The 144,179-nt window shown below is 45.6% G+C and overlaps 1 long non-coding RNA gene across 1 annotated transcript; it reads left to right on the forward strand.

The window, feature by feature from the left end:
* Positions 1-7,375: 7,375 nt before the first annotated feature.
* LOC115647572 lies at positions 7,376-77,458 on the forward strand. Its single transcript, XR_003999353.1, has 3 exons — positions 7,376-7,587; positions 20,551-20,660; positions 77,319-77,458. It is a non-coding gene; the product is annotated as an uncharacterized LOC115647572 (long non-coding RNA).
* Positions 77,459-144,179: the final 66,721 nt, after the last annotated feature.

Genomic DNA, 144,179 nt, shown 5'->3' on the forward strand with positions numbered 1-144,179 from the left:
GCCAGGAATGTTATTTGCCCCTACATTTTCCCCTCAGCCTGGAAAGTTTTAGCTGTGTTATTCCCACATATGTGTCTGAAAACTTACACATACGCCAAGTGTACAGGTGCGTTACAGAACTGCAAGCCATGGTGCAGTGGTTACAATGTTAACACGGGAGTTGGGAAGCCAGAATTCAATTGCTTGCTCTGCCAATAGTTTGATATGCTCAGATACTGTGGTAATGAGAGTCATATAAGTATCTTAGATAGCAGTGGCTTTCATACAGCAGGGTGTGTGCACCCAGAATGGAGTGAGTACCATGGAAACTAAGAGCATAGTGGACTAACACGTGCAACGCAGACACAGAATGGGATGTGCATATGTAACCCACACTATGAGCTCGTGCAGGTCTTTGTCCCTCTCTAGTGGCTGTTCTCACAAAAGAGGATAAGGGTCTGCTACACCCAACAGAGCAAAAGTTCATGCTTTTAGTACTACAGAGCCTATTTTCATACCCTGCTGTTGGCCTAGAAGGGTTCACTATACATTCAGGGGTGACAGGCATACAGAAGCAGTGTGAACCCAACATGCAATGACTGTACAAGTATGACACAGACCTGGGGCAGTCAAATAGGCATGATAAAGACTCACGGTGGGTGTAAGCATGTGAATCAGGTATAGGGGGACCAGACAGCAAGTGTGAAAAATCGGGATGGGGGCGGGGAATAATAGGAGCTTATATAAGAAAAAGACCTACAGATAGGGACTGTTCCTATAAAATCAGGACATCTGGTCACCCTAATCAGGCACATGGGCACAATGTGGACATGGAGTGTAGTGAGTGTATAAGCGCAATACCAACCTCGAGCAGATTCAAGGTCAGTTAAGACATGCAAAAGAACATGCATATTCCCCGTCACACATATAGGAAAGCTCTTTAACAAATATAAATCTTGCCTGTTCGATCCAGGAGCAAAGTCCTTGTATGAGTCAACAAAAAATGCTGGCACACTGAGCACCAGCTTTATATAAGGCAAGCAACAACTACTATCACTCTTAACTTTTCAGTAGACTTGCCTCCATCTGCACCCTGCTGATGATATGTAAATATCAGCTTATTGGTTGAAAAATATGTAGCTGATAAGAGTCAAGTGGGAAGATTCTTCTGACTGTATTCATCCTATTCCCATGAACACAGAATCTCCTGATTTCTTTGGGTCACCATAATCTCCCTGATTTCTTTCTAATGCTTGCCTGTAACGCTCTAGTTTGTTGCCTTCCATATCTGATGCTAACACTCATCAAAGTGTTCTTTCCACTGACTGCTCGCAGGACATTATAGAGATGGAACAGGTACTCGGACTAGAATGATTCCAAGACTCTGGCAGCTCAGTTACACAAACCGGTCGTCTGACAATGCTGAATGTGGCCCAAGGAGCAGTCAGTCAGACAGGTACCATATTAACTACACTCTGGTTTTGATAGGGGGAAAGTATCTTGGTTTGAGAGCTTGATTAACATTTCATGTTTTTAATAAAACAAAAGGAAGTCTCAGCTCAGCTCCACGGGTTATTCTGAGAGATCTTCCTTGTCATCATCCTCATTATTTTTTTATGGGCAAGGTAGAGAGCCACTTCAAATGTTTACACAGTTCCCTCTCTGAGGGTTCATGCCATGTGCCACAGTGAGTAACATTTATCCCTTTAGTTCCTTCCTTTTGAGATCTCCTTCCCTTCACAGATGTTTGTACAAGGGACTGTGCATCAATTGATGAACCAGGGAGAAAATAGCAGCCATCTGTACACATGAATCATGCAGGGATTGCTTCCTTTGTGAGACACATTATTTACTTGGAATCCGATAGCAGGGACCTCACTGGAAGCAGGATGCAGTGTCTCAATGGGAGCAGGGCACACATGGAAACAGTGTATTCCTGAGCATTTGTTCTAATGCCCAAGCAACTGCTCTTCACTTCAATCCACTGCTTTTTGATTCACTTCCCCCCACACACACACATTTGTCCTGGGGAGGGGGTTGTTTGCATGGGGGTTAAGGGAACGGCTGTTTCTGACCCTTTGCAGAATTGTCAAGAACATTTAGAATGTGAGCAAGGTTACAGGGCAATACATATTTACTCATTGCACAGCAGAGGAGGGAGGGGAAACCCAGTCAATAAATCAGATGAATAGGAAAATGTAATAAAGCCATACAGAGCATAGACTCATAGACTTGAAGATCACAAGAGACCATCGTGATCCTCTAGTCTGATCTCCTGCACATTGCAGGTCACAGAACCTCACCTACCCGCTTCTGTAATAGACCCATAACCTCTGACTGAGTTACTGAAGTCCTCAAATCATGGTTTAAAGACTTCAAGTTACAGAAAATTCACCACTTACACTAGTTTCAACCTGCAGGTCACCTGTGCCTCCTGCTGCAAAAGAAGATGGAAAAAATCCAGATTCTCCACCAATTTGACCTAGGGGAAAATTCCTTCCTGACCCTAAATATGGCAATCAGTTAGACCCAGGGCCGGCTCTAACTTTTTTGCCATCCCAAGCAAAAAAAAAAAAAAAAAGGCACTGCCCCACTGTAACACCCCCCCAAGCTCTGCCCCGCCGAAACAAAAACATCCCCCAAGCGCTGCCCCGCCAAAACAAAAAATAACCCAGCGCCGCCCCACCGAAATTAAAAAAAAAAACAGCACTGCCCCACTGAAACAAAACAAACAAACAAACAAAAACCCCACAACGCTGCCCCGTGACCCCAAGATTGGCTGCCCCTTACAAGGTGCCGCCCCAAGCATATGCTTGGTTGGCTGGTGCCTGGAGCCAGCCCTGGTTAGACCCTGATCATGTGAGCAAAACCCACCAGGCAGATACCTGGGAAAGAATTATCTGTAGTGACTTAGAACCCTCCACAGTTGTGTCCCATCTCTGGCCATTGAAGATATTTGAAAATGAAAGTTTAATTAGCTGTAGGAGCAAAAGCCAACTTGGAGCATTTCTCAAACACTAAGGGTATGTCTACATCTACAATTTTGCAGCGCTGGTTGGTACAGCTGTATTAGTACAGCTGTATAGGGCCAGCGCTGCAGAGTGGCCACACTTACAGCAACCAGCGCTGCAAGTGGTGTTAGATGTGGCCACACTGCAGCGCTGTTGGGCGGCTTCAAGGGGGGTTCGGGGAACGCGAGAGCAAACCGGGGAAGGAGACCAGCTTCCCCGCGGTTTGCTCTCGCGTTCCCCGAACTCCCCTTGAAGCCGCAGGGAAGGAGACCTGCTTGCTCGGGGGTTCGGGGAACGCGAGAGCAAACCGCAGGGAAGGAGACCTGCTTGCACTGGGGTTCGGGGAACGCGAGAGCAAACCGGGGAAGGAGACCAGCTTCCCCGCGGTTTGCTCTCGCGTTCCCCGAACTCCCCTTGAAGCCGCAGGGAAGGAGACCTGCTTGCTCGGGGGTTCGGGGAACGCGAGAGCAAACCGCAGGGAAGGAGACCTGCTTGCACTGGGGTTCGGGGAACGCGAGAGCAAACCGGGGAAGGAGACCAGCTTCCCCGCGGTTTGCTCTCGCGTTCCCCAAACCCCCCTGCAAACCGCAGGGAAGGAGACCTGCTTGCTCGGGGGTTCGGGGAACGAGAGAGCAAACCGGGGAAGGAGACCAGCTTCCCCGCGGTTTGCTCTCGCGTTCCCCGAACCCCCCTGCAAACCGCAGGGAAGGAGACCTGCTTGCTCGGGGGTTCGGGGAACGCGAGAGCAAACCGGGGAAGGAGACCAGCTTCCCCGCGGTTTGCTCTCGCGTTCCCCGAACCCCCCTGCAAACCACAGGGAAGGAGACCTGCTTGCACGGGTGTTCGGGGAACGCGAGAGCAAACCGGGGAAGGAGACCTGCTTGATTACCAGAGAGGCTTCCTCAGGTATGCTGGGATACCTGCTTATTCCACGGAGGTCAAGAAAAGCGCTGGTAAGTGTCTACACTTGATTACCAGCGCTGGATCACCAGCGCTGGATCCTCTACACCTGAGACAAAACGGGAGTACGGCCAGCGCTGCAAACAGGGAGTTGCAGCGCTGGTGATGCCCTGCAGATGTGTACACCTCCTAAGTTGCAGCGCTGTAACCCCCTCACCAGCGCTGCAACTTTGTGATGTAGACAAGCCCCAAGGGACTATTTCTCCCTCCTCCCTCAATGCCCAGCATCAGAGGCTCTGTTTGGCAGCATCCCTTTTGTTAAATTATGATCCCTTAACTGGTTACACACTAGCTTGCATTACCTTCAACAGCAGGAATTCCTCACAATTGAACCAGCCATTAAAGAGGGATAAGGACCCATTCTCTCCTACTGTGGGTCACATTAGCAGAGAGGCCAAGGGCTGAATGGAGTCATCTGTCTACATTAGGGTTTTATACTGCCTCCCATCATTGTAGTATCTCAGTGCCTTCCACATACAATCAGTAGTCACAGCAAAATCCCCAGTGGACTTCCTGGAGTCTCTGGATGACCTCTAGAGCTGGTCTGTTTTGAATATGTTCATTGGCAGGGCAGGGCCGCCCAGAGGATTCAGTGGGCCTGGGGTCTTCGGCAGCGGGGGGCCCCCGTTTCGGCGGTAATTTGGTGGCGGGGGGTCCTTCTGTTCTGGGACCCACCGCCAAAGTGCCCCGAAGACCTGCGGCCGGAACCCCCTGCTGCTGAATTACCACCGAAGACCCAGCACTTCAGCAGCGGGTTCCACTTTGGCGGTAATTCAGTGGCGGGGGTCCTTCTGCCCCGGAGCGGAAGGACCGCCCTGCGGCCGAAGACCTGGAGCGAAAGTAGTTCTGGGGGCCCTGGCCCATGAGAGTTTTCCAGGGCCCCTGGAGCGAGTGAAGGGCCCCACTCCAGGGGCCCCAAAAAACTCTTGTGGGGACCCCTGCGGGGCCCAGGGTCTGGGGCAAATTGCTCCACTTGCCTTCTCCTCTGGGCGGCCCTGTGGCAGGGTGCTCAGGGGGGTCAGCTTGCATTGCTAGTGGCTGCACCTTTTCCACGGGCCACCAAAGACCTTATTCTCCAGCACTGTCAAGTCAACACGTTTTGCCAGCATAGTCATAAGGATCAACAGTCATAAGGATCATGGGGTCAGAGAAGGCCTTAGAGATAGGCTAAGTCATCAGCTGCACCACACTTTGGGGGAACCGATAGATTAGTCTCAAAACTAATGAGTGCACTAGTGCACTAGTGCACTGTTGTTTTCTGGTTGACCTTCTATCAGTATTTTTCAGTCATGTGCAGCAGTTACTCTTGGGCTATAGATGTGGCAGAGGATCCTTTGAGCTGCATCCAATGGAAAGAGCTTTGAGTAGCAAGAGGCAACTGCTACATATGAACATGCAGAGACAGGGACACCCTTTGGAAAAAAATTATGACCCAGGCAGGGGACAGGGTAATCAGAGGCCTCTCAGGATAATCTGTCACCCTAGGTAAAACTTCAGTGGGCCACTATCATCCCTGTTGGCCTAGCATGACAGATTTGGCCTGGCCACCCCTCTGTCATGATGAAAGAGTGACTAAGCCAAATTTCAGTGGGTGGCATTGAGACCCAGTGTGCAGGTTCACAGTGCCACTCAGGTTTGACCCAGCTGCGCCTCTAGCATGATGCACGGCCAGACAGGACAGATCTGACACCCTAGGCAGTCATCCTAAAATCTGCCATCAAATGTTCACTTCTAGCTAGAGTGGCCTCTGAGGGTAGGTTGCTGAGCTGAGTGTGTTTGTGGGAGGAAGGCTGCAGGGTGTGATAGGGGAAACTGTGAAGCCCTATCTCGGTCAACAAACGCACTTGGTCCCACCAGATATGATAGCAATATTAATGTACACTTGTTTCTATAGCGCCCATCTCTGTGGCATCTGGGCATCCGACAAGTTTGATCTAGTGATCTGAACACTGCACTGAGAGCCAGCCACTCGTGAGTTCCTTATCTAGCTTGTTCGGTGATTCTTTCTATGTCTTTTGGCCAGGGGCGGCTCCAGGCCCCAGCACGCCAAGCGTATGCTTGGGGCGGCAAGCTGCGGGGGGCGCTCCGCCAGCGCCGTGAGGGCAGCAGCCAGGCTGCTCTCGGTGGCTTGCCTGCAGAGGGTCCGCTGGTCCCGTGGCTTCAGCGGACCTCCTGCAGGGGTGCCTGCGGAGGGTCCGCTGGTCCTGCGGGAGGTCCTCCGAAGCCGCGGGACCAGCGGACCGTGCGCAGGCAAGCGCGGAAGGCAGCCTGCCTGCTGTGCTTGGGGTGGCAAAATTCCTAGAGCCGCCCCTGCTTTTGGCCAGTCATTGTAGCACTGCTTTTTTTTTTCTTCTTCCAGAAACAGTCTCCATTTTTTGCAGTTGCAATAAATAATTGTACCCACATTTTTGCACATGCAATGAGTTGTAGGCATAAATGCTAACAGACATCTCACTGCCTATTTGCACCTTTAAATCACTGAACTAGATGGCAAACTGCTAATATTCACATTCTCATTGTAAATGCAGGAATGTAGACAGTTATTTGCTGGTGCAGAATTTCAGCTGTGAAAACAGAGGCCGGGTTGAGGCACAATTGAAAATAGGTTTTAATCTCTATACCTTAGCTTCGCTATCTGTATATTAGGAAGGATGATAGTTAATTGCCTGCTTCACAAGATGTTATGTACTTCAGATTTGTAAAGTACCCTGAATATGAAGTAATAATAGTACTTAATATTACTAGCTTTCAAAGTTTTCTACAAAGGTGGGTCACAGCATCATTATCCCCATTTTAGAGCTGGAGAAACTGAGGCACCAGACAACTAAGTGACTTGCTGATGGAATAGCATCTAATTCTGTTGATTCCCAGCCCTGTTCTTTGTCAAGTGGCTTTGTGCAAATATGGGCAAACTATGTTCCCAGGCCCTTTGGGGGCCGTTAGCTTATCTAATCAAAGACTCCAAACAAACACTCCAGAAAAATGCACTCAGCCATTCTGCCTGCAAGCAGTAAATGTCATCAAAGCATGTTCCGGGAGCCTGCAAAGCACATGTGTTGCCTTTGTTTGTTAGCAAGTAACGAGAAAAATGTGGTGTGCAAGCAAAGTGTCTGCCACTTTGTAATCAAAGGGCACTTTGGAATATTTATAAGTTCTAAGGCCAGGAACATATAAATATTTTAATAATTGCTCTCCTCATGTCCTCACCACTGCATAATGAACTTAGCCCATTTAGAAGCCATTAATTAATCATTTATTACTGATCACACTTCACAATGGCATCCCATATTGCTCCTCTGGTAGCTGTAGTAAACATGTAATGTGAGGCCATTGCTTTGAATACCAAAGCCAGGCACATCAGCTATCTCTCATCTCTGATTACTCACTCAGAAGTGCTGCTTTGCCTCTTTATTACAGCAGCAACTCCAGAGCTCAGGGGAGCATTGTTATGTCCATGATATACCCTGGAAAGTCTGGAAAGTCCAGGCTGGTGTTTGACATAGACTACATCTGCCTGGATGCAATTAAAATGTAGGGCTAGGTTGAGGCCTGGCTGTATACCTGCACAGGGTCTTAAGGAAAGCGTGAAACCTCCCTGCCTAGCCTCCCCCCAGATAATGGAGCCAGAGGCACAGAGGTAAGTGATTTCCTCATTCATATCATGGTCTAGTTTAAATTTGCCATCTGAGCTTTTAAAAACTCCAGGGCCCTGTCTCAACTAGCTCTGGCCTTGTTTCTGTCCAAAAAGTTGGTCAGTAATGATCTGAGAGTACCATCTCTACAGCCCCGGCCATCTCAGACAGCTTTTCTGTGCCTCTCAGCTCCCTTGTTGCTTCGTCTCATCGGAGAACATATTTTTCTCCTTGGTTTATGCTCAGAACTGCTGTCTCCCTCTGTTCCAGTCCTTGTGAACAAAGGCTTTAATTATTCACCATACGACTTTTACACCACCATTTCTTGTAATTTATAGTATATACTGTCTTGTATTATTTAACTTTGCAAAGCGGTTTGGGATACAGCTTGAGACGCGGCATGAAAGATGCAATGAATTGTATTGTATAAAACCCTAGTCAATAAAATGAAGGACTATTAATAGCTTAATGGCTGTTGTCTTCAAGAGCTGCTAACATATCTCTTTCATGTTCATAACCAACCTGACGTGTTTATTCTGCTGCTTAGGGGATAGGAGCTTTTAGACTTGTTTGGCTGCCCTTGGTAAAATTGCTTTGTTCTTTTTAGCTATCAAAACATATTTGTTAATGGAGTATTAATAACTTTCATGTGATGAGTTACCTCTACTGGACAATATAGTCCATTGCATAATCTCTAGAGGAGTCTTAATTCTATAACAGAAGTGCAGAAAGTAAGATCACAGCTGCTGGCAGTTTATTCAGCTTTCATCATAATGTCATATCAGACTAAATTATTGAAGATGACTGGTAATTTACATGTCTTGTCTCCAACTAAAACAAGCTAGAGTTCCCTTCACTACAATACACAGCACTGCATTTATAAATCTAGACTTGCAATCCAACTTGTTTGCATATTATACAGTGAGATGAATGTAAAGCAAAGTTGTATTTGACAGTTGTAGAAGAATGGAAGCATGTTCCAGGGAGACAATATAAAGATTTGTATCAATATTTCACAACTGGTGCAGAATATTTATTCCAATACTTCTTAAACCTTTAGTTCCAATGTTCCACTTTCAGAATTCCCCATAAATCAAAGGGTTAACTTCAGTGGAGTTACTCCTGATTTACTCTAGTCTAAATGAGAGAAGAATCAGGGCCATTGAAGTATTTTGATTTGGACATCAAGATATACCAATCCAGGCTAATATGCATCTTGATTAACAAGAAAATCTTTGTTAATTGAATCATGAAGTTTGCATTGTCCTCGTATTATAACATAGATCTCAAGAAGGCATTCAGAATTTACCCACATTATGGCTATGAAATTCAAGTGTCACAGGTTTTCATTTTACATTAATGTTCCAAAGGTATTAATCTGTCATCCAAGATTAAAAAAACCAATGTATTATTCAGAGCTGAGAAATAGCTTTCACCCGACTCAGCGATAGCCAGTTAGCATATACCTTTTTGCGCAGGCCATCTAATTAGTTAACATTGCTCCAGGTCTTCAGTAGTGTTCCCTACTGAAGTGGTAAATTACAGCAACTTTAAATTCAAGTTTTTAGACTTATGTGTCTACACTGGGCACCTTTCTTTTCAGAAGTGCTAAGCACACACAGCTTCCATTGAAGTTAATTGCACATCAGGACCTTTGAAAATCAGACCGCATTTATTTAGGTGGATAGCTGTAGTGTTTTGATGCTCACTTCTGAGCTTCATAGTTTGAAAATGTTACCCTTATTCTCACTATATGCTGTTTTCAGCCAGCCATGAGTCAAGCTTTTTCTTCTCTGTTTAAGAGAAGAGCTTTTATTAATTAATACCATATATTTGATTTTGCATTCTTTGGCCCATGATAAATTCCGTTTCATTCCCAGGAAAATGGACCAGCCCTTGTGTTCACTCTCCCATTTGCATGTTAGTATGGTTAACTCCTGTTAACATCCACTCCTATTCTGAAAGACTGTTCAAAACAAAGAGAACATATTACCTGAGTTCTGCCTCACCTTGATCTTGCTGTTATTTCTCTGTCTAAAGCCTGAGGGCGTAACATTTAATTAACTGATCAGTCCTTCATTGGGGAAGAATCTGACAACAGTGTTGTTGTCTAATCCATGGATTTCCAAAATGTTGCAAATATGGAAAGATGTGAGAAAACAACTAGCACTTTCCAGGGGCATTTCTAAATATACCACCATGTAGAATATCCCAGTTTCACAAAAGAGGTAAGAGGAAAAATAGGCACCAAAAAAGATTAAAATATATAAGAAAATGTATTTAAAGCTAAAACCTCTCACACAACTACAATAGGGACATAAATTAGAAAGGCAGTAATTTCTTGCAGTTAAGACATTCTTTACAAAATCATAGATTTATCCTCACCAAAGAACTAGGTAAGAAAATTACAACATAATCAAATCTCTGGTAAAAATAAACTGAATGGGTACACTGTATGCACTTTTTTCTACAGAACTGCAGGGCAATATTGATTATGTAAGGTTAGGTGGGGAAAAAGAAATAAGATAGAAAATTGGATTGGAAGGATAGAACACTAGCTATTATGAGCACTGTTAGTTCTCCCCCGGCCCCACAGAGAGTATCCCAGTGGAAAGTTATGACTAGATGTTTTCACACATCAGTTTTGCTAAACCACATAGACTCAAAATTCACAGCAAAATAATGGACAGGGTGTGTATGTGGGTGTGTGTGCCAGTTATAGGAAATCATCTTAATATCTTCTGGGATTGGCCCAAATTTGAAAGACCTGAAGTTAGAAAATTGATGACTGGGTCATTAATGCCAACATTACTATTACCACGGCATTAGGAAAATGTCCTGCTTTGCTGAAATTAAACATCGGTTTAGTATTTTCATGACTGCAGTCAATAGGCTTATATCATGACTGTGATTGCAAGAATAAAGGCCATCTATAGAAATGTGGTTGGCCAGAAGAAAATAACAAAGAGAAGCAGAGCCACGTCACTGCTTTCTTGAGATTAACTACTAAACTATTTGGTGAAAGGGGCGTGATGAAGTGGGAATGTTCTTAATGTTTTCTCTGAATACTGTGTGGTGCCTCGGTTTCCCCTATGCATTTCTCAAGTATCTAGGTGGTGTGATAAGGATGTGTAATTGTTGCAGAGTCCGAGAGGCCCAGTGTGATGCTTTCTGCACAGAGAATGGCCAACACCCTGTCTCCTGGCGACTGATAGCCTGGGCCCCTCCCCTGCAAAGGTGCCAGCTGAAGGTGCTGGAGAACAAAGAAATCAGGTGGCCTCCTGGCCCCAGAAAGAGACAAAGGCCAGGGAGGGGCTGAGGAGTTTCAGTTTGGAGCTGGCTGGGGAAATGGAGGGAGCCCCAGGGCTGGGGTCTAAGCTCTGTGTCCCCCAAGATGGACCTGACTGAGGGAGTCCTGTTATCTGTACCTACAAGCTCTGTGTTGGACTGTGTTCCTGTCATCTAATAAACCTTCTGTTTTCCTGGCTGGCTGAGAGTCATGGTGAAAGTGTGGGGTGCAGGGCCCTGACTCCCCCACACTCCATGACAAAGGGCCAAATAAAATGAACTGATAAAACAGTCATTGATATTACTTTTATGAAAACAATATTAACAGGATTTTCCAAAGCACTCAGTGCTGTCAAAACTCTCCTGCCATTGCAGTCAATGGGAGTATTACTATTGTCTCCAGTGGGAGCAGAGTTAGGGAAAGGTTCAGCAGTTTGGAAAATCCTACCATGTGTATACCTTCAGCAAGTCATAGCCTGCACTGTCTCAACTATCTGTATTCCCTTCCCGTTTGTATGTACTACCCTATCTTTTAGGCTGGATCCTAGCCCACTGAAGTCAGTCCATGTTTCAAAGGGAGCAGGATCAGACCCTCAGTGCTTATGTAAGAAAATGATTTCTGCTGTCAACAAGCACTTATGTTGAATAAAATGTTAGTGACTGGTAAAGTGTTGTCGCTCTTGCTTTAATGCTGGGGCCCTAGTTAAGAACATACCTATCTCTAATCATATGAGTAAGGCAATGAAGTCAATGGGATTATCCATGTGCTTAAAATTAGGCACATGTTTAAGTGCCTTGCTGAATAGGGGCATGAATTATCTAGCTAGCCCCCAATTTTAACTGATTAAAAGCCAAGAACAGAGGGAAAAGACAGTTAGAGAAAAATCTGATCCTCCCTCGTGTGGCTTTCAATAGGCCTCAAACTGGGACTTGGGTATAGAGTCTTTCAACTATTGGCAGAAAAAGGTTGAAACTTTGTGAATGCAGATGATGCCATTGTATCATATTCTATGCTTGCTATGGATACAGACTATACTAGTGAATAGGGGAGCTGATGATGAGCACATCTGAAGAGTGGGTGAAGAGAGTTAAGCCCAGGGTCTATCTGTAAATGCAATTAATTACTGAAAGTGAGTCAGGCTCAGAAATAAAAATGGATATTGGAAATGCAAATGTAAGAAGAAATTCTGAGCATTAGTGGAAGCAATGTCATTGAGTTCCATGGAGTTATTCTTGATTCACACCTGTGTGAGGTCAGAATTAACCTCGGAGTTTGCCAAAATGCAAGGGTCACTGTTAGAGATTGAACACAACCAGATCCTCACCCTTTAGGACTTTGGGTCAGTCTGCACAGGGACTGGAATTTTGAGGCATCTCTCTATAATAGACGTCAGCTAGAACTCTAAATCCAAATACCCCCCAAGCACACTTGAGGAATGTTCAGATCCAAACTTCTCTTCTTGGGTTTATGTCTATTGAATGTTCTATAGACAGCTAGGAATCTCAGCTGACTGGGGGAAAAGAAGGGTGGGGGGGCTTCTGTGAAATATTCCAAATTTTTTGGCAAAAATTCCCAAACTGAAATATTTCACCTAAAAAAGGAAATAAATAGATACCAAAATGTCTCTACAGGTCATCATGGGAGTTATAGATCAGGTGCCTTATGATCCCAATCTCCATAGGCTGGGCTCCCGGGTCAGATTACATCTCTCATGATGCACCCTGAGCACCCCTCATGTTAAGGGCAGGTGAGAGACGAGACCATCATGAGAGATGAAGTCCAGTTGAGTTGTCCAGCTCATAGAGAAGAATGGGGAGATGAGACAGCTGAACTACACCACAGCGGCATATCTAGACAGAAATCCTCTGGTTTGGTCAGAAATACTTTGTTTTGGGGGCTTTTATTTATTTCAATGAAAATTTGTAATTTTCTGTGGCAAGCAGACAATTTTTTCTGTACCTGTGAATTTCGGATGGTGCTTGCAATTTCTTCCTGCTCCTTAATATGATGCAATATTCACAATTTTATGTTGCTTTATGAAGAATGGGGAATGTACAGTTTTAACTGGGAGTTCCAGAATTAAACAGTTTTTGTGAATATAAAAAATTGTTTAGGTGAAAAACCAATTTTCCATTTTTCCAACCAGCGCTAGTGTCAGCAGTCCTCATGTTTTCCTTAACTCCCATCCCAACTTCCTTAACTTTCCATCACTCCTCCCATCTTGTTCGCTTTCTCACAGTCTCTGTGTTGTTTCTCTAGACATCTCAACTCTTCTCTAAACTGAGCTTTGATGAAAATTAACTTTTTAAATTTTCCTTTCATTCTTACTTCTCTCTGACTATCTCGCTGCTACAATTGGATTAAATTTCTCACTTCTGCTATTTCCCCCGGCAAATTTGAGGCTATTTTTTTAACCTTTTGTTATCCTCAAGTGAAAATGTTCTCTAGTCATCATGAAAGCCTGTTCTTGCCATCTCCTTAGTATTTCTAGAAGCTGCCTTTTTCTCTCTCACTTTACCTAATCTTCTTGTTCCTGCTCTTGTTATCACCTGCCTTGAGTGCTGTCATTTTCTTCAGCAGCAACTGGCATTTCTGCTTTTTCTCATAAACCACTCAGGGTTTTTTTTCCACTATGCTCTTGCACATTTCTCATATGTCACTGTGACATACACAGGGTACAATCCAGACTAATGAGTATGTGGGTCCTCCTGCTCTGTAACCTGGAGTCCCTTTGCAGTGCTTTGCTGCTGTGTAGCTCCTTTCTTTTTATAGTCCTCCTCCCTCTCCCCACGCCCCACCCCTGGCAGGCAGTCAGTCTGTATGGACAGGAACCCCATGCTGTTTTTTCACTAAAATGAGATTTTTTTTCACCCACATCCCCTTTCCTGCCAAAGAATGGCCATTTAGCAGCTGATGGCCCATTGACCTTGTTTACACCTGGTTGAGGTGTCAGCTTCCCTTTGTCTCTGAGGAACTGGTTTAGCCACTCCCCAGACTTGGAAAAAATGTTACTTACACCATACTAGTGGAATCCTATAACTTCACATACAATGTTGCCACACATATTTTACCAGGACAATAAAGTTCAATAAAATTATGAGCTTTCAAATGATACCTCACAAGGCATACTTTGTGCAAAGATTATTACAACAGTGTGCAAGGGGTGAATACCAGGGTGTAGTCTGTCACAGTCTCCTCACTGCATCTTCAGTTGCCCTGGCCATCAATTCAGTTCCACATGGCTTGGCTTCACTTACATTTTATAGCGCTCTAACTTGCTGCCTCCGGGGGGGTGAAAAATCACTCCCCTGAGCGCAGCAAGTCAGAGCGCTTTAAAGCACTAGTGTAAACAGGCTGGGAGCTGCACTCCCAGTGCTCGGAGCTGATCCCCTCATGGTGGAGGATTGCCAGGAGTGCTGCCAGTGCTCGCACGTGACCACACTTGCACTTCAAAGTGCTGCTGCGGGAGCACTTTGAAGTTTCCAGTGTAGCCATGCCCACATTAGGGGTCCAATTCTCCTTTCACTTCCAGCAGCTCTATATGGTGTAACTCTGTTGTCTTTGGTGGAATCACTCTGGATTTATGCTCTAAATTAGGCCCCAAGTTTAAGATTCTACTTCCAGCCTTTTCCACCTTTCTTGTGACTGCCTCGACCCATCCCTAATAACTCTCTATATTGCCTCTCGTTCTTCCTGCTCTCGTGCCTGAGACATTTGGATATCTGCTTTTTCCTGGTTTGGTTCCTCTGTTTTCCCCTCTCCTATGGTGGACTAAGCTTTAACATTGATTCATTTTACTACATCTTTGCCTTCCTTTACATTTCTTCTAAAATCTTATCGTAATAGTCCCAATTATCTTAATAGTCCCTCAGTTAAATGTACACTGGTATAGCTTCTTGACTTCTGTGGAGCCATTCCAGATTTAGAGTGGCATAATTGAAATTAGAGTCCGGCTGTTTATCTCTTTAACAAACTTTTCCTGTCCCCTCTTTTTATTATCCATGAGTCAGACCCTCAGCTGGTGTAAATGGACATAGCTACACTGAATTCAAGGGAGCTTTTGTCCTTGCCACCACTGTGGATCTGGGTCTATATTTCTTATTTCTCCTTTGCAAATGTGCCCAGGAATGTGTCCTTTTTATTTATTTATTTTATTTTCATTGTTCATTTTTGCTTGACTTTTCTATTCTTTGTTTTACTATGTTGCACCTTTTAAAAACAGAATTAAAGCATTTTGCAGAATGACTTTTTGTCAAGTCAATAAGCAAGGACACCAGCTGGTGCTGGGGTTTCTCTGTGATGCAGACACCTGTTCACTAAGGCCTGGACTGATACCATCATGTCACTGTACTCAGGTTACCAACAAGCTATCAGATGATATCAACTTTGTCCTTATTGCCAGCCAGGATTTGATTAAAACCGGTGACCTAGCAGTGAAAGTTTCTTCAACTCATTACCAATTCCCTGAGCCACCTCAGAGGTATTTAGGCACTTAACTCCCACTGAAATCAATGGGAGTTAGGCAACTACATACCGTTGAGGTTCTGGGCCCTAGTCCTTATAAGTTTGCCTTTCAGAAATGTTTTAGTCCCAGAACCTGTTCCAGGGTAGAGCAGCTTAGGCAGAATCTCTGCAGGTCTATTTCTGTCTAAGGACTTCTATAGCCCCCATTGGCCAGAGTAGCTGAACATGTCCTCAGTTGTTAATGGATTTTTATCCACACAACACCCCTGTGAGGTAGGGAAGTGCTACTATTCCCATTTTATAGATGGGGAACTGAGATGCAGGAAGACTAGGTGATGTGCTCTAGATCAGTAGTTCTCAAACTAGGGCCACCACTTGTTCAGGGAAAGCCTCTGGTCGGCCAGGCCAGTTTGTTTACCTGCCATGTCCACAGATTCGGCTGATCGTGGCTCCCACTGGCTGCAGTTCACCACTCCAGGCCAATGGGGGCTGCAGGAAGGGCATCAAACACATCCCTCGGCCCACGCCGCTTCCTGCAGCCCCCACTGTCATGGAGTGGTGAACCGCAGCTAGTGGGAGCAGCAATCAGCTGAACCTGCGGATACGGCAGGTAAACAAACTGGCCCAGGCTGCCAGGGGCTTTCCCTGAACAAGCGGTGGACCTAGTTTGAGAATCACTGCCCTAGATCACATGAGATGTCTGTAGCAGAGCTGGAAATTGACCATGAGTCTCCCGATCCCCAGGCTTTAGCCAGAAGTCCATTCTTTCTCCCAGAAAAGGTTATGTTGTATAAGTGAGGAAAGATGGAACAAATGAATGGGCCCCACTGGGGTTAGACACATATGTCTTGTCAACCTTGCTCACCGTGAGCAATAGCTGCTGAAGTATCCACCCGGCTGTGATCCAAACCGGCACCTTATCCATTGTCTGAAGCTTTTCTCGCCTCATTTAACAGAACATAAAAAGAACAGGAGAAATGGGTAGTGTGTTAAATGCTGCTTCCCACCACACTGATTTCATTTGCAGCTGGGGAACTTGGCTTTTTGTTTCAGGAAGGCACAGCAAGGGAGGGCGGTGAAGGGGGAAGAAAACACATGGGCTTTTTCTAGGTTTGTTCCACGTGCAGGCTGCTTTCTGAAAACAGAACGTACAGTATATACAGATATATTTTAAGTGGCTCATTGAATGGAAGGTCAGGTTGCATCACAAACTGGCCTTCTGCTCACTTTTTCCACATATTACTAAGTGCTCTTTTGTACTTTCTGTAGCCTGTCAAGGACTTTGTATTATTACCCAGAAGTAGCACTGTATGTTTGTATCAAAACAAAATATGCAAACCACTGGTGCTAGTAGAACATGCTTTGCTTAACTCCTAAGTGTCCAGCTTTCCACAGCATGAAGCCCATATTGGCGACAAGTAGTAGTCGGCATTTTGGATACCTTTAGCATGAAGCCGTTAAAGCACATGCAAGGTATTTCAAGTGTGAAGTGTAAAATGGAGAATACTTGTTCCATTAGTGGGAGGGCTTTACAGCTGGAGATTTTACAGACAGGATGCAGTTATCACTGATCAGCTGCTCTAAACAGTTCTCTTTGGCCTGATCAGCTGCTGAATGGATCCACCACCTTTGCTTGCTGCTAGAGATGGGCAAAATTTTGGGAGGCTAAACTTTTTTTTATAGAAAAATGCCTGTTTGAGTCAATCAACACATTTTGCAAATTTGTGTTGCATTTGCCAAATTGTTTTGGCTGAAAACAAAATTCTGAAAAGGTCAAAAATGTTTAGATTTTTGATTCCTCCTGTAAGACTGAGTTCTTGTCTTTCTGCCCAGGAGCTGGTGTTCCTAAGGGGCTTGGTTACACTGGCACTTTACAGCGCTGCAACTTTCACGCTCAGGGGTGTGAAAAAACACCCCCCTGAGCGCTGCAAGATACAATGCTGTAAAGCCTCAGTGTAATCAGTGCTGCAGTGCTGGGAGCGCGGCTCCCAGCGCTGCACGCTACACCCGTAAGGGATGTGGTTTACGTGCAGCGCTGGGAGAGCTCTCTCCCAGCGCTAGTGCTCTGACCAGACTCACACTTCAAAACGCTGCCACGGCAGCACTTTGAAATTTCAAGTGTAGCCATACCCTGAGACAGCATTGGTGAGGTGTTTTGTGATTTGGGGCCCTTGAAACCCCCAGATATTTTTATCAAATTCTTTGTTATTTGTGCTGACTGCTCAGCTCCTCTATTTGTCTGACATACCAAAGGCTCAGTGTGGATGGTGGAATGGATAGATCAAAGAAGTTCGTTGTATGATGTCATGAAATGCCATGCCTGCGTGGACCAAGCTATCACTTAAATGTTTGTATGACTTTAGCTAGCAGTTTGCACTTCTCTTCGTAATCCATCTGGAATGTAGAGTACATTTCTGACCTCTCTGGGCCTGCTACATGTAGCAGCATGGAGGATTTCACCTTCTCCAGTTTTTCTTTGGAGTCACTAGCTTCCAGAGAATGTTGGAAGGTCTGCAACCACCTCCTTCAGGTCTCTCTGGCTCCCTTCCAGATTGGGATTCATGTGACTTAATTTGCCAAAGATTAAATACTCTTTTTACACCATGTATAACAAAGGTTAGACACACAAAAAATGCTGGTAAGAAACTAGTCGTTATTTCCTGCCCTCTGTCACACCTCAGGCTTATCACAAGGCTATATATCTGTAATGTGGGAGGGGTGCTGTATGAACAGATTCCAGTGGTTGCAGATATCACGTTAGCTAAAAGCCTGCATGTACCTCCTCCTTCTCCAAATATGGTTCAAGCATGAGAGAGAAGCACTTAGGCCCAGATTCTTAAAGATATTTAGGCATTGCTGTGCTCAGTGTTGCAATGCTGAACTGATTAAGGAGCCGAAATCTCATTTTCAAAACTGATTTAGGCTCTTAGAGGCCTAAATCCCATCGATTCACAATGACATTTTGGCTCCTAAGTGCATAAAATCCTTCTGTAAATGAGATTTAGGCTCCTAAACCACTTAGGAATTGCAGCACTGAACACAGCAATGCCTTAATGCCCTTAAAAATCTGAGTCTTATAGTAGTGTTTGCCAAAGTGTGGGTGAGCCCACCTGTGCAGGCATGAAGGACAAACCAGGGGGACACAGATAGACCTCTCATTTGTTCTCTAGAATTTCTCTGTTCACTGTTTTTAAATGTAAGTTTTTAGCTGTTATTATTGTGAGGGCAACATTCAAAATGTGAACCAAGTGTAACTGATGCAGAGACATCTGACTGAGGGCTTGTCTACATCAGAAAGTTGCAGCGCTGGTGAGGGAGTTACAGCGCTGCAACTTTGAAGGTGTACACATCTGCAGGGCACCACCAGCGCTGCAACTCCCTGTTTGCAGCGCTGGCCGTACTCCCGTTTTGTCTCGGGTGTAGAGGATCCAGCGCTGGTGATCCAGCGCTGGTAATCCAATGTAGACACTTACCAGCGCTTTTCTTGACCTCCGTGGAAGGAGGAAGCCTCTGGTAATCAAGCTGGTCTCCTTTCCCGGTTTGCTCTCTCGTTCCCGGAACCCCGAGCAAGCAGGTCTCCTTCCCTGCGGTTTGCAGGGTGGTTTGGGGAACGCGAGAGCAAACCGCGGCGAAGCTGGTCTCCTTTCCCGGTTTGCTCTCTCGTTCCCGGAACCCCGAGCAAGCAGGTCTCCTTCCCTGCGGTTTGCTGGGTGGCTCCAGGAACGCGAGAGCAAACCGCGGCGAAGCTGGTCTCCTTTCCCGGTTTGCTCTCGCGTTCCTGGAACCCCGAGCAGCAGGTCTCCTTCCCTGCGGTTTGCTGGGTGGCTCCGGGAACGCGAGAGCAAACCGCGGCGAAGCTGGTCTCCTTTCCCGGTTTGCTCTCGCGTTCCCGGAACCCCCCTTGAAGCCGCCCAACAGCGCTGCAGTGTGGCCACATCTAACACCACTTGCAGCGCTGGTTGCTGTAAGTGTGGCCACTCTGCAGCGCTGGCCCTATACAGCTGTACTAATACAGCTGTAACAACCAGCGCTGCAAAATTTTAGATGTAGACATGGCCTTAAACACAGAAGACAGCAAGGGTCACTAGAGAGCTTACAAACTACTTAAAGGGATAGTACCCAATTCCTATACACCACAGCCAGCAATGATTTAAATGGCAGCATTGTGTAACTATTTCACTGCGCATCAAAGCACATAAGAAAGGAGAGAACGTATCATATCACAAAGATCTTCCCCAGTGCTGGAAATGTGAAGGATTAGTTGGGGGAGGGGAGCATGGCAGATGTATAAGTTAATGGGAAGGACCACAGTATGGAATGAGTAAAATCAGACCCCTTGTGAAGGCTGCCTTTGAATCTGAGGGTTGAGTTAGTAGTGACATCATTTCTTTTCTTTAGCTCTCTCTTTGCACTATGTTTCTTTGTACAACATATCAAGCACTATGAAGTGCCAGGCTTCTGAGTCCCACGTTTTGTTTAAATGACGGTATTGCAGTAAGTCTCCTCTCTACCTCTGAAAAAGTTCAGCACTTGTATCCGGCCATGAAGGAGAGAGACTGATGCTATAGTTATAGCTTCTCACATGCACAAGAAAGAAAGAAAAGCAAGGCTGAGAGGTAGAGAACTTGAAGGGAAACAGAATGCTTCATATGAGAACAATAAGTGACTGTCTTCTCAGAGTATTCTCAGCCTCTGTAAGCATCACATGTTTTATCATTGCTCCATGGAGGCCCAAGAGATGTGTCTGTCTTGTGGGGTCCACACATGCAAACCTTTGTCAGTTAAGGAGCTCAGTGGTGCTATAAAAGTAGCAAAGAGTCCTGTGGCACCTTATAGACTAACAGACTATTGGAGCATGAGCTTTCGTGGGTGAATACCCACTTTGTCGGGTGCTATAATATTCTTGAAGAAGCAGGGGTTCTTAAGTTTCAGCTAAATATTTTCCTTTGACGGGTGCATCAACAACTCAATAGATAAAATCAGATTCAGCATCTGACTCGGAGAACTCCTAATCTCCGAGTTTCTTCATATCTCTTTAGCCTACTTCCTGCTAGATACCTGCAGTAGCCATAGACTGGCACTATGCCACAGGTACAATGAATCTAACATAGAGACTTTCACCTTCCCAGATCTGAGTTCAAACCCCAGCTGAGCCTGTGTTTTTTTTTTTTCTTGAGAGCCCTATCCTGCTTTCTGAATGGTTTGTTTGCCCTAGAGAGTGCCAGAAGTCTCAGAGATGGTGAGGTAAACTGCCCCTCAACTGGCCACAAACTGCACAGTTATGAAACAACTGAAGACCTATTACATTTCAAATCCAACCCAAAGGTAAGATTCAGCATCTGACTGGTCTTGAGGTTTTTTCTTTAATGAGCTCACGTTTAACTGGGTACCAGAAATAACTTCTGCCAAACGAACACAAGTCAGCATGGAGGTAGCAGCTGAAATCCCTTGGGGCCAACTGAGCACATTTCAAAAGTTCCAGCTGAGAAATTGGGACCCTCAGTTCGGGTTTTAAAATGTACAACTTCTATAGCTTTGTGGGGTTTATAATTTAAAATGGAGAGGGCCAGGTTCTGATCTCTTTTTGCACTTACACCCCAGGAGGCCAAAAGAGTTACTCTTGATTTACCTCAAAGTGAAGCAGGACTTGGATATCTTGAGACTTGCATTCCCACTAGAAAGTGAAGGAGAGATTCTCCAGAGTGAGAAAACAACTGGGCTTTAACTAACTAACATGCGCGCGTGCGCGCACACACACACACACGTATGTTAGCCCAATTAAGACCTATCAAATATCCATAATAAAGAGGAAAACTGTAACCCCTTTCTTTCTGATTTCTTGGTCCCTACTAACTCTCCCCCATGCAGGGATGCCCATTAATAGGAATTTTTCCCATTTTGCCTTTCTGGTAACTGGCCTTTTAAATTTGAAAGCAGCTGCAGTCCTAAAGTGGCCATGCTGTAATTAGCTGCAGCTTGCTGCATTGCCCTCTCTTTCAGCAGGTGAGTATTCTTAATTCCTGTTGTGGTTTTGCAGAGTTTTTTCCTTTCTTATTCCTGAGGTGATACCACATTCTCACAGGCCAAACTCTGCAGTAGAGTTGATGGGATTGCTCTAGATTTACATTGATGTATCTAAGGTTAGACTCTAGCCCACTTCCATTGTACTGTTTTCAGTCTGCTGAAGACAACGGTAATTTTGCTTTCACAGGAGTAAGATTTCATGAATAGGCCCTAGATTTTCATCCGAGGTAGTGAAATAAATGCTAATAAAAGAGTAATAAGTATTGGGGAGGGGAAATAATGAATATGAACAAAATATTAATGTATTTTAATTGCCTCTTGATTTGTATGATTGAATATATCATAAATTCTGACTTTGAGCAGCTGCTCAGTATCTGCAAACAGAGGGGAGTGTTTGACTTTTCTATACATCTAATAAAATGTGCTGTGTCTGATTCTTCACTCTGTTATGCTGGTGTAACTCCATTGACTCCGTGGAGTATACAATCAGGATAATACATTGGCAAGTCAGGCCTGCTGGTCCAGATTTTCATCCCATCTATACCATCATAAGCCTAAAGCAGCACTATGGAAGCCAACAGAACCACTCCAGATTTATACCAGTGTAACCCAGATCAGATTCTGTTTTTTAGCCTACAAAATAGTACTCATATACAGCACTTCCTTGGCTAGCTAGCACGTTGTGTTTCATGTGTGTATTTGTTATCAAGCCATTTAATAAAAATTAGATTTTTTGAACACTCTATTTTTTTCCACACAACCCAAAATTCCTCTGGATTTTCGTATGCTTGTTAGCAACTTGCATCTCATTATTTCTTTTGTGACTTAACCCTACGAGAAGATGTTTCATTCTCAGGTCATTGTGACAACTATCTGACATACCGATGCATTCTCCTGCTCTTAGTGTTTCTGTCTCTCCTTGTTAGCAGATTTCAATACCTAAGCTTTCCACCTTCTTCCTTAGCAACCCCACAGGCTGCTTTGAAAGCTGCTGACAATTTTATCCTCTTCTTTTGGCTCCACTCTTTTGCATCCCTTAGCACAGCTGTCCTGGAAGAGTGACTGTGAATGTAATTATAGAAACCAAACAGACAGTGTGAGATGGGTTGGGTTTTTTTTTCTTCTTGTTGTTGTTGTTGTTTTCCTGCTGTGTAAAACCAGTCTTTGCTGGAGTTCAAAGGAAGTTACCTGCCTAGTCTGCTGTTGTGCTTCAACAATGAACATCTCTATCCTTTTCATTTGAATATGCATGTGGAACTTAATGCTTAGCGTCATGCACAAATGCGGTTTTTGTATTTCTGGGTATTTAAAGCTACAGTGAGTGATATAGGTCTGAAATTAAAGCTGTGCAGTTGGGGCAGTCCTGGTGCAGTGAACTACTCTTAAGGTTGTAATCCCTGCTCTGCCACCGACTCCTGTGGTGGCTTTGAGCAAGTCTTGATTTCACTTCATTGGCTGCAATACAGAGGTGTGTCCCTACGAAATTACCATTGGTTGGTTTTTTGGGGAATTTGACTGCTCAGATAATGGTCATCTGGGGTCAAATCCAGGACATTCAGTACCAAAAGCACAGGTCTCTACCGTTTCAACTAAAGGAGACTTCCTTAAGCTGTGCATGAGTAGCAGGCTGTTATAGCTGTCTGAGCCAGCCATTAGAAGGAGAGATGATCACATGCCTTAAGCATGTGTGTAGCATACAGGTAGGATGCTCTGTCCTTTGGCTGATAGGTCTGCTAGCAAGCCTTGCAGGGATTGTGGTCCCATCTTAATTTTTTATGAGATTCTGCAGCATCCAGAGGACAGCTCACTTTACTGATGCTACCGTGGAGGAAACAGGCTCCTCCTTCCACAGATTTTATTATGCATGTATGTAGATGTATAGAAACAAGCTGCTTCAGGAGTGAGGGATTGGAGGGTCTCTGTAACTGCTATGGAGGTGGTACTTAGTTTGAGGGTTGTCATGGGGATGGAGAGTGAAAAAACTTTTACTTTATGAGTTTGGTTTTGGGCTAGGAGCCAGATTTGAGGGCTGTTTGGATCTGAGGGTGCCAGTTCGGCTCATTCTAGAGGGATCAATCCCTTTTCACTTTCTTTGTGATTTACTCTCCTCACCCTATTGGCAGTGCATGGCTCCAGAAGGAAAGGGGCATTCCCCTCTACACCCTGTGGGCTTGTCTACATCACAAAGTTGCAGCGCTGGTGAGGGGGTTACAGCGCTGCAACTTAGGAGGTGTACACATCTGCAGGGCATCACCAGCGCTGCAACTCCCTGTTTGCAGCGCTGGCCGTACTCCCGTTTTGTCTCGGGTGTAGAGGATCCAGCGCTGGTGATCCAGCGCTGGTAATCAAGTGTAGACACTTACCAGCACTTTTCTTGACCTCCGTGGAATAAGCAGGTATCCCAGCATACCTGAGGAAGCCTCTGGTAATCAAGCAGGTCTCCTTCCCCGGTTTGCTCTCGCGTTCCCCGAACACCCGAGCAAGCAGGTCTCCTTCCCTGCAGTTTGCTCTCGCGTTCCCCGAACACCCGAGCAAGCAGGTCTCCTTCCCTGCAGTTTGCTCTCGCGTTCCCCGAACACCCGAGCAAGCAGGTCTCCTTCCCTGCAGTTTGCTCTCGCGTTCCCCGAACCCCCGTGCAAGCAGGTCTCCTTCCCTGCGGTTTGCAGGGGGGTTCGGGGAACGCGAGAGCAAACCGCGGCGAAGCTGGTCTCCTTCCCCGGTTTGCTCTCGCGTTCCCCGAACCCCCCTTGAAGCCGCCCAACAGCGCTGCAGTGTGGCCACATCTAACACCACTTGCAGCGCTGGTTGCTGTAAGTGTGGCCACTCTGCAGCGCTGGCCCTATACAGCTGTACTAATACAGCTGTAACAACCAGCGCTGCAAAATTGTAGATGTAGACATACCCTGTGAGTGACCTGAGAGGGGGAGAATGCCTTGTTCCTGTGCTGAGTGGGAGCAATCTGCAATTCACTGCAATTCCTCCAGCTTCCTATGCAGAAGGAGAGAGAGACACTTTGCCTGGGTGACACCTCATTCAAATAGGAATTAGCCTTCCAATGCTCTCTGGGAGCTCAAGAAGCAATCGTTATCTCTTAGATCAGCTGTTAAGGCCATTTTCAATGTCTCTGCTTTGTCTCTACAGACCCAATTACTGTGATAGACAAAGAGGCTTCAAGAGAAAGTGGGGAGGTGTGCCCAGGTCTTCTGACCTTAGGTCTCCCTTTCTTCATGTGGGAACTCTCTTCCCTCAGTTATGCCACATGGTGACTGCAGGAAATAGAGGGAGGGATAGAATGCTTTTGGAACCTCCATTTTTGCGCAGAGAAAGAAGCCCCAGGATGATCAGCCCCAAGCCAGAATCCTTTGCTGACCTGATTTGGGGGCAGGATCACACTTCTGCAGCTTGATCTCTGACAGCACAAAGTCTTGTCCAGTAAACAGATATGTAGTTGATTCGTGACGCATCACATGGTAGGGAAGGAAGGCAAGCAACTGTTCAGCTACTGGCTCTGTGTCAGGCACATGCAAGCCTATGGTGGTACCATGACTAGCTGCATGTTACCGAATGGGGGGATCTTGGTCTCAGATCTTTACTATATGAACAAGTGAGGCCTAGGAGTGCAGCAGGGACAGTAGCAAATGTAACTAAGGAAAGGGGGAACCTGCTGATTCTCTGTCTGATATGATGCTGCCCTGGAGGCAGCACTGTATAGAAGGCCCCACAAGTAAAATGGATCAAGCCATTCCTCCCAACTACCAAACTCTGGGGGAGTTCAAATCCAAACTGCACAACGTGGGTATTTCTCTAGAATGGGCCTAACAGGAACCCAGGTGCTGAATACCCTGAATGCTGGAGCTGTTGAGTTTCAGGTTGAAATCTTAGGGCTTGTCTACATCAGAAAGTTGCAGCGCTGGTGAGGGAGTTACAGCGCTGCAACTTTGAAGGTGTACACATCTGCAGGGCATCACCAGCGCTGCAACTCCCTGTTTGCAGCGCTGGCCGTACTCCCGTTTTGTCTCGGGTGTAGAGGATCCAGCGCTGGTGATCCAGTGCTGGTAATCCAATGTAGACACTTACCAGCGCTTTTCTTGACCTCCGTGGAAGGAGGAAGCCTCTGGTAATCAAGCTGGTCTCCTTCCCCGGCTTGCTCTCGCGTTCCCGGAACCCCGAGCAAGCAGGTCTCCTTCCCTGCGGTTTGCAGGGTGGTTCGGGGAACGCGAGAGCAAACCGGGAAAGGAGACCAGCTTCACCGCGGTTTGCTCTCGCGTTCCCCGAGGAAGCAGGTCTCCTTCCCTGCGGTTTGCAGGGTGGTTCGGGGAACGCGAGAGCAAACCACGGCAAAGCTGGTCTCCTTTCCCGGTTTGCTCTCGCGTTCCCGGAACCCCGAGCAAGCAGGTCTCCTTCCCTGCGGTTTGCAGGGGGGTTCGGGGAACGCGAGAGCAAACCGCCGCGAAGCTGGTCTCCTTTCCCGGTTTGCTCTCGCGTTCTCCGAACCCCCCTTGAAGCCGCCCAACAGCGCTGCAGTGTGGCCACATCTAACACCACTTGCAGCGCTGGTTGCTGTAAGTGTGGCCACTCTGCAGCGCTGGCCCTATACAGCTGTACTAATACAGCTGTAACAACCAGCGCTGCAAAATTTTAGATGTAGACATGGCCTTAGTTTGAATGCAGGAGCCCGGGGTTCTATCTAATCCAAAGTAACATTACCTGAGCCCTGAAGGGGGAGAGTCATAGTGACACCAGGAGAGAGTGAGAGCCAAGCTACCCAGAGAGAGGAAGCCACCTGGCATGAAGGTTGGACCCATACCATCTCCTTGCCATCCCAATTGGCCAGAGCCTAGATTTTCATTATCCAGTCTGGTGGGGTGAGGATGTTGTATCGCAGGCTCTGGAGTAACATATGAAGAGGGCTCTAATGGGCAAACCTAGAGTTGGAACGACGAAAGTGGAAGTAGCCAAAAAAAGCAAATAAGAAGGAAGAAAATGGCACACACAGTGACTAAGAGGTGTTCAAGGTGTGACTCACGGGTCCCATGCAGACAAGAGATGCCATCGTCTTCTAACTAGAGGCACAGCACAGCCAGACTCCAAAGCCCAGCCTGGAATGCTCCATCTTCACCTAACCAGACATGCCGGGACCTGTAGCCTCCACAGGCTGTATTTCCATATTAAAGATAACGGTGGATGCAATCCGCTGCAGTCTAGAGACAGCTTTTAAGGACATGCTGGAGCGGAGCTACTTCTGATATCCATTGTCCAGCTGACCTATGAAACCAATTGGTGAGACAGTTAAGGGTGAGGCACTGCAGGCTGGAGGCTTTGGGCATGATCCTGCTGGGGGAGGGGTATCCTGGAAGTTGAGTACTCCACATACCTCACAGGATCAGGCTCATAAGGAAAAGGAAGCAGGGATCAGGGTGTACATAACATGGAAGCTGAAAGTGCAAAGGATTAATTGCTGCTGCATTAAGGGCCGAACGAACAAATGAACTGAGAGCCACTCAAGTGGTGGAAACAACCCGGAGCCATGGCAACAAACAGGCTGTGGTATCAGGCATTATGGATCCTTGATTGGCTAGTTACGTGCACAGGTCTGTGGGTGAGCGTTGGAAGAAGCAGGGATTTAAAGAGGGGGCATGCAGGGCCTCCCCGCCATGTTGTGACAATTCTAGCATTGGGAGGCTGTAGCGGGGTGGTCACCCGCTTCGGCTTGGAAAAGGTTAAAGCCAGCCCTGGGAGAGGGCTGGGGCTGTGAGCTAAAGGCTAGTTGATTAGGGAAGCAGCCGCAGCTGGGCCACACCCCAATCAGGCCACAGCTGGCCCCATAAAAGGCCAGTGAGCCAGGAGCTGGTAGAGTCTCTCTCTGGCCATAGAGAGAGAGGGACTTGGCTGCCCGGGGAGCTGAGCAGGGTACCAAGCGTGGAGCAGGGCTGGGGGAAGGCTAGAGGAGCTGGGGAGCTCCAACTTGGCAAACCCCCAGGCTACAGATCTTTGATGAAGGGCCAGGAAGGGACTGGGCTTGCAGGGGTGCAGCCCAGAGTAGGCCAAGGCAGCAGTTCTAGACCTCCCTTGCCAATGATTAGTGGCCATCACAGACTGCAGTCTGCCCCAGTGAGCGGGGGTTAGATGGTGACTGGCAGTAGCCACTGAGGTGAGATGGGGATGGGGGTTAGGGGTTCCCCTGAGTGGGGAGACCCAGATTGGGGGTTGCTGTGGTGGGCTGAACCCCTGGGTAAAGGGCACCAGGATCCGGGAGGGATAGGAGAGCCAGTGGCAAGCAGGACACCGGCCTGCAGAGGGCACTCCAGAGGCTGAAAAGCTAATTCCCTGGACAACCAGCAGGAGGTGCCATGCTGGTGAGTCGCCACACCGTTACAGAGGCTCAGAAGAAAAATGACAAAATTGGATTTTAAGTGACAGACTGAAACAGCCAGCAACATCCATCCTTGCAAGTGGCTTAAAATCCCATCCTTTAAATAAATACAGGCATGAGTGTGTCCATCTGTAAGCATATGGCGCTTCTCAGGTCCTCTACAGATGAGGAGCTGGACTTTACTTTGGAGAGATTCAGACAAATTTGGATCAGGAAAGTGACTTGTTTGATAGGGGGTTGAACCTCCTGGCAGGCCCCTAACCACACTCTTCTGTTTGCTGTTCACTGACACAGACAGGTGTAAGATGCACGTTCTGTGGGTTTTGGCTCCACCTGGTGCTTTTGATTTGCAGCACTGTGCAAACTGTCTTCAGTTCTGCATGGCTGATCTCAGAGCATCTGCTCTCTGTAAATGTGTGTGGGACGCTGTCAGCAATGACTCCTTTTGGGATCTGTGTGGTGTTACATTCCTTGGGTTTCCAGCCCAATCTCTGCGAATCACAATGGCTATTTTCCTTCTGGTGTTTTGCTTCCACTGAACAGATACCAGTACAAATGGTCCCAAGCCCCAAAATTGCATTTTGATTTTGAACCACGATGATCACAAGAGGTGATTGGTGTTCGTCCGCATAACCCAGATCCAGGTTGGGATTCCCAAACAACACAGCCCCTGCCTGCAAAGAAAAGAGGTTTTCAATGCTGAAGTTCTAGTTAAGCCATGTTAAAGAGGTAGGGCCAGCCACAAAATTCAGACTCACAGATCCAAATATCCCCATGGGCCTGCCCCCAAATCTCAGGGCTGTTTGAACTGGGGGCGGGGACGGGGGTGGTGGTGTTGGCTCAGTCCCTTCTCTGGATATTAATGTTGATTTTTTTTTTAATTGTGACAAGACACTTAGACTCAGTCTCAGCAGTGCAGCAATTCTCAATATAAGTGTGATGAACAGAAATGGATTGACACTGTGGAAATAGCTGGTACTTGTGGGCATACCAAAAATATTTGGCTTCCTCAAGTGACGGGAATGCTGCTTCTGGCTTCTGATGTTGCTACTTCTAGGGAGGCTGGTACATCCACACAAGGAACTAATTCAACCCCTGCTCCTTCCGCCGCGCCCCCGCCTCAAAGCAGCAAGGTCTTGAAAGAGTTTCACAAAACAAGGTGGGGTTGTTGCTCATCTGAGTTGGTTGTGGAGAAAAAGTTCAGTGTGTAAAGACAGTAACCAAGCAGTGATCCTGTGATCCTTCCCCTTCTTCCATCCCCACTACTTCAAAGACACTTCTGCCTTACTGAATCATTCACATTCATCTCTAAGTGTACCTGACCATTTCACAAGAGCATAGGAGTAGCTGGATCCATAGGCCTAACACAAAAGATAGACTGCCTCCAACAGAGGCCAATACATGATGCTTCTGAATATGGTTAAGCCATTTTATAATGCATCTAGCCCTTTGGGGAATGCTATACATGAAGAATAGGGAGAAGAAGATTGGACATTCCTTCCTAATCTCTATGGTGATCAGTTGCTTGTATTGATAGGCTCCAAGGCCAGAAGAGAGCACTGTGATCATCTAGTCTGAGCTCCTATATATCACAGGCCATAGAACTTCCCCAACGTAATTCCTAGAGCAGATCTATTAGAAAAACATCTAAGCTTGATTTTAAAATGGCCAGTGATGGAGAATCCACAACACTTGGTAAATTGTTCCAAGGGGCAATTACCCACACTGTTAAACTGTATGCCTCATTTCCAGTCTGAATTTGTTTAGCTTCAACCTCCACCCATTGAATAGTGTTACACCTTTCTCTGCTAGATTGAAGAGCCCAGTATTAAATATTTGTTCCCCATGTAGATACTTACAGACTGTAGTCAAGTCACCCCTCAATCTTCTCTTTATTAAGCTAAATAAATTGAGCTTCTTGAATCTGTCACTATAAAGCAGATTTTCTAATCCTTTAATCATTCTTGTGGCTCTTCTCTGAACTTTCTCCAATTTTTCAACATCCTTCTTAAATTGTGGGCTTCAGAACTGGATGCAGTATTCCAGCAGCAATTGCACCAGTGCCAAATATAGAGATAAAATAACTTCCTTCTCCTACTCGAGAGTCCCCTGTTTACACATCTCAAGCTCACATTAATGCTTTTGGCTACATCATCACACGGTGAGCTCATGTACAACTGATCATCCACCATGATCCCCAAATCATTTCCAGAGTCACTGCTTCCCAGGATGGAGTTCCCCATCCTGTAAGCATGGCCTACATTCTTTGTTCCCAGATGTACACATTTACATTTAGCTGTATTAAAAGACATATTGTTTGCTTTGCTTAATTTACCAAGTGCTCCAGATTGCTCTGAATCAGTGACCTGTCCTCTTCATTAGTTACCACTCCCCCAATTTTTGTGTCATCCGCAAACTTTATCAGTGATGATTTTGTTTTCTTTCAGGTCATTGATAAAAATGTTAAATAGCATAGGGCCAATTCCAATCCTTGTGGGCCCCTACTGGAAACACACCTGTTTAATGATGATTCCTCTTTTACAAATACATTTTGAGACTGATCAGTTTGCCAGTTTTTAGTCCATTTAATGTGTGTCATGTTCATTTTATATTGTTCTAGTTTTGAAATCAGAGTGTGACCCTGTCCTGAACAATGAGAGATGATTACCTAGATCTTGGATTGCACAGCTCAAGTGGTCTTAAGTATCCATCCTTGTTGAAAGCCCTACTACTACATTTGTCTTGACAGCTTCCTGCAGCACTGAGTTCCGCAGGTCCACTACACACTTCCTGGAGAAATATTTTTATTGGTTCTTTAAATGCATCTGCCCTTTAATTTTATTGAGTGGTCACTTTGTTCTTATATTGTAGAACAGGGTAAAATGGAGGGAATAATCTGACTTTGCAAAATCATATTATGTAGAAAATGCCTATATAGTGTATGGGTAATCCTTAGCATAACAACAGTAGCTTGCAAGCAGGGGTGAATCAAATCAAAGTACTCAAGTGCAAGAGAGCATAACCTACCTGGCTGTAGGGAAGGTTCATCCAGGAATCCAAATGCTGTCCATTTCTACAAAAGAGGATTGTGCTCGCCCCAGGAGCACACTCCTGACACCAAAGGGCAATGACCAAGATATTCAGAAATGCTTAGTCATTTGGGGTGGCTCAGGTTTTGGGGGTCCAATTTGAGGTGCTTTAAAGGGGCCTGATTTTCAGAAAGTGTTGAGAGCCTGACCTTGGAAAATCTGGCCCCTTTGAGGGATCTCAAGTTGCATACCCCAAAAGTGAGGCACTCAAGTTCACGAGTCACTTAAAAAACTTGGCTAGCACATTTAAAATGGACTAAAGGAAATACCATTTAATGTAACATAATTAACCAGCATAACTCTGCCATGGGATACGATTAAGGCGAGTACCTAAATAAAATGTAGATAGATATTCACCTAATTGAGGATATTCTCTACACTACAGGGACTATGGTGGCAGAACTACAGCTCCATAGCTATGCTGGGATAATCCCAGCATGTAGATGCATATAACAGCAATGGAAGGGGTCTCTCCATCACTGTCAGAACTCCACCTCCCCAAATGTGTAGCTGTAAGCATTCTTCCATCAACATAGTTGTGTCTACACCAGGGGTTAGGTCGACATAGCTACAGTGCTAAGGGGTATATCTTTTTAACACTGTCAAGTGTAGACTAGGATTAAGGATCATACAGTTAGAAGATCCAAAGTACAAAGAGTGTCATTGGTCAAGATTCAGGGCCTATACTGATCACCATCTGCAAGATCGAGAAGAACCCTCCCTCATGAGAGAGTATTCGTCAGATGCATTATGGGTATTATTTTCTTGCTTGCCTCTGAACCAACTGTCATTGGTCATGTTGGAGACCAAAGGATACCACCCCAAATGGACCATTAGCTTGATTTGCTGTTATAGATCTTCCGTTTCTAATCAGATCTTGGGAGCTCATATATATTTATGACCTTTTCCAGGGACTCTGCAGAAATATAACTGTGCTGGTTTTAAATATTGTCTGCACCTCATGCTCACCACTCATTTTCCCATCTCTTGTTTTTGGTTTGGGGGCAGAGAGTTGTGTGGGAGGATTTGTTTGTTGTTTTTGAGCCTCAAGAAATATTTTCTTATGCACCTCACAGCTCTGTCTCTGCAAACGCAAAGTGGTGTGTCCTATGGTACATTTGTGCACTTCAAGTCTGATAGATGAGGGATGCTAATGGAATATAAACTATCAAATTAAAAACTTTCATATTAAGGATGCCGACAGTGTTTCTGTACCTGTGAATTTCAGATGGTGCTTGCAATTTCTTCCTGCTCCTTAATGTGATGCAATATTCACAATTTAATATGTCACTTTTTGAAGAATGGGGAATGTACAGTTTTAACCGGTAGTTCCAGAATTACCAGAAATTGTGCATCACTTTTGCTCCAAGCAGCTTCATTATGCAGTCTGTAGAAACTGCTGGATGATTATACTGTGCTTAAAAACCCGATTCTTCTCTCCTTGGCTATGATGGATTTACACCGCTGTAACCCTTCAGTGGGTGCCCTGACTCCACTGTAACAGAGAGCAGAATTGCGCCCTACGACTGCTAAATAAGAGTGAGTGAGCCAATGCTGGCATTTATCAGAGTGTTTGTTTCTGCTTTTCTCCACCCCCTCTACATTCTTCAGGTGAGGCATTTACTTCACTTTGTGGCAATTTAGATCACCGTGTAAATGCTGCAAAATATTATAAAGATTAGAGGCCTGATTCTGATTTCACATGTGAAATTATGTGGTGGGTAACAGGGCCAGCTCTGCCAAACAGAGCTGCAAACCATTCACGGACATAAGCAATAGAGGTGGGCCCCTGACATGTGCCATGGGAATGGTGAGCTGGAGCACTGCAAGCAGGAAAGCTGGTGGGAAATGGAGCAGGTTAGAAATGGAGAAAGAGAGAAGACTGGCTGGATTCAAGTCTTTCTGGGCCACATGCTGCTCTCACTTATCACTGTCTCTCATTTACATCAGTGAAACTCCACTACAGTCATTGGAGTTACAAGAGATAACGAATTGGTGTAAGAGGAGAATCAAACCTCTGCGGCAGATCCTTAGCTGGTGTCAATTGGCATAGCTCCATTGCTTTCAGAGGAGTAATGCTGATTTACACCCGCCAAGGATGTGCAGACGCTTCTACACTTGCAAGAGGCATTGTGGAGTAGGAGATAGGTTAGAAGGCAATGGTCAGTTACACCTGCAGCTGACACAAAGCAAGAGTCTGAAACTGTGCAGCCATGCACAAGTGTGCAATGACATTTTTAAATCCCTCCTGGAGTGAGATAGTCCATGACAAGGGGGAAGGATAGGAGCTGGAGCACATTTGCTTGATAATTCCTCTGCTCTCTCGCTCTCCTACTTCAAAACACTACACATTTTGCTAATCAGGTTTTAGGCTGGATGCTGCTTGCCTGCCGAAAGCTAAAGGGGGGGAAATAATAATAGAGTATCTATTTCAATAAAACCATTACAACGGGGAGTTGCAGGCGAAATAGTCTTCGGCAGGGTACATTGTCTCTCGGAGAGGGTTCCAAAGATTAGATTACCACGGAATCCATCGTGGGCAGAGAGGGTAAATATGTTAGCAATATGATGGTGGCTTTAGGCAGTTATTCCTCCAGCTGTCGCTAGAGAGGGTAATGCAATTTGGTGCAACTAACTGCAAGATTAATGGAACTGTTCAGATATTTAATCCGATGAAGGCATTACATGAAAGGCTGACAGCAGCCTGCATGCTTTCCAGCTTGCCAGGTCTTTTTGTCCAGTGATGGGGGGAAATTGCATGCAGATATCTGTGAAGAAACACGGGGACAGTTTATTGTTTTTAAGTATCGGAGGGGTAGCTGTTTTAGTCTGGATCTGTAAAAGCAGCAAAAAGTCCTGTGGCACCTTATAGACTAATAGACGTTTTGGAGCGTGAGCTTTCGTGGGTGAATACCCACTTCGTCGGATGCATGTAGTGGAAATTTCCAGGGGCAGGTATATATATGCAAGCAAGTAGCAGGCTAGAGATAACGAGGTTAGCTCAATCAGGGAGAATGATGCCCTCTTCTAGCAGCTGAGGTTTGAAAACCAAGGGAGGAGAAACTGGTTTTGTAGTTGGCAAGCCATTCACAGTCTTTGTTTAATCCTGAGCTGATGGTGTCAAATTTGCAGATGAACTGAAGCTCAGCAGTTTCTCTTTGAAGTCTGGTCCTGAAGATTTTTTGCTGCAGGATGGCCACCTTAAGATCTGCTATTGTGTGGCCAGGGAAGTTGAAGTGTTCTCCTACAGATTTTTGTATATTGTCATTCCTAATATCTGATTTGTGTCCATTTGTCCTTTTCTGTAGAGACTGTCCAGTTTGGCCAATGTACATAGCAGAGGGGCATTGCTGGCATACGCCATCATATGCTATGTACATTGGCCAAACTGAACAGTCTCTACGGAAAAGGATAAATGGACACAAATCAGATATTAGGAATGGCAATATACAAAAACCTGTAGGAGAACACTTCAACCTCCCTGGCCACACAATAGCAGATCTTAAGGTGGCCATCCTGCAGCAAAAAAACTTCAGGACTAGACTTCAAAGAGAAACTGCTGAGCTTCAGTTCATCTGAAAATTTGACACCATCAGCTCAGGATTAAACAAAGACTGTGAATGGCTAGCCAACTACAACACCAGTTTCTTCTCCCTTGGTTTTCACACCTCAGCTGCTAGAACAGGGCCTCATCCTCCTTAATTGAACTAACCTCATTATCTCTAGCCTGCTTCTTGCTTGCATATATATACCTGCCCCTGGAAATTTCCACTACATGCATCCAATGAAGTGGGTATTCACCCATGAAAGCTCATGCTCCAAAACGTCTGTTAGTCTATAAGGTGCCACAGGACTCTTTGCTGTTGTTTTTAAAGGTCTCCCAGTTTCTTGTCACAGCTTATGGGAGCCAATGCTGCAGGAGGCCATTGAGATTGGGTGCTGGAGCTGACTTTTTTTTAAAAGGGCCTGGATAATTGTATGGCCACTAATATCATTGGCAGCTAGGCAGGCTAAGAAAATGAGGGTAATAAACTCACATGCTTCCTGCTGCCAGATGACCAAATGAAGGGGTGGGTCAGGAATTAACTTTTCCCCCCATTTCACAATTAGCCAGGTGCATTCCTGGAGTGGGAACATTGCAGCTTTTCTGAAGCATGAGGTTTTGGTCACCGCTGGGGGTATGTGTCACCAGACTAAATGAACTTAACTCATTGTGACCCTAGACACCTCGGTATTTGTACCCTACCCACTGCTACAATAATATTTGTACAAAATATGCCTTGTGAGGTATCATCTGAAAGCTAGCAACACGCTGGTTATTACTACCATTGTAAAATGCATGTGTTAATGTTATATGTGACGTTATGAACTCCCTCTGTGTGATGGTGTTAGAACATTTTTAAGACCAGACAGCCTCGCCTAGGTAAAGTGGTAGACAGGTCTGTGCTAGACAAAGGAGTGTGGGTTTACCTCAGTTTTACATGATAGCTATAAACAAAGCTATTGAGCAAAACCAGATGGTGTTATCCTGACCTTGAACTCCAGAGATGAAAGTAACATGCTCCTTAACCCCGGAGAGACACAGGAAACTGAATCCCCAGGAGGCCTTCCTGACATGTAAAACAAAGACAACGCCTTTGGGGATATAAGGAACAGAGAGAGACTCCATCTTTACCCTTCACCTTAGGAGACACCGAAACCAAATATTTTGATCTCAGTGATGGGTTCCTGGCCAGAAAAAGGCTGGAAAGTACTCTGTGAGTGAGAGAAACCATCTTATCAATGTCTACACTACCAATTAGGTTGGTATAAGTTGTGTCGTTCATGGAGGGAGTGAGGGAGGAGACGAATAAGCCATCCCCCTGAGCAACGTACATTACCATCGACCTAAGCACTGGTGTGGACAGCGCTATGTCGTCGGGAGAGCTTCTCCCACCCACCTAGCTACCGCCGCTTGCAGGGTCTGGAATAATTAAGTTGATGGGAAAGCTCTCTCCCATCAGTTTAAGAGCAGCGCAACATCTGCATCGGTGCAACTGCAGTGCTGCTGTAAGCTATGCAGTGTAGCCATAGCCTTAGTTCAGTAAAGTATGTGCTCCTAGGAAGCTGACAAGTTGGAGTGTTTTACGGTCTCTGAAGAAGAAGCAAACCTTACACTTTGTCTGTGAGAGTCCAGTGAGAGGACTGGTCCCTACAGTAGGAAGATTTTGGGACTGGAAGGGTACTAAGGTCAACCAGCAAGGAGTAACCAGGCTGGGCAAATTGAGGCTTGTGGGTTGCTGCGGTCAGCATTCTGGACCATAACTGCACAGACACAAGACCCCTTGGAGGCGGTGACCAAAGCCCATACTGGCCTTTGTAAACCTCAGAACATCACACCCACATGGTAGATCCCTCTTGAATGTGCTCCTCCCTTGTAATAATAGCAGCAATAGTTAGTATTTCTATAGCACTGTTTTGACATTCACTTATTAATGTCTGACCCTCCTACCTTCCAGGGTGTGTTGTGGGCAGTGTCCTCATTTTATAGATGAGACACGGAGGTGAAGAGACTAGCCCAAAACAAGTCAGTTATAGAGCTGGGACTAGAATTCAGGTCTTCCTGTATCCAATCTTTTGGTCACTCCACCAGACTAGCCACCTTATATGGAAAAGTGGTTGGAAAACGGTCATTATTTTTCACTGAATATTTTGGTGAAAATGTTTTGTTTTCTTAATGAAAAGAACCCCTGAAAATGTTCAGTTTTTGAAAACCAATAATTATTTGATTTGGGAGTTTTCAGATTTTTCCTCTCTCTTTTCCCCTCCCCACCTGTTCCACTGACAAAACGAGAGAAAGAGAAAAAAAGGGAGAAAGAGGAGGAAAATGTTTGGTTTTCTGGTTTTGTTGAAACACTGGAACATTTCTTAAGATACAAATTTTCCATACAAACTTTCATTCAGAAGAAAAGGCCATTTTATATCAATAACATTTTTGAATGAGATGTTTCAGCTAGCTGTACTTGTAACCATATAAAACACAATTAAGGTGGCCTCCTTTCTTATTTTACTTACCCTGTCTGTCTTGTAGAAATGCAAGCTATCCCCAGACTAGCCCACCAGTATAGCTGAACTCTGACCTCAGTGTGCCTACCTGTAGGGGTGAGATGGAGAGGCCTGTGTTTTGAGCCCGCTCATTCCTGGTCCTTTCTGCCAGGACAGTAACAAGCAGCTGTAGTGATGTTTATTTTGTGATATAGACTCCTAGCTAGGACAAAGGGCCTTCCTCCATCCATTTCACACAGGCCACTAAACAACCATCAGACTGTCATGGTTTTTGGTCACTACTGATCTATCAAATGTTGATTTATCCTTTGCAAAGTGTCCCTGTTCTTGTTTTGGACTTCGCTTCATTGCTTATTTCCCATTACCAGCATGCCAGAATTTATTGTATTTATCCTAACCTACCATGTGCAACAAGCTGGAGATTTAGAATTGAGTCACTCAGCCATCCTAGATCATCACTTATACCCTACGCATAGCAAAGGCCTCTGGGTGATGGGAACCCGCCCTGGATGGGAAATAATAACCAGAGTCAACAAAAAGGTGCTTTCATCTTGAATGACTCTGGGGAGTATTATGGATCTTTTTAATGACTTCAGTTAATAGACGCAGAAAGACAAACACAGAGGCAGCAGAGCTCTGTGGTTTCTCATCAGTCCTGGAGTGATAGTTATGAAATCCTTTTAGGTCATGGGTTTGTTTAACTGTGACTGTTTGTCTTTATTAGCATCTCTCACTTTGCAGTGACTCAGCCAACAACACTAGAAAGCTTTGTTTTTTTTCTTCTTGCTAGGCCAGGGCTGAGCTGGGAAGCCGGCTGCACTGATCTGTAATGGGAATCTGTCAGTGTGTGCCTGAGGCTGGTCCATTCCCTCAGCATGTCTTGTGGAGGGTTAAGTGGTGTGCTCTGTGCCTCTCCTGGGGAGTTGATATATGTAGACATAGTGTCAGTCCCTGCCCCCAACAGCTGACAATCTAAATAGATAAGACAGTTAAAGGTTGTGAGGGAAAGAAAGTATTAATATTAAATGATACATTTAGGGCTGGTTCTACACTAGGGGGGGAAATCGATCTAAGATACGCAACTTCAGCTACGTGAATAGCGTAGCTGAAGTCGAAGTATCTTAGATCAAGTTACCTACCGTCCTCACGGCGCGGGATCGACGTCCGCGGCTCCCCCTCTCGACTCCGCTACCGCCGTTTGCGTTGGTGGAGTTCCGGAGTCGACAAGAGCTCGTTTGGGGATCAATATATCGCATCTAGGTGAGGCGCAATATATCAATCCCCGAGAAATGGATTGCTACCCGCCGATACGGCCGGTAGTGAAGACGTACCCTCAGTTTCCTTTGACCCAAAATGTTGGGGGGGTGTCTTTTTTGTTTGGTTGTTTTGTTTTTGCTATTATTTGAACCAAAAAATGAACTATTTACACAGCTCTACTATTCTCCCTGGTTTACACTCTAGCCAACAACTACAGCAAGGTATTGTTTCTGAAAGGACACAGGGAAACATCTCTTCCTTTCTGCATCTTTGAGCAGGCAGCAAGAAGTATATGCAAATGTCAGCAGAGAGTGTATTTCAGTTCAAAGGGTTTCAGGTCCCTGGAGGGAAGAGACACTAATGATATTGTCTGCCTGCTTAATCTCTCCCAAATCCCCTGTTTGAAAGACAGCCCTGAAAGGTGTGTGTAGAGGGGAAGTCGAGCATCACACAGACAGTACAGAAGAGAAGAGCAAGGGGAAGCATGGATGAAGGAAGAGAAAGGAAAGATAAGTTCCAAATCAGATTTATTCAGCTTTAGCTAGAATGGAGTAAAAAGAGCAAAGGAAAGTGGTGGCACAGCTCAGATTCTCCCACAAACCATTGCTGCTGGGGCAGGGCAGCGGTCGTCTAGCTATCTTGGTGGGAGACTGAGAATGGGCTCCAGAGACACTGGTTCCAATCCAGCCCATATTTGTAATGCCCCCCCCAAAAAAAAAATTAATCGCTGATTTCTATTTTGGGGGACTATGTGAAAAGAGGTGCAGGTCAGACTCAGGCCTGTTGCTACTGAATGGGTATTGGTCCCACACAGCCACCATCACTGCAGCCCCATTATGCACTTTAGAATGCAGCGGCTCACGCACTGGAGCATGTAACACCAGTGCTCCAGAATCTGCACTGGCTGCCCATTGGTCTCTGGAGGTTGTTTAAAGTGTGGGTTATACCCTATGAAGCCCTAAGTGATTTGTGACCCGTCTCCCTCTCTCCTCAGGCCATACTGCCAAGGCTGTGGTCAGCAGAGGCACTCTAGCTAGATCCCCCTTGTTATACAAGAGAGGGGGTGGCTGGCAGGATGTTTTCTGTGAGGGCTCCAGGACTCTGGAACTTGCTTCCCCTAGCCCTTGATCCAAAAGTAGGCCGAATCTGGTGACCTCCCAAGCATGCTACAGAAACACCTGTTTGATCAGATTTCTGAAGAGAGCTGGGGGCATGTTTCTCAGAACAATGAATTTTATAGGGACAGTCCTGATATTCAGGGCTTTGTCTTGCATAGGTGGCTATTACCCACTACCACCAGACCCTTTCCTGATTTTTCACACTTGCTGTCTGGTCACCCTAAGGTGGAAAGAAGTCTATCAGTTCCTACTGAAAGGATCACTTTAATGCCGCTGGGATTTCATTGTATTATGATGATGTGTTACGTCACCTACAGCCTTGAACAGTAAACATCTTTTCATTATTTTAAAACTAAATGACTAAATAAATAAATGAAAAACTCTGATGCCAAGGCCTGCATAGGCCATGGAGAATGATGTCCCGGCTCCTGCCTGGAGTTGGTCGCTTTAGGGCACAGTTGAGGCACAGTAGGAGAAGAAATGGGGAGTTTGTACGGTTGTTGCCTAGGCTGTACCTGTTCTCTGGTTTAAAAGAGGATGTCACCCTTATAGAGGCATCATCTAGAATTTAATGGAAAATGTCTACAGGCTTTAAGCATCATAAAGAATATGTCTGTGACAGAATGCTACAGAATGGTTAAAAAAAACTCTAGGAAAGTTAGCATTTCTTATTACATTTAATGGGCTTTTAGATAAATTTCTATAGAACTCAATGGGTTTCCATCCCCATGAAATTCAATAGGACTTTGTCCATAATGCAACTCTCTGGGAGTGCCATTCTGGCACCTTGTACCAAATTCACACACAAGAGTAGATTAGCAAGACTTTTTTCTTACACACACACACACACACACAATTCTTTGATACCTATAAAGAACCATATAGGTACAGGCTGCAAAACTGAATTTTAGTTGCTTCTATACACTGTTTACTGAATGCACCTATATGGGAATGTCCCTTATAGAAGGAAACCAGACGGATTCTAGAGAAGTTATTCTAAAGAACTTTCCAGTGAATGAGATCCATTAGATAGGTTTTTAGACCATCCTCTAGAATTCTAAAGCACGGATATAATTATCTGTTCAATTCTATAAAATGTTCTTTAAAAAAAAATTCTATTAAGTTGTATAGGACTTTTCCATGAAGGTGGGAGCTGCCACTGCTTCCCTGTGTGACCTTGGGCAAGTCACTTAATGTCTGTTCCAGCTCCCATTAAAATCAATAGAAAGGCTTTTATCCACTTCAGCGGAAGCTGGATTGAGACTCTAGGGCCTGTTTTTGGAAGGTGCTGAGTATCTGCAGGTCTTAGTTCAGTTGGACTTGTGTATGCTCAGCATTCATGAAAATCAGGCCCTTAAATTCTCTCTGCCTTAATTTCCCCATGTGTCAAAGGAGAATAATAATACTACCCACTTTTGAAAAGTGTTCTGCAATGTCTTGATGAAAGGCACTATCTAGGCATGACGTATTTTTATAATTATGCCCCTAGCCTTTAAAAAACAGGGGAAGGAAAAAGCTCTGGAGATAGATGAATTATGGGCGGAACTGTCTCTAAATATAACTATTTTCAAAATTTTCCAGAGGGCCCAAGAAGCATGATAAAGATGTCAAAATTAGGTAGGAAACTATCTGACCTTTCCTCGAATTGTTCATTCATTCAGTGTGCAGGTAATGTCCCCTGGGAGCCTTGTCACACAGTCCAGTACTATGAGGGATGTGAGTTTAGCTCCATTGGATCAACAAGGAAGGTGATAAATGGAAGTCTGAATCAAATTTGTTGAAGTGAGGAAAAAAATCCAGTTCCCTATTGTGCAGTGCTCCCTAAGACGAGATAGAAATACGTACTAGCCCGGGGAATGTATACAGGGCCAGATCCACAGCTGGTATAAATCAACATGACTGCACTGAAGTCAGTGGGCTAGATCCTCAATTGGTGTAAATTGATTTAGCTTCATTTAAGTCAGTGGGGTAGTATCTCAGCTTCTGTAAGCCAACATAGCATCACTGAATGTGATGAAGCTCTGCTTATTTACAACCATCATTTACAAGCCCACAGTATATAGAAACTTTACCTCAGCCAGCAAGAGCCAAGTGTTAACTCTAGGAGCAGTGAGCACATAGGAAAATAACTAGTTTGTGGAAAATTTTCCTGCTCCAATTGTGATAGAACAATCCTACAGGTAGAGCTGGTGAGAATAGTTTTTGCTACACTTTTTTTGGTCAAAACATGTTTTGTCAAAGCTGAAATCTTTTGTAGATAGATCAATTTGACAAAGCTTTTGACAGGAACATTTCTGAGGTCCAAGGTGGAGTCTCCAGAGAGAGAGGCAGATGGACAGATCCGAATCTTTTCAATCCAAAAACGGACATTTGACACAGTTCCGTTTCACAAATACGTTAGAAAATTTTGTTTTCATCCCACTGTGGATCCCTATTACTAAATCAAACCCATGGGTCAGCGTCATTCTAGCATCTCTGTAGTTTTATCTATTGGAGTAACTGAGATGGAGCTAGTGAGGGAATAATAATAACATGCAAGTACTTTGAAGAGTATCTTCCCCAAAAGAGGAATAAGTTAGCATGGTTCAAGGAGGGTAAAAGTGTGTTCAATGGGATGAGATTGAGCAAAGGAAAAATGTGCTAAGAGGAAGATCTGTTAGACTATGGAATAGCTTCCCAACATAGTAGTGGAAGCTCCATTACTTTGATCCTCTAAATCTGGATGGTTGAAAGCACTGGAGGTTGTGCTGTAGGGAGAGATCCTGCACTGACCTCTGGGGTGGGGTGGAGCGCAAACATCCACTGTTTCTCATATTACAGTCAGGAAATACTGCTCTTTAGTCTAAGGCCCAAATGACTCTCCGAGCTGGAAAAAGTATGTATGGAGGACTGTAAATGCTTCAAGAATGGAGGTCCCTCTAGATGCTCCCCTACTGGTAACTGCTCCTGGAGCCCTCCTTTGGGATGTGAGGTGTGGACTGAAAAAGTGAACCCAGCCTCTGTCACCATTAGCTTTTGCTTCAAGGGTTCGCAGAAGGATGATACTTGCATCCTTCCTGCCCATGCTGCCCCCAGGAGTTTCTGCTGGGTCTTAGCGATTGCCGTGCCACAAAGGGAGCACTCCCTGAGTGAAGATCCAAGGGGAATTATTTCCTTTCTGCCCATGGACGTTGAGTGGAGGACTTGAGCCTGCATGTTTATATTTCTTCAGTCAAGGTGTTCCCTTGAGATCCCTCCCTGACCTCCATGTCCCTGCTGACCATGAGCAATGGAATCAGTGCAGTTCACTCTGTGGGGGGAAGGATACAGGCAGCTGGAAAGGGAAGGAAGGATATGGGCAGTCAGACCGAGATGCTGGTGCTCTAACACCTCAGGCTGCCTTGCCTTGGTTGGTGTCTAAATCTGGATAGAGAGATCTAACCTTAAGCACCCAGTTTTAAAAATATTGGCAGTCAAGTCCACTGAAATATCCCAGCCTCCAGATACTGTTTCAATCTCAGGAAAATAAAGGACCTCCAAATTGTCAATTTCAGAAATGATGGTTCCCAGCTCCAGAGGGAATTCCACCCTGGTGCATTGTTTGTGGCACTCCAGTAGATGGCAATATTCTTGCACTTCAAACCCAGGCTAATCATAAAGGAGAGGAGGGGGTGGCAAGTGGGGAACATACAGGCTTGATTGTTACTAGCTGCGATGGCCCACACCTGTCACGCAGCAAACTGCCTCAGTGCAGCCCTTTGTGATCTCTCCTTGCATGGTGAACCTTGTTGCAGGATGATAAACCTCCGGCTGTTGGTAGCGGCAGAGATAGTCCTATTTCAGCCATTTAGCTTAATTTTTTCTTTTTAATCCTCTTAGCCATGTTCACTAATTCAACTTTGAATCATAAGCTTATTTATGTCGATATATATTTTTCATCAGCATTTCCCTCTGCTAATCTATCCCGTTCTCTTAAATACTTTTCTATTCTACTTTAAAAACTCTCTTCATTCTTAATGACTTCTATCTTCCTTGCTTAGTTCTTTAACATTATTATTAGCTCCAGGAAGAGTCTCTTGCCAGTTCCTTTCTAATAGGCTCTCCATTGTTATCACCTCCGTAGACAGAGGCCATCCATTCTAGAAGGGCTGTTGAACACACTTTCACAGCCAATCTAAATTGCTCACATCCTGTGCAGAGTATTAAGGTTATTATTGTTATTTGTTTGTATTGTAATAGTGCTTAAGGGCCTCGATAAAGGGTGAAGGCCCCAGCTGTGCCAGGCAGTGTGCGAACCCAGAACAAAAAGACAATCTAAGTATAAGATGAGGGAAGTGGATGCAACAGGCAGACAGCGGGAGTACAAGGAAACAGTGAGACAGTACTCAGCAGTTTAATGGGCAGTGGTCTCAGCGCACCATCTGCTTAACCATTGCTGAGGTTTTTGTTGGTCTCACAGCAGAGGACTGCATTAAAGAGGGAAATGAAGGAGAACAATGAGGCCCCCTAATGCAGGGCTTAAATGCAGCTGGAGCTGTCCAGAGCAGAGATCCAGAAAATATTTTCAAACCCCCAGGACCCCCAGCAACTCTAATGGGGCTGAAACCCCAAGTCCCAGCACCTCCCATGTGGTGAAGCCCCTAGCCCTGGGGGCGCCCCCCTGTGGGGCTGAAGCCTCCAGCCCTGGCGCTCCACCCCACCCCAGCAGGGCTAAAGTCCCCAGGACTGGTGCCTTCTCCCTTCCCGTGGGGCCGAAGCCCCCAAGATCTCTGCCCTGCTGCTGAAGACTGGAGCCCCAAAAGGGGGTGTGGGGACACGGGGGCTCCAGGAAATAATCTCTGAGAATTTAAGTCCTACCCTAATGGATGTTTAAGGGGAGCTCCTTGCATGCACAAGGCCAAGCTCTGTGGGTCCTGATCCGTGACTAGGTCTCCTAGGTAATACAAATAAAAATAATAAGGGACATATGACAGGGTTTACAAACACCCCACTAAGGGCTTGTCTACACTTAAAATGCTACACCGGCACAGCTGCAAATGTGCTGCTACAGCGCTGTAGACACTAGCTAGACTGATGGGAGAGGTTCTCCCATTGGCACAGACAATCCACTCTCCTGAGAAGCATTAGCTAGGTGGAGGGAAGAATTCTTCCCTCCACCTAGCGCTGGCTACATGGAGGGTTAAGCTGGCATAGCAACATCGCCCAGGGGTTTTTCACACCCCCTCAGAGACATAACTATGTCAATGTAAATTCCCAGTGTAGACTAGCCCTAAGGCCAAGAGCATGGAAAGGCTGGAGCTGTACTGGGCTGGGGAGGCCAGGCCCCTCAGGCACTGCCGAGCATGGTCCTGGGGAGAGGACTAGTATAAAGAGTGATTCAGCAGCCCCAGATAAGGGGGGTGGGTGGGGGCAAAAGAAAAGAAAAGAGTCCATTTTCTGTAGGGGCAGCACTCTGCAGCAGCAGGAGAGGAAGCTTCTACTGAGGGGACCTGGCTGTGAGTGTCCCCTCTCCACCCTGGATGCTCCCCAAGAGGGAGGGAGAACCATGGGCAAGGGTTTGAGAAGACCACAGACAGTGGCCCTAGGCTCTGAGGGGTTTGGGAGCAAAGACTTTAAGTTTACTTTGACCACACCCCAAACTGAGAGGCAGGAGTGGTAGGACACGGCCCAGGGGAAGGTGAGCAAGTGAGTCGGGCAAACCTAGGCAGGTGCATGCCACTTCATGTTCAGGGTCCTGGGCCAGGACCCGATGGGGAGAGAGAGAGATAGAGCCCGGGTCCACCTACCTACCCTGGAGTTATGACCTTAGGCCCAAGGAAAGCAGAGCTAGGGTTTACCACCAAAGAGGCCAGTCCAGCTAAGACCTCATCCAGAGGACTGGGATACCTTGAACTGATAGAGAGGTTGGAGATGGAGGCTCAAGCTACCAGGCCTGCTGCCCACCCAAAGCACCTTGCTGCAGGGCAGCATGAAAGAAAGTGTGATGGTGCCTAGCATTAGGCATGTGAGTAGGCCCATTGACTTCACTGGGGTTATCCATGTGCTTATAGTTAAGCACATGCTGAACTGGGACAATTTTGTGTAGCTGAGAGTAGGTCAAATTAATAACATTGTTTCAGAATCTAGCTGAACAATCATTTTCAAACTATGGTATTTCAAGTCGTCTTAGGTTTTTATATGGTACTCGACACCAAGTTGTTTGCAATCTGTATACTTGACTACTCATTATTCTTATGGTATGGTTGGCTGTCTAAGTCACATGGTATTGCTTCTGTTTCTTGATTGGATGTCTGAAAGTTTTTAAACAGCAGAGTAACAAATAGTGAATAGCATATTTTCAAGTAGACAAGATGGGTGAGGTAATACGTTTTATTGGACTGACTTCTGTTGGTGATGGAGACAAGCTTTCAAGCCACACACAGCTCTTCTTCAAGTCTGTCCTGGGACCAGCATGGCTACAGCTACACTGCATGTTTTCAGGTACAAATTTTTGGATGAAAAATTACTGCACTAAAATTTGTGAAACTTTTTCACCAATACTTGGTGATTAGCCAGACACTGGAGGATGATGAATTATATGGCCTCACAAATCACAGCAAACCAGACTTGGTGCTTTTATTATTTTAGTCAGTTTTCAAAACTATTTAACCAGCTTTAGTGGATAGGTGTTATCTGCGAGGTGGGAGAACCTCAGAGCTCAGCTGTTCTTATACCGTGATAGGATCCGGATCTGCATAAAGTCAACCGAATCCTATTTAGACAAAACCTTCCCTGGGATTTCAGGTTTATTTACAGAGGTTAGTCAAAGTAACCCAAACCAGAAAAATCCCCAGCCACGTTCACTTAATGCACCATAACGGTCTATATATACCTGGGCCAGATCTTCAGCTGGTATAAATTGCCCTGGCTCCATTGAAATCAATGAAATTAAGCAAATTTACACCAGCTGAGGCTTTGGCCCTGTTGCCTTTTACATCTAGTCAGCCAAACACTGTGCCCTGCTTGTGCCCAGAGCCAACCATGCTGAGCCTCAGAGTAAGCCCAGAGCTTGCCCCAGTCACCTTCAGATCAGGGAGGAACTCAAAAAACTGTTGCTGGGATTTTACCCCCAAATCCCCAGGTCACTGTCTGGTCAAGCAGGGCCTCTCCTAGGGGCAATTCTGGAGTGTGGTGCATCACAGAAGAGTCCGGAAGCCCTGGGAGACTCAGCTCCCAGGCTCTCTGGCTCCTCAACAACTTACCTGGAAGGCTGCCATGAAGCCAGGGTTTCCAGGCTCCCTGGAAGCCCAGGGAGCATATTTCATTTTGGAGACATGAAACATTCCCAATGCAGTGTTTCCAAAATGAAACATTGTGCAATTCCATTGCCATGGGAAATTTCAGAGTTTTGGCTTTACGTCCCGACTCTATTCAATTTTTTTTCCCCAAGCCTGGAAATTTTCCACAAAATTGAAATTCAGTTTCTCAGCCAGCTCTACTAATCACTCTGGCATTTCTGCTGAGGCTCTTCTCCCATCAGAGGCCGGACGTGCTTCCAGGAAAAATTAAGGTGGTAGAGGCAGTGATGCCGATGACAAAGTCGATGGTGCTCTTTCCTTGGAGTCTGTTCTGAACCATCGCCCCAGCATGGAGCTATCGTGAGCACTGTGCTGCTGGAGGGGATGCCTTTCAGATAAGACATAAACCCAAAGAACTCCTAACTATTTATTGTCATTAACGTTCCCATAGCACTGTGTACGAGAATGGTGATGTTAGTTGCCTCACATCCCAGCTTAGGTAATTACATTCTGCCAATCTAAGTCCCAATGCAAGTCGATACAGTTTTCTTCTAAACTTGCTGTCCTAAGTGGTTGTGCAGCATTACTCTGTGTTATTACATTTTATTATGGCTAGTTGTACACCACCTGGAGATGTTCTGAAAGACACTGTGTGAACAAACTGTGGTGGTTGCGAGCAGCTCCAGATGTGGGTGACAAAATCTCTGTCTGTACCTGCAGTTTGTAGAGGGGCCCTTAGGAACCAAAGGTTCTATAGGAACTGAAGATATTATGTATTGTTCTCTGCATTTTCTTTGCATGTGTTTGTGCCGCTAACAACCTTGGAGTCTGTTTATTTGCTGAATTGATCCCTCAAATCCCCCCCAATGCAGTCAGGCTACCACTTGCTTTACGTGTGCACCAACACCAATAATAAATATCAAAGGGGCATGAGCTCTAAAGCACCATGTCAGTTTGCTGACATCTTCCACTTTCAAACAAACAGCATATCCCACTCCCAAATGCAAAAGTAAGAAAGCCGTAGGGCTACTTGTGTGACAGGTTGGCGAAGAGCTAAGAATGAGTCTCAGTTAACCCTGCATAATTTGGGCTTGGTTCTCTATTGCTCTGCACCCTGTGTTGTCATTTACACTGGGTGTAAAATGCTACAAATTATCATCTTTTACCAAGAGGGGAGAAAGCCCAGTCCCTTTCTCGAAAGTCTAGCAGCTAATTCTACACAGATGCAGTCACTTCTCAAAGACAGGTTGCACTGCCACATCTGATTCCATAGCAGGTTTGTAGATGTCCCTCAAGATTCCACTCACCATCTGTTCTCCCATCAGCTTGGCCTCACACAACGGATCTCAGGATGTAGGATGCTTCTTTCTTTCTCTTCTTTAACTGAAAGACCCTTCCCCACTGTGCCAAGGTCATTGTATTCTGGCTATATAGCAATGCTTACAGTATTAACAGGCTACTCCAGCCATCAGCCACTCACATGTAGGGGAGAATAGAACTTACTACAAAATCAGATCAATCTCCCACAATCAGGTTTCTCTCCCAGAAGTCTGAAGGATCAATTCTTCTAGCTCACTGACAGCTGAGCAGATACTGTACAGCCCTGCCAATACAGGGCAGGCGTGCACATACAACCCAATCAGTCCACCCAGTCCAATGGCTGCTTCCTAAAACTCACATGGAACTTTGCAAAGTCAGGAACTATTGCTAGCCATGCAAAATGATATGCAGGACCAGCTATTCTGCTTCTCAGTGAAAATCCCCATGATTTGTAAAAATTTGTTATGTGGTTTCTTTGCTTCTCAGGCAATGCTTAATGGGAACAACAACAAAAAATGATTCACTTCATTGCTTTTCAATTAGTTTAAAACTCCCATTAGTGATGCAATTAAGGTGCTGATTTCAAGACTGTCACTTAACCAGTTTCCCCTGATATTTCACTGGGCTCATTTGTTGCTGCATTTTTTGTTTGTTTGTTTGCTTTTGTTTTGTTTTGTTTTTTGCATCCCACAAAAGAAGATACAAAAAGTTGTTCATTCACAAAAATGCAGACACAGCAGAAAGTGACTCCAAAGGGAGGAGAGGGAAGAGGAAGAGACAGGTGGGTGGGTAAGAATTTTTAGATTTGTTACAGAAGAGGGGAGAACAGGGGAATTCCTGTGATGCTGCAGGGCCAGGCTGAGCTGGGGAGCAGAGCACAGAGCAGATGGGAAAGCAGGGAGCGCCTGGACAGCACAGGTAGGAATGGAGTTGAGAAAGCAGGGGTGAGCACTGCGGATCAGGTCCAATCACATGCTTGAAATAGCTATTCTCTCCTTGGCTCGCTGCCTTTTGATTGCTTTAACCTTCTAGTTTGGTCACTGATATCTTTGCATGCCGTTTATTTTTGTCATTCAAAGGGAATTATTTTGTGTAAACTCCGACTGAAAGCTGTTACTCACCTCCTGCTGGGAAAAAAAGAGCTGGGGTTAACACCTCCTTGCCTTTGAACGTCACCGGCATTATAACATCACCAGGGACAACAACAACAAACCTATAAATCCTATTATGAAAACATTATTAGCATCCGAGAGCAGGGCGCTCCAGTCTAGGCAGGGCATAGAACACACAGTGCAAAGGCCATACAGACCTATTGGCTACAGCAGCTGGGCTCGGTGCTCCAGGTTCAGAGACTATTGGGAAGAACTCACAGCTGTGGCTAGCCACTAACATTCCCATTCTGGTCTTGGTCTCTTCTTCCATGCTCCCCCTACACTTGGAATTCCCTCTCTGGGGGTGATGGTACCCCTGTCTGCAGTCAAATCACCGCTACAGTTATAGGCATGGACTCCATTTGTGCCCTAGAGCTGGAGCACCATGGGGGAAAAATTGTGGGTGCTGAGCACCCACAAGCAGCCCCCTATCAGCTCCGTCTCCTCCCCCCCACATGCTCCTGTTTGTTGTTGAACAGAAAAATCTTATGAGTGAGGATGAAATGGATGAGTTTGGCAATGCGTTTGGGGTGAACATCTGAGTGTGGTCCATTATCTTGTAGATATTTGAAGCAGGCAGCAATGCTGTCATGGCGAGGGCTGTCAGTGTACAAGGAGGTGACATCCATGGTGGCATGGGTGGTGTTCCCTCAGACCAACTTCTGTAAGTGAAAGAGACAAGCTTTATAGCTTACACAGAGCTCTAAAACTTGTCTCTTTCCCTTACAGAAGCTGGTCCAATAAAAGATCTTACCTCAGAGACTGGGTCTTTCAAAACTATATCAATCCACGTGAGTGGTCTACTATAGACCTGAGTTTTCTCTTTTCGCCCCCTTTCTATAGCAGGAAGAATTCTCAGAATTCATTTCACTGGTCTTCTTTTCCCCATTCCTAGAGTTTGCAGAGTAGCTCACTTACTTCTTGAAAGGAAGTCTCATTGGTGCTACAGGAAAGCTTTAGCAAAGAGATGGGCCTTGCATGTTGACATGAAGGCAGCCAGATTTATGATCCTCTTCTTTAACTGTGGAAGGGAATTCCACTGCAGTGACCATTCACCAAAAAGGCTTTGGTCCAGATCTTCAGCTTGTGTAACTGGGTTAGACTGTAAACATTTGGGGGCAGTGGCTGTGTTTTGTTATGTGTTTGTAATGTGCCTGATTGGAAACCCTAGGAACTACCACATAGAAATAATAAATATAGTTCTATTGAAGTCAATAGAGCAACATCAATTAACACCTATCAAGGAGCTAGTCATCTGTCTCCAGTTCCCATTGGTTTTACCCTGTCCATTGAGCCATCTGTGTCACAAGCGAAGAGCAAAGTCTGCTATATTCCTTCATTGTCCCAAGATCTAGGACAAGCAAGTGACTGGAAACATACCTGGCTTGTGACTCCTTTAAAAATGCATAAACATGAAAGGGATGAGAGACTTTTTAAGTGTAATGCAGTAAGTCTGTTGAATGCTTTGCCTGAGGGCATCAGCCAAGCCTGGCTCTAAGTGCCTGACTAAATCCAGATTAAAGAGGCAAGGCTCTGCAAACTGCTACTTTTTCCAATTTAGATGCCTGCACTGTATTTTTTTTTATGTATTTTATAATATTGATTTGTCAGGAGGCAAAGCGAGGGATGTAGGAAAAATGATGCAGAGTCTGAAATTGTGCAGTGCTCTATATTTACAGGGCCATGGAGTTTTCTTTTGTATTTTAAACTCATCGATTTTGCAAAGTATTTGTCTAAGCAATGAGGATCTGATTCTGCTCTCATTCAGGTCTCTGGCAAAGTCCCATTAACTTGAATGGGACTAGACTGAGCCAGCTGTTAACAGGGAATGGTCTGGTGGAGAGGGCACAGGATTAGGACTCAGGAGATCTAGGTACTTGGCTGTGTGGTAAATTTCTGGTATGATCTTGGGCAAGTCATTTAGTCTCTCTATGCCCCCATTCCCCATCTGTAAAATGGGGATAATAGCTCTGCCCTACCTACTTCACAGGGGGTTGTGAAAATCAGTGAATTCTTATTTCTGTTCAGATACTACAGCGATGGGAGGCATGTAAATGTGAATTTTGATCTCTTCTTATTTTTCCCACCTTTTATGAGTTTTGATTTGTTAATCCATATTCTCCCACAGGGCTATGGTTACATCCAGTTATATCAATAGATGTTCAGGCCAGAAGAGATCATTAGATCATCTAGTCTGACATCCTGCATATCACAGGCTGCAGAATTTCCTCATTACCCCTGCATTACTCATTGCAATGAGAAACCAATGGAGATATTCTGGATCTATACCTGAGATCAGCATGTGGCCCTTTATGTGTGTATATAATTACATTAACTGGGTTAACAACGTTTTGTTAGTTTCATTCTTGTGTTCTATTTTGGGATCACTCTTCTGATAATTTATCAGAGGCAAAATATTGTGGAGCTGGTTAGCGCTATTATGTATGTAGTGATAGGAATATAGGCCACTGCAATGACATGCATAGTGGTATGACAAGGAGGAATTGGCCAAAAAGTGTTCCATTGCCACATATTGAATTACAACAGGAGTCAGAGCATACGTCAGCCATCAGCATCTTACCAATTCATTTTCTAATACCCATTGTACAATTCCTTCCTTAGTACATCAAGAATATCCCTCAAAAACCCACTTAAATTTAGCAGTTAATTTGAATCAAGTAAATTAAAAAAACAACAACCTTTAAACCTAGATTTGCTTGAAGTACTTCAAATATTTTATTGCTACTACTACAGTACATAACAAAGTAATTGTGTAATTAAGAGATAATGTCAATGCAATGGAACATTGTTGACAAGATAATAGTCTCCCGTTGTTGTATAAATGCCAAGGCAAAGCTAAAGAATATGCAGGGAAAACACATGCGGAAAATCGGTTGGGTTCATTTGTTTGTGTATTGAACTGGTAATTTCTGACTGGTTTAAATGCAATCAGTCCAGGTTGGATTCTGTCACATATATTCATGTGGAATAAGTAATATCTCACTCTGTGAGTAAATGAGTTGAAATCATGGGGCCTCCCTGGATAGCAAAGTACTACTCTTGTCTTCTGAAAGCAGTGGCCTAGCTTTTTTTGTATTAAGGCTGTAAATACTGTAGGGGGGTTCTGGAAGAAATGTTTTGTCATTGCTAACTCTGGTTCTACTCCCCCAGTAATAGCAACTACTGCAGACAATGCTCCTGCAGCTGCCAGCAGCCCAGATCCTCAACTTGTGTAAATTGTCATAGCTCAGTGTATGTCCATGGCACTGTGACAATTTACCTCAGCTGAGAACCTGGTCCAAGATTTCTAACACCATGTCATCTAACCCAGCTCAGGACCGATCTAAGTCACACAGGGCTCGGGCTTCTCATTGTATCGTAGCCACAGTTGGCCCAGGTGACGGGAGATAGGAGTTCAGGGGAGATCCAGGCATGGTTCCCTGATTTTAAGCCAGCTCAGCCCTGGCTGCACAGAGGTTTCCCTCCCTACTTACACCACTGAGGACCTTACCCCTTTGGAGAAGCAACACAGCAGAGCTCTGCCCCACCACATTCTCTGTGCTATGTTGGAGATAGGGCTGGCAAAGGAGAAGAGCTGGGTGAACATCTTCAGCCAAAAAAAAAAAAATAAAAAAACGGAAATTCTGTGATACTGAAACATTATGCAAATCTGGGAGGCAGGTGTCCTGTGGAAAGCATAGTCTGAAATCATAGTTTTTTAATTCCATCATAATACAGCGTACAAACAAGGGGGCTGAATTAAGATAGAACAGGCAACCGTAATTCTGGTAATTCCTTATTTGTGAGTGCTTGACTTTGCCGCCTTAATGTTCTTTTTGTGTGTGTGTGTGTGTGTGTGTGTGTGTGTGTGTGTGTGTGTGTGTGTAAGTGAAATCAAGTGGTGATGGGAAGACTGGGGCAAGGGCAAACTGGAAAAGCCAAGAGCAGAACAGGTATGTAACTACTAGAGATCACTCCTCATTTAACCTAAACTAGAACTCAGAATTCCTGAGTCTCAATATTCCTCTGCTGTCAGCAAATAGTTGCAAAATCCACTGACAAAAAGTGAACCTCATCTCTTCTTCTAATGACTGGCACACACCAGGGGATGACAACTGACTATTGCTATTAGTTATTCTGTTAGCTCAAGTGGTCAAGGTCTGTGCTGTGCATCTCAAGGTTCCGACTCTACTGATGAACCATGTGGAAGTCAATATTGTTCCATGTGATAGAATTTCTGTTTTTCCAACTTGCTTTTTTCTAAAACTGTGCCAGCTGCAGAATTAGAATGTGGTGGGGCAGAGCTCTGCTGTGTTGATTCTCCAAAGGGGTAAGGTCCTCAGTGGTCTAAGTAGGGAGGGAAACCTCTGTGCAGCCAGGGATGAGCTGGCTTAAAATCAGGGAACCATACCTGGATCTCCCCTGAACTCCTATCTCCCTGTCACCTGGGCCAACTGTGGCTACGATACAATGAGACGCCTGAGCCCTGTCCTGACTGCAGACATGGCCTAGGACAGGCGATCCATGGAGACCAGCATTTCTCTCTCCAAAGCAAGGCTGGACTGAGCACGAGAGGGCATGGCCCACAGCCCACCTTCACAGCTTAGACTGAATCAGAAGGGAGCCTACCTTGCCCCACAGGTGTCATTCTACCCTATGTTCCCCCAATGCTCTTGGAGACCCCTGCTTCTGACAGTTCCACCTGGACAAGTCACTTCCACCTCCATGCGCTCCAGATCTGTCTCTTTTCAGCCCTAGGTATGGGCTGCCTAATCTGCATACAATATGTCTGGCAGTCTTCTAGACAACCAGAAGCTTCCTCCTTCATCCAGAAGTGCTTCCAGCAGCCACCTGACAAGCCACACACACCTGTATAGCCCATCTCCTCAGGCTGCATTGACTAAGCATCTCTGTTTTTATTAGCACAGTGCAGGAGTTTCATTCATCTTAGTTTCCTGCTGACAAGCACTGACTCCTGTGATTTGCCTCCCATTTAGAGAGAGAAAATGCCTTTCACTCTGTGCAATGGGTAAGCCCCTTTCATTCACACCAGCTTGCAGGAAAAACGGGTCCCGACGTTCACCGCGGGGGCCCTTCTGGCAGCAACACTGTATCTGCACAGAGACACGTCTGCTAATAAACACATCACTGGGTGCATAAGTGCTTATAATTGCTATGCTCTGCTCTGCCTTAAAAAAAAAAGCTGTCTAAATTACACAGATCTTTTGATAGTTAAAATGCACCAGGTCTTCCTTTGGGTGAAGGACAGTAGACAAATGGCGGGCTGGCTTTTCTACTGTCTCTCTCTGGATAACAAGTGCACAGACCCAGACACTAAGTGGATCCACACAAAGCCCACCTAGTCTTCCAAGATGATTCAATTTATTTTATGTTACTGCTTTAAATGGCTATAGGGAAATTTACTTCATAAGACTGAATGCTGATCAGTTAAACAGGCAAGTTGCAAAATGGCCTCTTCAAATGCCTGAAAATATTTCACCGTCTCCTTGGATATGAAATGGGCAGCTGCAGGATTCCTGGGCAATGTCGTTTGAATGATAATTCCAGCAGGAAATTCAGCTTGAGGACAGGAAGATCAGAGCTGTTGTCAGGGACACGGAGAAGTTGGAGCTAGAGGTGGAGAAGGACTGGGGCCTCCTGCTGGTTTTTATAGATAAGAAATGTCGATACTCTGTAGATCTACATGCTGAACCAAAAATAAAAACTGCCCAGAAAGAACAGAAAACTCAGATTTTCCTCTCTTGATAAGAGTCATCGTGTCGCTTCCTGCTTCTTTATTTCATATTAAGAGTGATTTTATAGAGGGACTTTCAAAGAAATAACATAATGATTTGAGTGACAGTTCAGCACAGCACTTAAGCGTGTGCTTAATTCCATCCCTGCTTAGCAACGCACTTCAGCCTGGACATGAGCGGGAGCTATACAGATGCGGAAGAACTTTAGTAAGTAAGGATAGAATTAAGTGTATGCGTAGATGTTTTGCTGGATGGGGACCACAGTCATGTTTTACAGGATATATTTATTACCTCACCAGAAGGGAACATCTTGTTATCACGTAACTAACTTTGGATGCTATGGACTTGTGAGGGCTGTGAGTGCCTGTGTCTGACTGAATTTATGCGTTTAAAAAAAAAACAACCCTTAAAAGAAAGTTCCTGCTCGAGATGACTTCTTAACAAGCACAGTTCTGCTAGTGGTGACAAAGCGAATAAATGTTAGGGAAGTGAAACCTTGAAAGTGACTCATGCAACTGTGAGTGGAACTTTTCGTTTGTCTAGAGTGTTGCCTATTGACAAGCAATTTCACTTACAGGGACTCTGCCACTCTTACACAGTCTGACAAGTGGGTGTTATCTCAGTAAATTAGACCTTGCACCCAATTTTTCAGAAGACTGGGGAGGCTTTTCATTCCTCTCTGCGGCTCATGCAATCTCTGGAAACTTCAGTGCAAGTTCACTGACAGCTGGTTCAGATACCACTTTAAAGTTCTTAATTATGTGCATTCATCTTGTTTATTGACCCACTTGACACAGCCAGCTAGACTACTTTGTATTCTACAGTCAGAAATTTCCTGCTAAGGAAGAACTATTTACAGATATATCCCCAGGTCTAAAGAAGACAATAACACACATTTCTGTAATCACTAGATATGCAATTCAATTTCAGAAACACAGGGAATGGATCCATTGGGATGGCACTGTTCCCCTTCGTGCACCAGCTCCTATTCTGTGGTATATGAGAGTCTGTTTGCCTGGGAGAGATGGGTGTGAGGCTGCATGCCAGGGCACGATGTGCACATGCTATTAGTCAAGACATTTGTGACAAGCAACATAATTGTGTTTGGTCAGTAAATTTGGGAAGTAAGTGCAGTGGTCTTAATCAGCTCCAGATGAGTCAAGACCTCTCTTAGTTTAGCAATTAACCTTGAGAGCCGTTCCAGTCACTCAGATGCACACATTAAGGCTTGAGTAGATGCATAGGAAAAAGAGGATAAATATGTAATCAGGAATCTTTCGAGGCATATAATTTGTGCTGTTACAGCATTATACTTTGGTGCAAGTTTTAGATGTATTTAGCTATGTGTATTATTAACCCTCCAGACCTTTCTGTCTTAGACGTGAAGATAAATGTTGCAGCAGACCTAAGCTGTCATCTTTCACTTTCTTTCTCATACACACATTTGTGCACCTAGTTAGGTTATAAAACTACATTTGCATGTTGGAGTATCAGTGTGTATGCAAATACCCAGCAAGTAAGATGCATGTCTAGCTGTTTGCATGTGCAAATATGAATTTTGTGGACACAGTTGGGGTAATTGTGTATGCAAATTAGCTAGGAGGTTCTGCTTGCATTTCTGAGTGTACCCTGGGACTTGGACTTTTGCCTGTGTATTACCTGTGTTTTGATCATTAACACCTAGTGACTCTGAAGTCAAAGGTGAAGTGCACAAACTTACTAAGCATCTAAGGGCAATTACTTTTCCAGTAACATATGGCCTGATCTTCAAATCCTAATGGGCTGGGAGGTGTTTCCATCAGACAGTTCATGCAAGCAGAATGTCCACAGCAGCCTTTTTATTTCAGTCAAATCCATTCCTTTCACTTTGATGGAAGTGGCTAAACCTGCTACCCATATAACTACCTTGGTCCATTTACCAGCTTGCATAGCACAGAGTAGTGCTGCTGTCAATAACAATGCCTGAATAACACAATACTTTGTATTTGTCCTATGTTACCACTTGGCTCAGACATTCTTATTCTGTTTCTTTCCAAATTTTGGATCATTTCATATTAATGGTCAATATTTTATAGAATAAGTCATCAAAACTGAGGTAAGCAAATGCTGTAAGATGCAGTATTTGTTTTACTCACATTAAACAGACAATGAAATTAACCATTTTCTTGATGTTGATTTCTTAAATATTGCTTGATCTATTGTCACTTTCCCCATCTCTTTTTCTATCTAGTACTTATCTGTGTGAGTACAGTATTTATAATAATCTTTGAATTATACCTTCCTCTGTTTTATCTGACACCTTAATTTGATCAACAAGCCGATTGCTATAGCAACTCCACCAATCAGGCTCTACTTGAAGTCACAGAGAGAATAATGTCAACTATTCTCTCTAGTCTGAGTTTAAAGTATAGAAGTCTAGGCTAATGTTCAGTTTCAATTTAAAGAGAGTACTCCACAATCAGTCAGGAGCCCTCCCCATCACCTAAAAACATTGTTTTCTAGCAGGGAACAGAATAGGGAGATTGTGCAATTAGTATAAAGGCTCGAAAAAGAGTTAAGGGCTTAGTATGACTTATCATTTGGAAACAAAAAATAGATTTGCTTATGAGGTCTTTCAGGGGAAGGAGCAGTGACGGTGGTACCAATTCATGTGATTTCATCATGAGTCTTACAATATTTGGTGTATTTCTTCAAGCCCCAACTCCTGGGGTCAAATGATTTCATGAGAATCTCAGATTTCTTTCTTTTTTTCTTTTAAAGTACCTTTCTAGCTCTGATGGTTGTGGAGAAAAATTTTGAAAATGTGACCAAAGTGTGCCCTAAAAGCTCACAAACCAGAAGGCCAATAAAAATAACTCAATATTAATTTTCACCTGATTATTTTTAAATCAATTTTAAGCTTTTGAGGGGCCTGACTCATAATTTTTTTCCATGGTTGAGGGTTAGCAGTATTGAGTAATGACAGGACCCATACTAGTGCTTGCACTAGTCCTTTCACTATCACCACCATCTATGTGATGCCATCCAACCTGGGTGTTTAATGTATCAACCCCTTGGTGCCCTGTCATAACCTATTCCCAGATTTGGACCTTAGCGTCCAAAATATGGGTGTTAGCATGAAAACCTCCAAGCTTAGTTACCAGCTTGGACCTGGTAAAGCTGCCACCACCCAAAAAATTAGAGTGTTTTGGGGCACTCTGGTCCCCCCAACAACCTTCCCTGGGGACCCCAAGACCCAAATTCCTTGAGTCTTATAACAAAGGGGAATAAACCATTTCCCTTCCCACTTCTTCTTCCCAGGTGTTCCCTCCCTGGGTTCCTGGAGAGATACACAGAAGCAAGCTCCGTGAATCTAAACAGAAGGATTCCACCCTTCCTATTTCCAGTCCTGGAAACAGAAGTACTTCCCTCTTCACCCAGACGGTATGCAAAGTCAGGCTAGTAAATCTAACACACACAGATTTCCCCCTGACTTCTTCCTCCCACCAATTCCCTGGTGAGCACAGACTCAATTCCCTGGAGTGCCCCACTAAAGAAAAACTCCAACAGGTCTTAAAAAGAAAGCTTTATGTAAAAAGAAAGAAAAAATACATAAAAATGGTCTCTCTGTATTAAGGTGACAAATACAGGGTCAATTGCTTAAAAGAAATATGAATAAACAGCCTTATCCACAAAGAATACAATTTAACACATTCCAGCAACTACACACAAGTAAATACAAAAAAAACCAAACCTATGATCTTCCTATCTTTGTACTTACAACTTGAAAACAGAAGATTAGAAAAGCAGGAGGCAGAAAAATCCTCTCATAGCCGAGAGAGTACAGGCAGAAGACAAAGGACTCAAACACAAACTTCCCTCCACCCAGATTTGAAAAAGTCTTGTTTCCTGATTGGTCCTCTGGTCAGGTGTTTCAGGTTACTCCTTTCCAGGTGAAAGAGACATTAACCCTTAGCTATCTGTTTATGACACGCCCCCCAAATTGCAGACAGTGGGGAAGCTCACTGGCAGCGATTTCCTCCTAGAACTTTAAAATAAACAGATTAATACAACACATGCAACTTTACATATACTACTAAGTATATAACTAACAGACTTTTACATTTTAAGAACACTTTTTAACTACTGGATTCTGGGAAACTCTCATGGGAGAGTGCATCAGCTACTTTGTTAGAAGCTCCTGAGATGTGCTGAATTTCGAAATCAAAATCTTGGAGAGCTAAACTCCAACGAAGAAGTTTCTTGTTGTTCCCCTTGGCAGTATGAAGCCACTTTAGCGGAGCATGGTCAGTTTGTAGCTGGAACCGCCGTCCCTAAACATATGGGCGTAGCTTTTCCAGGGCGTACACAATGGCATAGCATTCCTTTTCACTGACTGACCAGTGACTTTCCCTCTCAGACAGTTTCTTGCTGAGAAACACGACAGGATGGAAGTTGTGATCCGTTGCTTCCTGCATGAGAACTGCTCCTATACCACGCTCAGATGTATCCGTGGTTACTAGGAATGGCTTGTCAAAGTCCGGGGCCCTGAGCACAGGATCAGACATGAGCGTTGCCTTAAGTTGGGTAAAGGCCTTTTGACACTCTCATCAGTCCACTTAACTGCATTTGGCTGAGTCTTTTTGGTCAGGTCGGTCAGTGGGGCAGCGATTTGGCTGTAAGTGTGGTACAAATCGCCTGTAGTACCCGGCCAAGCCTAGGAAGGATTGAACTTGTTTCTTTGACTTTGGGAAAGGCCACTTTTGGATAGCATCCACCTTGGTCTGTAGGGGGTTTATGGTTCCTCGACCCACCTGGTGTCCCAGGTAAGTTACTCTGTTTTGGCCTATTTGACACTTTTTGGCCTTAACAGTTAGTCTGGCCTGCCTGATGCGCTCAAAGACCTTTTCCAGGTGTAGTAGGTGTTCGGGCCAGGAGTCTGAAAAAATGGCCACATCATCGTGGTAGGCAACTGCATATTCGCCCAGTCCTGCTAGTAGACCATCTACCAGCCTCTGGAAGGTGGCGGGTGCATTTCGTAGCCCGAAAGGAAGGACATTAAATTCATACACCCCCGCATGGGTGACGAATGCTGACCTCTCCTTGGCAGGTTCGTCTAGTGGTACTTGCCAGTACCCCTTGGTTAAGTCTATTGTAGAGATGAACTGGGCACGTCCCAACTTTTCCAATAGCTCATCTGTGTGTGGCATTGGATAGTTGTCCGGACGAGTTACCGCATTTAGCTTATGGTCGTCCACGCAAAAGCGTATTTCCCCATCTGGTTTGGGTACCAGAACCACTGGAGATGCCCATGCACTGGTAGATGAGCAGATTATACCCATCTGTAGCATGTTCTGGATCTCCCATTCTATAGCAGCTTGGGCATGAGGAGACACCAGGAAGGGCGGGGTTCTAATTGGGTGAGCATTACCTGTGTCAATGGAGTGGTATGCCTGGTCAGTCCATCCTGGGGTGGCTGAGAACAATGGGGTGAAGCTAGTGCCCAGCTCCTTGATTTGTCGCAGCTGCAGACGTTCCAGGGTGGTTGAGAGGTTCACCTCTTCCACGCCACCGTCTTTTTTCCCGTCGTAGTAGACACCGTCAGGCCACTCAGCATCATCTCCCTGGACTGTAAACTGACAAACCTGTAAGTCTCTGGAATAGAAAGGCTTGAGAGAATTAACATGGTACACTCTGGGCTTTAGTGAGGAATTGGGAAATGCTATGAGGTACTTCACAGTTCCCAGGCGCTCTTGGACCGTGAATGGCCCTTCCCATGATGCTTCCATCTTATGGGCCTGTTGCGCCTTCAAGACCATAACCTGGTCTCCTACTTTGAAGGAACGTTCTCTGGTATGTCTGTCATACCAGGCCTTTTGCTCTTCCTGAGCATCCTTTAGGTTTTCTCTAGCAAGGGCTAAAGAGTGTCGGAGGGTGCTTTGTAGGTGGCTCACAAAATCCAGAATGTTAGTTCCTGGAGAAGGCATAAACCCCTCCCATTGCTGCTTCACCAACTGTAATGGGCCCTTAACCTCATGACCATACACAAGTTCAAACGGTGAAAACCCTAAACTGGGATGTGGTACAGCCGTGTAGGCAAACAGCAACTGCTGCAACACTAGGTCCTAATTATTGGAGTGTTCGTTGATGAATTTACGTATCATGGCCCCCAAAGTTCCATTAAACCTTTCCACCAGGCCATTGGTTTGATGGTGGTACGGGGTGGCAACCAAGTGGTTCACGCCATGAGTTTCCCATAGTTCTTTCATGGTCCCTGCCAGGAAATTAGATCCTGAATCTGTAAGGATGTCGGAGGGCCAACCTACCCTGGCAAAAATGTCTGTTAGGGCCAGGCACACAGTGTTAGCCCTGGTGTTGCGTAGAGCTACTGCTTCCGGCCATCGGGTAGCAAAGTCCACGAAAGTCAGTACGTACTGCTTTCCTCTGGGTGTCTTTTTTGGGAAAGGACCCAGAATATCCACAGCTACTCGCTGAAATGGGACCTCAGTTATGGGGAGTGGCTGGAGAGGGGCCTTGACCTGGTCTTGGGGCTTTCCCACTCTTTGGCATACCTCACAAGACCGGACATACTTGGCAACGTCCTTGCCCATCCCCTCGCAGTGGAAGGACTTCCCCAACCGGTCCTTGGTTCTGTTCACCCCAGCATGGCCACTGGGATGATCATGGGCTAAGCTTAAGAGCTTCCCCCGGTACTTAGTTGGAACCACCAACTGTTTTTGCGGCTGCCATTCTTCCCAGTGTCCACCAGAAAGAATCTCCTTGTATAAAAGTCCTTGGTCTATAACAAACCGGGATCGATTAGAAGAGCTGAGAGGCGGTGGGGTGCTCCGTGCCACCGCCCAAGCTTTCTGAAGGCTGTCATCTGCTTCCTGCTCAGTCTGGAACTGTTCCCTTGAGGCTGGGGTCACCAGTTCTTCCTCAGACTGGGGACTTGGGCTTGGTCCCTCTGGAAGCGATGTAGGTGATGGGGTTGTTTCCGTTGCTGGTGAACCGCTCTCCGCTGGTGTACCTGAGGGTATTTCAGGCTCTGGCTGAGCCTTTTGGGTATGGCTGGCTGTTGCTTCTGCCAGTTCTGGCTCGCTGGCGCCCACTGGCGTTGAGTTTGAAGATGTGGTTGCAATTGCTGGTGCTGGTTGCTGTTCCAGTTCCAGGCCTGGGACTGGAGGTGCTGTGGCTGTTTCAGTGGTTGGCATGGAATCTGGGTCCACTACCTCTGTCTGGGTCTCTGGTAACACAGACGGGGCGTCTGTGGACGGCTCAGGAACAGGAATGGGTCTGGAAGCTTGCCTGGTTTGGCTACGTGTAACCATTCCCACTCTCTTGGCCCACTTCACCTGGTTGGCCAAGTCTTCCCCCAGTAGCATGGGGATGGGATAGTTGTCATAAACTGCAAAAGTCCACATTTCTGACCAGCCTTTGTACTGGACAGGCAGTTCAGCTGTAGGCAAGTCTACAGCTTGTGACATGAAGGGGTAAATTGTCACTTGGGGCTTTGGGTTGATGAATTTGGGGTCTACGAAAGATTGGTGGATAGTTGACACTTGTGCCCCCGTGTCTCTCCATGCAGTAACCTTCTTTCCACCCACTCTCAAATTTTCCCTTCGCTCCAAGGGTATTTGAGAGGCATCTGGGCCTGGGGATCTTTTGGGTGATGGTGGTGTAATGAACTAAACTCGGATGGCGTTCTTTGGACAGTTGGCCTTGATATGTCCCAGTTCATTACACTTAAAGCATCTTCCATCTGATGGGTCACTGGGTCGAGGTGAGTTACTGGAGACTGGTGAGGTGGAAGAACAGGGCGTCTGTGGCTTTACTTGGGTTGTATGTGGGGTCTTTGGCTGTCCCCGGTTGTAGGGTTTATGGTCGGTGTGCCCCCTGGGGTATTCGTTCCCCTTGACAGTAGCTTTCTTGCTTTCTGCTACTTCCATCCATCTGGCTCCAATCTCCCCCGCCTCGGTGAGATTTTTGGGTTTTCCATCTTGTATGTACCGTGTTATGTCCTCAGGAACACCATCCAGGAACTGCTCCATTTGTATGAGGAGGTGCAGTTCTTCCAAGGATTTAACATTGTGTCCTGATATTCAGGCCTCATAATTTTTCCCAACGTAGTAGGCGTGTTTGGGAAATGACACATCTGGTTTCCACTTTTGGGTTCTGAAATGCCGATGGGCATGATCCGCGGTTATCCCCATTCTGTATCTGGCCTTGGTTTGAAAAAGTTTATAGTCGTTCATTTGCTCCTTAGGCATTTCAGCCGCCACCTCTGCTAAAGGTCCACTGAGCTGTGGTCTCAATTCTACCATGTACTGGTCTTCAGAGATGCTGTACCCAAGACAGGCTCTTTCAAAATTTTCCAAGAAGGCCTCAGTGTCATCACCTGCCTTGTAGGTGGGAAATTTCCTGTGATGTGGAACCATAATTGGCGAAGGGTTGTCAGGATTGGCTGGAGCATGTTGCTTAGCCTTTTCTAATTCCAGTTCATGTTTTCTCTGTTTTTCCCTCTCTTCACTTTCTTTTTGTTGTCTTTCCGTTTCTTTTTGTTGTTTTTCCATTTCTCGGTGGTAGGCTACCTCTTCTTCTGCTTGTTTAATTTTGTGGGCCACCTCTTCTTCTTGTAGTTTTCTGTGGTGGGCTGCATTTTTGGCTTCTTCTTGTTTTTGTAGCCTTTCCATCTCTTGTTTGTGAGTTGCCTCATCTCTGGCCATCTGTGTTCTGAGCAGTTCTATCTGTTTCTCCATTGCTTCGAGCTGTACTGCGTCTGGTTTTCGTGACATCCTGTTTTCTTGTGTCGGGGTGCCCTCCGGTGTTTGTTGTATGAACTGCAGGTTCTCTGTTGCCTCCTGGGGTCTGCCTAGCAGCAGTGCCTTTTTCCCTTTCTTCCTCTAGCTAATCTTTTAAATGTAAAGTAAACCAGAAAAACGACTTTATTTGCATGTGTATTGCTGGATACTTGTCTCACAATGAGAGTGCTATTGTGTGACAAAAGACCCGTAATAGTTCCTTAATGGTTCCTTGCTTAATATGCAACCCACAACTGCCAGAGAGAGCAGAAAAAAAAATTCTCTCTGGTTGCTTTTAAAACCAAACTTTCTCTGCTAAAAAGCCCCTAGCAGAGAAAAGAAAAATATAATATTCCTACTGGCTTCTGGATTCTATCTATCCCACTACTACACACCATGTCATAACCTATTCCCAGATTTGGACCTTAGCGTCCAAAATATGGGTGTTAGCATGAAAACCTCCAAGCTTAGTTACCAGCTTGGACCTGGTAAAGCTGCCACCACCCAAAAAATTAGAGTGTTTTGGGGCACTATGGTCCCCCAAACAACCTTCCCTGGGGACCCCAAGACCCAAATTCCTTGAGTCTTATAACAAAGGGGAATAAACCATTTCCCTTCCCACTCCTTCTTCCCAGGTGTTCCCTCCCTGGGTTCCTGCAGAGAGACACAGAAGCAAGCTCCGTGAATCTAAACAGAAGGATTCCACCCTTCCTATTTCCAGTCCTGGAAACAGAAGTACTTCCCTCTTCACCCAGACGGTATGCAAAGTCAGGCTAGTAAATCTAACACACACAGATTTCCCCCGACTTCTTTCTCCCACCAATTCCCTGGTGAGCACAGACTCAATTCCCTGGAGTGCCCCACTAAAGAAAAACTCCAACAGGTCTTAAAAAGAAAGCTTTATGTAAAAAGAAAGAAAAAATACATTAAAAATGGTCTCTCTGTATTACGGTGACAAATACAGGGTCAATTGCTTAAAAGAAATATGAATAAACAGCCTTATCCACAAAGAATACAATTTAACACATTCCAGCAACTACACACATGTAAATACAAAAAACCCCCAAACCTATGGTCTTCCTATCTTTGTACTTACAACCTGGAAACAGAAGATTAGAAAAGCAGGAGGCAGAAAAATCCTCTCATAGCCGAGAGAGTACAGGCAGAAGACAAAGGACTCAGACACAAACTTCCCTCCAACCAGATTTGAAAAAGTCTTGTTTCCTGATTGGTCCTCTGGTCAGGTGTTTCAGGTTACTCCTTTCCAGGTGAAAGAGACATTAACCCTTAGCTATCTGTTTATGACGTGCCCTCATTATGTTCTCCTTCCCTACTGCTTGGCATATCCTCTTAACCCTCTCCTCAAAGCCCTGAGCCCTGACTCCAAATCCTGCCTTATTTCAGACTGCTTCTCCCTGCATCTTCAGTCCAACCCCTTCTGCATTTTGTTGTCTTTCCCTGCCACCTCTCAAATCTCCTCAGTCAAAATGATCCTAGTATACACAAGGCCTAAGAGGCAGTCATCGGAGTGCTGCTTGTGAAGCTCACAGCAGCATACTGGGAATTGAGGGCACAGCTGGGAAGCCCCTGGAGTAACCAGATGGCCTGACATTTCATTGTAACTCCCAGTTTCAACTGACCCATCAGGGATCTGGGACCTGCTCCTCAAAACTGGGACAAACATGGCCAACTGGAACTTCTGGTCAGCACAGTTAGGGTACAGCAGGGCTCAGAATGGTTTCATCAGCTACTTCAGGGCCAGGGAGAGCTTTGACAACTGGGACAGGGCTGGGTGCCTGCAGCTCTCCCCCCAAAGAGGGGGATTACAGCCTCCCTCTGGGTGGGAGTGGTCCTAGTTGTGTGCTGGAGAGGGGCTGGCAGAGCTTTTTATAGCCACCCACTTCTGTACGTCTCCAACCAGCCCTGGGGAAAAGATTCAGGGAAAACAATGGGTACAGCTTCCATCTTCAGGCATTTCTTGATACAAACCTCATCAAAGGCTCTAAAATTCATGGATTTCAAGGTTTGTAGGAACCATTGTGATCATCCAGTCTGACCTCCTGAATAGGACAGGCCAGAGAATTTCACTCAGTAATTCCTGCATCAAGCCCAACTGCTTGTGTTTAAACAAGAGCATTTTTAAAACTCTTCCACTTCCATTAGATTTTCATTTAATTTTTGCCTCTGCACTTCTGGGATCACACTGGGACTGGATATGCCAAAATGCCACGTGAAAAGTTGTCCTCACTGTATTGTTTGGCTAGATCTGAAACAAGCGGCACTGGAAATCTCATGAGGAGGTCTGCTCGGTTTTTAAAATTTCTGGCCCAGTGTCACAGATTCAGGAGCAGGGCTGAGAAAACACTTCACAACAATTAAATTATTCAGTGAATTTCATCCTTTGTCCAAGGGCAGGTAGGGAAGTTTTCAGATTTATTTGTTATTCACAATTTTCTGGGGATTTCTCTAATGCTGATTTGAGGCTGGCAGCTCATTCCAACTGTTATTATTACATAGTTAAATATATAATTTTCAGTTCACACCCCTAGCTTCTGTAATCCCATCTCAGGGGTGATAGTGAGGCTGGAGAGGTTATGAAGCTAAATTCATTAATTCATTTAATGTTTGAAAGGCACGCTGGGGATCCACCTACTGGAAGTACAAAGTAATATTATCAAAGAGATTTTGGGATGGGAGATTAGTTGTTTTGGTTTTGCAAATAGGGTGTAATTCACTCTGCATAAGACCTATTACTGATTCCTCTGTCTGGGTGGTCTGCAGAGATTGAACCTCTAGATCTAAAAGCACAGGTTGCTACTGTTGGAGTTTAAGGATCAGTTCTACTAACTTGGAGACTGTAACACTTGTGAACCTTTTTACGTGAGCCAACCATTAGAGGGGGACAAAGCCAAACTTGGCCAGCCTGCACCAAATAAATCCTCAAAATGAGGCTTAAGTGGTTCATAGACTCAAATGTGGCCCTTCTGGATAGGGGGAATAATCTCTGAATGTTGCATTCACGTACACAAGACAACCCTATCATTCCTACCTCACTGAACTCCAACAAAGCCGCTAATATTCATCTTTCAAATTCCATTGGCACCTAGAAAATAGCAAGAGGGACAAGCATCAGCTACCCCTCCCCTCCATACACACATACTTCCCACCACTGGTCTTCCTCCCTCTCCCCACACTCCATTAATTTAAATGAATTAATTGGTACAATCATACCACTGTCTGCTCTTGATTTTCTGATTAATAGAATGATTAGACAATGCTGAGTCAGCAATAAATAGCTGCGGTTCTCATTCCTGCTGGCTTCTGAAGAGCCACTTTATCAAGTGCTGCTGTTTTTGCCATTTCCCCTAGTATAGCTAATCAGCTGCATCCCCAGAGGCAAGGAGGAATCTGGGCATTTAGCTGTTCTGCACACTCTTGGATGGATTCAGAGCCATCCAGTCAGACTAGCACACATTTATATTTATAAGGACATTTAATAAAACCCAAGAAAACTTTTGTTCCTTTGGGGTCTATTTCTGATTTCATAAGCAAGGGCCCCTGATATGGCACATCCAAACTGTCTCTCAAAATTCCGGGCACCCATAACACATTGAGTTCATGACTGTGACACCAGCATATTTCTTCCACTCACTTTTCATAATGGATGGACAGTCATATTGCAGAGCCTGAAGTCTGAGCTGTAAAACAGCAAAGGAAGCAGCAGTGAAATTATCCCCCATATTGCCTCATTATTATTTATTGCACTTCCAGTTTGATCACAGTATAAATGAAGGCAACAAAGATATTTGGGATTTCAATGTACTGGGCACTGCACAAACCCAGGGAGACAATATCCCTGCCCGAAAGAGCTTTCAAATGAATCTGAAGCAAGACAGGAGAATAATAGGAGGAAACAGCTAAGGGTGGATAAGGGTTACGATAATCAGATTAGTCGGGCATATGAATTTTCTATGTGCACAACATGGCTATTTGCAGTTTGCGTTTGGAAGGGCCACTTCTAGCTTTGAAAGGTGAGTTCATATTCCATGCCCTTTCCGTCCTTGGGCTTTCAACTGAGCCTGCCAGCAAGAGTGACAGTTAGTGCCATTGCTGATGGTGTGGCATGCAACTTGGGTTTCTGTTCATCATCTTTGCACCTGGTAGCCTAACAGCTATAAGATACAAAGAACTTCCTGTCACCATCAGACTGGGCTAAATCTGAATGGGTGACTTTCAAAGCAAAAGGCTCTGTATGCTGTTGTTAATCAGTCTCCTGAAGTGTCCACTGCCATGGACGATGATCCTTTTCTGTGCTTATGGCTTGCAAACCCTCATTTACAAAATGGCTCTCGCACAAAGTCTGCTAGAAGGTTCAGTAAAGAAATCTGTCATGGCCCAGCTTCTGGACCACGGGGGCACATGGAATACAAGATCAGATTAATTAGTTCCCAAGCCTTCAATGGGTTCCCCTCTACCCTCTTTAGCAGGAAAAAATATGACACTATTATGTAAAATAAAATAAAAAATCAGTGTTGATTAATAAAAGTAATATCAAGAAGCCGCGCCAGAGACTATTCAATTTCAAATTCATTTCCCCTGCTTAATTGTCTGAGAATGTCTGTGCAATGGTATGGGAATATGAATGCCTTGCCATTTCAGTCCTAGGTGAGCCTATCCTTTCTGACAGCAAATGCCTCCTGACGACCATAGCTAGTCGAGGGCATCTGACAGGGAATGGAAAGAGGCTGTGGATGCTCTTTGTGAAACTGTTCCTGGGCAGTGACAAAACTCTCTAGAGAGCATTCTCATTTCCTCTTCATGTCCTGCAAAGATGGCTGCAGCCTCAGATGGTGGGTTCCTCCCATAAGTTCTTTGGATCTGATAGGGAAGGTGTCTGTCTGCTTGGAGGTTGATGCAGAAGTTACTGTGCACAGACTGATGGGTCCCGTGGCACAATCAGTCAATGTCACAAACCTTGTGCCTGTGATGCCTGGGGGCTTGTGCCTGCAGGCTGAAGGAATCTGTGGAGAAGCTGACTTGGGTGGGGAAGGATTTGAGACAGTGATTCTTAAACTTTTGTACTGGTGACCCCTTTCACATAACAAGCCTCTGAGTGCGACCCCCCCCAATAAAATAAAAAAACTTTTTAATAGATTTAACACCATTATAAATGCTGGAGGCAAAGCGGGCTTTTGGGTGGAGGCTGACAGCTTGGAATCCCCATGTAATAACTTCATGACCCCCTGAGAGGTCCCGACCCCCAGTTTGAGAACCCCTGATTTGAGGTGAAGGGGCAGGCAATGGGAGTGCCACCTAAGGGTGGACCATGGGCAAGGCCACACCTGGCTGTTTGGGGAGGCACAGCCTCCCCCAGCCTCTGATACTTGCCACTCATGAGCACTGATAATATAGGGGAGATTATCAGAGATGATGGGGAGGAGGAAAAAGAGAAACTGTAGAAAGAACATCCATAGGCACAATTGGTTATGCAGGAATCCCAGTTGCCAGGGAGGGATTGGCAGGTTATGGGTACGGCAGACCCTGTAGTTGAGGAGCAGATTTCAATGTGTTCAACCTCAGGAATGGAAGAGTTTGTTGAAGTCACAGGGAAAGAGAGGATCCATGGAGACCTCAGAGGATAACTAAGGGTGGCTTACAACTTTCCGAACCGCACGTCATTTTCACAATTCAGACAGAGAACAGATTTTCTCTCTTTGACACTGTTGCATATGAGGGAGAGCAGAGAGGAGCTTGTGGACCCATTACAAGCACATTCACTAGGGGAAAGGTATCTGAGAATAATTTGGCTTGAGCAACTTCAGAAAGAAGCATCAGAGTTGGGATCAGGATCTGGGGACTGAGGAGACCCCCCTGGGGGAGAGCAATGAACTAGTCAACAAGTAAAACGTGGCTAAAGAAAAGGAAAGAGGTGAGACAGAGAGGGGTAAGTCAAAGGGGTTTAGTAGAGTGTCAAGGCAGTCAACAAGGCGGGGATTGCAAGTGTCTGTGACAACCTGAGCCTTTATATAGATGATAATAATGAAAATTGCAACTTGGAATGTGTGCTGCATCCTGAGTGTGCACCGAAGGCCAGGCGATCTTCCAGTTTTTGAGGGGCAGGATTTGAATCTAGTTCCATAAAATGAATCTGTTGTTCTAGGCATCATGTTTTGGGAGCTCAAAGAGATTGAAGGAGAGGACCATCTTTTTGGTCCATGGGTCCTGATATGCAAGGCTGACTTTAGGAAGTGCATGGCCCAATTGGAACATTTTCAGCGGGGCCCCAGCAGGGATGACTTAAAAAAAAAAACATTAAAAAAAAGGGGGGTGCGGGGCTGGCTGGAGACAGGGGCTGGCTGCAGGCAGGGCAGGGGGTGCTGGGCTGGTGTGAGCAGGGGGTATAGCAGGGGATGGCTGGGGGTAGGGGGTGCAGGTACAGGGGGTACAGCCCACCCTGTACAGTAAGTGCCCCCTCCTCACTCCCCCACCGGGGTAGCAGCAGCAGCCCAGGGCTCGGCAGCTATTTAAAGGGCCCGGGCCTCCCCTGCTTCTATGTCTCAGCCCTTTAAATAGCTGCGGGAACTCTGGGGAAGTGGCTGGGCTCCCACGGCTATTTAAAGGGCCAGGGCGGTAGAAGCAACTGGAGCCCTGGACTTTTAAAATAGCCTCCAGAGCCCCGCAGCCCTACCTCAGGGCTCCAGCAGTGGGGCTCTCGTGGCAATTTAAAGGGCCTGGGGCTCCAGCCAACCTGGTGCGGCGCACCGGCTCTTGCTGTACGCCGTACCGGGGCTTGGGTGGGGCCTCTTAGGCGTGGGGCCCGATTCAGGGGAATCAGTTGAATCGGCCTAAAGCCAGCCCTGCTGATATGTATGATGAAGTAGGGGGACTGCTTTATATATTTTCAGTATCACCAAAGAGGGTGATAGAATTGCCGGGAAGGAGTTCATTAGTTGATTTCTGTTATTTGGGTGTAAGGTATTGTCATGTCACCATCTATGGTCCATAGCATCTGAAGCTGAGGAAAGCTCTTTTTTACTGATGTCATGACAGTTGTGTTTGATGAGATATTTTAATTATTTAACTGAAGTGACTGACAGAGCAAAGCAACCTAAAGGGTTATGAGCTAATGAAGCTTGCTTACAAGCAGTGAGAGATGCCATTGGCTAAAAGATGTTTATGAACATCCTCATTTAAGGGGGAAGGGGGCATTTACATTTTTTAGAGAGGAATCAGATAGTCAGTGGGACAGGGTATATGTGAAAGTTACCTCAGTAACCAGATAATGTGCAGTGCAGCCTATAGAGTTTTCTGACCACTGAACTCGGGGAGTTAGGAAGAGTGGCCTTTGACCATGATTACTGGAAATTAAATACTTGTTTACTTATTAGTGCAGTGGGAGTTAGAAATGTTAAAGGCATCTTTATGGGATAAGAAACAGTTTGGGAGTTTTACACATGCCTGATGAAATGGTGGGAACAAGGAGGAGCCTGGTGACCTCTCTAAGACATCTATATTAATCTGATTACAAGCATCATGTAGCATTGCAGAACTATTTGAGCTTCATAGTCAACTGCAAGGTGGGGAATGCATGTAAATAAAGGTCTCAGAGGAAGTTAAGGAAGAAATGGTTCAGTATGAAGGGAGAAATCTGGAGTCAGCTACATTTGCAAAGGACTTCAGGACAAAAGGTGGGGCAGCTTCCTCTGATATATTTGCAAGATGTGAGGAAAGGAAACTGCAGTGGGTTGTGGTGGGGTTACAGGATCATAACTCTTGGGCAGGTTCATGGGGACCCTGTTGGCATGTTGATGATAGTTCAAGAATATTACAGTGAGCTCTTTCTGGGACAAAACAATCTTTGTTTCTAGCAGCTGGAGTTTTTGGATAGTATCGCAGGATTGGTAGATGAGGAACAGGACTCATTTGTGAGGCCATGAAAAGAGGTGGAGGTTCCTGTATCTAGCTTGTCACTGAAGAAGGGAACTTCCCTGGGGGTGGACAGGTTGACTGAAGAATTTTATCAGAAGTTTATGGATCCTCTCTCTGTATCGTGCCGTCATGTGCCTTCAATGATGCCTTGACTAGAGGCTCACTGGAATTTTCCTTTTATGAAGGCCTTTTGACTTTTTTGGCCAAAAAAAAGGGAGAGGGGACTTGGAGTCTATGGGCCTTTTGAACATGGATTACAAAAATTTGGCTTTTTTTCTAGCAAAGAGATTGAGGAAAGTAGCCAGGAAATTATTGCATCCCCGTCAATCTAATACAGTTAAAGGTCACACAGTGGCAGACACTTTGAGTTGTTTGTGGGAAGTATTTGAAACTGGCCATGGGGAGAATGGGAAGGTTATGTTTTGACTTTGGATCATGCCAAAACTTTTGGTAGAGTGAATTTTGTTTCAATACAGTATTCCTCCACTGCCTGCGGGTCTTGCATGTTCATGCACTGTGCATCCCTTTGTAAAGGGGTGGAGTGGAGAGGCTATACTGATACATGTTGGGGTCAGGCAAGATTGTCCCTTAGGTCCATAACTGTATTGGTTTACTTTGGACTCTTTTACTGTGGGTTATGGATGGTAACGGGATTTCAGGGCTTAAATGAGTGGATTAAGGAAGAGAGGAATTTCACCCTATGAATAAAAATTTTCACCCATGTGGATGACATCACAGTACTTGTAGGTAGTACCAAAGATAGGGACATATGTCTGGACACCTTACATAACTCTGCAGCAAGAGCAATGATCAAGATGGGGAGGGATAGCTCAGTGGCTTGAGCCTTGGTCTGTTAAACCCAGGGTTGTGAGTTCAATCCTTGAGGGGGCCATTTGGGGATTTAGTTGGGGATTGGCCCTGCTTTGAGCAGGTGGTTGGACTAGGTGGTCTGCTGAGGTCCCTTCCAAGCCTAATAATCTATGATAATGTGAAGAAGAGCAAGGCTTTGTGAGTGAGGATTTTGGGGTGCCCTTTTTCTCTTCCAAAGACATTGCAGATTGTGACCAAGCCCTCCCAGAGCTATAGATATAGATATTTTGGGATGTACCTTCAGTGGTGATTCAATAATCGAGTGTCCTGGAAGAAACAGTTTGCCTCCTGACAGGCTAAGGTGATGAGGTGGAAGAGATGGACCCTGAAATTATCAAAAATGGTGATGTGTATTAAAACATTCCTGTTACCTCTTTGCATTTATGTGGCATTTGTGATTCCGTCTCCTGAAAAATTGTTGGTCATACTGACAGGGTTATTTTTTCAGATGCTCTAGGACCATAAATGTATCCCAGTGAAGAGAGGTATAGTCTACCATCTAGTTAAAAAGGGGGGCAGGGATGGTATGCCCCGAAACGTTCTTGATGGTGTAGTTTTTGTGCTTTTAATTTTTCAAAGGATTCCTGCAGCTGTGAGTAGAGGGTGGCCACTCATTTTCCAGCATTACTGGGAAGTGTCACAGGGGGAAAAAATGGAATAACTGGTAAGGAAAAGGGGATGGAGACCCTAAAAAGATATTCTTGTCTTGCAACAGCCACACAGGCTCCCTCTTTCATACAACTTGCTTGAAGGTGCATTTCCCATTGGCATGTTCAAGTGACTGCAGTCCAGCACAGTGGCTCACAGTTAGAGCTTGATATACCAGAGGATATTTAAGGAAAAATTTTCAGACTGACGTTTAGCAGTACTGAATTGCTGAGGAGATTGTCTCATTGGGGCATTGTACCTTTGAAAAAACAGTTCCCTTCAATAGGGCTGCCCAGAGGATTCAGGGGGCCTGGGGCAAAGCAATTTCGGGGGCCTCTTCCATAAAAAAAAGTTGCAATACTATAGAATACTATATTTTTATGGTAGACCCTGCGGGGCCTGGGACAAATTGCCCCACTTGCCCCCCCCCACCCCCTTTCTGTGCGGCCCTGCCCTTCAAGCACAGGGATATAGGGATGGTGGGTACTTCGTGGTAAATTGTATGTTAGAGGTAACAGCTAAGGGAAGCACTGAATAGAAAGGCTACGCCATGAAGCCTGCTCTGAATCAGAGGACACAATGGAGTACTTTTCCTTATTCTGCCCCATTAATGTCCACATCTGGGATTTGTGGGCTTCAAAACTGAGAATCCTTCTGTTGCATGGTCAGACTTGTGAACAATTGGCTTTTCGGCTTTTGCAGACACAAGGACTGAGCATCTGACTGCCTCAATAAAGAAAGACAGACACTTTCGATGTATTTTCTCTGAGACTCTGGAAGTTGTTAATGCAGTGGCTTAGCTGTTCAGCCTGTCTTCTGGCACAGAACGATGCACCTGAAACGATGGTTTGCACTGTTTGTGAAGTTATTGCATCACTAGCAATGATGGAGAAAAACCGAATGATTTTGGTGGAATGGAGGGTGATCCTCTAGTTTTCAGGACAAAGTGTGTAGGGTATGGGGAGGGTTCAGGTGATTTCTCTTTGTATCTGTGATTTGTTCTGATTGTGACTCTAACTTTTGGGTTTGAAGCTTATATTTCACTAGACATGAAGAAAGAGAAAGAGAGAGAGATGGATAGATATACACACTATCCGCAGATAATACAACAGCTTCAGAACAAAAGGGCTCATGATAGCTAAGAGGTCTTTAAAATCAGTGTCAATAGTTGAAAATCTTTAACCTATTTGATTACCAAAAGTCCGATCTTTGGTCAGCCTCCTATAAAAGGGGTTCTACAACTTTTTCCATAGTGGGAACAATATCTCGAGAGACATTCCTGTGTGCCACCTTCTCTGACCTTCCCAATCCTACAGACTTCACCTGTCTTTCCATTTAAAATCTGACAGACCCCATCTCCCATTCACAGTCACTATGGATCACTGTGCCAGCTTTTGCTTACATGGAAAAGTAACAATAGAAAAGTGTTCAGTGCATGTTTTAGCTTCTTTTAATACCAAATAGGAGCTGGGAAGAGCCAGGACCATGTGACCAGACAGCTCTCCGCAGAGCGCTATGAAGAGCACTGCAGATCAGACTTTGGGAACTGTTGACCTATTACAACAATACCTAGAAATTTCCCTAAGATGCAAAAATTGGAAGAAAATTTCAAGTGCCCAAAAATTTAGGCAGTTCAAATCCAGGGTCTTTTTATTCAACATATCTATAGCAAAATTTGGATCCAGATTCAGATTCTGAACATCTCTAAAGTTCAGATATGTAGTTTGGACTTGGGTCCATCTCTAATACTAACTTAAATTTATGTAACACCATATTCCCATTGAAAAAGCCCCAAAGTGATAAACAGACATATATACAGGAAACATTCCACTATCAGAATTACTTCACCTCTGGAGTGAACTGGAGCAGATGTTTAATAACACACAGGAACACTGCACAACAATTTAGGACAGGAAGTGAAGAGAAATACCCTATCCAGTTAGAACTACAGGGAGAAATTAGGTAGGAAGTATGGGAGGGGGACTAAGTAGGGAAGAGATCATCAGAAGGCCTGAGATCTGTTCTTGACTGATCCTTGAATGGCATCTCTGAGCCTTACTTTATCCATCTGTCAAATGGATAGTACCATTGTCTCCTTTACTTTGTAAAACACCTTCAGCTCTAACAAATGAAGCATGCTATCTGAATGCAAAGTATCATTATTATCAACATCCTCTGTGTAGGAGTTTGGCTGGGACACCAGAGTTAGTATGCCTGAAACAATTCCAGCGAACTTTATGGCCACAAATGATCAGGACCTTCTTGCAGTAGCTGGGTTTTCCTTGAGGTTACAGATTTCCCATCCATGTACTGATCATACCTGACTCAGCTTCGTTTGGTCCCAGATTGAAGTGGTATGGCTATGGGCATTGTATGCATTGCTTGCTACATGAAAAACGAGTTTGAAGGTGCGTCTCCTACACCTCAACATAGCCTTTGATTTGCTTCTTCATCCCTTACTGCGGGCTGATTTCTTGCTTTCAGCACAGGCTGTCAGTTCTTTATCAGATTGGAAAATAATGCTCCAAACTGTATGGCACAACAATGCTGTCATCTGTCATGTTGTGCAGGTAGATAAGGCACCTTGGCAATAAAAAGCTCTGCTGTATTCTAATGATCTTGCTCAGCGCGTCTGTACAGTCGTGGAGTAGCCAGAGTGTCTCCAATGGCTTCTCTGGTATGAAATGCTGAAGATGGAAAACATTAGAAAGAGGCAATTGGATACAATACAGGACAGGTGGTGGTGGGGAGGAGGAGGTGATTAGGGGACTGTATCAGAGCAATCTCAGATTGCCAGTGAGAGGGGGCTGTACCTGCATGTGCATGATACAGACCCTTTTACCACTGTCGAGTAGGCAGCAAAGACGATTTTAGTTCTAGTGGAAGGTGCTGGACGGAGCACCCCGGAGACTGAAATCCTCTGTTAACCTTCAGAACGGATACAGCAGGGGGAAGCAGCAGTGCCCAGCCAGTGTGGCTCAGTCCTTGAGCTGGAGGAAGAAAATCCCTCTAGGAATGAGGGGATAGTACAGTCTCTAGCTCCGGCACCTCTGCGGTGACTGACAAGAAGGGTGCTCATTAGCGGAAGTTAGAGAGATGTGGACACCCGTCTCCTAAGAACTGCTCTGAGATCCACCAGACTTGTTTCACAAGGGACACTGAATACCCATCAGATGGAAAAAGCTTTCGGTCATTGGTGATCCAGGCTAGATTCCCACTAGAAATAAAGACCTTTGTCCTATTACTGCTCCTCTCTGACAGCCAGGCCCTCAGATTTCTTTGGGCCAAATTCATCTGTGGTGTAACTCCATTGACTTCACTGGAGATACATCAGGAATTAGTTTGTCACAGTAGGCCAAATTCTGCTCCCAGTTAGCTCGGTGTAAAACCAGAGTAACTCTATTGATTTCAAAGGCATTACACTAATGTACTTGAAAACAGAATTTAGCCCAATAGACTCTGGTGGAGGAGGACAATCCACTGCTTAGCATGCTGCCCTCTCACCGAAAAGTCATGGGTTCCATCTTTTGCTCTATTCACCCAGGTTTGTTTTTTTGGGGAGGAGGAGGGGTGAGCAATGGGGTTGCCCTGGGTGTATGGAGCAGGGAACTTACTGGTATCTGGCACTGGGAAGATATGGGGTAAATTCTGCTCTGATTGGCTGGCTTTTTCTCCCTCCCCCTTGGTCACTGGGGTTGGTGAACCAGAAACATTTTTTGCCTTGGCCAGCTAAACATCCAGGGCCACTGTTCCACCACAGCCTTCCTGTGTGACCTCAAACAAGTCATTTACTCTTTCTGTGCCTCAGTTTCCCATCTATAAAATGAGAGTTGTACTTCCCCAGGAAGTGGCACTCGTACAAGAGCCTAAGATACATAAACTGATGTAGTTGTCTCTCTGGGAGTCAAAATCAGAGACAATGTTCTGCTTTGGAAGTCGTATCCACTAGAGTGTTTCACAAAGGCCTCTTCCATTTCCATGTAGAAAAATAAAAGCGTATATCATAAGCCATTTGATCTTTTGCAGTATCCCTGGTACACAGCATAACAAAAGATGCTTGATGCAGCGCGAGAGCCATACAGGAGGAAAGGAAAGAGTGAAGGCAAAAGGAAGTGTCTCAGAGGGAGGGAGCTCCATAGCCATGAAGCAGTCCACGTCAAAGAGCAGCCCTCCCCTGTAGTAGAAAACCCAGAGGAAAGGAAGGCGACATAAGGTCAATGATGGAGTTTCAAAACAAGTGGGAGGGAGGAGCAGAAGTGAATGGTTAAGTGTAAAGAGGGATAACACAAAATTCACTTGTTATACCAGCAATTATCTGATTGGAATTCATTATAAACCCAAACCAACAATTTTTTTGTTATCCTCAGAACTCCCACCTGCCTTTCTTACCCCCATTTCAGTGAAGAGAAAGAGAGCCACTCCAGCTGTGCGGGGGAGGTTGGTGTGGAACCAAGATGCTGAAAGACTACTACTAGACAGTGCCACTTATCTACAATGCACTTACATGTTTACTGAAAAGAAGAAAGAGATGATTGCAGAGCTAAACATTGGAGAGCATCTGATCACAATGCTGATAACATTCAAAGTGTCTATTGTAGTGATTTTTTGTAGTCTTTGTCTAAAGATGATGAGCACAGAGGTAATGAATGACAATTTTCAGAGATGTTTTCAAAATTGCAAAATTCACAAAACACTCATTTGTCTCTCTCCACTTCTATTCTAAGACCTGGTCTATATTGGGATTCTAGTCACACAGCTAACGGCACCATTGTAAAGCCTCTAGTATAGACACAGCCAGGGTACACTTGTGCAACATGGTTTTTAGCAGTGCAGCATTTCAGGGCTTGTCCAAACTAGGGAAATTTGCACCAGTGTAGGTACCATGGTGTAGTTACACCAGTGCAACCCCTTATCATAGGCATGCTGTGTGGGTACAAAAGGGGATTTGCACTGAGTGTAACTTGCCTCAGTAACTTAATGGTGTGAGTTGCCACAGTGCAAGCCCCATCTTATGCCAGTGTAGTGCACCACACAGGGTGTTTGCAATGGTGTAATATAATGGGTGTAACAAACAAATAGAAGAAAAGCCTATTATAGACAGGGCCCTACTGTAGTTTCAAACCAGAGTAAAGCTGGACCACTGTAAACGGTGTCCATGTTAGGGTTTCGCACAGGTGCAGCTACTCTAGCGACTGAGATCCAAGTTAGAAAGGCTCAAGACGTGATTTTCAGTCATTTGTAACTTTCAGAAGCTTTCACCTTTCAGGGTGGAATTTTCCAGGCCTGGTCTCTGCCCAAGGGAGATTTTCATTTTATTTTATTGACAGTTTGAGCAAAAACTAGTCAGCGATTTTTGAAAATTAAGAAAAAATACATTTTCCCCATTATTAAAACAACAACAAAAAATCAAATCCGGTGGTAGTAGGGAGTTAGCCATTAGTGGGGAGCTACCCTTAGGAAAGCTGCCTTCTGTTGCAGAGCTGTTTGGAGTTAGGAGTGACGTATCCCCTGAGCCCCAGGGTGTCGGTGAACCAGCCTCATGGCCTCCTTCTGTCCCCTCCCAATGAAACAAATCACCACCAGAAAAATCTGCCTTCAGCCTTTTTTCATGGGGAAGCATGTTCAAGTCCTGGTTCTTTTTTTTTTTATTATTTATTATTATTATTATTATTACTGCTAAACAATTGGCATATGCCTGAGGTGGAGTGGAAATGTTGAAGCCTCAGAACACTATCAGCTTCTTAGCTAGAGTGATCTGAGGGGAAACAGAGACTCAGGGGGTTACATTTCTCAGAGTGGTCATTCATAACTGCTCCTTAATCCAAAAGCTACAGAACAGCTGCACTTTGAACTCCCCTGAAAATTCAACCTTTCCCCTAAGAACAAGTGGCACAAGTTGGGTGATGCTAGGGATTATTTTTTCAGCCATAAAGGATTTAACGTCCACGGTAACTGCAGATCTCAGTGGTACCTTATCTACAGGGCCCTGGGGGGACCTTGTATTATCCATTCCCCACTGCAAAATTGAATGCCATTCTAATGTTTGTCAGCTCAGCCACTGCAGTAACCAGTTCTGTTGAGCACCGTGATATATGACATAGTTCTCTAATGAGAAGACAGAGAAAGCGAGGGGTGACTCTGCCATGTGGCCATGCACTTCAGCAGAAAGCTTGTGAGTCAGCAAAGAGAGACAAATTTCTTTTCCCGCACTGCACTTTATCAAGCTCCATCCCACTCATCAGCCCTTCCCTGTGGCATGGATAGCTGAAGAAACTACATTTCGGAAATTTACACGTGCCTGTGACCCTATGCTGACTGCAGTAATGGAAGAAGGGGGAGTATCCATTGTTAAAAGCCACTGATTTGCTATTCTTATTAAAGCTGAAAGTAGCGACTCCTCTAAATGGAATCCTGAAGATGAAAGATACAGTATAAGCCAAGCCCCAATCCTCTCCTGGTCACTAAATGATCCCATGGCAGGAGCAGGGGTGTTAGACCTGGTATCTTGGCCATATACCAAAGGAGATGTTTACATTCTGCCTTCCTAATTCCTGACCCCCTCCCCCAGATTTAAATGTGAATGGTACTTTTCTTTTATCCTCCAACAAGTGTTATGTGGCGATGCACATTTAAACTGCTGCCATGATTTGCCCTAGAGGTGGTTCAGCAGTAGGTGAAGGAGTCTTATATACATTCTATAGATTGCTTTGGAATCCATTGGAATAAAAGAAGCCATGTAAACAAAGTTATTATTCTTGTTTTATTACTAATGCAGTTTGACTTTAAATTCTGTTGTCACTGAGCAAGTCTGACAAGCTAAGCAGCAGAGCTGTGGCTTCCCTCCCCTAAAACGTGACATGCGTACTGCCAGGAGGACACTGAATATCTGCAGTATAGATTCCTCTTGGAGATGTGAATCTAGGAACAGTTCTGTGCTTGGAATTTTCCTGGTTTCCTTTGTCAGTGGAGGAAGCGTAAGAGTCCATTGCACAAGTGGTAGGTACATTAGGGATTCGTTTGCCTTTCTCTGAGGCATCAGGTGCAGTGTACAAGATTAGATGGATAAATGATCGCATCTCCTATGGAAAATCTTAGAAACATTTTTTTTTAAAGACTGAGACATTTGTACATATATGAGTAGCATATGCACTGACCACAAGCCTAGGATAAAGGCTCTCAGTCGTAGTCAAGCTTTAGGGCATCAGCTGAGTTCAGGAAGAATTTCCTTCCATTTTTATAGTAAAGTATGGTGTAGCTGGACAGTTGCATTGTGGGTAAAATCCTGGCCCCTTCAGAGCCAATGGGAGTTTTACAACTGACTTCAGTGAGGCAAGGATTTCATCCTATATGTTTTTTCACTGTCCTCCAAAGCATCCATCATCGGTCACCATCAGAGACAGGATACTGGACTGAATTGTCCAGGTGCTAATTCTAGTACAGCAGCCCTTGCTTTCCTAAGAAATGCATTCATCTCCGTGGTGGAAAGGCAGTCATTATGCACCAGCAACACTAAACAGCAGTGCTCTATAGCTGAGGAGAAATTATGGGATGGCCCCCCGGGGAGGAACAAGGAATGTATCAGGGGGGTTAGAAGCTTTAGGGAAAAAATATACTGTGCACATTTTACTCACAGCAATGAATAACTAGCAAAACTGATTCCTCCAGACATGCAGGTCCTCAAATAGCACTGTGCATTTGACTCTAGATGGCACTGTGCATTTGGATGAGTTTCTGTTACGCTTGCACAGCATTATAGAAAGTCATTGCTATCTGTATGTTAATCCATTTTCTACAATGCGGTGTTAGGGTTGCCAGGTGTCTGGTTTTTGACCGGAACACCCAATCAAAAAGGGCCCCTGGCGGCTCCAGTCAGCCAGGAATCATCTCTAGTGGTGAGAGGGACCTTCGCTCTTCATGGCTCATTCAGTCCTTGGCCTCTCCAGTGAGAAAGCCAAAAGGAGGGCTGTTAGTGCTTCGTGTACTTAGGGTGATCAGACAGCAAGTGTGAAAAATTGGGACGGGGTGGGGAGTAATAGGAGCCTTTATAAGAAAAAGATCCAAAAATCGGGACTGTCCCTATAAAATCAGGACATCTGGTCACCCTACCTGCACTGTCAGGTTCTGAGGTGGACATTGACACTGGACTGAGATCCATCAAGCTCATTTCTTCTATTACCCAAACAACCTCTCATGGTCACTCTACAACCTGGACTGAATTTGATCCAGTGGCCCACAAGTGAAAGTCATGTGGCTTTGTTCGCCTTCCTGTCATTTTGGAGGAGATATGACTGTTCACCTTCCACGGGAAATATTTTCAAGGATTCGGCACCCACAATTGAGGCCAGATTTTCAAAAGTGCTCTGCATGCAATATGCACCCAAAATGCTGAGCAGTTTTGAAAATTTCACCACTCATTTGGTACCAATGGGAGTTGAGCACTCTTGAAATTTTGTCTCAAGAGACCAGCCAAAGATTGAGTTGTTTGGGCCAATTTTGTAAGTCCTAACTCAATGAAATCCTTGGCATTACCTGTCAGTGAGAACCACTCATGTGAGTAAGGGGGTAGAGTTAGCCTTTTATTCGGCAACTGCAAGTGCAATGTCTTCTATTGCATTTTGGCCCAATAATCACATTCAAAAGTTAGACTTAAATTTTAAACACTTTGTGAAAAGGACTCTGCAGAAATTGTAACACATCATTTAACAGCCCTTTTTTCTGGGTTATTTTCTTTCTCCCCCTTCCCCTCAGCCTGCTCTTACTTTTCGGTAAACACATAAATCAGCATAATCTATATTCATTAGATAACGTGCGTTGTTCAGTGCAAAATTACCCCTCCTTTGCATGATTTTTCCCCCTTCTGATTAATATAAATGACTTAAGTTAATTATGTTTCTCTTCATAGAAAAATGTATTTGTCAATCTATAAAAACATCAATAAAAATAAACGTGGATTTTAAAAAGCGAGATACACAAGCAAGAGTGGTATGACTAATAACAAGAGCTTCCATTACCCAGTCCTGCCTGAGAAAGGTGGTTTCTGCTCCAGTGTCTGGGGCATCCAGACATAATGGTAGCTCTGTGGAGAGCCCAAGTCTGGTATGACACTTAGGAGGGTCAGGCAAAAATTACAGACTCAGTCAAATCTACCCAATCTGATTAAGCTAAACAAAAGTTTAATTGCACTTGCTTGGGAATAGCCCTTGGGCATGCTGTTCCCTTAATCTGGGAATCTCCCAAGCTCTGCACAGATTTCAGGATAGCCACAGGAAACATGGAGCATCCATACAGCTGTCTTGGCTCTCCTGTCGGCCCTACAGAGCATAGCTCCTGAAGGCCCCATGCTTCTAGGGCCTCTTCCAACCATAGCTGCCTTCTGAAAGCATCCTGAAAGGGACGCTCCACAGAATGAACAGGGAAGCAGCACAACTTAATAGAACCTTCACTTTTATTACCTTGCACTGGCTTTCCCCCCACCAGCTGTTGTACCAAACCCCTCTCCCACGGCTGTGAAGACAGGACTGAAAGTTGGAGATTCCACACAGTGAGGATGGCAGTTAGAGCATGCCACCTCAACAGAATTCCACTGCCTGGGTCTTCCCATCTGCAGAGCATGGGGTCTTAAACCTGGTTGTCTCAAGTGATGCTGTGTTACTTCCTTATGACACTAGCCCAGAAAAAGTCTGCTCTTTGTGAGCCCATCCCCTGAGTGCAGGTGTCAGAAGATGGCTGAGGGCACTGGGAAGCAGTCTGCCCAGAAGAAAATCCCTCCACTCCACATCTCCTGAAACACAGGGAGAAGAGGCGAGCTGGCTGTGCTGGGAACTAGTCAGCTAAGAGCATCCCACAGTTCACATGTTCAGCCTTTGACATGCACAAAATGAACCAGGATGGCTGCACAATGGTCTTCTGCATTCCATCCCCAGGGCACAGGACCTAGGCAGCTCTCTTGTTGCATCATGATCATGTTGACATGTTCAGAGACTGCCGAATTCAGCTGCCCAAACCAGAGCCTCTTTGCATTCACCCTATATACATGTGAGAGATTGTTCCTATTTCCTCTCTTTACAGAACAGCACAGAGCTGTAGAAGCAAGAGATGGAGAAATCTTGCTAGATCACTGCTAACCCATTCCTCCTGCCAGGATAGGATTGTTCCCGAGGGTGCACCAGGACACCTTGTCCTTGGAGGCCAAAGCAGGGACCTTTTGGCCCTTCAGAGAACCGTTTAGTCTGACCTGGATTTTCTTGGCCCTGTACTGATTGGCTGTTTGTGACAACCCTCTCCTTCCCCCTCCCTTACTGACTCTTCAGTTCAGCCTAACTGAGCCCCCTGCCCCTCCCAATCTCCTTTCACCTCCTAACTAAACCAACCCCCCAGAAATATTGTGGTACTAACATACTGTTTGCTGCCATCATATTGATCTCTCACCTTGCGTGTTTCACCCCTTCTCCCATCCTCTGTCTGTCTTGTCTATTTAGACTGTAAGCTCCTGGTGGCATGGATTGTCTGCTATGGTATTTATACAGTGCCTCATACAATGGGGCCACATGCTTGATTGGCCCTTAGGCACTACCATAATAAACATGATTAATACTCTCTCTGCCTACAGCACCACTCCATCAAAGGTCTGCTCTGGGAGAGGAGCCGTTTTGGGATAGGAATCATGGGGTGAGGGAGAAGAATATTTATTCATCTAAAACTCCTCTGATCTCAAAACTCCGTCAAGCTTGGCTGGCTATGAAGTCTGATGATTGCTCCAGTTCCTATTTGTTCCAAACCACTTCCCCTACCCTTGTGTTATTCCCTCCTCCCAAGGCAGCTTTTAAATATGAGCAGCCCAACATGCCTGACATTGGATTTACTCTGCCTGAAGCCAAAATAATTACTGAAATCTATTAGGTAAAAGTGTATTGGGTTCTGATTGACATAACCCTTGTTACAGCAAAATACCCGCCAATCTGTAATTGGAAAGCAAGTTTGCCTCATGAGGAAGCAAAGCTAGGTCTGAGTTATTGGCACAGATCTTACTGTGGAATCTTGGTTCAAGCTGCCCCCTATGATGACTCTTAAATGGCCTCGTAGAGCTTAGAATGGAAGCTAGAGGGCAAACTTTACCCTCTGATAACAGAACTCTAAACAGCTGTTAGATCACCACTGGTAACTAACTTGTGTGTTCTCCTCTTTTGTTGAGCAGCGAGACATTCCCACCCCGTATGAAATTGTTCTTCAGAATGCCATTTACAATGTGCAGCGACTTTCCTCAATAAAGCCAGCCAGTTTCAGGAAAAGACATTAAAAAAAAAACTGAGAAGGGTCTTTGGAATTTCTATTCTCTGTTCTTTTTTGTTCACATAAATGAATCTGAGGAGATGCTGTATAGCAACTGAAGCTCAGCCCCAGTTGTCTTCACGTGGACTACGAATAACTCTCACGGATGAGACTGTCAATGGCAGTTACTCATATCCTGTGTTGGAAGGCTTGGATGCTGAAGCTAAACCTGAGGAAAGTGTGGATCAGGATTTCCATCCAAACTTTGCAGCTCAAAACTGTTTCCCTGAATACTCTGTAGCTTTATCTGTAGATGCCAAAGCACATCAACAAGACAAGCAAGTGTTATTATGCCATTTTAAAGATGGGGGAAGATGAGGCACAAAGAGGTTAAAGGGAAGAATTTAAAGGCACAAATGGGAATTAGGTACCCAACTCCCAGAGAAAACTAATGTGATTTGCTCAAGGCCATCCAGCAAGTCTGATTTTCAGTCAGGACAGAAACCCAGATGTCCTGGAGCCCAGTCTAGAGCCCCCTCACTCGGCCACACTGTTTCCTGACTTTCTCAACTTCTAAAGCAACTCAAGTATTCCTCTCTCCCCATCCCACTCAGCTTCAGATATAATTGATATTAATCCTTCAGCATTGTAGTTACTTGAAATGCACCATATGGGCCATTGTTTAATTAATAGTGCTGCTTTCATTCAATCTGAGCTTGATTAAATGAAAACTCCATCTGTGGGGAACTGAAACCTGCATGCATGAGCAAGGAGAATGGAGCTTCTATCAGCTTTGAAGAAAGGGAGAAAAGGGGAGATATGGGTCTAGGCAGCATTTCCAACTGTTACTGGAAAGGAGGGAGGGATCTCGTGCCTCTAAGCAGCCACTGCATCCTGTAAGAGATAGTTGGGGAAGAAATAGCTGCAGAGTGGGAGAGGTGAGGAGGGGAGATCGGTTTGTAGAAGGCTGAGAAGAAAGACAGTGGGCTGGATTCTGGGCTGGGCCTCTCAAGAGGTGCAGCCCAAGGAAGAGTGGGAATGAAGATGGCTTTAAACCACTGTTATGCCTGCAATATTCTGAGCAGGGCTAAAGTGGCCAACAGTGTAAATTACAGCATTCCCAGCTGTTCCAGTTCAAGGCAGCCTTCTCACAGTTGCCTTGGGGCTGCTCTGAAGCTCACAATAGCTGACCTACACAGCCCTGTGGCCACATCCCCAACACACCCATTCCTATCCCTGCATACCCCATGCCAGGAGGAGCTGCAGAGGGCCCACCCTACACTGCTCCTGAACTGGGAAAATTCCCCTCGGTGTCACTGAACCTACAGTGGGAGCCAGATATACAGGCATGGGAGACAGGGAGGGAGAGAGAGAGAGAAAGGAGGGCACAGGAGAAAGGGCTAGACCTTTGTTGATTTTAAGATTTCACACAATGCAGCAGCTGCTCCCATATGTGCTGATTCCACCGAAGATGGTTTTTAATCACTGGAAAAACTGAATAAGGTGGCATTTACAGCTGTCAGATAGACTTCCTGGCCTAATTTGATCATATAGGCTCCAGGTGTCCCAGCTCCCAAAGCCTGTGCCTCCTCCACTACTCCTGTTGCTTCCCTGGAATGGGGTGGGCTGCTTTTTAAGTGTCTTTTCTTTCTGGTTCCCCAGCATTCAGCACTCCTCTTCCCTGTCCTCAGAAGGGCATCACCATTAAAACACTATGCCAAGTACATGCTAGGGCCAGTTTCAGAGCTGCTTACACAAGAGGTTGGTGTAATGTGTGTTGTGTCCTCATAGAAATGTAGGACTTGAGATCTCAGAAGGTCATTTAGTCCAGTCCCCTGCACTGAGGGAGGAACAAGTATTATCTAAACTCTGGGCTACACTGGGGGGTGGGGGAGATCGATCTAAGTTACGCAACTTCAGCTACATGAATAATGTAGCTGAAGTCGACTACTTAGATCAACTTACCATAGTGTCTTCACCACGGTGAGTCGACTGCTGCCGCTTCCCCGTCGACTCTGCTTGCGCCTCTCGTGGCACTGGAGTACAGGAGTCAATGGGAGAGCGCTTGGGGGTCAATTTATCATGTCTAGACTAGACATGATAAATCGATCCCCACTGGATCCAGCGAGTAGTGTAGACATATCCTGTATTAGGATACTCAGGGTAACAGCATACTACCGCTGTCAGCTAATGGAGTTACTCCTTTAGCTCAAATGGGAGATGTCTGTACTTTAGTACTGAAAAAGTTTTGTTTGCAAACCCTGATGACAAGCACCCACAGCTCATCTTGACTTTAGCTTGACTTTTGAGTGTAGGAATATAAAGATTTATGGTGTGCCGTGTGTCCTCTTCCATCAGGACACTAGACTGCTCAGGGTTTCTGTGGCAGAACATTAACCTCCCTATATGAAAAGCAAGGACTGCCTCAGTTACCTTCCTCCAGACCCAGCCCACATTCAAGAATGACAGACTGAACCAGCACTTCAGGTGGATAAGAGCCATAACCCTGCTGCCAATTTTCAGAGCAGAGGATTTTGAGTGAAGGGGCTTCAGAATGTGTGGTCAGCTGTAGAACCTGGACCTACATACCTCTAGATTCATCCTCTAACATACACTCCCTTGTTTGTCACTTCACAAGAGGGTCCATTTGGTTACAGTGAGAAACAGAGAATTTCTGTTCTGGATATTGATCAAACCTCTGCACAATGGCTGGACTGGAGGATTCAGTTCCCGACTCTGCAACAAAATCTCTTTGTGACCTTGGGCAAGTCACTTAACTGCTCTATGTCTCAGCCCCCCAGCTGTAAAATGGGCCAATAATGCATCCTGTCCCCACCCCTTCTGCCTGTCTCTTCTAGCTCCGCTGTAAACTCTGAAGCAGATAATGCCTCTTTCTATGCATGCATGTACAGAACCATGCATAATGGGAGCCGGAGCTCAGATGGGCTGCAAATAAATTAAGATTATAGGACACACTTGTTGGAAAAGCTCTCCCAGTGCACTAAGTTACAAATCCTCTCTCAGTGAAATGCATTTTGTGCTTCACAGAGACCACCTGGGATGGAATCCTCCTTCCTAGGCAGCTGATTGTCAGCAGAGCTGCTCTCTGCCTGGTACTGCAGTCCAGGGACTCCTATAGCTTCCGTGTCACCTATGCAGGGAGGTGGGTCTGGTCAGAGGGCCACCTACTTCTAAACTGATTGGCCATGCTCCTGCCTGCCACCTCAAGTCCCTCCACACTACAGTGGATTGAGCCCCCACAGAGCAGCGTCCCAGGCCATGAAAAGGGCACAGATCCCTATGTGGGCTCTGCATCCTGCCCCCATCCCGTGCCCTGCAGAATCACTTTAGTTCCAGTGCCCTCAGTGCTTTCCATGGCACTTGCCTTGATCCCAAGAGTAGCAGGTACTCCCGAATATAACCCTGAATAAGGACTGAGTGGAAATGGAGCTGGAATGATAGCTCCCCCAGCCCATGGACAAGGAAATAATAATACTGAATGCTAAGCAAAATGACTCCCTCCAGCTTTTCCCCCAGAGGAACACATTGCGGCTGTTTGTAACTGTGCGGCAGTTTTCTGGGGAAGAAAAATAGAAGTATTTCAGTAACCTCCAGCTCTTGGAACACACCATTAAGAGACGCTAGGCATAGGGTGGTGACGGCTGTGTGTGAAGAGAGGAAAGGCGAGTCTACTGTTCAAGCACGCACTGAAAATCTCTGCATGATGAAACCTCTCAGCCACCTGGTGTCCCTGCAAAAGCCCAGAACCAACCATTATCATCATTAGATTTTTATTAAAGGCAAAAAGAATCAAATGAGGAGGATTTAGGTCATAATTTTCAAACTTGGGCAAAGCCATATTTAGGTAGCTAAATACGTGGTCTGGTTTTCAGAGTTGCACCATTTTTCCCCCTGCTGGAAATCACATTTTCAAACACAAAAACCTAGTCAGCTCTCTTCAACCAACGTTCACTTCCAAACATTTTGTTAGGGTGGAATTAAAGTTACTGCCACACAACAGGGCCTTTTGTTATCCATACCCTTTCAGGCCATAAGGGTTCAAAACCTCACCCACAGAGATTAGAAAACCAGAAAGTGTCCAGCTACTGTCTCTCCACATAACCTCCCCACTCTCACCCTTCCACCAGAGGAGTTACTAACAAACAAAAGACACCTTACAAAAAGCTGCTGTTTCACACTGTTCCACCACAGAATCTTAACCCTTCTGGAATTTGTCTATGCTGGGGGGTGCTGTCAGCAGGATCTAGCACTCGTCATCCATGTTCTCTGAGCAGGCCTTGCTCAGAGCCTGCCAGCGGAGGGAGACCATGGGTCAGGACCGAGGACAGCCAAAGACCCCACGTACAACCCAAGTAAAGCAACAGACACCCTATTCTTCCACCTCACCAGTCTCCAGTAACTCACCTCGACCCAGTGACCCATCAGATGGAAGATGCTTTAAGTGTAATGAACTGGGACATATCAAGGCCAACTGTCCAAAGAACACCATGCAAGTGCAATTCATTACACCACCATCACACCAAAGATCCCCAGGCCCGGATGCCTCTCAAATACCCTTGGAGCGAAGGGAAAATTTGAGAGTGGGTGGAAAGAAGGTTACTGCGTGGAGAGACACGAGGGCACAAGTGTCAGCTATCCACCAATCCTTCGTTGACCCCAAATTCATCAACCCAAAGGCCAAAGTTACAATTTACCTCTTCATGTCACAAGCTGTAGACTTGCCTACAGCTGAACTGCCTGTCCAGTACAAAGGCTGTTCAGAAATGTGGACTTTTGCAGTCTATGACAATTATCCTATCCCCATGCTACTAGGGGAAGACTTGGCCAACCAGGTGAAGCGGGCCAAGAGAGTGGGAATGGTTACACGTAGCCAAACCAGGCAAGCTTCCAGACCCATTCCTGTTCCTGAGCCGTCCACAGAGGCCCCGTCTGTGTTACCAGAGACCCAGACAGAGGTAGTGGACCCGGATTCCATGCCTACCACTGAAACAGCCACAGCACCTCCAGTCCCAGGCCCGGAACTGGAACAGCAACCAGCACCAGCAAGTGCAACCACATCTTCACACTCAACGCCAGAGGGCGCCAGCGAGCCAGAACTGGCAGAAGCAAAACACAGCCATACCCAAAAGGCTCAGCCAGAGCCTGAAATACCCTCAGGTGCACCAGCGGAGAGCGGTTCACCAGCAACGAAAACAAACCCCTCATCTACATCGCTTCCAGGGGGACCAAGCCCAAGTCCACAGTCTGAGGAAGAACTGGTGACCCCAGCCTCAAGGGAACAGTTCCAGACTGAGCAGGAAGCAGATGACAGCCTTCAGAAAGCTTGGGCGGCGGCACGGAGCACCCCACCGCCTCTCAGCTCTTCTAATCGATCCCGGTTTGTTATAGACCAAGGACTTTTATACAAGGAAATTCTTTCTGGTGGACACCGGGAAGAATGGCAGCCGCAAAAACAGTTGGTGGTTCCAACTAAGTACCGGGGGAAGCTCTTAAGCTTAGCCCATGATCATCCCAGTGGCCATGCTGGGGTGAACAGAACCAAGGACCGGTTGGGGAAGTCCTTCCACTGGGAGGGGATGGGCAAGGATGTTGCCAAGTATGTCCGGTCTTGTGAGGTATGCCAAAGAGTGGGTAAGCCTCAAGACCAGGTCAAGGCCCCTCTCCAGCCACTCCCCATAATTGAGGTCCCATTTCAGCGAGTAGCTGTGGATATTCTGGGCCCTTTCCCAAAAAAGATGCCCAGAGGAAAGCAGTACGTACTGACTTTAGTGGACTTTGCTACCCGATGGCCGGAAGCAGTGGCTCTAGGCAACACCAGGGCTAACACTGTGTGCCTGGCCCTAACAGACATCTTTGCCAGGGTAGGTTGGCCCTCCGACATCCTTACAGATTCAGGGTCTAATTTCCTGGCAGGGACCATGGAAAAACTGTGGGAAACGCATGGGGTGAATCACTTGGTTGCTACCCCGTACCACCATCAAACCAATGGCCTGGTGGAAAGGTTCAATGGAACTTTGGGAGCCATGATACGAAAATTCATCAACGAATTCTCCAATAATTGGGACCTAGTGTTGCAGCAGTTGCTGTTTGCCTACAGGGCTGTACCACATCCCAGTTTAGGGTTTTCACCGTTTGAACTTGTGTATGGTCACGAGGTTAAGGGGCCATTACAGTTGGTGAAGTAGCAATGGGAGGGGTTTACGCCTTCTCCAGGAATTAACATTCTGGACTTTGTAAGCAACCTACAAAGCACCCTCTGACACTCTTTAGCCCTTGCTAGAGAGAACCTAAAGAATGCTCAGGAAGAACAAAAGGCCTGGTATGATAGACATGCCAGAGAACGTTCCTTCAAGGTAGGAGACCAGGTAATGGTCTTGAAGGCGCAACAGGCCCATAAGATGGAACATCATGGGAAGGGCCATTCATGGTCCAAGAGTGCCTGGGAACTGTGAACTACCTCATAGCATTTCCCAATTCCTCACTAAAACCTAGAGTTTACCATGTTAATTCTCTCAAGCCCTTCTATTCCAGAGACTTACAGGTTTGTCAGTTTACAGTCCAGGGAGATGATGCTGAGTGGCCTGACGGTGTCTACTACGACGGAAAAAAAGACGGTGGCGTGGAAGAGGTGAACCTCTCAACCACCCTGGAACGTCTGCAGCGGCGACAAATCAAGGAGCTTGTGCACTAGCTTCGCCCCATTGTTCTCAGCCACCCCAGGACGGACTGAACGGGCATACCACTCCATTGACACAGGTAATGCTCACCCAATCAGAACCCCACCCTACCGGGTGTCTCCTCATGCCCAAGCTGCTATAGAACGGGAAATCCAGAACATGCTACAGATGGGTATAATCCGCCCATCTACCAGTGCATGGGCATCTCCAGTGGTTCTGGTACCCTAACCAGATGGGGAAATATGCTTTTGCATGGACTACCGTAAGCTAAATGCGGTAACTCGTCCGGACAACTATCCAATGCCACGCACCGATGAGCTATTGGACAAGTTGGGATGTGCCCAGTTCATCTCTACCATAGACTTAACCAAGGGGTACTGGCAAGTACCGCTAGATGAACCTGCCAAGGAGAGGTCAGCATTCGTCACCCATGCGGGGGTGTATGAATTCAATGTCCTTCCTTTCGGCCTTCGAAATGCACCCGCCACCTTCCAGAGGCTGGTAGATGATCTACTAGTTGGACTGGGAGAATTTGCAGTCGCCTACCTCGATGATGTGGCCATTTTTTCAGACTCCTGGCCCGAACACCTACTACACCTGGAAAAGGTCTTTGAGCGCATCAGGCAGGCAGGACTAACTGTTAAGGCCAAAAAGTGTCAAATAGGCCAAAACAGAGTGACTTACCTGGGGCACCAGGTGGGTCGAGGAACCATAAACCCCCTACAGGCCAAAGTGGATGCTATCCAAAAGTGGCCTGTCCCACGGTCCAAGAAGCAGGTCCAATCCTTCTTAGGCTTGGCCGGATACTACAGGCGATTTGTACCACACTACAGCCAAATCGCTGCCCCATTGACCGACCTGACCAAAAAGACCCAGCCAAATGCAGTTAAGTGGACTGATGAGTGTCAAAAGGCCTTTACCCAACTTAAGGCAACGCTCATGTCTGACCCTGTACTCAGGGCCCCGGATTTTGACAAACCATTCCTAGTAACCACAGATGCATCTGAGCGTGGTATAGGAGCAGTGCTCATGCAGGAAGCAACAGATCACAACTTCCATCCTGTCGTGTTTCTCAGCAAGAAACTGTCTGAGAGGGAAAGTCACTGGTCAGTCAGTGAAAAGGAACGCTATGCCATTGTGTACGCACTGGAAAAGCTACGCCCATATGTTTGGGAACGGCGGTTCCAACTACAAACTGACCATGCTGCACTAAAGTGGCTTCATACTGCCAAGGGGAACAACACGAAACTTCTTCGTTGGAGTTTAGCTCTCCAAGATTTTGATTTTGAAATTCAACACATCACAGGAGCTTCAAACAAAGTTGCTGATGCTCTCTCCCGTGAGAGTTTCCCAGAATTCAGTAGTTAAAAAGTGTTCTTAAAATGTAGAAGTCTGTTAGTTATATACTTAGTAGTATATGTAAAGGTGCATGTGTTGTAGTAATCTGTTTATTTTAAAGTTCTAGAAGGAAATCGCCACCAGTGAGCTTCCCCACTGTCTGCAATTTGGGGGGCGTATCATAAACAGATAGCTAAGGGTTAATGTCTCTTTCACCTGAAGCACCTGACCAGAGGACCAATCAGGAAACCGGATTTTTTTCAACTCTGGGTGGAGGGAAGTTTGTGTCTGAGTCTTTTGTCTGTCTGCCTGCTTTCTCTGAGCTTTGGAGAAGTAGTTTCTGCTTTCTAATCTTCTGTTTCTAAGTGTAAGGACAAAGAGATCAGATAGTAAGTTATATGGTTTCTTTTCTTTGGTATTTGCATGAATATAAGTGCTGGAGTGCTTTGATTTGTATTCTTTTTGAATAAGGCTGTTTATTCAATATTCTTTTAAGCAATTGACCCTGTATGTGTCACCTTAATACAGAGAGACCATTTGTATGTATTTTTTCTTTCTTTTTTATATAAAGCTTTCTTTTTGAGACCTGTTGGAGTTTTCTTTTCTGGGAAATTTCAGGGAAATTGAGTCTGTACTCACCAGGGAATTGGTGGGAGGAAGAAATCAGGGGGAGATCTGTGTGTGTTGGATTTGCTAGCCTGATTTTGCATTCCCTCTGGGTGAAGAGGAAAGTGCTTTTGTTTCCAGGACTGGGAACGGAGAGGGGGAGTCACTCTGTTTGGATTCACAGAGCTTGTGTCTGTGTATCTCTCCAGGAGCACCTGGAGGGGGGAAGGGAAAAAGGATTATTTCCCTTTGTTGTGAGACTCAAGGGATTTGGGTCTTGGGGTCCCCAGGGAAGGTTTTTCAGGGGGACCCGAGTGCCCCAAAACACTCTAATTTTTTGGGTGGTGGCAGCAAGTACCAGGTCCAAGCTGGTAACTAAGCTTGGAGGTTTTCATGCTAACCTCCATATTTTGGACGCTAAGGTCCAAATCTGGGACTAGAGTTATGACAACCTGCCAGGATGACAGCTGGCTCTGCAGTCCTTGCCCAGAGCAGCTCTCTGCAGAGGGCCTAGTGCACAGCAGGGTATGGAACAGCCAAGCTGCTAGGGATGGGAGCTGGGCTTCTGGGCAGAATCCAGGAACCAAAGCACAGCCCGTGGAAAGAAAGGACTGCCCACGGAGGGACAACGTAATGTCCCGTGGAGGGAAGAGGCTCTCCCAACCTTTTCTTAACCTCATGGGCTGTTCTCATGCTCTGCCAACCCCACCTGTCAGTAGCTCCAGCGGTCCGAGGGAGCAGGAACCAGAGGCCATCCTGCTGCTGGGGCAGGAGGAGGTTGATGTTCTACCTGCATATGGGTGTTGTCCTTTCTCATGCCCACGGTGAATACACCATGCAAGGGAAGCTCTCAGGGCATGCGATTCCAGCTCCAGAGCCAGGGACAGCTTCAGCTTGCTGGAAGGAGACTGTGTATTAGATCTTGCAGTTGTGGGATGAGACAGGCTCTAACATAGGCATGGAAGTTTGGGGAAATGCAGAAGAGGCTGGTGTTGGGCAAGGAGGGCAGGGATTTGGGAAGCAAGATCTGAGGCTCAAACACTGTAATTGCCAATTTGGATTATCCCTACTTCAGAGATGGGGCAAGTGAGGCACCATGTTGAAGCGGGACCTGGCTGATTGGGCCAAGTGTCTGAATTGTCACTAGAGCAAAAATATAAAAGCCATTAAGTGTCAGAAGAACATTTATCAAGGAATTGGAAAGTTCAAAGCTGCCCAGAAAATGTGTAGTTTATGGCATAAACCAGTACGCGCTCTGCCACCTCACTGGTTTTGAAGACAAGGGTATGTCTCTTGGAGAGAGGATCTTTCTCTGAGAGACACACAACTGTCAATAGTTGGGAACAGAAACCACATTTGTAATTTTGCTTAGTGGCCCTGCCACAAACTCCACCCTCTAGCCATTGTGAACGAGGACCAGGAACTCCATTCCACTGTCATAGTTACATGTACCTGCGCACCTGCAGACATTGCAGCTAGCAAATGCACTAGTGCTGGCGCTGTGACATGAGCTGGATGAACCACCCTGCTGGCCCCCATATCCACCATTCTCTCCCTGAGAAATCGGTCCTGCTCCCTGCTCTTCATCCAGGAACCCCTGGAGCAGTCTCTCTTCATGGACCATGTTCCTTTCCTCTTTGGCTCTTTTGAAAGCAAGGTGCTCCTTGTTCCTCCTTGCCCCATCTCCAAAAGCTCCTGCATAGTCCGCCTTCTGGCCCACTGCTGGCCACTTGGAGCACCCATAGTCCCAGGCAGCAGGATTGATCCAGCAGGTATGGAAGTGTCTTTCAATGGAATGAAATAGAGGGTATGTTCATTGTATTGCCAAGGGGGAGGGAGAAAAAAATCCCCCACTTTGATTTCTGTCTGTCCACAAGCCCATGATTTCCAACATTGTGGAATGCTTCGATGTCACTACGGCCCCTTGCACCCGCTAGGCCCTTCCCTTCAGGCCTGCAGCCTGGAAGCTATGGGCTAGAGCCTTCTAGCCTCCCTGAGCCGAGCCGAGCCGAACCGAGCCTGCCCTGCCCACAATGCCAGTCTCCCCCCTTGAGACTGGCCTTCCCCTGTCAAAGGCCTGGGACAGACTGACCGCTCCTGCTCTGAGCAGCCTTTATATATGGGTGAGCCTGGCCCTGATTGGTTCCCTCCAATCTGGGCCCTGATTGGCTCCCCGTAAGCCCTTTTCTGATTCGCTCCCGGGCTGCTCAGCCTTCTGACCTGCCACAGCCCATTCTCCCAGGGAGTGGGGCAGTCCCCCCATTACAGGGACATTTACCAATACTGACTCTGACTTTGTTTCATGCTCCCTGAAAAACTTCCAAACTTTACTTTCCGGGAACAGAAGGAAATCAGGACCCAAAGTAACATACTTTTGGTGAGAATGCAGTGTTCTGCAGGCAGCAGAGTGGATTCTCACCAACCCTCCTCCTGAATCCAGCAACAGAAAAGCCTGGACGATACAGGGCAAAAGAATGTCTATTGCACGAAGCATCATCTAAAGCCACCTTCCAAGGAGTTAAAGAGAAGTCAGGATAAAAAAGGATTCAAAATTCACATTGTCACTGCTGGAAATACCCAAAATATGCATCTGCAGCATTAGATTGGCATACCCAAGATAACAAAAAGCTCTCCTTGGAAAAATACGCCCTCAGGCATGCTAGGTCTGTTAGCCATTAACAGTATGGAAAGCTGTATCTTCAAGGTTTTTTCCCCTCTGTTTGGGCTTGTGATGGGGAATACAAACCCCACAATGGGAAACAAGAGGTTAAGAAGCTCCTCTGGCCTCAGCCAGCCCAGCTCCATCACACCTGCAGGGAGTGCACAGACTGGACAAGGATTTGTGGGCAGACCAGGCAAGAGGAAGGACCTCTACCTTGCAGGCTCTGAAGGAAGGCAAGATCTCTCCCTCAGCAACTTCTTGAAGGACCCTCTCCCTGAGAGAAGGGAGGACCTGCTCCTGTTGCACCAGGGTGTGGTGTTCTGTCCCAGCTAGTGGCACTGAGACCACTTAGAGAGAGAGTTAAATGACTCTGCTCTACAGCCTTAACTAACAGCCAGTTAGCTTTTAGCTCATGCTGTACAGGCTCATGTACTAAGCTCTAGAGGTCCCTGGTTCAATCCCACCCATTGACAACAGGGGTCTGTCAGCGTTACAGAGGCAGCTGCCACGCCACACCCAGCCATGAGGAGGTGCCAAGCAGCGAGTTTAACACCCATCAGAGCCTCCTGTGATAAACTGTGAACTTTGGACAATAGCAGGTGGTAGGAAGTGTCACACCCTTGTGTTGCCTTCAGAGTGGCCTGGGTCAGAGCCCAGTGGGAGGCCCTGGGCTCCCACACCATCTGCCATGCCCTTCCTCCCCCTCTCCATATGTCAAAGGGCCAAAACCCTGATCAGTGGGCAACATCCCCACGAGCAAATGCCATCATGAGGCATCCGTCTTTGAAAGTTTGCAGAGGATGCAGGGTCAGAAAGGGGAGAGAGGATGAAGGTGGATGTCGGGGAGAGAGAGGGTGGGAGTTTTATGGGAATCTCTTGTTTACCGCCATGAACCCAATGATCAGACCACTGATGCCTATAACATTCCCTGATATGTCGTAATTGATGGGATCTAGATTTTAAAACAGTTACCACATTTACAGATGAAGAAATATCAGTGAGTTGAGTAGAAGGCCATTGCAAGCTTAACTAATTATGCAATGTGGCTTATGCCCCATCTAACAAGTGCATTAAACAATAGCTTCCAATTTTCATTCACATTGTTCTGTTTAATGTTTTTCTCCAAAACACTTTCACTAATCATTTTAGTCAGCTTTGGAAAGTTAGCCCTTTCAGTGCAACAAATATAAATATTGCTGGTTGGGACTGCCCTCTATTGGTCATAAGAACAGCCATACTGGATCAGACCAATGGTCCATCCAGCCTAGAATCCTATCCTCCCACAGTGGCCAATGCCAAGTGCCCCAGAGGGAATCAACAGAACAGGTAATCATCAAGCGATCCATTCCCAGCTTCTGGCAAACAGAGGTTAGGGACACTTCAAGAGCATGGTTTTGTATCTCTGCCTATCCTCACTAACAGCCAATGATGGACCTATCCTCTATTAACTTATCTAGTTCTTCATTGAACCCTGTTATAGTCTTGGTCTTCACAACATCCTCTGACAAAGAGTTTCCCCAGGCTGACTGTGTGTTGTGTGAAGAAATACTTCCCTTTGTTTTAAACCTGTTGCCTATTAATTTCGTTTGGTGACCCCTAGTTCTTGTGTTATGAGAAGGAGTAAATAACACTTCCTTATTTACTTTCTCCATACCCGTTGTCATTTTATAGACTTCTATCATATCCCTCCTTAGTCATCTCTTTTCCAAGCTGAAAACTGCCCCCAGTCTTATTAAACTCACCTCATACAGAAGCTGTTCCATGCCCCTAATCATTTTGGTTGCCCTTTTCTGTATCTTTTCCAATTCCAATATATCTTTTTGAGATGGGAAGAGCAGCTCCAGTATTAAAGATGTGGGCATACTGTAGATTTATAGAGAGACAATATTACATTTCTGTCTTATTATCTATCCCTCTCCTAATGATTTCCCAACATTTTGTTCGCTTTTTTGACTGTCAATGCACATTGAGTGGATGTTTTCAGAGAACTATCCACAATGACTCCAAGATCTCTTTCTTAAGTTGTAAGAGCTAATTTAGACCCCATCATTTTAGATGTAGAGTTGGAATCATGTTTTTCAATGTCCATTTCTTTGCATTTATCAGCATTGAATTTCATCTGCCATTTTGCTGCCCAGTCACCCAGTGTGGTGAGCTCCCTGTGTCACACTTTGCAGTCTCTTTTGGACTTAACTCACTTGAGTTGGTTTGTATCATCTGCAGATGTTGCCACCTCACTGTTTACCCCTTTTTCCAGATCACTGTTTACCCTTTTTTCCAGAACAGTACTGGGGGACACCACTATTTACCTCTCTCCATTCAGAAAATTGACCTTTTAGTCGGACCCTTTCTTTCGTGCCTTTTAACCAGTTACCTATCCCAGAGAGGACCTTCCATTTTATCCCATTTTGCTTCAGAGCCTTTGGTGAGGGACTTTGTCAAAGGCTTTCTGAAAATCTAAGTACACTATATCCACTGGATCACCTTTATCCAAATGCTTGTTGATTCGTGAGGCATAATTTCCCTTTGCAAAAACCATGCTTACTCTTCCTCAACAAATTGTGTTTATCTGTGTGTCTAATAATTCTGCTCTTTAATATAATTTCACCCAATTGCCTGGTACTGAAGTTAGCCCTAGTGGCCTGTAATTGCCGAGAGCATCTCTGGAGCTTTTTTTAAACATTAGTGTCATATTAGCTATCCTCCAGCCATCTGGTACAGAAGCTGATTTAAAGGATAGGTTGCATACCACAGTTAGTTAGTAGTCGTGCAATCTCATATTTGAGTTTCTTTAGAACTCTTGGGTGAATACCATCTAGTTCTGTTGACTTGTTCCTGTTTAATTTATCAATTTGTTCCAAAACTTCCTTACTGAATACAGTCAAGTCAATCCTCCTGACTATGCCGATCATAAATGAATCTACTCATTGTTACGTGCCCCCCTGGCAGCCAGACATGGCATCACAAGCCTCTTGCTGGGCTAGCATCCCCCATCCATGGTCGCTCCAGCACCATGGCAGTTTCTCTGCCTGGTAACTCAGCCCTCCGCCAGGTGACCAGCTTTTTAGTTCACCCTTCTGGGGCCCAGCTTGTCTCACACTAAAAGTCCAAAGAGGTCTTTCGACAGAAAGAAGTCCTTCTGCCATCGCTGGGGCTCTTGCTCAGCCTGTAGCCCCCTTGCTGGGCTTGGTAACCCTCTATGGGTGTGTATGCCCCCTTCTTTGGGACCAGTAAGGGAACCCAGTCCCACCCTCACATTGGTAGCAGCCCAGGGCCCTGTTCCTAAGAGCTGCTTTCTCTTTGCTCCTTTCTCTTTGCTGCAGTTTTCCCTGGGCACTTCCTATCTCTCTTCTCAAGTTCCCCTCTAGACTTTCCTTGCTGCTCTGAACTTCCTACCTCGTTCTCATTCCAGTCGATACCCCAGCTGGGCTGTATCACCACTGAAGTCTGGCTCTTCAGTGGGAGGTACATGGTGCCTCTCAGTTAGGGCTCATTCTGTAATCATCTTGGCTAGGCCCCAGGCTGTGCAGCCCAGGGGAAAGCCGCCTGTTACAGGCCTGCTCTGCTCACTCCTATTGTTCCTGGGCTGGGGTCTTTGCTCCCCATTTCAGACCTGGTTTCCAGTGCGGCTGAGTACACACAGGCTCCACTGCCTGGAACTTGAGTTTGCTTGTTCTGGTGACTCTGACATTCAGGCCCTTCATCATTCAGAGGCTGACAGGTGTGGTGAGGGGGCTGGAGAAACCCCTCTGCTCGGCAGAAGGAGGTCAAAGAGCTGGGATTCTGGGAGCTAAAGGGTTCATTTGCCCTGTTGCAGGAAGTGGAGCTGGAAATGCTCCCAGGAGTGCAGGTTCGAGGACATCTCTGGGGAGCCTCCTTCCTAGGAACAAAACCAGGGTGGTATGAAGGTGGAGACGTCTCTGTCCCAGAGCTGGGAGCCAGGGACAGGGGAAGCTCCCAGCCAAGCTATGCACTGGGGATCCTATTTCTTCCCCAAGAGACCCACATGCCCCACAAAGTAAATGACTCTTACCTCCATGAAGGAGCGGGGTCTTCCATCTAAGCCTCTTTGAGGCCCAGCGTTGCTTGCTTTGATGGGACAAGGTGACCTGTCCCCACTGCTCCCAGAGGTGGCTCAGCTGCAGGGTGCACCCGTCTGGAAGGCTGTGACAGATCCCAGGGCCTGGAAGACAGCTGGGAAGAAGGCTCCTATTCATTTCACACTCAAAGACCCCATAGAAGGGCCAAGGAGAGAATAAAGGGCAGGAGGTGAAGCTAGCCCTGAGACTCTGTCCCATCCCTACCTCCTCAAAAGTGGAGCTTTCCAAGCTTCAGTGGGGCTAGGGGTGTGGCCTGCCACAACAGCCCTTCTGCACCATATGGGGCAGGGAGAGCTCTGCCTGGGATCAGGGGAATGGGATGGGAGTAGACCAAGGAAAGGGGGGAGGGGAGTGTGTGTGAGATGAAGGAATTTGGGGGGGGCAGAGGGAAGGACCCTGCTCCACAGAGAAGGGAGAAAGTTTCTGTGAGTGCCAGGGGCTCCATTTCCCCTTCCACTAGCTCCCCATTTACAGGAAGCCAGAGCAGTGCCTGCAGCAGGAAGCGGGAGCTGCTGGTAGCCTCAGAGGCACAGCCCCTGCAGTGCCTCAGGCATCCGCCGCAAGTGCCGGATGATGTGGAGCTGGTGCATCACATTAGCTGTGATATCCTCCTGCTGCAAGGGAACGAAAACCTCTCAGAGACTCAGACGCCCCAGAGGAATCAGGGGATTAAGGGCACCTGGAACCAGCAGCATTTCCACCCAGCACCTGCCCACCTCTGAGGGATGGATTCACCCTCCTGACCCCCAGAATGGAGTCTTGTTGTCCTTTCTAGTGACCTCCAGTGCCAACCCCCTTCCTTGTAGGGTGAGCTCCTGTCACCTCCCCCTCTGTGCCCCTGACAGCTGTTCCACCTGCAATCTGCAGCTCAAGTTCTCAGAACCCTCTCCTGTACCCCCACTCCCACCCCGGTTGGGCAGGGAGGGGGCTCTAGCAGGAGGGACAGGAGGGATTCTGGCAGCAGTGAAGTGGGATGTGGGGAGGTTGAGATCTTTCCCCAAGTCATCCCAGCCACTAATGCTGAAGTACAGGATGGCAGCCCTGGTGAATGGAGCAGATCAACAGCTCCTGCTGACTGAATCCTCCCATTCTCTCTAGAGCAGGTCCAACCCTACCAGCAGCAGGACAAGCTTTCCCCACCCATGTGCCTCAGCCCTGCCTGGTCTGGTGCCATCACCAGTCAGTCCTTGGCCTCCCAGGCTGCCAGTGATGGGAGCAACTCTGGGTGGTTTCTTGGGTGACATGGACACTAGGCCACTGGAACTGGCTGCGGCCCTGTGGGACAGGAGAGGCTCGCAGAGGGCACTTAGGGGACTCTTCTGCCCTTCCCAAGAGTGATAGCACCATGTCCTAAGAACATAAGTCCGTGATGAGGCAATGCTTGTCATTAATTAGCCTTGCTAAAGAACTAGGCTGCTTCAGGGACAAACTGGCTCCCTCCTGCTCATGGAGGTGAATTCATCTCCCTTCCCAGTAGCATCTGCTCTCACTCTTTTTCCTCACCAGGCTCCTTGCTGCCAGGCCAGCGAACGGCCATAGGATGGGAATGAGGCCTGGGCCCTGCCCCAATCTCCTGAGTCTAATGCGGCTGCTTATCTTGTCCCCCATCAGCTGCTAGGCTTCCCCCCAGGACTGGGTAGGCAAGGAGCAGCCCAGCCTGGCTGACACACAGCAGGGGGTCGTGAATGGCCAGCACTGCTGTCTGGAGGAAGAATCTTCTCTGCTCCTCCGAGAAGAACTTTCCAAAGACCTAAAACCAACAAGATGTGAGGCATTAGCAGATTGCCCAGAGCCAGGCTCCAAATCCTGGGGCTGGGGCTAGAACGGCATCTCTGTCTAGTGGCCCCAGGAGGCAGCCACTGCAGGGGACCCAGCCACCCCACTCCCTGAGCTGTCTCATGCCCTGACAGAGTGTCCTTACCTCTCCCACCCTGGTTGTGTTCCTGTAGCCCTGGTTGTGTTCCTGGTTGTGTTCGTCCCACCCTGGTTGTGTTCCTGTAGCCCCACCCTGGTTGTGTTCCTGAGCCAGCTGTCCTGGTGCCAGTCCCAGCACCACAGGTCTTCGGCCTCATGGATGGTCAGCCCTGGGAAAGAGAGAGACACATACATTTGTCATTCTGGTTGCAGTGCTTGTGTCTTTCCAATCCCATTGGTGGCTGCACAATGGGCAGAGTCCTTGCTGCGCACCTGACACAACAGAATTGCAGGGGGTGGTGTAGAACAGAGAAAGAGATAGGGAAAGACTCATCCTCTAGCCGGGGTCAGTCTGAGAGAAATTGGCTGGCATCCCAGTCTCACTTTTCTATCAGGTGCCATTTCCCAGATGGGTTCCTCCAGGCTAGAGAAGGAACAGAACCCAGGAGTCCAGACTTCTCCTGGGAAACCATTCCACACATCAAAGTCCCTAGGCATAGCAATCCCAGGGCCCCCTCATTTCCCATTGATTTCCATGCTCATCAACTTACAAGGTCTGGCCCAGCTCAGAGATCCTCAGCCTGGCTAAGTCTCCTACAAGGGAAAGGCTGGGAGCCCCATTGCTGGGACCTTGCCAAACACACTGGAGATGGCTCGGAAGAAGCCCCTGCCCAGTGTGAGAGTGAGGGGTTCCTGGAAGTGGTTTGCAAATCCAATCTCTTTTGGGAGAGATTCTCTCCCCCTCTTTCTACTTTTCCCCAGATAGACAGGGGATGCCACAGAGGAACCCTAATGCCACTCACTTGCTCTAGGTGATGGAGCTATGGATGGCGAATATTCAGGATTGCCAGCTGTCCCTTGCCCTCCTCCTCACTCTCCAAGCCCAAGGCAGGGTGGAGAGTGTGGTGACCTGAGGAGTTACCCTGCCCAGCCAGCAGGCAGGGTGATGAAACTGGGCAATTGACTGGCTATGAAAACAAGAGTTTGTCTTATTGCCAAGAGACAGAGAAATCCATACTCACTAGTCCTAAGAACCAAATTATCCTGTAGGTGCTGACAAACTGATTGTTCGTTCCAGTATCTTTCCAGGTATGGAAGTGAGGCTGACTAGTCTGTAAGTCCCAGGGTTCTCTTTGTTCCCCTTTTAAAGATAGGTACTGTTGTGTTAATGGATGGGAAAATGTTCTTTTTCGGGGATCTCAGATGAGAACTGGAGCACAGCACCTGGTTTGTTAAGGCCACAAAAATGGAGGCAGGAATCTCTTCTCTCCTCCTGGCAAAGAACCCCAGGTACTTAAAAAAGAGTGGGACTCGCATCCCTGAATGGGCTTTTAAAAAGACAATGGTTAAAATTTGGCCCCGACAATTTCTTGTTTCCGCAGACTAGACATTTTAGCAAAGTTTAGAATTCCTTGGTGCTCAACACCGTGAAACTCCCCTTTCTCCTTCACAAAGGGCTTTACGCCCCTTATCTCACCCAGGCTCATACTGCCCAGAGTTCGAGAATTTTCCCTGTTCCCATTGGACAGATGGGGAGCCTGAGGTACAGAGAAGGGAAGTGACCTACCCAAGGGCCTACACAGCAAGGCGGTGGCAGAGCCAGAAAGACAGAAAGAGAAGCCACCAGTCCTGACTCCTGTCCTAAGACAACAACACTCCCCTCCCCTCCAGAGGCCGAGATAGAGCCCAGGAATTGAGATGGTGGGGAAATTTCATTGAAACCATTTCTGTCAGAAAATCCCGTTCAGACTAAACCAGTTTCTTTCTTGAAATCATAACAAGTGGGATGAAAATTCTTTGCAAAAATATTTTGTTGCAAACAAAAGCATCTCCTGTTTGTCACCATGTGTTAAATTGTCTCATTGCACACAACGAGGAGACACTTAGATCTCGAAAATTAGATAAGATGCTTCAGTCTGAGCTAAGTAGTTGCTCGTAACAATTTCAAACTAATAAAATACAAATAAAATAAAATATTTCAGCTATTCTATGATGTCATAATCTGATCTGAGTAAACGTGATAGCACACCTCATATAATGCACTGCTCCTAGTGACACTCTCCAATGGATCCCCATCCTCCACCCACCGTGAGGTAGGTAAAAGCAGATCAATATCCCTTCTTGAAAGCAGGAGAAGCTAAGGCTGAGAAAGGAGAATTGACTTGTTTTAGGTCACACAGCCAGTCAGTGGCAGAGTTGGGAATAGGACCCAAGAGCCCTGACTTTCAAACTAACCATCGGATCTTGAATTTCATACATTGAATGACCCGAATAAAGTGGTCTCAGATGAGCTCCAGACCAACAACAGTTCATAATAATTATTCAGCAAGTATTTTAGGAGAACTAGAATGTTAGAGAGAATCATGAACTGCTCAGAGACAATGCAGAGAAGCAGCAAAATTCATCAAATGTGAATGGTTATGATTTATTTACTTGGTCTTAAAAGAGAACAACAAGGACCCGAGTCTCCTCCCTCTCAATAACCCACCCCCTGCTCAGCCAATCAGGGTAGAGACTGAGGGGGAGAAGGCTAAAGGTTCTCACCAGAGAGCCCAAAGGATGGCCCAGGTCACTGGTGGGGATCACTGTCCGAGCACTGTTTCAGCCCCACATTTTCAGCATCCTCCGGCACACACACACACCCCTACCTGCTGGTGGTGGGAGGGGAATAGGGGAAAGGACAAAAGAAGTAAGAGATGAAGAGAAAGGAGGAAGGGATGGAGGAAAAGGTACAACAAAAAGTACAAACCCTAATGTCCCCAGTGATTCTAGGACAGAATCCCAGGTGGGGAATAAAATTTTGCCACCTTAAGCTAGTGTTTTCCATGCCTATAATTCAGCTTGCACCAGATGGATCAGACTGAACAGGTTCCAAACCTCTTAGAGACTCTTACCATCTAAACAGGGAGGTCTGTTTTCTAGTAAAATCAGTTAAAGGATAGGAGAAAACTCGAAAGAGGTTCCTCCTCGCACTCACGAATGTGAACCCTAATACTCAGTCCTCAGAGAGAGACCTCGAGAAGACTTGCTGAAGCAAAGCCACAGGGGTCTCTGAGGTTTCCCTGGCCCTGCACCCCTGTCCTGCCTGGCTGATGTCAGCATCTCTCTGTGAGGTCACCACCTCCCCAGCACCTCTGACCAATAAGTGGAGGTCTTACAAAAGGCCTTTGTGATGTCACTGCCACACCCACCCCTTCCCTGCAGTGCTAATGTCTTGCTGCTGCCAGTTTTTAACTCCACCTGACCCCCTGTGTGGATGTCAGAAATTTTGAAAATTCAGCTTTCAGGATAAAACCTGTTTGAAACTTCAGCTGTGGTGCAGCCACTCACCATCACATAAGCAAAAAAGAAGAGAGAGCTGGATGGTGTAGTAGTGTACTGGACTGGGCATCAAGAGATAGAGATGTTAGTCCTAACTCTGTCACAACTGTGCTGAATAGTTTTGGACAAGTCACCTGTCCCTGTGTCTCTCTATATAAAACGGGGCTACTACTGCTTACCCACTCCCATACCTCACATAGGTACTGTGAGGGCTAATTACCATCTCTGAAGTGCTTTGAAGGTGTAAAGCTCCTTACTTCTGTTGTTATTTTAAAAGAGAGAGAAAACTCCAGGAGAACCAAGTGCAGCATCGGCAGCGCCCATTTCCCCAATGCGCCACAAGCCTGGTCTGGAGGGGCCCCCTGAGGGTGTGTCAAGGGCCGTCAGTCGCTGTGGCCCACTCAGCTGTTGGCTTTTTGGCTGAGATATCCAAGTGTGCCAATCATGGTGGAGTTTTTGTGCAGTGAATACCTGTTCCATAGGAACAGGATGAAGATCTGCCTGCGTATGTCACACAGGGCACAGAAGAACCTAGTGCAGCCGCCCGCAATGACATATTAGGCTGGGATTGAATTTGTGAGCTGGCATTAAGAGGCCTAATAGGCTATTTCCCTTGTCCCACTACTCCCACTGCTGATCTGGCTTGTGTTTCACAGTGTGATCCTATGCACACACTTACAGTTGTGGGCTGTGCATGAGGGAGTTTGTGAGTTATTTTTTCTCCTTACTCGGTGAGCCAAATCTCAGGAGCTGGCTGACTGGCAGCATTTCTACTCCCTGTTCTTCTCATTTTGTCTCCTCCTCCCCCATGCAATTCGATTTTAAAGAATGCATTGTCATAATACATTATTCTTGACTCATTGCTTCCAGATGGTTCTATTTTTCTTTCCCATCTACAACCAAAACTGCAGCCATCATTCAAATGGGACTGGCAATGACAGAGATACAAGTTAAACATAGCAAAGACTTAGTTTGCATATAGTAGTCCATCCCCCAGCTTAGCTAGTGAAGGGTTGTCATTCACTTCTGTATATTCTCCTCTGCAGTGCTTTCTCTGGGTATGTCCTAAATATCCCAAGCTTTTGCTTTAAGGATCCCACCTTCCTTTGGAAACCTCTCCACACTTGAATAGAAAGTTTTCCCTGCTATTCAGCCCATTGTACAGACATTTTCATTTGACTTTACAGAAGGTGGGCAAGTATCATTATCCCCAATGTACAGCTGAGAAAACAAAGGCCCAGAAATGAAAGGAGCAGACTGGGGAATAGAACTCATATCTCTCATCATCCAGTGCCCAGATTTAACCATTAGAATCATAGAGAATTCTGTGAGAATCCTCTTAAGTTCAGTCCATTATTCCTAGTTAGGCCTCTGCTGTGTTTGTGATTTATAGGGACAGAGCGTGCTCCAGACCTAGCTCTTCATCAGAACTGTGTCGCAAGGGGTCAAAAGAGAATTCCCCAGTCACGAGCACAGGATAAGTCCATCATAAGAAATCCTATGCTGTCCCCCTCACAAGCACCAATTCAGGGAGTGTGCTGGGGCAAACAGGGTGGAGTCATAGCACAGAGCACTACACCGAATTCTGGCCTGCTTTGGACAGCAGAGCAACCCCTTGGCAGCCAAGGTGGGAATGCTATATATTTGAGCAGCTCTTGGCTGCTTTTATTTATTCTGGGGGCCACACAGAACAGTCCATAAACCTATGGGCATAAAGGCATCTTAAAGTCACCCAGAGCCCTGCCTTTTCAGCCCCTCCGAGACACACAACACAGAATAGCAGCCATAATATTTAAGAGTCCAGAAGAGAGAACGTGAGCTTATTGAGAATGAGAGATTCAATTCGACGGTATTGAATCGAAACTGCATGAGCAAGCTGGTCCCACTCCACTCACCAAATCCTTCTAAGCAGGGTAGCAGGTTATATGAACATTGCAGTAGGAGAACAAACTCATTGGCATATCACACCCTGAGGGCATGATACCATCATTACTGAAGCAGTAGCCTTTTCAAAATCAGCCTTTTCATGGCTCTCACATACATCACAGTCTCCTAGGAAACACCTCTGCACACATTTAGCTATCTCCTACCTCACGCATAATGCTTGTTCAATAGTATTCACAGAACCAAACATCTGATAAACGTTGGCCTTTTTTTTTTTTGGTTGGTTGGTTGGTTCATGAATCAGTCTCATTAACTAGAGATTGAATATTCATCAGCAGGACCTGGGTGGACTCCCACTTCCAAGCTGTGGCTCATAGCAGAGATTATGTACGTCTCCAAAATATGATCATCTCCCTTTTTGCATGGTTTGAGCAGCAATGAAATAGGAATTCACCAATCTTTCACGATTGTTTTCACAAGTACCCAGCAAGCACTGAAATTTTTGTGAATAGTGAGTAGAACGACTCCACAAATAGCCGGGAATCTTATCCAAGCTGCTTAATCACAAATAGAGTCATAAAAGCTCTGTTGTTATTCGAACAGTCCTACCCACACCATAGCTACAGACTTAGCCACCACAGTCAAGTGCTCCAAAACGTCTGTTAGTCTATAAGGTGCCACAGGATTCTTTGCTGCTTTTACAGATCCAGACTAACACGGCTACCCCTCTGACCTTGACAGTCAAGTGGTGAACTCTATTGCTGCAGATGACCGGTGAGACAAAAAGAACTTCTGAAATACTGGTTTGACTTGCCACTTAGAAGCACTAGCCCACTCTGCTTTGCACGCTTAACCCCATGTAAGTGGATGTAAAATGCTGTCAGATCAGCCTAGTATTGTTTTACACCCACTTTGCACTGATATAAATAATGCGACAAGGAGCAAGGCTGTGAGGCAACAGGCCCTTCTGACTTGCGACCCAGGCAAGCTGGATCTAGAAGCCACTGCGGGAGAATAAATATCAGGTCCCGCCATGTCATTTTTGCAGTCCCTTTTGTGTTCGTAACCCCATGTTGGCGATGGGGAAGCAGCTAAGGAAGAGACTAAAATCTAATAATTTTTCCAGAGCAGTTCTTTCATTTCCAGTCCTCCTGCATCGGAGTGTGGGGGAAGTTTCTGACATTATTCACTGCAGAGTGGAATACATGTGGACACTGCAAACCTTGGGAAACAAGAGAGTTTGGTCAGTGTTCCTGGGAAAAATTTCATTTACAAAAGTGAGCAGCTGACTGTAAAAAGGTGAATACGCCAATATCAAAATATACAAACAAATAAAAAACGCACCCCCCACTTGTCTGTCCCACCACAGATGAAAGCAGCAGGATATTCAGTTCTTGTGACGCACTGCCAGCAACTCATCAAAGGCCCAGTACAATAGCAGTAAAGAATCCTGTGGCACCTTATAGACCAACAGACGTTTTGGAGCATGAGCTTTCGTGGGTGAATACCCACTTCGTCAGATGCAGGTAGTGGCAGTGTTTAATAAACAATAGCAGTGTTTATTATGTAACAAAAGCACTCAACTGAGCTGCAGCAGGTTAATCAACATGGAAACAGCTGCAACCACTAGAGGCAAGGTGGACTCCTGCAAAAGTATGGTGCTGTGGCTTACAGTATCCTGGGATCCCACTCCTAGTCCATGACTGGGGTTCGTAGGTGCTAGGGTGATGATGATGATGATGATTGATAGCTCGAAGACAGAGGAGATAAAGATCAGGGCGTTTATCATCCTAAACCACAAATGGTGAAAGGGGACTCCGCCATACAAAGCATGTGGAACAAGGGCAATAGATTAACATCAGCATTTGATAGCTATGTATTGGAGGTGGGACTGGAGTAGGGAGGATCAACCCCTCACCTACACCTACACCTGGAACCTTTAGTATTTGGACCTGGATCGGAGCTTCTTAGCTCTAGCCCATCTCTATAAAATGGACCAGAATCCTGGAACCAAGTCACCTTGAACCACATAGAATGTTGCAGCTCTGGCCTATCTGTACTATATATACACACACGAACAGGGGCGGTTATGTTTAAAACCTTGGTCTATTGTGCAGCTCTAGGTTCCCAAGGGATTGTGCACCATGACCAAGCTTTGTTCTGCTATCCTGGCCCTTCTCCACTTCCCAGCATTTCCCAACGCCAAGAGGATGGTTCTTTCTGAAGAGCCACCTTTGCTGAGACAATTAACCTATTCCAAATCCCACTGCAGGCTGGAAGGTTGGAAAGACTCCCTTAGGCTTCAGTGGGATTGGCTCAGGCCCTATACTTCCCAACCCCTCTTGCAAGGCTTCTGCCTTAAATAGAAGCAGGTTGAGAGCCACCAGAGGGATCTAGCCCGGCTGCCCGCTGCTCAGCACCAGTGCACTAGCTAACACTTATCAATGGCCTTGAGGAAAACATAAAATCATAACTGATAAAGTTTGCAGGTGACACAAAAATTAGGGGTGTGCTAAATAATGAAGAGGATAGGTCATTAGTGCAGACTACTGGGGCTCACTTGGTAATCTGGCTGCAAACAAACAATGTGTTTTAATACATCTAAATATAAATGTATACACCTAGGAACAAAGAATGCAGACCAGGCTTACAGGATGAGGACTCTGCCTGGGCAGCAGTGGCTCTGAAAAAGATTTGAGGGTTGTGGTGTAATGCTGTGGCCTGAAGGACTAGTGAAATCCTTGGATGCATAAACAGGGGCATCTCAAGTAGGAGTAGAGAGATTATTTTTCCTCTGTGTTTGGCACTGATGCAATTGCTGCTGGAATGCTGTGTCCAGCAACCTTATAAATTCTCCGGTTTCTACAGCATGTACATTTTTTATACTGTGCCAGGGTGAGTGATAAAAACAGGCTCCGTGAAATGCCATCAAGATGCACCGATGCTTTTTAGACACTGCTATAGCAGCAGCCTCCATGTCTTTCTAAAGGGGGGGCAGCAGATAAAGTACTGACACTCCATCTAGTTCCGTAATGTGAGCTGTATGCCCCTTTGGGGATTCTCTCTCCATTGCTCTCATACAAGATACACCTCCAAATGGAAGATCAGTTTCTCCCCCATTCCTGCCATTGAAATAAGGACATGGAGACACAATGGGTATGTCTACACTGCAATCAAAACCCACAGGGCTGGCCATGACTCAGGCTCACAGGGCTCAGGCTAAGGGGCTATTTAATTGCAGTGCAGATGTTTGGGATCAGGTTGTAACTCGGGATCTAGGACTCTGCGAGATGGGAGGGTCCCAGAGCCCAGGGTGCAGTTCAAGCCAGAACATCTACACCACAATTAAACAGCCCCTTAGTCTGAGCCCACCCCCAGCCCCATGCACTGGCCAACCATGGGCATCTAATTGCAGTGCTGACATACCTAACAGGGCTCCAGGGCTTCCAACCAGAGACAGAGGTGGGGGGAAAACAATAAGAACATAGAATCCAGGTGGGTTTTGCTTAGTTAAACCCAGGGCCTTTGCTGAGAATAGATTTAACCCTTTACAAGCCAAACAAAAAAAGTACGACTGTGCAATGCACATATGTCAGACAACAGCTACCTTTTCAGTTCTTTCCCTTAAGAAAGCTCATGAGATGGGACTCTGCAAATAAGTTAAATGCCTACAGGAGGCTGCCTCTGTTTCCACTGGGCTGTGGATCTCATTCTCTCTGTATTAAAGAAAAACAAACAAACAGTGGGAAAGATCACTGCACCTGAGGTCATCTGGCTTTGGGATAAATTTATAAATGATTATTTACATCTACTCCATGGTGAAGGAAGAGGGGTGGAGATGGGGCGGGGGAACTTCACTGTGGAAAATAAGGCAGTTTAAACGGTGACTTGGGGAATGGCCTTGCATTACTCTTGCTCAATCTGCAGTCAGAAATATCCTCTACAATTAAAGCTCTGAACCTGGGTATGTTGCAGGAGGAGGTAAGCCTGTTCCAAGTGGGTAAGTGGCCACATTGCAGTAAGCCACCACACAGCTGGCACTTGGGCCCTTACTCAGCAAAGCACTTATTATTTATATTCCGGTGGTAACTGAAGTCCCAGGTTGTGATCAGGGCTCCATTGTGCTAGAGGCTGTACAAACACATACTAAGAGAGAGTCCCTGGCCAGAAGAGCGTCCAGTCTAAATACACATGACACACAATGGATGAGAGGAGACACAGAGGCACAGTGAAGTTAATATGACCCAGCAGGGCAGCAGCAGAACCAGGAACAGTCCTGAGCTGTCCTGGCTTCCAACCCAGTCCCCCATCTACTGGACCACACTCTGTCACTCAGAAAAAGCCACTCATGCTTATGCTTAAGTCCTGCCTATCCAACTGAGCACTTAAGCAGCTGCTTTAACTACAGCATATCAGTCTGAACAAGGTACAGATAAAGTAGTACAATCCCCGCCTGTGGACGCAGTTATCCTAGAACAGGGGACGGTAACCTTTCAGAAGTCGTGTGCTGAGTCTTCATTTATTCACTCTAATTTAAGGTTTCACGTGCCAGTAATACATTTTAATGTTTTTAGAAGGTCTCTTTCTATAAGTCTATAATATATAACTAAACTATTGTTGTATGTAAAGTAAATAAGGTTTATAAAATGTTCAAGAAGTTTAATTTAAAATTAAATTAAAATGCAGAGCCTCTTGGACCAGTGGCCAGGACCCGGGCAGTGTGAGTGCCACTGAAAATCAGCTCACTTGCCGCCTTCGGCACCCGTGCCATAGGTTGCCTACCCCTGTACTAGAATGTAGCTGCATGAACCAGTATAGCTTATTCCTGTAAATTTATGAAAGCTACACTAATATAAACACTTTTATGCCAATATAATGGCACCCAGTTTCAGCTCTGGTAATCATACATATGCTAGCTCTGATTGAGTGGGTGTGCTAAATATAGAAACGTAGCTGCAGCAGGGCAGGCAGTGGGATGGGCTGGCTGCCCTGAGTACAATCCTGTTCAAGGCCCCAGATACTTACTTGACCAGCTAGCTCCCCCTACTGCCCATATGCCATGGCTACACTTCTATTATTAGTGCTAGCTTGCTCAGAGCTAGTGCACTTATGGCCACCTAAGCTGGAAATTACACCTCCTGCTTGAATGTAGACATACCCTTAGACACATTCTCAAGGCAGCATGGAGGAAGCTTGCATTGCCACTGCTCATGCAGTATCTAAACTGTAAGAAAAGGAGTTAATTTTCTAGGACTGTCAGTCTCCTATCTTCCAGTAGAACTGAAGTCATTTAGTTTTAAGTGGGAACAATAAGAACAGGAAAGGTTGAAGAAAGAGAACTCAATTGAGCCATTTAAAATGGCTTATGTCCCCTCGAGTGTGGTACAGCAACAGCCTAGGCAAAATTGCTAAGAACACCACCTGCCTTCTGGCATCTGACTGTAAAATTCCAATATATATTTAAAGAAGGGAAACAGCAGCCCGAGCAGGATTAACTGGCAATCCATCAGCAGAACCAATAACTTATTTTAATTTTTTTTCCTATGGGGAAAAGGAGGAGGTGCAGATGCCAGCAACAGAAATAAGGTGAATCTACTCCGATGAAAAACAAAAATAAATGTAGTTGCAAATGAAGTGAGGAGGATGTCATTTGGCACACCGTGAAAACAGAAAGGGGCTTAATGGATTGTATGGAACATAGTCCCCACCTGCCAGCCTGCTGCACCCTGAGCTGTAGCCCGCCTCTGCACCCGCCCGGTATTCTAGCCTGGAAGTTCAAGTAAGGATTATTTCCACCTTCCCTTTGATTTCTATTTCCTCTCTCGACCCGTTTTACTTTGAGGGATTTCCATTTCTTTTGGCTGCTGTGAGGTCTTGTATTTCAGGGGTCATCAAAGCACGCCTGGATTTGTCGTCTCCTTTCTCAGGCTGGGAGGAAGTACCAAACTGCTAGTGTACGTGGATTAGTTTGTTTCATGGGCTGGTTTCTTTCTCTTTTTTTTTTTTCTTTCTTTCCCACTCTCTCCTCTTTTTCTACATGTCTCTAAGTCACCATAGCTGTGGCATTTAATACAGGTCTCTAGCAATGCATCCCATTCTCTAATGTGATAGGATTGGAAGTGCTTGCCCATTGGACCTTGGGTCCTGCTGCTCCTTGAACAGTGTGAAGCTCCTGTGTCTACCTGCAAATGGCATCTTCATTTCTCAAGGAACATTCCCAAAGCAGATTGCATGTGATTTTCTTCCAAACTGGCTCTCTCTTTCCTGACATAGGCACAAGTAGTGACCTACATTTATATTACTTTAAAAAATAACCTCACATTAAAAAGAATGCTGTTAGGGTCACAAAGTCAAGCACTCCAAAGGTGGGCGATGTCAGAATTAAGGCAGGATTAACTCGGTTAGCAATAATAATACCTAGCTCTTATATATATGGCTTCTTATCAGCAGATCTCAAAGTGCTTCACAAAGGAGGCAAGTACCATGGTTCCCACTTGATAGTTGGGGAAAATTGAGGCACAAAGAAGTGATATGACTTGACACAGCTACCCAGCAGGCAAGTGGTAGAACCAAGACTAGAATTCAGCTCTTCTCAATTCCCGGCCAATACTTGATTTATTTGACTACACTGTCTCTCTAAGCACCAGACTAACCTTGACTGTAATAGCTTATGGCTGTAAATGTACAGGCCTAAACTACACAGGTATAAACAACTGTTGTATTTATTTAGCTGGAATATATGGAACAAAGGTGTGAACATAACTTAGTTACTGTTTAATATTACACAGTGTTAAACAAGGTTTAGGGGCTGGTATATAGCTTTAGCTTTTTTAGGCACTATGGAAAACACACCATTAAAATCCTTTAAACCTTTTATTAAAGATAAAGAAAAGCAGGAAAAAAACAGGTAAGGAATTTGAATTTTGAAGTGTTGTCAGGTTTTTATTTTAATATTTTGTTCCCTTTTTTTCATTTGGAGAGAATGTTTAGAAGGAAAGGCCCCCTTGTCTGATAGTCTCTTACTGAGTCTCAGAGATGGCAGTAACTATCCTTTTTGGGAAAAGAGAAGTTAGTTAAGATGGGCTGGAGCTGTTGCTGTTAAAATCCAATCCCGTTTCATCCCTGGTGGTGTTTGGGATTCAGCAAGAGCCAGCAGTGGTGGTGATGTCATCAGGGTCCCTCTCTCTGGCCTGGTCTGCTCAGGACATCCCTCAGGATGGAGAAGGTCCATGGTCCCAGGAGATGATGGGGGGTGGCAGCCATGAGAGTGAAGATTGCTCCACTAGCCAATTTTTTTCCCCAAAGTCTCTTTCTTCAAGGACTGAAAAAGGGAATAGTGGGCAGACTAGCCCATCCCCTTGTTATTTTATTTACCAGTTAGGCCTTGTTTTTGACACACCAATTTTGGTTCACTGATTTCTGGTACCACTCTTTTCTTGTGTACCAAACATAAGCTTAACGCAGTCCTTGAGTTATATCAGTAGGCCCTCTTGTTTGGACTAGTTCAGTCTTTCTAGCTCCCTTTCGTATCTTTTCCCATCAACATTTGTCATTATAGGTTATGGTGACATCTTATGAACTTTCACATACTTTTTCACAATTGAGCTCACAATTAGAGTAAATTTGTAGGCCCAAGCATTACCACATACCTTTATGCCAGTATAACTGTGTCCACACTAGTTTCAAACGAAGGAGTTAAAGCCATACAAACCCTGTGTGTGGACTAGCCCATTTAAAGTCTTGCTTTGACCAGACACTGTCATTCTGTACACCTTCCAAATGAAAGCATTGTATTAAATATTATGTTTATGTCATCAGTATTTGTCACGCTGAGAGAAGTGGGTTGGGTGGATTAATGGGCATTTCTATTGAAGATCTGATAATTTCCTAATGTAAACACAAATTATTTGATTTCTTAACCTATGTGAATACATACGTGGAATGTTCTTCCCAGTTGTTGACATGCAGGTGTTTACCCCACCTTGTAGATGTGTACAATGTGCTATAGCACACACTTAGACAATAAAAAACAATGGCCTTCAGTTTTTCCATTCTCATTGTTAATAAGATGCCTTCCTCAGCATTGTGACAGGAAGCAGACACTGGTCAATCAGAATGTGAAAAAGACGTTGACAATGTCATGTTTAATTCTCAGCTCTCTATCACTTTGCTTCTGCCTAAGAGCGTATCCAATGTTCAGATTACAATTCTGCTTATTTGCAAAGACAGACTTGTGGTAGACTGAGGAAATTTATGTAGCTGTTTTCAGATTAAAGATCAGCCGATGCAAGTTATCCAAGGCCTTACTTGTCTTTGTACAAGAGCGTCTTGAATATCATCAATGAATAGCGGGGCCAGAACCTGCTCCCAGGTAAATCAGTGCTAAAACTCCCATTGACTTCTTCAATGGAAGCAGGATGAGCCCATGCATTTTTTGCATGTAATAACTTCTGAAGCTGTGGATATTTATCCATACTGAATGCCTTGGAAGTTTCACCCATCACCAGACACCAAGTTTAACCTGTGAGAATTATTATGCTTCCTCCATAGGTCATTGGTAAAATGAGTCATCACCTTTCCACCCTGGTTCGAAAAAAGGCCCAACTACCTCAGTTTTCACAGCTTTGTATATTATACATACCGACAAAAAGAGCATCAAAGAGCAGTATTCTAAGGTCCTGGAGGCACTGGCGCTGTGTGACTGGAACAGCTAATTGAGAGAGACTTGAATTCTCACTCCTAGTGCTGAGACCCACATACGGCACTCACAGGAACAGCAAGAGAGAGGAAGGAACAGAACAGAGGCAGGAGGAAATGCAATAAAAGGCAGGAGGGAGAGAACAATTCATTTTCCAAATAGGACAGTGCCCTTATCACATTAGAGACGTTAAAGAATACACAGAGAAACAACTTTCCAGTTCTTATTTTTCTGTGTAAGCAATTGCTGTCATTGCTACAGGGACGTGGTAAAAGTGTGATTGGAAAATCGCAAGGGGAGGTGATACACTAAACAATCTGTTAGGACATGGTTTGCAAAGTGGGAAACATAATGGAACAAGACACCACTTTCTTGCCAAAGTCTGTTCAATCTGAGGGTGAAAGAAAGAGCATGATCTGAGAAAATGACTTTGGGGAAAAAGGACGGTTTAGCCAGTCAGATTCACCAGCTGAGAATCCCTTCCTATACATGCAGGGAGTGGATCTGAGAGGATTGCCTTCATGTAGGAACAGGAAGATTCTGAACTCAAACTCAGGACCTGATTCTCCTGTGGATGACACCAGTGTAAATCAGTAATACATTGGTGCTGGACAATGAAGTCAATGGAGTCCTGCAGGTATAAAACTGATGTAAGTGAGAACAGAATCAGGGCCTTAGCCCTTAAAAGGAAACATTTAAGAAGCTAGGAATTGGGCCAACAATTAGGTCCTGTCTTGGGACTCAGGCTGGCATTGCTGGAACTGTATGTGCATCATCCAGGGAGATTACATTATTACTATTGGTACTTGTAGTAGTAACACCCAGAGATACTAGTCAGGGCCCTTTGCGCTAGGTACATATGTAATGTATCCCACAAAGCTTATAGTTTTTAAGTACTTTCTGTTCAAGACACGGTCATTTCAAGGTGAAATATCATGGTCAGAAGGTACGCCGTGGCTTTAACCATATTTTACTTTCAGTTCTCTTCCCAGTTATTAAAGTGCAAGTTAAAGGTGTAGCATTCCTTATGGACACTTTACTTTTATTAGAGAAGGATATGTGCACACCGCCATCAAATCTGAAACCGCAGAGACATGCTATCTGGTTGTTTGTATTCCTAGTATTGTGTAGCAGCCGGATTTTCATCTGCCAAGTATTCATAACAGATAGGGAAAATACATTGCTGTTAAGGTGGAATTATTGGAAAATCCAGGGCCCTCAGTCTACATTTAGGGATTTGGCAGAAGCTGACAAATTGGTTTCAAGTCACCAATTTGAGCCAAGACTGCGAGAAACCAATTCACATTCCAAATGATGTTTGGTTAGGCTAGAACAAGAAGAGGATGTGCCCCTTATATGAGCCAGGTGCCAACTGCTTCAATAGGTCTGCTGGCAAATTTGGATAGGAAGCCTGAAAATGGGGAGGCGGGGATACCAGTATTTGCTCAGCGTTACAAGAAACTGAGAACCAAAACTGTTTGTCTACGGGTCTTATAGTCAATACAACTACTATACCCAATTAGAAATACTCAGTGGAAACACAAGAGCTGCATCCCTTGCCCCAGCCCTGGATGAGACTTGTAATCTGGCAGGCTTGTCAGACTTTGCAAGGCCATAGGAATTAAACACAGCCGGCTCTCCTGAGCAGTTTCTTGTCTGTTTCTTCTCTTAAAAATATTAACTATTATTATTATTATTTGTATTGTATCAGAGTGGTAGCCGTGTTAATCTGGATCTGTAAAAGCAGCAAAGAATTCTGTGGCACCTTATAGACTAACAGATGTTTTGGAGCATGAGCTTTCATGGGTGAATACCCATTTCGTCGGATGCATATAGTGGAAATTTCCAGGGGCAGGTATATATATGCAGGCAAGCTAGAGATAATGAGGTAGTTCAATCAGGGAGGATGAGGCCCTGTTCTAGCAGTTGAGGTGTGAAAACCAAGGGAGGAGAGACTGGTTTTGTAGTTGGCAAGCCATTCACAGTCTTTGTTTAATCCTGAGCTGATGGTGTCAAATTTGCAGATGAACTGAAGCTCAGCAGTTTCTCTTTGAAGTCTGGTCCTGAAGATTTTTTGCTGCAGGATGGCCACCTTAAGGTCTGCTATAGTGTGGGCAGGGAGGTTGAAGTGTTCTCCTACAGGTTTTTGTATATTGCCATTCCCAATATCTGATTTGTGTCCATTTATCCTTTTTTGTAGAGACTGTCCAGTTTGGCCGAAGTACATAGCAGAGGGGCATTGCTAGTGTATGATGGCGTATATTACATTGGTGGACGTGCAGGTGAATGAACCTGTGATGATGTGGCTGATCTGGTTAGTTCCTGTGATGGTGTCGCTGGTGAAGATATGTGGGCAGAGTTGGCATCAAGGTTTGTTGCATGGATTGGATCTACCTAGCGACCGCTATGCCTCCAGCTTCCATCCCGGGCACATCACACGATCCATTGTTTACAGCCAAGCACTGAGGTAAAACCGCATCTGCTCTAACCTCTCAGACAGAGACCAACACCTTCAAAATCTCCACCAAGCATTCTCAAAACTACAATATCCACATGAGGAAATAAGGAAACAGATCAACAGAGCCAGACGTGTACCCAGAAGTCTCCTACTGCAAGACAAACCCAAGAAAGAAACTAACTGGACTCCACTGGCCATCACATACAGTCCCCAGCTAAAACCCCTCCAACGCATCATCAGGGATCTACAACCCATCCTGGACAATGATCCCACACTTTCACAGGCCTTGGGTGGCAGGCCAGTCCTTGCCCACAGACAACCTGCCAACCTGAAACATATTCTCACCAGTAACTGCACACTGCACCATAGTAACTCTAGCTCAGGAACCAATCCATGCAACAAACCTCGATGCCAACTCTACCCACATATCTACACCAGCGACACCATCACAGGACCTAACCAGATCAGCCACACCATCACCGGTTCATTCACCTGCACATCCACCAATGTAATATACGCCATCATACGCCAGCAATGCCCCTCTGCTATGTACTTCGGCCAAACTGGACAGTCTCTACGAAAAAGGATAAATGGACACAAATCAGATATTAGGAATGGCAATATACAAAAACCTGTAGGAGAACACTTCAATCTCCCTGGTCACACTATATCAGATCTTAAGGTGGCCATCCTGCAGCAAAAAATCTTCAGGACCAGACTTCAAAGAGAAACTGCTGAGCTTCAATTCATCTGCAAATTTGACACTATCAGCTCAGGATTAAACAAAGACTGTGAATGGCTTGCCTACTACAAAACCAGTTTCTCCTCCCTTGGTTTTCACACCTCAACTGCTAGAACAGGGCCTCATCCTCCCTGATTGAACTAACCTCATTATCTCTAGCTTGCTTGCACATATATACCTGCCCCTGGAAACTTCCACTACATGCATCTGATGAAGTGGGTATTCACCCATGAAAGCTCATGCTCCAAAACGTCTGTTAGTCTATAAGGTGCCACAGAATTCTTTGCTGCTATTATTTGTATTGTGGTAGCACTTAGGAGCCCTATTCATGGAGCAGAATCCCATTGTGCTGGGTGTTCTACAAAACATAAACCAAAAAGACAGTTCCTGCCCCAAAGAGCTTACAATCAAGACAAGAGACAGCAGATGGAAACAGAAAGATGGGTGAGCTCAAGAAAACGATGACACAATATTGGTCAACATGATCAGCAGTAGTCTTAGCACGCCAGCTGCCTGACCACTGTCAAGTTAGTCTAGTGGTGCCAAGTGCCCTACTATGTTGATGTGTTTGTGTGGCCCACATGGCCTGTTCAGATTCTGCAGAATCTGAGCTTCCATTTAAAGAAAAAAACATAAGTTTCTAACTCTCATGGTTGCAAAGAAATCTTTCTAAATGTGAATCAAGTGCAAATCAAGGTAGCACTGTTTTCCTGAGTCTGCCAAAAACCTGAAACAATACCTCATAGGCAAGAATGTTTACAAGAGGAGAATCAGGTTCATAATACTTTGATATGATTTTGTCTGTTTAATAAAACTCCTTGTGATCTGAGGCTGCTTTTGAGAAATCAATGCAGCCCATCCCAGGAGAGACCACAAACCTTCTACCTCTAAGAAGTAAGTAACAAGGGGGCAGCTGGCATCTACACTGGGTTCTTAATGGAAAGGACCAGAGGGAATTGTCCCATTAGGGGTAGTCAATTGTGGCCAGTATTAGAGCTGGGCAAATTTTTTCACACATAATTTTTCCCCAAAAAAATGCAGATTCGGGACAACCGAAATGACTCTCAAATTTGGGTCAAATTCAGTAAACGGTTTCGGCCACAAAAAATGAAATGAAAACAGAAATTTGGAAATATTTTGCCTTTTCATTTGGGAAAGATGTTTCACTTCAGAATTTACCTCCATTTAATTAAATAAAACATTTTTAAAAAACCAAATGAAACAAAACGAAAGAAAAAAATTAAAATTAATCAAAATTTTTTTTTGTTCAACTATTAAACTGAAAAGTCATTTACTCTCCCAGCCCCTTGCCACCACAAGTCATGGGAGATGTCTAAAGACCACTGGCAAAAGCCTAATTACAGAATCCTAAAGCAATGTACCTACTATAACTAAACTAAATAGAAAAGACCTGTTAGTTCATCCTGCTCATCTCCTGTCTAGCCAAAGCAGGATGTCTGAGTACAGCATGTTCACCAGTCACCTTGTCCAGTCCTTTTTTCACAACAGTTAAGCAATGGAGCTTCCCTAATTTTTCTTGGAAAGCTACAACCAAATTTAGTTAACACAAAGGAAACTCAAACCTGTCTGATTGGTTCTTTTCTGGATGAAACTTCCATTTCCCCTGCCCTTTGCTGGAATTGCAGTTTCCCCGAGTCCTTCCTCCACCCGCTCAGCAGGACCCTGTTCTTTATAGAACTATAACCACACAGTTCTTCCGCCCTGCTGCAATTCTGATGGGTCTCACCATCCGAGGCGGCATTGGCCTGAGAAATATTGGGATGGGACACCAAGGAAATAGCTAGATGCTGCAGGGCACAGAGTTAATGGCACTCTTCTCTGTGCTCACCTTGATCTGTTGCCTCAGGGTGGGCAATCAAAGGTGGAATTGTTCTCTGAGTCCACCCTGAATCATTGCTTCTGCGGTGCTGCAGGACACCCATGCTGCAGGTAAACCAATGCCATAACCTCTTGAGATCATTACATAGGAACAGAGGAGTGGAAGGGACCTCCTGGGTCATTATGTCAAGTCCTCTTCTATCACAGGCAATCCTATGATATAATCCCTTTCATAAACTTACCAAGTTCCACCTTCAAATTAGTTGAATTGTTTGCCCCCACTACTCGTATTGGAAAGCTGTTCCAGACCCCCTGGTACTTTTTGCAGTCAGCCCTGGTATCGTGACCAAATTTCAAGCCAGCCAATACCAGCCCCCACTGCATTTTCAATGACAGGCAGAATTCTTCAGTTCCTAAGCTGTTGTGTAGCCCTGCTGTGCACTGTTAAACAGCTGCCAACACCCCGGAGATGGTTGCAGTGTCTCTTGTGGCTTCAAGCTAAAAGGCAATACAAAAGGGAAGATATTACCTGCTAACATTGTTCGGGCACCATGAGTCTCACAGAGGTTTACTCCATGTCTTCTTTTACATCTAAGAGTCCCGTAGTGCCCTTGAGGGCAGGTTGTATTTCCTAAGGGCTTGTCTACATCAGAAAGTTGCAGCGCTGGTGAGGGAGTTACAGCGCTGCAACTTTGAGAGTGTCCACATCTGCAGGGCATCACCAGCGCTGCAACTCCCTGTTTGCAGCGCTGGCCGTACTCCCGTTTTGTCTCGGGTGTAGAGGATCCAGCGCTGGTGATCCAGCGCTGGTAATGCAATGTAGACACTCACCAGCGCTTTTCTTGACCTCCGTGGAAGGAGGAAGCCTCTGGTAATCAAGCTGGTTTCCTTTCCCGGTTTGCTCTCTCGGTCCCGGAGCCAGCCAGCAAACCGCAGGGAAGGAGACCTGCTTGCTCGGGGTTCCGGGACCGAGAGAGCAAACCGGGAACGCCGCGGTTTGCTCTCTCGGTCCCGGAGCCAGCCAGCAAACCGCGGGGAAGGAGACCTGCTTGCTCGGGGTTCCGGGACCGAGAGAGCAAACCGGGAAAGGAAACCAGCTTCGCCGCGGTTTGCTCTCTCGGTCCCGGAACCCGGAGCAAGCAGGTCTCCTTCCCCGCGGTTTGCTGGCTGGCTCCGGGACCGAGAGAGCAAACCGCGGCGTTCCCGGTTTGCTCTCTCGGTCCCGGAACCCCGAGCAAGCAGGTCTCCTTCCCCGCGGTTTGCTGGCTGGCTCCGGGACCGAGAGAGCAAACCGCGGCGTTCCCGGTTTGCTCTCTCGGTCCCGGAACCCCGAGCAAGCAGGTCTCCTTCCCCACGGTTTGCTGGCTGGCTCCGGGACCGAGAGAGCAAACCGCGGCGTTCCCGGTTTGCTCTCTCGGTCCCGGAACCCCGAGCAAGCAGGTCTCCTTCCCCGCGGTTTGCTGGCTGGCTCCGGGACCGAGAGAGCAAACCGCGGCGTTCCCGGTTTGCTCTCTCGGTCCCGGAACCCCGAGCAAGCAGGTCTCCTTCCCTGCGGTTTGCTGGCTGGCTCCGGGACCGAGAGAGCAAACCGCGGCGAAGCTGGTTTCCTTTCCCGGTTTGCTCTCTCGGTCCCGGAACCCCCCTTGAAGCCGCCCAACAGCGCTGCAGTGTGGCCACATCTAACACCACTTGCAGCGCTGGTTGCTGTAAGTGTGGCCACTCTGCAGCGCTGGCCCTATACAGCTGTACTAATACAGCTGTAACAACCAGCGCTGCAAAATTTTAGATGTAGACATGGCCTAATACAAATGCAAGCATTCCCATCATGCCTCTACACGTCCAGCTCGGTGCAGTCACAGGCTTCCTGGTATAAACTGGTCTGTCAGAATCACTCCCATTCCCGAGGGATTTAAGTTGTTTGCTTTTTCCAGGTGAATGAGCACAGCCTTTGTTATTTATGTTGTGACATAGCACATTCATGTGGGGCCAAGTTGGTAAATCATTACACTCGCCTTTGTTCCCTGTGATCCCTTAATGCTGCTCTTCCCTCTCTTTTCCCTGCCTTCTCCAAAAGGGACTCTGGGTCACTCTTTGTTCTCTTGTTCCCTGTCCGTGCTGTGCAATGAGATTCCAACAAGATGTCAAAACATATTCCTTATTCCAGCTGAAGCCAAGGCCTGAGCCTCCCCCGTGCCAGAGTTTTTATAAATATTTAATTTGCAGCAGCTAATCTGTTAGCTGTAAAGCACAGTGTGCTGCATAGGCGAGAACTGAACATAATCAGGGCAGGTTGCTGTGGTTGGAGCAACAGAGGTTGATCCTGCAGTCTCACACCGATCAGAACTCCTATGACTTCTGTCTGCTTTAGGTTTTCAAGATCCAAAGCTCAGCGAAGTCAGTGGGAGTCTTGTTTTTTATCAGACCCCATTTCCACAGCATTCAAAACTAGTGATGAATTAGGCGAGTAATCACCCTGCCCCCGATTCCTCCACAATGGGTGAAAAAAGAAAGAATTTAATCACAAATAAGTTAAACTGGAAGCCCTTTGGGACAAGGAACATGTCTTTGTGTGTATTTATACAGCTCCTAGAACAATGGGACCCTAATCCTCGGGGCAATACCACACTACAAACTATTAATAATAATCATTCAATTTCTGACCAGTCCCAGAGTAACTCCACCCATCCCTCTCCCTAGAGTAGTCATTTACATCTATGCAAGGTGTTACCACATCTGAAGCTACTGTGTTTGTGGCTCTAGAAATTAGCAAAATCTTGCTTTGACTCATAGTGAGTCAGTTTAGTCCAGACATCACATAAAGAGAGAATGCAGACAGAATGCAACCCAGATTTGATTTACACAGTAGCCCTTTCCCAATTACATCTACACTGAGCTAGAGAGTGCAGGGTGATTCTGGGTTCATCCTGAACTCTGATCATCACTTCATGAGTAACCAGCAGATGCAGTGATACATTTTATTGTCTATTCTGACCAGTTGCTGTGAAGCCCTGGGCTAGTAATGAAAGAACCATTAGCTCAAGGAGCTGAAAAAGAAGACAGTTTATGGGCAATTCTGAGTGTATTTAGATTATGAATATTCATAGTCTGTCTGGGTAATTTCACATTCATGCTTAGATAAATGTAGATTTATGCTCCCACACAAACAGTGACTTGTGAATATTTATAGGCTTACACCTGGACATTATCTGACAGAGGTATGAATATTAATGAATACATCATCTGAATGAAAGAAAAAGGGTGCCACCTGGAACCTGAACTATGGTCCTGTAGTGGGGCAGCTGCCCCACTCCTGGAGAACAGGGGGAAAGCAGCCAAGTTAGGCTGATTGGGGAAGCAGCCACAGCTGGGGCCATGCCCCAGTCAAGCCACAGCTGGCCCTATAAAAGAGCTGTGATTTGCTGGTGAGGGAGGGAGGGAAGGAGTCTCAGATATCAGCCCTGCCCACTCTGACAGCAGTCCAAAAGTCCGTGACTCCCTAACAAGGTGGCCAGATGAGGCAGATCTGGAGTGTGGATGAGAAACCAAGCAGGAAGGCCAGGAGCTAAGGAGCCAGCTGGGAAGTTGGAGGATAGGCAGATCAACTCGTCAGTCTTGGCACAAGCATCAAGGACCAAATCAGCCACAGAGACTGAATTTTCTTCTCTCCCTAGAAGCATGTCAGGGCTGGAGAACACTGGTAGGGCAGAGAGGATGACGGGGGGGGGGGGGGAGGGCCTATTTGGACTGACACTGTTCATGCGATCCCTGTCCTATGGATAAATCCAGAGCTTCTTGCCTGCCAGTCTAACACCAGCTTCATTCAAAGAAGAACTAAAGATACTCCTAGTGTTGCCAATACCACCTTACAAGAGATATATCAGACATGGTTCTCTCTATTGCTATTGACAAGTCCAATGTCCTTGTGTCCGGACTCAAGGCTTAAGGTCTTGGCATTGATTGTCCCCCTTCACTCCCCTTCTCCCTCTATATCCAGTCTCTAAATCTAGTCACTAATTCCCCTTCAGTTATCATCACCGCAATCTGCCCTTCCCACTGCTATCTAAGCTCTGCTATGACACCCTCATCCCCTTATCTGTATACAGGAAGCTAAAACCCCTCCTCTGTGCAAATCATCAGCGTTCTCTGGGATACAGGCTTGGGGACGGGGCCACTTACAATATGTAGTCAAATGGCAAACTTAAAGTAACAAGGATCACATGTACATGACAAACCCCTTGACCCATCAGTATAAACCATTTTCTTCTTGGGCATAATTTGCTGGTGAGTTACCATCCAGCGTTTGCCAGGAGTCAACATCATAGCAGCAAGCAATTTCTATGACTTACTAGCAGCTACAAGAGCCAAAACATGGTGCCTGAGACACGTCAGCTTGCCTTTGCCTATGCCCTGTTGCACTTCATCCTGTTTTTGAAAGTGATTCAACACAACACATAGCTCAATGAAACCTTAGGTAAGCCATTCTCCAGTATCCTGATGCTGCCCAACAAGTGTTTCCTATGGACCAAGATTCATTCTATTAATCTGCATGGCAGTTCCCTTGACCTAAATTCATTGAGGCAGTTGGAAGCTTTGAAGGCATGTAAAAATACCTACGGGCCAGTAGAGACCACTTCTTCCTGTCTGCTCTCATTACATCTAGGCATCTGGCACTTTCCTATGGAGACTGCCTCCCCCATAAAGGAAAGCACAGCTCCCGTCCCTCTTGGGGTGGGCAGATAGACTGCCCATGGCAGATGAGTGGGGCCGGGGGGCTGGTTCAGTGCTGTAGCAATCGCATTGCCTTTACTCTCTTGTCTGCCCACATCAGGTCTCTGGCATGTCAGCCTCATTTAAGCACAGAACTCTGTAGGGTGATAGCTCTGCTTGAAATGCAGTCAGGCAGCCTAAAGAGCTACCCCTTAAAAGTTTCTGTTCCCAACCAGTGGTGACGAAATAGCCTTCATCTGCTCTCCTTTACACCTGCAATGGACTGTGATCAGCATTTGTGTCTGGCTACTAGGGATGGGTGACTAAGGACTGGCCTTGACATTTCCTGGCTCCAGCTGGAAGTACCAAAATGCCATGAGAGAAGCTGTTCAAACTAGAGAAACAAAAAGTGGACTAGGGGCTGAACTTCTTTGGGGTAACTGTTGTGTGAGAACATAGCAAAACCATTTCACATGCAAAAATGTTTGGAAGCACAGACACTCTGAATTGTGCAAAGGAGGCTAGCAATGCTTAGCTGCACTGGCTCATGACTGAAATGGTGCCTCAGCTACTGGCGATGGGCTCATGCAAACTTCTCCCCACAGGCCTCTGGTTGCTATTTAATCACGAACAGTTCTAATTAATTAGTGGCTGATGTCCTGAAGCACGAAAGATGCTATTAGTTATACAGTTTTACCCTATCCAGTTTGTGATATTCTTATTTTTCACAGAAGTGTCTAAACATTTTTTAAGAAATCCTACAGCTAAACTCTTTTCCCCTATAATACCTCATGGCAGGGAGTTCCACAGGTTTATTATATTCTGTGGACTAAAAATATTTCCTTTTGCTATGTTAAAAGGTGCTGCTTTATAGTTTTGTGGGTAGCCCCAGCACTCCTGGGACATGAGTTTTCAGGGTGAAAATGTGCCCCCTTTTCTCGTCTCTGGACGTGATGGAATATATGCATCCTATAAAATGTCTTCCACTGACAGCTTTCAGACACTATCTTTGGGCTTGTCTACATCAGAAAGTTGCAGCGCTGGTGAGGGAGTTACAGCGCTGCAACTTAGGAGGTGTACACATCTGCAGGGCACCACCAGCGCTGCAACTCCCTGTTTGCAGCGCTGGCCGTACACCCGTTTTGTCTCGGGTGTAGAGGATCCAGCGCTGGTGATCCAGCGCTGGTAATCAAGTATAGACACTTACCAGCGCTTTTCTTGACCTCCGTGGAATAAGCAGGTATCCCAGCATACCTGAGGAAGCCTCTGGTAATCAAGCTGGTCTCCTTCCCCGGCTTGCTCTCGCGTTCCCCGAACCCCGAGCAAGCAGGTCTCCTTCCCTGAGGTTTGCAGGGTGGTTCGGGGAACGCGAGAGCAAACCGCGGCGAAGCTGGTCTCCTTTCCCGGTTTGCTCTCTCGTTCCCCGAACCCCCGAGCAAGCAGGTCTCCTTCCCTGCGGTTTGCAGGGTGGTTCGGGGAACGCGAGAGCAAACCGCGGCGAAGCTGGTCTCCTTTCCCGGTTTGCTCTCTCGTTCCCCGAACCCCCGAGCAAGCAGGTCTCCTTCCCTGCGGTTTGCAGGGTGGTTCGGGGAACGCGAGAGCAAACCGCGGCGAAGCTGGTCTCCTTTCCCGGTTTGCTCTCTCGTTCCCCGAACCCCCAAGCAAGCAGGTCTCCTTCCCTGCGGTTTGAGGGTGGTTCGGGGAACGCGAGAGCAAACCGTGGCAAAGCTGGTCTCCTTTCCCGGTTTGCTCTCGCGTTCCCCGAACCCCCCTTGAAGCCGCCCAACAGCGCTGCAGTGTGGCCACATCTAACACCACTTGCAGCGCTGGTTGCTGTAAGTGTGGCCACTCTGCAGCGCTGGCCCTATACAGCTGTACTAATACAGCTGTAACAACCAGCGCTGCAAAATTTTAGATGTAGACATGGCCTTTGAGTCACTCAGGGTTGAATCCTCAGCTTGATACAGTGTGAGGCTTTGCTGAAGCACACAGTTTACAGGCTGCCTCTGATTGTCCAATGCAGTGATGTTAGCTATGCAAATCACAGCAAACTGAGTATGTGGAATACAATGAACACAAAGCTCTCCTGCTGCTTTAATTCTAAGACCGTATCCTGGTGGTTTTCTATGTTTTTTTTTTAAATTAATTCTTTTTTACGCCTAGGAGAGAATTAGCACCATGACTGCAATAATTGCTGTATCCTTAGAAACAAGGGAGGGAACAAAAAAACCCTCAAAAACTGTCATCTTATCTTTCAAAAGCCCAGAGAATTACAGAACATATAGCTTATTCCTCTCTAGCAGTATTATTTCCCCTGTCTCAAGGGCAGCCAAACTTTGCCCAACTAAAGGATCCCCAAGGCCATACCTACATCAGTTTGAAACCATCTTCATCTTTAATAGGGCCTACACAGACCATAAATGTCATCATGCAATGATCCTTCTTCTTCAGAGAGGTTCCTAGCTACCAATGTGATTGGCACCTTAGTCTTAGATAGATGGAACATCCCCTGCTCAAATCATGGAGACCATAGTCACCACACACTACCCTCCATGGACACAGCAGCAGATTCTGCTCAGGACTTCCTGGATTACATTTGACCATGGGTTGCCTCTAGCCAACTCACCCTACAAATCTATTGGGAATTGCAAACCAACTCCAGTCTAGGGGCTCTCAGTCTGCATGGTTTTAACTAGCTAGGTTCTGATCTGGTTCCCATCACCTTACAACCTGAGCACTTTGCACACAGCTAAGGTGGCTTACAGGCATTTTCCTTGCTATGGCACCTGCAACCAAGTGGCCTCAGTGGTCTCTGTTAATGGATTTATCCCTGACACAGCCTTGAGAGATCATGATTATGTTGTACGACCCCACCCCCCTTGTACAGACAGGGAACTGAAGTGCAGTGAGAGTGACTTGCTTAGGGTCACATGAGTCTTTGGCAGAACCTGGAATTGAACCTAGCTTGCCAGAGTTCTAAGTCAGAGCCTTAACCACCGGACCCCTCTTCCCCCTTTTCACTACCTACCCAAAAGAGAGAATTCTGAAGCTGAAAGGGGTTATGATAACTTCATTTTTTGTGAGTTGATTTTTATACCTTCTTCTAGAGAATTAAAAGACTTTCCACGCACATTAGTCTCAACAAGGCAAAGAACTGATTAGCTGTAATCTCAGCCAAGCTAAGCCTGGTGTTAGGAGAGATTTAGGCTACTTCTGCAGCACAGGCTAGGGGGCTGATTTCCTGCTTACATAAACAAATTCTTGCTAGCTCTCATCTGCAGTGAAGCCACAGCGACATGGGCAGCTGCAGCAGCTGCACAGGCTAGCTGCCCTGAGTACAAACCTGTCTGAATCCCACTGGTGTGTTCTTGGGTGGCTAGCCCGTGCCACCGCTTCCTGCTGCTCGTTCTATGGCAGCTGCACTACTATTTTTAGCATGCCAGTTCGATGAGTGCTAGCCCAAGTATGTATCCATGAGCTGGGAGTCACCCTCCAGCTTGTCATGTAGTCGTAGCCTTAGCGGACCTGCTGCAGCCCTTTTAAACCTTTTGATAGCTACTAATTTTCCTGTGCTTTCTTTTAAAGAATTTGGCAGTGCTATTGTCATGTACACCCCTGATGTTCTTCAAGTTCCATGATCTTTTTTGCTAGAAAGGGATTTATAACCAGCTACTTATCTTAGCAGTTTCAGCAGAAGGGCCAAGAACTAACTGGGCCAAGAAAACTGAATTGAACTCTCGTTGATAGAAGATCCTTTTAAGTCACAGCTGAGGAACACGGACACCAGGTCTGATCCACAGTGCATTGAAACCAATGGAAAGACTCCAATTGATTTTGATCGGCTTTGAATCAGGCTCTGTGGGTGGGAGACATTTGTCCTCCGATTTTAATGCCATGCACATTCTGTGGATTAACAGAGGATAATACTGTGATTATGGTGAAACAAGCACTCTGACAGACAGACGGACTTCAGTCTCCAAAGCTGTCAAGCCAGCAGTTTTGCGAGCACTAACTTCATGCACACTCCAAAGGGAAGGCAAAATGCTACATTTTTTCAAGCACACTTATAACACTGCTGCAAGTCAGATTCACATACACCAAAAGGTCATTCTATAACTACCACAAAATCTATTCATCAATAGAGCTTCAGGTCCAAATTCTGCTCTTATTTGCCACCCTGCACGTTTAGAGACTACAGGCTAACATTGCTTCTTCAGTGGATTTCCACCAGTGCAACAGAAGAGAATCTGTCCCCCATAAAGTTCATCCAAATCCTTTCACTTACACATCAGGGTTTTATTTTTAGCTGAGCAGCAGACAAAAACAGCAAAAACCTCATATTGCTCCATCCAGATGGCTACTCGGTTGCCTATAGTCTGGTTGACGTGGCATGGAGAGTCTGTGCCTGTGTTTTTGTCTCTCTTGCTTCCACCTTCTGTTCGCAAAAGCACTGCCTGAGCAGAATCATCACTCGGCCCCATGAGCTCTACCTTAGCATGAAGACAATGCTGTGCTAAGGAAGCTTGAGCCTGCATGAACAGTCCTGGGAAGTGTCCTTTCCTGGGGGATGATCTGCCATTGGCTGGTCTCTTCAATGGCAGGGAGAAGTGCCCCAACGTGCCCACTTTTTGCAAGTTGTCTCTGTCAAGCTGCCTGCTGCTCCATTTGCAACAGATCTCTGTGTCTTTGGCTTGGAGATCTGACCCACTTAGAAGAGCAAAGCCGGGGGTAGGGGAACATTCAAAAGAGGAACCAGGATGCAGTTTGATCATTTTATCTGCATTGTCTGGGTGCCATTGGAATACATTAACTCCTTCATTTATCACGGTGCTATCATTAGAAATTGCAATTATTTCTGAATGCCACACTGACAAAATGTTTAATTAGCTACTTCACTGCGTTAATCACTTCTCGGAAACAAGGAAGAACTAAAGGCACTGGCGTGAGGCCCCATTATATTTTATAGACATGTACGCAGGATGGAGGAAAATGTAATAAATGTCCCCATCATTATGCGGAGATAAAGGTCAAACATTAGTGCAGCATTCATATATCTTAAGCCATTCACAAGGAGCACAGACCTGCCCCCTGGAACCTTTTATACAAGGGATGACAATAAGCAGCCTAAAAAACAACTCATAGAACCAGCTGACTTTTCACTTTCACAATTCAGAGTGGTGTTGCTCTTGTACCGCAGGGGATAGATATGTGGCATGGGATTGTGGCTCAGAGGAGATAATCATTAGGAACCTTTTATAGCAAGGTTCTCCAAGACTTTTCATTAATTTTAACTGCAGGCTCCATTTTGCTTTGCTTTATGAAATTAATCTTATGTTTGACTGAGAGTGTTAGGAGTTGCAAGGCCTGACTCATGACTAGCTAGAAGGGGTCAGTGACCACACTAGTGTAAAAATAACATTCATGAGAGAAGAGTGAGGCTTAATGATCCTATTAACCTCAGAACAGGCACAGTGCCAGCAGCAGGAGTGCAAGTTTCCCATAGACCCTGCCCCACTAATGTGCTTTGAACTTGGGGCATCATCCCAAAGGCTACTTCGGTTTCCTTGGTTCAGTTAGTGCTCAGCCTTGCTACTAAGACAGCCAACATGCATTAGAAATATGATAGATTGGATCTGTCTGTCCATCTATTTATTATACTGTATCCATCCCTGGGGTATAACACACAGATATAGTTTATGTAATGTAGACACTTGTCCGCTAATTAATGGAGCAAGACTATCAAATTCACTTTGCATCGACCAGCAAAGAGCCATCAGATGGTAACAGAAATCAGCTAGCAGAGATCTGTGGTGGATTCAGACTAGCAATCTAGAGATAAAAGCCAGGTACTTAGGTGGCCCTCATGACTGTAGCACCTCACAATTATTAATGGATTAGTCTTCACAACACCCCTAAGAAGTTGGGAATCTTTTACACCACCAGCTATGAGAAGTATAATCCCCAATTTACAGGTGGCCAATTGATGCACAGAGGAGATTAAATAACTTTCTCAAAGTCATACAGGAAGTTTGTGGCTGAGCCAGGAATCAAGCGCATAGATGATTGTCCTATCCACTAGACCACCCTTCCTATCTTCAGGGAAGGAATTGGCTCAGCTTGAAGCCAGACCCATCCAATTGCTGGTAGCCTTCTGATTAAAAACTATTGCTTTAGCCGGGCAGGGGAAGGCCGGGCAGGCAGATCACTAGATAATGGATGGTAAAGAACAATCCTGAATTGGCTGGATAGGAAGATGTATTAGATAGAACCTAAGATGGAAGGAAGATGGACGAAACTGCAGGGGAGAAGTATTCTTGAATGATGTGAGAAATAGATGCACTAATTAAAGTGGCAAAAGAAGACTGGCTTGAACAATAGTGCATCACTATAAGGAACTCTTTTGCTGCAAAAGATGCTAGAAGGGTCTACAACAAACCATCAAGACTCTTTCAAATGGTTTCTCTGGCAGGAAAAATATCATTTTACCCACCCTTTGAGGTAGGTATTGCTGAAGACGGCATAATATGAACACAACAAATTCTAAGATGGATGTGAAAAACGATCGAGAGATCTATGTGCAAAACTCAACTTATCCGAATGATGCTCTTCCTACAATCAAAGTTGAGGATGGAATGTGGACGCCAAAAAGTCATAAACGCTCTGAATTGGATAACGTACAAACAGAAATAATTAAAATGGATGGAGGTGCACTCATCCAGGCATATCATTAGCTTGTCACTGTGAACAGGGAGTCTGGAAGATGATGGCTCAAGACTTGGACACAGTCCCTGAATGTTCCTGTTCATAAAAAGGGTGACCCGGACGGAGGTGCTGGAACAATTTTCGCGGTGGGGGTGCTGAAGGTGAAGACCATGTATCTGGGTCAATATTGCTACTTCAAGGGGGGTGCTTCAGTACCCTTTGTTCCAGCACCTATGGACCTAGCTGCTTGTAGACATTACCACCCAGACTCATTATTGATACACCCTAGCAAAACACTGCTGCCCAGCATCCTGAACTGAATTGTGCCCAAGAAAGAGAGTGTGATAGGGCGTTCTCCCACCACACTATCCTAGGAAGGGCTAATGTGGCTCAGAAGGGGTTAAGTAACCTGATAGGCCACACTTGAGGGAGAGTTAGGCTTGATAAGCAAGCACGGACTGAGGATGGAACCCAACTGGGCAGGATCAGGCAGGGCTGGTATAAGGTCAGGAAGGGAGAGTAGAAGGAGGAAGCAGTGTGAAAGCCTGAAGTTATTCTGTGGGCTTAGAGAGGGAAAGGAGGAAACCCGGGGGGAAAGTAGAAGCCCTGGGATCCTGGCCCTGCAGGAAGGGTTTGCCCAGAGGCATGGTGGAGAAAGAAGCCTGATAGATGTGGAGAGGAGGCCGCCCAGGGAAATGGCAGCAGGATATTGCAATGGAGCAGACCTCAGCTGTTGATTGTAAGGACCCTAGGCTGGAACCCGGAGTAGAGGGTGGACCCAGGTACACCTACCAGCCACTGGGGAAGTGGCATTGCCTTGAATTCAAAAACTGCTGGGAACAGTACCTGGTCAGCCAGTCCAGTGAGAATTTGATATCCCGCAAGGGGAAAACTATACTGACCCTGCTGGAGAGCCAAGCCACAAAAGAGGGAGCACCCCCAGTCATTAAGAGGAAGCACTATACAGGGGCATCTCCATGGTTTTTGCCACCCCAAGCAGCAAAAAAAAAACAACCCCAAAAAACCCTGCGATCTGCAGCTCTACTGCCGTCGCTTCTGTCTTTGGCGTCAATTCAGCAACTGGTCCTTCGCTCCAAGAGGGAGTGGGGGACCCACCACTGAAGACCTGGACCCACCACTGAAGTGCCCCCCTCACAGTTTGCCGCCCCAAGCAGCTGCTTGCTGGGCAGGTGCCTGGAGCCGGCCCTGGCACTGTAGCTTCTGAAGTGTGAGAGGGGCCCCAGGGTAAACAAGAAACAGAGAGGGGCATCAGACCTGGCAGAGCTATTCCCCAGGAAGGAAGTGTTCCAGTGGTGAGCAGAGAACCTGTTACAGAGAGAACCTTCTGGCTGAAGAACAAGCTGGGTTCAGACCCAAGGGAGTGATGGAAGCAGAGAAGTCAGGTTTAAAGATAGCATATGAAAAGACAGTGGTGACGATATTCTTGCCCAGATCTGAGGTGGCATTGCAGTGCATTGAGAATTTCAAATGCCAGGCAGCAGGACTATAAGAGCCACTAAACATTACATGGGGAACATCTATGCTGGAATAAAAGACCCATGGCTGGCCCAGGTCAGCTGACTCAGGCTTGCGGGGCTCTGGCTGCAGGGCTAAACATTGCTTTGTAGATGTCTGGGCTTGGGCTGGAGCCCAGGCACTGGGACCCTCCCCACTCACAGAGTCCCAGAGCTCGGGCTCTTTCTCAAGCCCAAGTGTCTACACAACAATTTTATAGCCCCTCAGCCTGAGCTCTGCAAGCCTGAATCAGCTGACCCAGGCAGGCTGTGGGTGGTTAATTGCAATGTAGACATACCTTTAGAGATGCAATGTAAAGTGGGCATGTGGTTGCTGTTCTACCAACACTCAGCCACATTTGGAGAAGCAAAGGAATTACTATGAAGTGTAAAATGAAACTGCTGCCACCTCTTTGTATTCTGAATCTTGCTACATGCACGTGAGACATGGGTGTTAAGCAAACAAGGCCTTAAACAGCTTCTGCCTTTGAATTGAAATGCTGCTGGCAATTGATGCTCATTTGCTATATCTCACATAGGACTAACAAAGAGGTAATTGTCCGAATCTACAGCATAACTCGGATAATACCTGATATCATGAAGATGATCAGACAAAGCAAACTTGAGTTTGCAGGAGACGTGAGTCAGATGAGCAGAGGAAGATTGCTGGCAAGTTGTACAGGGACAGGGGTCCAGGGTACATGTAGTTAATATGGTTTGACAATGTGAGTAATTGTACGGGATGTGGTATGGCACATTTCTCAAGGCTATGTGAAGACTACAAAAGTAGTGGAGGAAGACTACTGGCCAATGACACCATAATGTGTTTTTATGGTGCTTTGGACTATGAGAATAATAAGTCGTTTCTACCTCTGAGTTCTTTTATTCAAGTGCTGCTGCTGTAGCTAGCTAGAGAGTGGAGCCACTGAAAGCTTTAGATTTCTGATATACTTAATGCAGGGAAATGTTCTGGCTCACAAACTCCAATTATTTTTAATATAGGGCCTGCCTATAAAACATACAGTCTCCCTTGTTTTCCGCAAACTCATCAATAAACATTAATGTACAGGGATATAAAAGTAATTCATTAGTTTGTTGACACACAATTGCTTATGTGTGTGTGTGATGCCATCTAGCCCGTTACTGATGTTATTTTAATGGTGCAGTGTCATTAAGCAGTAATGTTAGTACTTCTATTAATATCATTTGGGCTGGTTCTTAATAACCATGCCACTGACTGCAGCATCTTCTGTAAGATTCAGGCAGGAGGATAATATATCTCTGAGCAAACCAATAACATATCATCTGTAACCGTTCAGAATCCTATTAGGCTGCTAAATCACCAGGGTCTGACATCCACAGGGCTACCAACTTTGAATGAAGTACTTGAGGAAATCTGTAAGTAACTATCCTACCCCAAAATCTGTTGGCTTCCTGAAACATGTATATGCTAAAGCAAGTTAGCAGAGGGTTACCACCAGAGCTGGGTGAATAACTGATTTTTGTGTTTGTTTGTTTTGTTCACTGGCAGTTCTGGAAAATCTAAAAAATAATGAGTTTAGGTTAAATAAAATATTTTGTTTGACCTCAAGTGAAATGTTTTGTTTCAAAAATTTTTAACACGAGCAAAAGAAATGAAGGACTAAATTCACAAAACACTCTCCAGGGAGACATGCCCCTCCCCGCCTTATAACCTCTAACCAACTGAGTTGGGCATACATCTAGGATGTGAAAGATGCAGGTTTGAATCACTACCCTACAGCAGGGACTTGAAGCTCTGGTTTTCAGAGCCAAGGTGAGTGCCCTAAAAACCAGGCTACTGGCTATTCTGGAGTGGGTATTTCTCAACCCCACCTGGTGAAATTGTTCCACTTGGTATGAAATATGTGAATGGTCACTGAGCCAGGAAGAACAATGCTATGGCCCAGTGGTTAGGGCAGTCACCTAGGGGCATAGGACACCTGAGTTTCAGTCCTGGCCCACTGAGTAGTTAATTATTTATACAACATGGAACTGCTTCAGCAGAAGGGAGAGCGAGATACCCCCTCCCCCACGAATAGGTATTTAGGTCACTTACCAGGCAGAAGAGAGACTTGGGGTCAAGTCCCTGCTCTGGAATGGGGATTCAGATTTGACCTACCACATCCCAGCTGAGTCCTCTAACCACCAGCCCCCTTGAGCATTTTCCCCTATACCATGCATGAGGACTTCACAAAGAGCGAGTGCAGGTCAGACTGTGCAGGAATGCATTCTGCATGCCGTGCTGATGTAACATGGATGAGCTTGGGATAAATTAGATATGTTACAACACAGGCCCCCAAACTCTTGTTTTGGCTGGAAAGGAATTAAATTAGGAACTCATGTATTTTTTCTAAGATGTAACATTGGTCATTTTTCACTCTTAGCTATTTGTTCTGTCACTGATTTGGGAGCCTATGTCTTTTATTAATTATTATTTTAAAAGCTTTACAGTACTTTTGAGGATCTGTTTTTGCAGTCCCTACTCAGGATCTAGGTCTAAACAGACATCAGTAAAGGGGAGCTGTTACGATTGCCCCATGTAGAACAATGCTGCAGTTGTGCTGCCTATACTTAAAAGAAAACAAACAGTTTTTCTGCTTTTCTAACTTTATGTCCTTGCCAGAGGCCTGATCCTGCAGTCTTTATGCTTCCACCACACATTGTGAAAACAAAGAGAGTTTGGGCTGATCAAGAGCTGCAGGACAGGGGTACCTAAGTACAGGACCTGGCATTTGCTCTGTCTGAGCTTGGGATTGCGTGGTCCTGTCTTTGCACAGCTTTGTATAGAGGTGCTGAAGAATGAATGGTGGGCTGCATCTAGAAGAAAATAAGGAAGCTCTGAGTGCCATTGTGTGACAGCTAAATGGAGCAGTGAGGATTCTGAAGATTCTATGCCTGCTTTCTGTAGAGCTTTCTTTTAAGGGCATGTTTCTCAGCTTCAAATGGGAAGCTAGATCTAGAGGGTAAGAGTAAAAACAATAACCCTCTCAAAATTACGGGGACTTAAATTGAATGGAAGTGCCTGCTAACCATTAGCTGTTTAATTACATGTTGTGCGCTACTTAGAGAGGTTGATGGCTGATCTCATCTACACCAAGTTCAGTGGAGTCACTCCTGATTTACATCAGGGTATGTGAGAGAAGAACCAGAATCTATGCCTCTCTTCTTATATTTTCATCTGATAAAGAAGATATCAAAATGCCCCAAGAGTCTGTTCTTGTGATATTTCAGACACTTCCAAAAATAAGGCCCAAGGAAATTTGTTCCCCCAACATCAATTTCCAAATACAGGAGTTTGGAAGAAGAATCTGAACTTTCAGCTGTTTGACTGACCTTTTGGAGGGTCATCTCTGCAGCCACTAGCACTAACACCAGGTAAGGACAGTACAGAGTAAATACTTTCTCTCTGTTCCATGGAGCACAGGCTACATAGCAATTATTTTTAGACCCACTAAGTGTAATTACTGAGCCAGCTTCAGCACCTTGCAGTTGCTATGTGCAATAATTACATGTTATTCACCAAGACCCTTCTGTAGTTGCTATCTGGGTAAGGGTATTTGTGCTTTGCAATTCAAAGGGACACCCTCAAGTCATTTTGGTCCATCATTTAGGTTTTGCAAAAGAAGAGAAAATGAAAAAATTATGAAAGCTAATATATGTAATCATATTATTAAAAATATAATAAAGCTCTTTTGGCTTTATAAGGTAAACATCACACACTTGCACAATGTGTGCCATGAGTCCCTTTAATGGCTGGCCCGCAGAGAAGACAGTGGTCTACTATTGCTTCCAATTAATGGAATCATATTTTAGCTCAGGTAATAGAGGGTTGTATTTGGGCATTAAAAGGTCCTAGGTTCAAATCCTGTTTCCAATCCACCAAGGGGTCACTACATGAACACTGACCCTGTGCATGGGAAACCGGAAAGTGACAGAAAGTGAAGAGTAAATGAAAAAGGACCAATGGTAAAAAGCAGAGCTGGTGTTTCCAAATGTGATGAGTCCCAAGGGCAAGCCACACTTTGTGGGGGTGAGGTGGTAGCAGTTCCTATGCACTGAAACCTCACTTGCTCCAAAGGGCTATAGAGACTCTCAAAAGTAGGCCACTCTGACTGAAAAGGGAGCATATAGCCTGGTTGGCCAGAAAGCATGCTGACTCAGCGCTTCTTCTCGGCAGACCCGGTGGTGGAGTTCTTCTAGCATAATTCAGTTAAAGCTGTGGAGCAGCAGACTCACTGAAGGTAGGTGCTACCATTCATGGGGATCTCTCCACCAGTGCAGGCAGTTTAGCTGGCACAGGCAGGCGTAATTTATATTTCCTTGCTATGACTTTTCTTAATGTAGTTCTATCTCCATCCCCCTGCAAGGCTGGGAAACAGTGTCCTGATCAAGGATATGTCAGAGACTAGCCTGATCTCAGCTTTATCTCATCAGTGCCCTTTTCAAAGCATGAAGTTGGCAGGTAAAATGGCTGATGGAAGCCATGAGAGAGGCTGCTTGTTACCTTTTTGCCTTACAGACTATAAAACCAGATGTGGCATCCACCTGATTAAAAGGCCAAGCATGGACAACTGAGCTATGTGAAATCCAAGAACTGAGTCTCCCTTTCTGTGAGATGCTTTCTCACTCTGCCTCAGTACATCCAGTTTAAAAGATTATAGTCTAAGTTATCAGAGATCCACAGGATCAGTGCGACATCCCCAGTTTTGGAACAGTCTCGAAGAGGAGCCTTGTCAGCATGCCAGACTCCAAAGGGTCTCACTCATCCTTCAGAATAGGTCACATGGCCTCACTGCCTCCTGAGACAGAACCTCTGGGGCTTCTGTCCTCCTGCTTCACACCGTGAGCTCCATTCAGTGAGTCCATCTGAGACAGACTCCTGGCAGAGACTTGTACACTCTTCAGGGATTGAAGCACCTCACCAAATATTTACAGTGATGCTTCCTCAGTGTTGTCAAAACAGTCGGGTTTATTAGTCAGCTGGAGCATAGCCTAGGAAGTCGAGAGGTTAGCATAGAGAAAGGAAGGTTAAAACAGTCCATTCTGCTCAACTCAGAGCCCCAGACAAGCAGTAGTGAACTCTATTTTCAGGTTCTACGGGTCTCTTCCAGTATGACCTCCTTAGTCAGTTCCCAGAGGAGAGAACTTCCAAGCTTCTTTCCATCCTCAGACTTAACCCCCCACCTTACACCTCTGTCTTTTATTTTTTTCCTTAAGATGAGGTCTTTGCTCCACTTCCCTGCTGAGAGGCAGGGAAATCCATGACTCACTACTTGTATCGTCCCTCTGACCCTGTTGATCTGGGTCACATTCAACCAATTCCTTACCAACTTTCATTCCACCAAGACAGGAAGGTGCCCACATACACAGCTATGTCTCTTTGTCAGCCTTGAGAGCAAATGTAATCCCTTTTTTCCCCTACTGAGAAGCAATGCACTGTATAGGAGAAACTGAGGCACTCACAGAATTCTTAACAAATATTACAGAAATTCCCACTTCATAATACACATCAAGCCCTGAAAACAGCTCGAGAGCTACACCTCCATTGCTGGAGGATATTGGTAAAGAAAGGCCAATAAGCAACTGACTGAGATCCTTTAGAGTTCATAGCAGGGCTCCAGGGATTTTTTTTTTTTAATATATATATATATATATATTTTTTTTTTTTAAACAAAAGCATCTTCAAAGTGGGGGAGTAGTGATTGGTGAATGAGGCCACTTGTACCTAAAACCAGTCTTGGAGATTCTGAAGGGGTCATTTTTTTCCCCCACTCCCCCACTGAAGCTGAAAGACACACAAAATTTGTGAAATAATACAAGGAAAGTTGCCCTTATATGTCTGGCTACTCCCACATGGGATTGCAGATATGAAGCTCAACAGGCTGCCTGATGCACAGAGGAGTCCCTATTCTAACAGGCAAAGGCATGAAAAGAGCCAATCACTGTGTGACAGGTTGGGTCACAGAAACCCCTTTGGGAACTGCCACCTGATGTGCTGACACTACTTCTAAGCACATTTTCCCTCTGGCTTGGGACTTCAGTACCTTGCCTTGTTTGAGCTAGACATGCTCGCCTGCTACAAACACAGACCCAGGATCTGACCTACGTCCCCCACAAGCTGCAGGCTTAACTGAAAACAGCATAAGAAGTGCTCCTGTCTCCAGAACTCAGATACCCAGCTCCCAATGGGGTCCAAACCCCAAATAAATCTGTTTTACCCTGTATAAAGCTTATACAGGGTAAACTTATAAATTGTTCGCCCTCTATAACACTGATAGAGAGACATGCACACAGCTGTTTGCCCCCATCCCAGGTATTACTACTTACTCTGGGTTAATTAATAAGTAAAAAGTGATTTTATTAAATACAAAAAGTAGGATTTAAGTGGTTCCAAGTCATAACAGACAGAACAAAGTAAATTACCCGACAAAATAAAATGAAACATGCAAGTCTAAGCCTAATACAGTATGAAACTAAATTCAGGTAAATCTCACCCTCAGAGATGTCCATAAGCTTTTTTGACAGACTAGCCTCCTTCTAGTCTGGGTCCAGCAATCACTCACATCCCGATAGTTACTGTCCTTTGTTCCAGTTTCTTTCAGCCTCTCCACCCCAATGAGATGCCTATCTCTTGAGCCAGTTGAAGACAAAATGGAGGGATTTCCAGGGGCTTAAATATTCTCTCTTATGTGCGGAAACCACTTCTCCTCTCTTATGCAGATTCCAGCTACAGGATACAGTTTTGGAGTCCCATGGGCAAGTCACATGTCCATGCACGACTCAGTTCTTTACAGGCCAACACCACATTCCCAGGAAAGCTCAGATATGGATTGACATCTCTCAAAGTCCACTGTCAGCTTAAGTGTTTCTTGATTGGGCACTTACTGAGAATAATCTTTTCTGAAGCTTAAGCTGACCAAATGCTTCACTGAGGCTACTTAAAATCAAAGTACATAGCTAATATTCATAACTTCAAATACAAAAATGATGTATGCATACAAATAGGATAAATATTCAGTAGATCATAACCTTTGCAGAGATTTGTTACATAGCATATCTAGCATAAAACATATTCCTGTTATAATAATTGGAGATATACCTATCTCCTAGAACTGGAAGGTCATCAAGTCCAGCCCCCTGCCTTCACTAGGAGGACCAAGTACTGATTTTTGCCCCAGATCCCTAAGTGGCCCCCTCAAGGATTGAATTCACAACCTTGGGTTTAGTAGGCTAATGCTCAAGCCACTGAGCTATCCATATTTAGGCTCATACACATATTTCTATAAAGTATTATGGGGTGCAATGTCACACACTGGAATCTGAAGTTGGCAACATTCAATCTGAAAAGAACTGGTACATTTTTAAGTGAGGTTAATTAGTCATTGGAACAGATCAGCAAGAGATGGTGGTTTCTGCATCACTGGGAGCCTTAAAATCAAGACTGGATGACTTTCTGGAAAAGATGCTCTAGTTCAAACGCAAGTTGTCAAGCTATATGCAGGAACCACTGGTTGAAATTCTCTGCCCTGTGTTATGAAGGAGGGTCAGACTAGATGATCATAATAGTCATTTCTGGCTGTAAAATCTATGAATTGATCATTCAGGGAGAGGAGGGAGCTTGCTGGTAGCCACCTGAAATCGGCAGGAAGGAGCAAGCCTGCCTGACCACCCCACAACTGTTCTCCCATAACTATGCTTCCAACTAAGCAGCATAGTTATGGGAGCCTGATTGGGGGAAGCTTGAGGGGCCTGTTAAGAGAGGGGAATTGTTGAGGGAATTGTTGGTGGGGAACCCTTCTAAAATTTCAGACAAACATCCAACTTTTTGAACTCTTATCCATGTTCCTTGTCACTGGAGGTTCATCTGCTCCATGGTTAGAAGACCAGGGTGAAGCATTCATCACCAGTTCCAAAACCAGAAGTTGGGAGCATTATTCATCACCTTTCCAACAATGTCTGGTAGGAGGAGAAGTCCTCTAGGGCTGCTTCTTGCTTTTATTCATTTGGGCAAGAGTCCGGAGAGCATGGCTCTTCCATCCATTATCCAAAGAAGGCATTTTGTGACTCCAAATATCATTCCAACCATAAATTTACCCAAAGAGTAAAAATCTGGTCCTTCTGTTTCATCTCTTTTGTTTTTTACCCAGGCATTGCTGCTGCAATGGATTAATTAATAGTTCCCCATCAAGGAATCTTTATCAGGAATACTTGTGAGATATCTAGAGATTACTACCAGGGACATGAAGTCATTAACAGAGGCGTCCATCCCACACTAACTTGTGTGAGCCAAATTCATCCTGGGGATAACTGCAGTGAAGTTAATGGACGGACAACAAATTGTGTGTGTGTGTGTGTGTGATCTCATGAAGGCAATGCAAATTATGTTGTGATACACAAATAATAAATTGCATAATCAAAGCAGGAGATTGTGTAGCTCCTTTTACTTCAGCTGCTGTTGCATTTGTATGATTGGCATATCACAGCATTTATTTACTTTACTGATGGAAACTAATTGGCTATAATTGCTGAAGCATCTTAACTAATTCTAAAGACAGGAATTGATTTGGGGAGTAAGTGGAATATGATAATTGCATAATTGAACGAAGTAGCTGGAGTCCTCACCCAGCTAAGTGGATTTCGTGATTGTAGTTGATTGCATCAGAATATAAATCAGTTTGATTTGCATGGCTGACGTTGGCTTTTTTCCCCCTTCCCCTTGGAATTGGTAACAAATGTGTCTTAGCAAGTCTAGTGTCACAGAATGGGCAGTAGAACTAGAGATCTCCTTAACCTGAGCAAACTTGAATTTGTTGGTTCAGTTACTGAAATGCATAGTTGAGTGACTACTCAGCCTCCATTTAGCAGGAACTAGAATTCCTAGGTGCCCCGATCAGAGACTCTGCAGACTGCAACAGTTAAGTAACTGAGCAGCATCCAGTGGATTTCCATGTTGGAAGTGTATGTAACAGGTGATCCGTGAGCTGAACTGGCTGCCTGTGGCCTTCCAGCATGAGCTCATGGTGGTGTTCTGGACCTATAAGGCCCTAAATGGTTTGGGACCTGGTTATCTAGGAGACCTGTCTCTCTCCCAGTGTCATAGTGACACAGTGGAGGCAACTGAGTTGGACCAGCCACATTATAAAAAAAATGGAGTTGCTTGAGAAGGGAGGGTAATAGTGTCATAAACTGCTGTCCATTGCAGCACTTATTGACATTTAGCTGTTATTTTTTTGCTTCCCTGTCATAATTTGCAGCCCCTCATCTTTGCCCATCCATCCCCTGGTGCAGGGGTAGCAAGTTCTGACAGATGGCTATTGTGTATAAGTATTAGTTAGATATCTTCAAGTCACCAGGGCCTGATGAAATATATCCTAGAATACTCAAGAAGCTGAGTGAGGAGATAGCTGAGTCATTAGTGATTATCTTTGAAAAGTCATGGAAGACTGGAGAGATTGCAGAGGACTGGAAAAGGGCAAATATAGTGCCAATCTATAAAAAGGGAAATAAGGCCAACCTGGGGAATTACAGACCAGTCAGCTTAACTTCAGTACTCAGAAAGATAATGGAACAAATAATTAAACAATCAATTTGCAAATGAGGAGACGATAATAAGGTGATAAGTAACAGTCAGCATGGATTTGTCAAGAAAAAAATCATGTCAAACCAACTTAATAGCTTTCTTTAACCAAGAAGATGGGGGGGGGGAAGTAGTAGATGTGGTATATCATGACTTTAGTAAAGTTTTTGATACTGCCTCACATGACACTCTCATGAACAAACTAGGAAAATACAACCTAAATGGAGCTCGCTATACGGTGGTTGCATAACTGGTTGGAAGACTATTCCCAGAGAGTACTTATCAGTGGTTCACAGGCACGCTGGAAGGGCATATCAAGTGGGGTCCCACAGGGATCAGTTCTGTGTCTTGTTCTGTTCAATATCTTCATTGATGATTTAGATAATGGCATAGAGAGTACACTTACAAAGTTTGTGGAGGATGGGTTGCAAGTGCTTTGGAGGATCGAATTAAAATTCAGAATGATCTGGACAAGCTGGAGAAATGGTCTGAAGTAAACAGGACAAATGCAAAGTACTCCACTTAGGAAGGAAAAATCAGCTGCACACATACAAAATGGGAAATGATTGCCTAGGAAGGAGTACTGCAGAAAGGGATCTGGGGGTTATAGTGCATCACAAGCTACATATGAGTCAAGAGTAACACTTTTGCAAAAAAAAGAAAACAATTCTGGAATGTATTAGCAGGAGTATTGTAAGCAAGACATAATAAGTAATTCTTCTGCTCTACTCTGCACTGATACAGCCTCAACTAGAGTATTATGTCCAGTTCTGGGCCCCACAGAAGAACTACTAACCGTGTGGGTGTAACCTACCATTTAAATCAGCTTCTGTACCAAATGACTGGAGGATAGCTAATGTGATACCAAATTTCAAAAAGGGCTCCAGAGGTGATTCCGGCAATTACAGGCCAGTAAGCCTGACTTCAGTACCAGGCAAACTGGTTGAAACTATAGTAAAGAAGAGAATTGTCAGACATAGATCAGTGGTTCTCAAACTTTTGTACTGGTGACCCATTTCACATAGCAAGCCTCTGAGAGCGACCCCTCTAAGGCCTGGTCTACACTACGCGTTTAAACCGATTTTAGTAGCGTTAAACCAATTTAACCCTGCACTCGCCCACACAAGGCCCTTTATAATTGATATAAAGGGCTCTTAAAACTGGTTTCTGTACTCCTCC

The sequence above is a fragment of the Gopherus evgoodei genome, chromosome 3 (assembly GCF_007399415.2).
Source record: "Gopherus evgoodei ecotype Sinaloan lineage chromosome 3, rGopEvg1_v1.p, whole genome shotgun sequence".
NCBI lineage: Eukaryota > Metazoa > Chordata > Testudines > Testudinidae > Gopherus > Gopherus evgoodei.